This window comes from Nuphar pumila, chromosome 6, assembly GCF_984573655.1.
Source record: "Nuphar pumila chromosome 6, dmNupPumi1.hap1.1, whole genome shotgun sequence".
Taxonomy (NCBI): Eukaryota; Viridiplantae; Streptophyta; class Magnoliopsida; order Nymphaeales; family Nymphaeaceae; genus Nuphar; species Nuphar pumila.
Window position 1 is genome coordinate 114827580 of NC_143254.1, and position 131362 is coordinate 114958941.

The 131362-nt window shown below is 36.4% G+C and overlaps 2 protein-coding genes across 3 annotated transcripts; one reads left to right on the top strand and one right to left on the bottom strand.

The window, feature by feature from the left end:
* The first annotated feature begins 11341 nt into the window (after window positions 1-11341).
* On the top strand, window positions 11342-72875 carry LOC149835797 (Wound-responsive family protein). 2 transcript variants are annotated; one of them, XR_016432368.1, is made up of 11 exons: window positions 11342-11839; window positions 13128-13343; window positions 13483-13532; window positions 13623-13679; window positions 17354-17419; window positions 17553-17624; window positions 17926-18035; window positions 56552-56643; window positions 56780-56851; window positions 58008-58072; window positions 72740-72875. XR_016432368.1 is itself a non-coding variant. In XM_090008754.1 (10 exons), exons 1-9 carry the CDS (start codon window positions 11554-11556, stop codon window positions 56830-56832), a joined length of 1002 nt encoding a protein of 333 aa, XP_089864880.1. In that variant the 5' UTR covers window positions 11342-11553; the 3' UTR covers window positions 56833-56851; window positions 58008-58350. The 2 variants fall into 2 exon arrangements, 1 of the variants encoding a protein (XP_089864880.1); XM_090008754.1 differs by lacking the exon at window positions 72740-72875 and having other exon boundaries at window positions 58008-58350.
* Window positions 72876-94328: 21453 nt separating this feature from the next.
* On the bottom strand, window positions 94329-95979 carry LOC149835798 (ornithine decarboxylase-like). Its single transcript, XM_090010673.1, has one exon. The coding sequence runs from the start codon at window positions 95873-95875 to the stop codon at window positions 94586-94588; it is 1290 nt and encodes a 429-aa protein (XP_089866799.1). The 5' UTR covers window positions 95876-95979; the 3' UTR covers window positions 94329-94585.
* Window positions 95980-131362: the final 35383 nt, after the last annotated feature.

A 131362-nucleotide genomic window follows, 5' to 3' on the forward strand; every position in this document is an offset into this window, starting at 1 on the left:
GTAGTAGATGATCCATTACTGTGGAAGGGCCATGGTCCTATTACTATCAGGAGAGATTACTGGGATGAAATGTGCAATATGTGGGCGGGAGATGCATTTAAAAATCGTTCTGCGAAGGCTTCACAAAATCGATCGAAGATGCTCGAAGCCCATCTACACACAGGTGGATCTAAGACATTTGGGAGCCACCTAAAGAAAATGGTAACTCATCAATATATAATATTAATTTTATAAGTATTGTTGCAAATTTGTGTACTAAATCTTTTGTCATTTAACTTCGCAGGAAGCAGAAAAAGGAGGCAGTGTACCATATAAGGATGTGTTTGTAGAAACACATAAACGGAAGACCACGGGAGTCTTCGTATCAGAGAAGGCGAGAACGACAACGGTATGTATTAATTCTATTAATAATCATTGCAATATATATGCAAGTCATCATAATGTTATCATTAATTATTAATGAATACTTTAAACATTATTTTGTAGGAGGCATATGAGCAACAAATGGTAGAGCGATATGGCGAAGACGCTACTCAGCATCCATCATTTGATCCTACAGCATGGGTGACTGCAGCAGGTGAACCCAAAAAAGGTCGCGTGTTCGGGTTTGGGAGTAATATGAACACTTCACCAGTTATTGGTTCTTTCAGTTACGGCTCACCAACTTCTTGCGCCGACATAAGCTCCAAGCAGCCGACTATTCTTTCCGGTGATGATGTACGCGAGATCATTAATGAATCACTGAATAACTACTTCCAATACACTGTCGCCCCCTTTCTCCGAAATGAGATCAAGGCCGCTGTTCAGGATAGGGGATCTTCGATTCCAGGTCCCTCTCAGGTATAATCACATATATAGTTTTTTTGACTGTCTTAAAGCACATCTGAGCATGGTAGAATCACATATAGAGTTTTTCTAGATGCCTTAGAACACATATGAACATGCTATAATCACATATTCAATTTTTTTACTGCCTTAGCACACATATGAGCATGATAGAATCACATATATATATATATATATATATATATATATATATATATATATATATATATATATATATATATATATATATATTTAACTTTTTGTCTGTCTTAGAGCACATATGAGCATGATAGAATCACATATAAAGTTTTTTTGATTGCATTAGAACACATAAGCATGCTATAATCACATATTCAGTTTTTTTACTGCCTAAGAACACATATGAGCATATTATAATCACATATTCTGTTTTTTGACTGCCTTAGCACACATATGAACATGCTATAATAACATATAGAGTTTTTTTACTGCCTTAGAACACATATGAACATGTTATATATCATTTATGATAGAATCACATATAAAAATTTTGGCTTTGCCTGCCTTAGAGCACATATGAGCATGCTATATTCACATATTCAATTTTTTTACTGCCTTAGCACACATACGAGCATGATCGAATCACATATATAGTTTTTTGCCTGCCTTAAAGCACATCTGAGCATGGTAGAATCACATATAGAGTTTTTTTATATGCCTTAGAACACATATGAACATGCTATAATCACATATTCAATTTGTTGACTGCCTTAGCACACATATGAGCATGATAGAATCACATATAGAGTTTTTTTATTGCCTTAGATCACACATGAGCACATGATAGAATCACATATAGTGTGTAATTTATTTCATTATATTTTGTTTATCAATACTGACTGTTCTTTTCTTGTGTAGGCTGCTAGCGATAATCAGGGTAGTGGAGCTGAAGGGACAGATAAAGACAATGAACAAGAAGACGCACAAAATCTTGGCGATGATTAGAGGACTGTGTTAAAGAAGTTCTATTTTTTTTATTTTTCCTAATTGTAATTGTTGAATTGTAAATAATTAAACTTCTTAGTTTTAAGGTGGAACGATTAATTATTATAGATACTTGTTATATGAATTTTTTTGTGTGGTTTGTTTTTTATTTACAGGAAATATAAATTGTACAGGAAATATAAATTGTACAGTTCTCGGTAATTAATTTTTAAATAAATTTTTTTTGATTTTTTTTCGTTTTTGCGACGGATGATTCCGTCGCTATTCATATTAATCTAGCGACGGAATTAAATCCGTCGCCACGCCGTGGTCGCCGTTTAGTACCGGCGGATTGGCGACGGAATATAGCGCTCGTTATTCCGTCGCAATTAGCGACGGACTTGGCGACGGAATTATTCCGTCGCCAGTTAGCGTCGAAATATTCGCGACGTAAGCATACTGTCGCCGCGTTGTCGCTAATCCGTCGCTAACATGGTTAGCGACGGAATGTGGTCGTCGCTAATCTACTGCTTTGTTGTAGTGCACATACGTACACGTATACACACACGGTATTTCATACTCTTGTTTGCTTGGATATATTAAAAAAATATTTAAGCTAACCATGCACATGCCATTAACATGATTTATTTATTATGTTGAAAGTTTCATCATGTCTAATATGCTAAAAGATTCGATTTTTGAGATAATAAAAGACTAACGGTTCACAATTCATGAAAATAAGTATGGTTTTAAAAATGACACAAGAAATTATGTTAGAGTCAACCTTAATTAGCATAAAAAATAAATAATGCATGTTAAACATGATCCAAAAGTTATTTTTTATCTTTGGAGACTCGGTCTATGTAGATCAAGTGCGTACAAGCGGAAGTTATGATGGTTTAATATCATAATATATAAATATGTAGGAAATATATTTGCCACAATCATTTGTTTGTGCAAACGACTAGCAAATTTTTACTTTTTTTCATTTTTTAATTCTTTTTATTTGATTCTATACATGTGATTTATATCGTCTCCATTTGGGAACAGAATTTAGATAGTTGGATTAAGTGGCTTGTGAGCCAGTTTTTCTGACATTCCAAAAATTAGCAGTCATAAACATATTTTTTCATTGAAAAAACATGATATAAGGGTAGATCATTAATAAATAGACCATGCTGAACACATCTAATTGGAACTCATAAGAGTAGATTGTTTTGACCAAATTTGACCTCATGGTGTACTCAGTATGGTAAAAATATGTTTTTTTGAGGTTCAAAAATTTGATACATTGTAGGCCACTGATGTTTTAGCCTTTGTAAAATTTGGAATATACATAAGGAAAACATTATCCAAAGGTCAGTTTCCACAAAACTTAATATGTAGATTTTATTAGGAGGGTCAGCAAAGAAATTGAAAAATAAAAATAAAAATACTATATTTTTTCACTAACAGGTACTTTACCTATGAGGGTAGTAAACAATTTTCTTATATATATAAATAATTGAAATATCATTAAATGAGAAAATAATTGAAGTTCATTTTTTTTGTATCTACTGTAAAGGATGCGCGATCTGCAAGGGCCGTGGTTGGGAAATACGCACAACATCACAGCGGCTGCACGTAGAATGTCGTCCAAGACAAGTGAAATACATGTCAACATGGCAGTTTATAATTTTATTATTTTTCAGTGGAAAGAATAAAGAGCTATAGATTTTGATACATTGAAGAATTCAAAACGACCACGTCTATCCATCCTAATCTGAGAAGAGAAAGACGTGGGCAGAACTTTTTTGTTTTTTGGGTTAGGGCAGAACAGAACCTACCAGTGATATGTTGACATTACTTTTGTGCGTGAGATCGTGTGTGATTGACTGTATGCTGAAATGAAGCAAAATCTTCCGACATAGTTCCCGACCGCGCACACATTAGTAATTTTATAATCAAAATCTATTTAAAAGCAAATTCTTATTTTACCCTTATCCTCTTTCGTTCTCTCTATGGATGGCAGTGGACCGGGGGACAATGGGCCCCGCCCCGCCCCACCTCACCCCATTGGGACTGGGGGTGAAGAGCATGAAATGAGGATGCAGGAGGCAGGGACGAAGGTTAAAATCTATCTGGCTGCGTAGATGGACTTATGCTTTCCCCCACCCTGCCCTATCCCCATCTCAATCCCTGCCCGCCCTGCCTTGTCCCTAATTCTTCAAGGGATGACTATAGACTAAGGGGAAACGGGGCTCCGCCCTGCCTCACCTCTATTTGAACCAGGGATGGAGGACATGGAACAAGGATGAAGGCAGGGGTGAAGGTTAAAATTCATCCCCGTGCTAGGATGGAGGTTCGGATTTTGAAACGGGGCGGGGGTTGAGACCTTATCCCTCGGTCTACTGCCATCCCTAGTTCTCTTCCCAAAAAGTCAAAACAACATCCACCGACCATGGCTGTCTTGGGAACACGCACACAGGTTTGTTTTGGATACAAGCCCTCTCTCTCGTGTTGGTATCGTTTTAACATTTCATTCTATTGAAAAAATAAGATAAAATAAAGCAATGTTGATAATGTGTCATCCACTTGCATACCACGTTATCAATAAAAATATGATGAGTGTATCATCAACCTAATGCCACATCTTAGTGTGATCCCACCCGTAAAAGTTTTTTGGTTTTCCATTCGTTGCTTTCTACACAAATGCATTGTCCATTAAATGAGTGACGAATAAAATAATATCAAAGTTAGGCTTGAACAGGAATTGATGTAGGAGGGTCACAATTAAGAAATACGTGAGGACTGCGGGGTCCCTTGATTTGATCCTTGTAACCGTCCATTAGAGATGTTTTAGATGCCGTTCATCTCGAGCATCAACCGATATGAAATTTTTTGTGAGGCTCATCTACAAGAATCCTACCATGTTGCTTTGCATGGATAAACGGCATTAAAGGGACGTCTCTGTTGAGATTTCTAGGGCATTGCCCATGATCACACATCATTGTTACTATCATACTCATGCACATGGACACAGCTTTCACTCTCTTGTGCATCATGAATGTTATTATTGTCATTCTCATGTACATCATGAACATCAATATTATCATGCTCATGCACATTATTATCAAGATTATTATCATGCTCATGCGCATCATTGTTACTATCATGCACATAAACATCATTATCAAGATTACTATAATGCTTATTTTACTAAATAAAAAGAAAAGAGTATTCACACTCTTTCTTAAACTCAATCCTATCAAACTCATTTTCTTTTTCAAAAAAAGTGATATTTCTTGAGACATGAAGTTCATCCCTTTTAATATCATATCATTTATATCTTTTTTGGTTTTTGGCATAACCCAAAAACACACAAGGAATAACTTTTAAAGAAGGTTTGTCATTTTTATTGGTAAGAACAAAGCATTTACAAAAAAAAACTCTTAGTCTTTTGTAGTCGAAAGAAACTTTAAACATTTTTTTTATAGCAAAGATCTTTTCAAGAGTAGTTGAAGCATTCTATTAATTAAGTAAACCATCGTAAGGGTGGTTTCGAACCAAAACTCTTTTGCAATGTTTTTTTAAATAAGCAAGGTCCTTGTGGTTTCAACAATGTGTCAATGTTTTTTTTCCAGCTAGACAATTTTGTTGTGGAGTGTTAAGATATGATCTTTGATATATTATTCCGTGGTGATTAAGGTAGTTTTTGAAATCATTTGATAAATTTTTTTCTTGGAATATAAAGGCTTGTAAGTCCTTGTATGATTTTTAGTTCTTAACATATCAAGAATGAAATTTTCATCTTTGGAGGGAGCGGGTTTCTTTAACTTATTTTCTTTCATAGTTAATTTTTTTAGAGTTTTTATTATGAACAGAACACATCATTTATGAAGGAGAACAAACTTAGTTCTCTCAAATTAGGGTATAAGTTCGTTAACAAATTAATAAAAATATTTTGTTTTGATTTATTTTTCATGGAGCTCAATGTCCATGGGACAATGCCATTTAGGTTTCAAAGAGGGTTAAGTTATCCCAAAGATGAGATAAAGCATTATAGTATTCTCTTATGCCCATGTCTCCTTAGGTCATAATTCTCAATTTATTTTGGAGTTTACAAGTATGAGCAATATCCTTTAAAGTATATATATCTTGAAGATATTTTCAAACATCACTATCAAAATCAAACTTTGTTAAACTAAAACACTTCTTTATATTCACACTATTAACGAGTTATCCCATAATTTTAGAATGACTCATCTTTCATTTATTTCATCTCTTCTTATAATCAACAATGACTTTAGTCATGTCATTCCCTTGAAGTGTCACTTATTTTCAATTGTGATTCTTTGTGAGCACTAGCTTTGGCTCATTCTCAGTGTCATTCACCAAACCACATAGACCTTTGCCCAAAATTTGATATTTCACGATTGACACTTACCTCATATAATTGGTATCATTAAGTTTCATAGGAATGGTGACGATGGTCTCTCGATCCTAAAGTCACATGTAAATACAAAATAGAGCCAAAATAAACAAGAGAGCATCAAACCAATTACACCCTGAACATCATTCATCTTTAATCACCCAAAAAATGCACTGATGCATATAATCCAATTAATGATTCATTGAACTCATTCATCATGCTGGATTTATCTTCACCTTTTGATCTAAAACTCTGAGACACCACTCATCTCAAACCCAAAAGAAGCAACACTCAGAATAGACCTACTCTTTCTTTCTCTCTCTCTCAAAATACCCAAGAGCCCACATAATATCCTCCAAGACCCTCACCTCCTTCAAGAGACAATCTTCCTCTCTCTTCATTTAATGCTCAAAATGCGAAGCAGGTTACATCCCCCCCCCCCCCGAAGATGCACTGTTTGCTATAGTGTGTGTTTGGGGGTCTGAATGAGCACCACGTATGTAAGCACGTGCGGCTCGTATCTCCATGTTTGTCAGCATCAATTAGCATTGAAGTTCGGTGCGATTACAAAGACTTAAGTACCCTTTTCGCCATTGGTGTCATAAAACGATGATTCTAGAAAAGGAGCAGTTGTAAAGACTTAAGTACCCTGGATATGGTTATTTAAGACCCAGTCCCTGCATTGCAGGATTATTCGAGAAAGGAATCCCCCCTGAAAAAGGCCATGAACATCAACACTCTCTCTCTTCCTTCTCTTTATGCCTCTGTGCACATCCAGCAGACGATCCTACACTGCTCCATCAAGCATCGACTGACCTGCACACTGATTGTAGCATAGTTCAACGTGATAAGTTGTGGAGCATGATTCAAAGTTTTTGCCCTTACAGAAGGGGGGGTCCGGGCCTCCCCCCGACGTGGGTCCCACTGCGTGTTCAACGGGCGGGGATCCGGGGGGCAGCGCCCCCCAAAAAGAAATTTTTTTTGGGCCTTGTATAAATTCTTTCTTTTCTTTCTCTCTTGTAACTGTCGAAAAAGAACAATAAAGTTTTTCCTCTGGGCGGCCATGGTTTTTTACTCCCTCTCAGATTTGACGGGAGGTTTTTTCACGTAAATCTGTGTGTCATTGTGTTTTGTTTGATCATTCTTGTTTATTGTTTCCTTCAATTATTTCTTGCTCATAGTTTTCGTAATACCCTTTTCTGCCATTGGTGTCATGCAACGATGATTCTAGAAAAGGACAATTTTTTTTGCTACGCGATTTACGAAAATCGTGTTGCAATTTGCCTTTTTTTTCACAACGTGATTTAGCGATTTACGAACATCGCATAGCAATTTACAAGGTTTTTTTTGCTACGTGATTTTTGTAAATCGCTACTTGATTTAGCGATTTGCGGTTTTTTTTTCGCTATGCGATTTTCGTAAATTGCTACTCGATTTAGCGATTTTTCATTTTTTTTCGCTACGCAATTTTTGTAAATCGCTATATCTAGTAGCGATTTACAAAAATTGCATGGTGATTTGCCATTTATTTATTTATTTTCGCTATGCAATTTTCATAAATCGCTACTGTGTAAATCGTAAATCGTGATGTTGAACTCCCCCCTCTTTAGCACGATCTTTGTCGTGATCAGGCTGTAGTCGCGAACCGTCCCGATGGTAGTCTTGAGGTCTGTGACGGGGATGCTGGAGAGGAACGTGTCATTCTCGATGTTGGCAAGGAGGTGGGTCTTGTCGAAGAACACGACGCTGGAGGTCAAGATGAGGACCTCGCGGTGCCAGAACCCAACGAATGCCCGCCATGACTTGAGGGTGCGAACGTTCGTGTTGAGCAACGTTAGGGTGGCCTGGAAGGCATAGCTCTGATCGAAAGTATTGCCGACGTAGGGGTAGACAAATCATACTTTGAAAGACTCTGTTGTATGTGTACTGGAGGAAGATTCCATTGTAAGTGTCCCTCGAAGGCGAGAGAGGGGCCGCCTAAGTCGGTTGCCTGCTGAATAAGGGCAACATTTCGGCTACTGCTAGCAGAAAGAGGACGATGATCGCCATCGAATCACCGACTCTTTGCCTCCCTTAATTTCTTGTCTAGAGAGAGAGGGTTTTACAATGCTTCACGGAGAAGGAAGAAGAAAAAGATGACGACGGAAAGTTCAAACAGAAAAGAAAGAGAGAGCGCTTCAGGTTCATTTCACTGTTTGGACTTCGAAGAGTTAACATCATCCTCAACTTTCTAGATGGAGGACATTTTTGTCCTTTTTTCGAACCGTTGTTTTCCTTTTTTTGAATGGAGGACATTTTTTGTCATTTTCTTGAACCGTCGTTTCATGGCGAGAATAGTAAGAAATGGTACTTAAGTCTTTGCAACAACACCGGACTCCGATGCTAAGTGATGCCTACACACACTGGAATACGAGCCCCACGTGCTCATATACGTGGTGCTCATTCGGACCCCCGAACACGCACCGTAGCAAACAGTGCCTCTTCGGGGGAGAACACACAACATCCTCCCCTCAAAACGAGAGCAACCCACTCACTTTCCTTTTTCATTCCTTAACACCCAATGAATTTTCATATTTTTTTCATTCTAAACTCATCTGGGATTCAAATCAGGTCATTTGTCAAATGAGACTTGGCCTCATCTTAATGTTTAAACTGTTAGGAGCACCCTAACTTAACCCACACAGGTGAGATGGTAGTAAATCATTAAATAATGAACATGTGATTAAAAACTATTTGCATAAAAAATAGATTAGAAAATAACATAAAAATGAGTTAAAAAAAAACAGCTAACATTATAGATGGATTTTAACTATTTTTTCTTTTTCACGAATAAAAACAAGTTAAGGAAATAAGGTCAATAAATGCCCCTTCCCCCACCAAATCTAGAACCCTAAATGAGTATACTAGCTCACAAAAGTCACCCACCGATAGGGCTGCACAACAAGTTGAGTTAGCTCAAGCTGGGCTTGGGCTCGACTCGTTTAAACCCGTCTCAGACTCATTTGAGTAAGTAAATGAGTCGAGATTGATCAGGTATTCATGTTTGATTAGCCCGATTAAGCTCGTCTAATTGTGTCATATGGAGACTAATTAAGGATATGTAATATTTTTGTTGACTTATAATCATTAAATCTTCTTTTAACTAAGTGGTAATGTGTATACCGTGTATGTGTGAGGTCTTGGGTTCAAATCCAACCCTCTATGCAATTAAGCATGCCATGGTATGATCAAGGGGTAATCAATCTTAGGCAAGACGTTGTTCCATGTCTAATTTTACAAAACAAGGTTAAAAAAATAGCATATATATGTGTGTGTAAGAGAGAGAATTTATTGGAAAATCATGTTAGGGTATAGGAATCACAAGATTTTTTCAAGACTCAATATGATCTAAACCTAAGATCTAACAAAATTGAATCCATAATTGAGTAGCTTTAAAAGTATTTTTCTTAAATGCAAATTCTTTTGTTCTAAACGTTTCTCTCAAAACACAAGTTTTGTTTGCCAATTTTTGAAACCCAATGGGGGATTGAGGGCGCCTCCTTTTACATCAAAAAAGAGAGTTTTGCCAACTACGGGAAGGATAAGCCTGCTTTCGGAGCTAGTGTTCATTTGTTTTTATGGTTATACTAAAATAATTAATAAAGGTGTGCGCCGCCAACTTGCTTCTGGAGATTGGGGAGGACAAACAAAATGGTTAATGTATAAGAGTTTATAAAAAAGCTACTGTTTGCTAAGTGGGTTGTAAATACAATAATATATATACAGAGAGAAAGAAAGAGACCACTAAAATATGAGAATTGGAAATATAATGAAATATGAAAAACTAGACTGTGAACCAAGATTTTCACAGGTTTGTTGGTTTCTTTCTTTCTTAAATCCGACCATGAAGATGTGATCTACATGGTTGGCTTTAAAGGGGCCCACTCTTCAACCATCCAGCTATGATGCATAAGCAAGATTTTTTAATGCTCAAAATTTTTGTAAATATTCAATCAATTAATTTTTTTTTTTTGAAAATACATGATCCATCAGTTGGTTCCTAACAAATGGACCATGAATATATATATATATATATATATATATATATATATATAATGTGTGTGTATGTGCCGTGTGTTTGTACAAATTTGTCCAATGAAACTTATGGTTACATCTACGCTGATGCTGCGAACAAGGGATAAGTCAACTTATCGTACTTAAGACGGCGACTAAACTGCAATTTTTCCACAGCTATTGGAAATGGTAAAAAAGACTAGCACATGGGGGCGCTTGGTACACGCCACCAAGTTGGAAACTGGAAAGCCCTTTGCCACGAGAGTGACACAATGGGAGGGAAGTTGTTCCCCAAGAAACAGTGGGACTCACCAACGGGGTGCTCCACTTGTTTGGTAGGAGCAGTTAGTGCACCTCACCTTGTGTCGGGACGTTGCAAGTTCAAAATCCAATGGTATGAGTTGTATAAGTGGTGGGGGTCGGACTAACCCCAGCTTTCTTCGTCCAAAAAAAAAAAAAAAACAGTGCAACTTGATTTGAAACGGGGCTTTGCCATCAAATATGTGGGCACGTCCACCTAAATCTCACAAGGATTTTTGTTTCATCCCCTGGTAACAAAGAGAACAAAATAAAAGGCATCTTTCATAGGAAGTGGGGCGGAACAAACGCCTCCTATGTGCTTCAACCAAATCCATGTATGACCGATGGTATATTGCGGTAAATGCACTAAACAACATCATCACCGTCCATTGTAGTGATCACTGGCCACTAGTGCGGCCATGAAAGCAAGATGAAGGTACTGTGATGGCCGCACTAATGGCCAGTGATCACCACAATGGACGGAATGATTTGGCTGCATCTTCCTCAACCCTCGGGAGCCTCTTGCTTTGCCTTGTGAAAAGTGGCGTCCACAAAGGGATTCGAACTTGAGGTTGGAAGAGACCTCCCTATCCACGAGCCCAAGACCATGCCGAGGACCCCTTGAGGTTATGTTCACACTTTGGCTTGTTTCGGCACGTGGGATAGTTATGAATGGCTGCCTTCTTGACCGTTGATCATAACAATGAACGGTGACGATGAGAAGACACTAATTGGAAGGTGATTTGGCAAATAGCCTGACCTATTTTCCCCTGAAACGTCGGCTCCTGTGAGGCAAGATGGCCAGTGGCGATGAAGCAAATGGTGGGTCCCTGGTGGACGCTGAGGCATCATCTTCTATCCGATATCCATCCCCTCCAACCGTCCTCCTTTTCTCAGTGGACAGACAGGCAGCCCCCAACTAACTCCCCCTCCCTTTGAGAGAGAGAGAGAGAGAGAGAGAGAGAGAGAGAGAGAGAGAGAGAGAGAGAGAGAGAGAGAGAATGTTTGGGATCCAAGTTCATCTCCATCCCGTCTCAGGAATGAGAGTTTCTTCAGAGGAGAACTCAACTTGGTGGGGATCATCGTTACCATCATCTTCTTCATCATCAAAATGCGCGCCCCAATGGGACCCTAGAGTTTGCGGGGGAAGAAGATTCGTCGTCTCGTGCGGGGGCTTATTCGGCTTCTCCAACAACCACAACAGATCGTCGGGAAATCGTCCGCGTGATAGAGACGGCCGCAACGACAACAACGGCGACTACATTGAGGCCTTCCTTCTTGCGCCAGGTTGCCAATTTTTTGCACGTCTTGCTCTTTCTTATGATTCCCCAACATCCACCATCTTCATCATGAGAAATGGGGCTCCTTTCTGTTGGTTGGTACATTTGGATCGATCCCCAGACTAATTGCTCAAATGGGTTTTTCTTTCTCGTACGTTATTTTGTGAAGTGCGGCGTCATACTTTATAATCTGCTCAAAATCTTTACGGGGCTTCTTGGTTTATAGGGTTTTCTTTGGTTGATCAGAGTGATCTGCGTTCTATGCATTCCACTTAGCAGTTCTCAATCATGGTTTTGTTACTAAGGCGATATCATTATTGGTCGTCAAGTTTGGGAGGATGAGATGAAACCTTTAGCCAAAACCCCATTAAAATGGTGGGCTCATGGAGATATCTTCTGTGGTTGAAAACGTGCGCATTCAATAACGACGGACCCTCTTCTAATCAATGACACTTGCTTACCTGCCATCAAAATTTGCTTTCCCTCTGAATTGCTTGCTGCTTATTTTGTATTACCTTAGAGTAGGAAACTAGAAATTGGAGCTTGTGGGGACGTTGTAATGGATGGATGGGTTACGGCATACAAGTGTTACTTGAGTCCTATTTGGAAGGCTGATTTGATGAAGGTGAAGAATAAGGCAGTTCATTTCATGCCTTGATGGGATGCTAAATTTTTTGCCTATGCACACGGGAGCAGTATGTTAAACTCTCTTAGATGATGAATAGGTGAAGGATTTCTGTCTTAGAGGATTCACTATGAAGAAATGGTTTAGACTGCACCCTGTGTTGGAGTCAATGCATCGCTTTAGATAAATCCCTTGTTGCTAATGTTGCGCCTGTTGTTGAATAGATTCCTTTCCAATTCTAGAATGCCTTATTTTAATAATGCAAGGTAGGTGTAGGTCTTCAATCCCTTGGTAGTAGATAAATTCCTTATTTTACATTGTTGGAGTTCAAGACAAAGACACACTAGTCTATCCGTAAGTGATGGTTGGAGATAAGAACCACGAAGGGTGTTCTATGCTTACAATCTTTTTGACAAATAAGTAGGACTCCATTTACATAACAGCTTAGTGTAATTTGGTTTGTAGTGTGCCGGCATACTGTACCACAAAATACTGTCTTGATCACAATAGAATTGTTCTTTGTGTTATTTGGATCTTCCTGTTGCTGTTTTACCATTACTAATTTCTTTTGGTTATACACAAAGAGCCTGTGTGTGTGTGTGTGTGTGTGTGTGTGTGTTAACACTGATGTACAAGTTTTGAAAAGAAATACCCTTTTTGTTCTACCTAGAAACTGTCAGGCACCACAACTTGCGAAAGAATGGTTTCCTAGATGAGGAAAAATGGAATTCTCTTGGCCAGTTTCTTGCTGTTCCTGTTCAAGCTAAGGATTACAAGGCTAATGCTGTTGGTTCCCCTGGGCATAGTTTCTTCCGTCAGTTTCAAAATCCAACAGTTTTTCTGAAGATTTCATGTGATGGTGACTTTTGGCTGCCTATTATTGTTGGTACGAAAATGCATGTAAATTTCAATTATATTTGTACATTTTTTTTAAAAATTGTATTTTCATTTGCCCCTGTGTGTACTATCTATCTTCATCCTTTAGGTTCCTTCTATGAATTACTGAATTTTCACTGGTATTGCAGGGGAATTTGCTATAGAAAGACTGATCAGTGCACTACATGGAGACCAGGAGGTAGAGTCAGCGTTTCTTCTAATTTTCTTTTATTTTAGTTATTTCTTAATTGCATTCCTTCATAATAATTGGAATGTGAACGTGACCCAGGAGTGCCCGGATCAATTTGACTTCATGAAAAATGCTATTGAAACACTTGGATACGAGGTAGATCATGCTTCTTATATTTGTTTTCACGTCAATGGCAAAAGAGAAATTCCCCTTTCTGTTCACCCTATGGTCATTTTTTTCCTTTTGAAGGAATATTTGAAGCTTATTTATTGATTTCTTTTCTGCTGTTTGCATAAATGTGCCACACTGCAAAGTGTTTTCAGTATCTCCAAATATATATCTAGGTTAACATCTCTTCATAAAACTGAAGCTTTATGCTTGCATATTTCATGCTAGTCACTATATTCTCTCATAGTATGGATATAAACCCTTTGTATTTCCCTCCTTTGTATTCGTGGAACTGTTATTTTAGTACTTTTAGGCTTATTAATCTGAAAATAGGGCTATGTGAATTGCAGCAGCATAATTTGAAGTTTGGAAGCTAAAAGTGTTACATTATTTTCAAGGTTTAAAGTTGACAGCTGCTAGAGGATACAATAATATGTAATTGAAATGGCATTGCAAGTTTGCGGCATTCGTAATAACACAGCTCCATTCCAGGCGGTACTTTCCAAGATGGAAACCTGTTGTGAGAGTATGAAGTTTTTCCGCCAAGTCCTCCATTGCTCTATCATGGAGTAGCTGTAGCAAATTTGACTTTTATTGGAGTCATAAATATGGGCAATGTTGATGCACTGAACCTGAATCTTCTTTATACGTATAAGTTGAATATATATGGCCTAGAATGGGTCACCTAGTGATTAGTCAATTGTTCCATTAATGGAAATTTAAGCTACTCCAAAATAGAAGTTTTTTTGAAGACAAACAACCTAAATGGCCCTATTTTGAAGATGTTTATGTTGGAACCTTTTCCTTTTCCTTTGTGAAATTTGTTTGAAAAGCTAAATTCAAAGAGAAACTTGTTTGAATTCTCTTTATGGTTATTAAGTGTTGTTTCAATTCAGTGTTATAAAAAATGCGCCTTGAGGCGCAAAAGGCGCGCCTCGCCTTAAGGCACGACCCTCTGTGCTTCAAGGCGCAATTTTTTTTTTTTTACAACAAGACTTCTGAGACATAATCAAAAATATTTTTGTAGGTTAATCTCATATATTTTCCAGTTATTTCAGTTATGTAATTAGTTTCTTAATATATTACTATATTTTAACTTTTGTTGGTTAATCTTGTATATTTTTCAGTTATTTCAGTCATGTAATTAGTTTCTTAATATATTTAACTTTTGTTGGTTAATCTCATATATTTTTCAGTTATGTAATCAATTTTTTAGTTATTTTTATATGTTAATCTCATATTTTTTAGAATAATCTCATATATTTTAACTTTTGTAGGTTAATCTCATATATTTTTCAGTTATTTCAGTTATGTAATCAGTTTCTTAATATATTTTAACTTTTGTTGGTTAATCTTGTTACGAAAACCGCGAGCAAGAAACAACCGAAGGAAACAATAAACAAGAACGATCAAACCAAACACAACAAGGACACACAGATTTACGTTGAAAAACCTCTCCTCAAATCCTAGAGAGAGAGTAAAAAACCACGGCCGTCGAGAAGAAAAACTTTATTGCTCTTTTTCGACAGTTAGAAGAGAGGAAGAAAAAAAAGAATTTATACAAGGCAAGGGCGACAACCCTAAACTTAAACAAGTCGGGTCTGATCCATAAGAAACCGGGTCTCAAACTTAAGCCCAAGAAAAAATTCTTCTGGAGGGCGCTGCCCCCCTAAGACCCCCGCCCACTGAATGCGCAGCGGGACCTGCGCCGAGGGGGGGAGCCCCCAGACCCCCCCCTTGTAAGGGCAAAAACTTTGAATCAGGCTCCACAACTCATCAAATCTCATATATTTTTCAGTTATTTAATCAGTTTTTAGTTACTTTTATATGTTAATCTCATATATTTTAACTTTTGTAGGTTAATCTCATATATTTTTCAGTTATTTCAGTTATGTAATCAGTTTCTTAGTATATTTTAACTTTTGTTGGTTAATCTCATATATTTTCCAGTTATGTATTCAGTTTTTTAGTTACTTTTATATGTTAATCTCATATTTTTTAGAATAATCTCATATATTTTAACTTTTGTTGGTTAATCTCATATATTTTTCAGTTATGTAAATGGTTTCTTAGTATATTTTTTCTTTTATATGTTAATCTCTTATATTTTCCAGTTATGTAATCATTTTTTAGTTACTTTTATATGTTAATCTCATATTTTTTAGAATAATCTCATATATTTTAATTTTTATAGGTTAATCTCATATATTTTTTAGTTATTTCAGTTATGTAATAAGTTTCTTAGTATAGTTTAACTTTTTTTGGTTAATCTCATATATTTTCCAGTTATATAATCAGTTTTTAGTTACTTTTATATGTTAATCTCATATTTTTTAGTACTTATTTGAGATTTTCTATTTCTTATTGGTTGTTATTTCATCAATAAAGCATTACTTTATTTATTTGTATTTTTAGATATTTTTTATAATTTTTTTAAAGTTTTCATTTTTTTTAGGCTTGCGCTTTGCGCCTCACCTCGGTTTGTGGTGGAGCGCCTCGCTATGCCTCAACGCTTTTCACAACACCATTTCAATTGAAGAAAATTTTAAAATATTTTAATAACAAAAACAAGTTTGAAGGCCTTAATAATTCATTTGCTTTCAATTGTTCTAGAAATGGGTTAAATATATTTTTATTAAAGTGGTTAACCTTGTTTATCACAGGCTTAAGGGGGAAATTTCAGATATGTGTAAAAGAGGAAAGTAAAATGCATACTGGAGTTTGGTATTTTTCTCCATTAAATTTTATGGATGAAGTTTGGCTGCCTCATTTTTTTTTTCACGGTTCTACAGGTACTCCTAAGAGGAACATTGAGAATTGAAAGAAATGAAGAAATGGAAAAATAGGTTACTAATCTGGATTTGTAGCATAAAGATTTTTTTTTCTTTTTTGCCTGCTTTAGTTGTTCCTCTTCTTCCATAACTTTGTGCGAGTAATGAGGCCAAGCTCCTGCACCTGTCTGGTCTGATCCCTTAGTGGATCTTCCTAAGAAATAGGAAATTGCTTAGGTTAGGCATCTGAAATTACGTTCTCTACCATGTAATTGCAGAGCATGTACATAGTAAAATCAATAATTGTGAGCCCACTGTCAGTCTGGAGATATCGACATGAAAAAATGATGATGATTACAACTTTATTGTTGGAGGAAATCTGATGGTTTTGAGTTCATTTCATTGCGTACTTAGCTCAAACTCATCAAATCCTTGCAACATACTTTCTTATGCACAGCAGCACAGGACACCTCTGTTTGCTTTTGAAGATTCAACATGACAAATTATACTCTAGGGTTGCCAAATGTGTCCTTGCTGGATCCTTTGAAACCCAAGAATGAAAACATCATGATCCTACAAGTATCTTTGTGTTTAATATCATGCTATGTTTCTTAATATCTTGACAAGGTCTTGAAAATTTTAGCAACCATCCCTTTGAAAGTACAATGTGCACTCTCTGCCATTTAGATATCAATAAAACTTAGTAATGAAATGAATTTTCTTGACAATATGGACCTTGAATGACATGTAAATTGGATGTCATCGACATTATTAATGGATAAACCAGCAGGGAATCTATCTCTATAGGATTCTTTTGAGAGTCATATGTCAGAGCCTACTCATATGGTCACTTACTATGTTTATTCTTTTACTGTTTTTTCAAAACTGCAGATAAGAATGGTGAGGATTACTGAAAGGGTTGTGAACACCTACCATGCCCACATTTATATTGGCAAGGTGACATTAGCCCTTATTCAGTTTGAATTATAGTTTTATCTTACTGTAAATTTCAATGGCTATAGTTGGTAAAGCTAGCAAGTATACCATTTTCTCTCTTTTCTATATATTTTTAAAGTTGTAGAATATATAGGCTGGGGAGCGAGCTGTACTTGTTCTGGATTCTAGGCCATCAGACGCAATAAATTTGGCAAAGAGATGCAAGGTATTACTGATATTATTATTTTGTTCAAATGTTTTACTTATCAGCCTGAACCTCAAACTGTATTTATTTCTGCTTAACATTCTATTTTGTGTGAGAATAGTTATTCATCATTGTTTTTATCTTGTACTACTAAATTACAATTTTTTTTACTGTCCTGTTGCTTGATGTTTGCATCAATGTGGCAACTGTGATAATCAAACATATGTTGAATACTTGTAACATTTGTCAAAGTGGTTTAATTAGCTGATACAAAATTTAGCAGATTCTTACTAGAACATGTCTTTCTTTTATTTCTTCACAGGCACCAATATACATAAATAAGCAAATTGTATCAGCAGATGCCATCCAAGTTGCTTATGGAAGGTGGAAAGGAAATTATACGAAACCCATTTATGATGTATTCTTGGATAGGTAACGGCCTTATTGTGTGCTAAGCATGAAACAATATTTTTTCTGTTTGCGGACCTTCTAAGCATTACCAGTTCATCTCTTTGATTGTAGAAGTCCTGTGTTTACAGTTGTATGACACTAAAAAACATCTGTGTTGTTTCAGATTCTTTACTTCAGTTTTCCAGTGTTACTTCTGGTTAGATGAATTTTATCGAAAGAGGTTTTGATTGTAATCAAGTAATCAAGATTCAATAGCTCGGATGCATTTTATTTGCTATTATCATTTAAAAATCACTCGAGGAAAAAAAAGATGCCAATTGTAGGGTAACTTTGAAACTTTACTGTATACTTTTTATTCTTTATGATCATGTCACTGGCTTAGATTTTGTATTATGTTTTTCTTACTTTCAATAACCATAAATTAGGTTAATCATATACTAATGAGGAACAAGTGAGTCACCCATCTCATTAGAGATAATCTGATTATTCATGTCAATATCTCTAGCCCTCTTCTCTCTATATCCATTTTTTTCTCATAAATTTACATAGTATCTGTTCTTTCAAGTGCACCATGATGCAAGAAAGTTTCTTTTTATTTCTTCTTCCACATTTGTGTATTTCATTCTCTAAGATTACCTTTTTTGTTTTGTTCTTTTGCCCATCTTTCAAGACCGCCTTCCTCGTTACTATACATTTATTCTTTTACTTTTCTTTGTAGTATCTTCTTCATGCATTCTTTCCTACTGTTATAATACCCATAATACCTTTCCATAATAACTAGTTGATCTATAATGGACTTCACCTTGTTCAAGTATTCCATAATAGACATGCTGCCTTTTCTGAGGAGTTGAAATTCACGCTTGAGAAACAAGACTCTGGCTTAAGATATCTGAGAATAAGTCTGTGTCAATCTGTTCCACAATTCCATCTCTTTGCAATCATTTGGAATAGCAATCAGTACCTCTTGTGATAAGGTGGAAGCTATGTCACATGGGTGCAGATGCGACACGGGTGCGGCGCAATTTCAAAAATTTCGGACACGGGAACTCGGCTATATATTATATATATTAAAAAAATATATATTTTAAATATATATAACAATAAATTAACACAAAGATTGTAAATTTTAAAGCAAAAATAAAAAAAAACAATTCTTAACAACACAAACTTACAAAAATATAACACATAAAAAAGCTTGTGAGTGTGATAAACAATAAAACTTATCATAAATCTGCCTCATCGTCTGAATTAGAGGGAACAACAAGATCGAGGTAGTCCATGTTGAGAGTATGCAAATTATGTTCTCCCTCCAAGTCAAAATCTTCTGGATTTACATCCCAATTCTTGGATGGTCCACAACTGTATCAAAAAATGACTATATTAGTATCTAACTTAAAACTTTGAATACAAATATTTAAATACAAACTTTGAATACAAAGAAAAAAAAGTACCTATACTCTTCTTTGGTGCGGCGATAAATTAATCGTAAATTAGAGTGAACATAAACCAAATCCTCTGCTTTTTTATTAGTGAGTTTGTTTCTTTTAATGTTGTGAATTTGAGTATATGTACTCTAATTTCTTTCACAACAAGATGATGTAGCAGGTTGAGATAACAACTTCATTGCAAAACATTATAGATTTGATGTCTCTGATTCATATGTTGCCCACCAATTAAGGGGATCTTTCTCGTCCCTTGCCACGAGTGCTGCTAAAGAATCAAATCTCCAAGTAGAAAACTTGCCAAACTCACTATTTACAACCTTAAACATGTGAGGATCGTTAAAAAGTCTTCCCAAACATATCATTCTATTTCTTGATATCTTAGGATCTTCATTTGGAAAAACACGACCAACACCTGCTGTCAACCATTTTTTTGCATAATATTTTGGATTGAGAGAGTGTGCCATGCAATGCAAAGGTGTATTGCTTTTATCTCATCTTCTCACTAAAACTGAATGTACATGATTGTAAAATTCTGAATCATCAAGTGCAATATCTTTCTTCTCATGTTTAAAAATGATACTTTGAACTTTTTCAATCATATTATCCTATATTTTATAAATTCTATGAAGCATGAGTACATCTCTGTCAACTTCTCTCAACATTTCCCAAATAGGCTCTGTAAATTCAACAAAATATATAATTTTATCCCACCAAAAATCATCACAGATGCATTTTTTGATAGCTTGAGCCTTGACATCATCTTCAGTACGATAAAAAACCCAATCTTGATCAGCCACCATCATCATCAATGCATTCTTGAGTTGCTTAATTCTTTTCATCATAACAATGAGAGAAGCAAAACGAGTTTCAGCAACTTTCAGTAACTTAAGATCAGAATGCCTATTAAATATAGAAAGGGCATGATGATGGTTTACAACAAAATTTTTAATATTTCGAACATCATGCTCTATTTCCTCAATCCATAAATACATTTCACGTGCATGTGCATCATCTTTTGATGGATTGCATATACTCTTAAGTGCCAAATTTAAACTGTGTGCTGCACAAGGAGTCCAAAAAATATGTGAATATGTATCTTCACTTGCCAAATTCATTTCTGCACGACTGCAAACTAGAGCATTGTCAGTAATGATTTGCACCACACTTTCTTCACCCACTTCTTTTATCACTTCGACAAATAATCTCTTTAAATATTCAACATCTTTATACTCTCCAGATGCATCAACAGTCTTCAAAAAGATTGGCCTATTAAATGAGTAAGCAATGAAGTTTATCAGTGGTCACCTTTGTATATCAGTCCACCCATCAGAAACAATCGACACTCCATGTCGTTTCCATGCAAATTTTTGGGTCTCTAACAAGTCTTCAATTCTATTTTTTTCCTCTGCAAGAATGTCTGTTCTTAGTTTTTTTGAACTAGGAGGCACATAACCACTCAAATTATAATTAGCCAAAGATGTAATCATATCTTTCCTGTATGGACTTCTAGCTACATTAAAAGGAATTGAGCTTGAGTAAAAGAATCGACCAATCTTTTTATCAATTTCTGCTTTTGCTATGTTTTTTATTGACACTTGTATTGTTTTATTGCTTTCCATCTTTCTTTTCTTTAAAAGCTCTTCTTGTACATCACTAGTAATAGGAAAAGACAGATTAATCGAATCACTTCTCATCTCTGCAATTTTCTTTTTTTCAACTTCCTCTTGTTCTTTTTTTAATTGCTTTAAAAAGTATTTGTCAACCCTAGAATATGCCCTAATTCCTTGACCACGAATATGCAAAAGATATGCTTTCACACACGTATAAGAACCCGTGAAAACAGTCTTACATAGATTACAATGAAACTGCACATTCCCACTACCACCACCACTAGCTTTTATCCCTTTTGTCACAAGCCTCCAAAGTGGTTAAGAATCTTCTAATTCAGGGTTAGAACTTGAACCAAATGTATTGACACTACCGCTAGAACTCGCCATTATATCTGAAAAGTGAAAACCGAAAAGAAAATAAGTAAATAAAATAAAGTTAATAAACACTTCAAAATAATAGTAATAAGAGCGCTAGGTTTGTTCCCTCTGTGCAAATCAGGTTCAAACCAAGCCCTCCTCTGCGAGGGGATGATGCAGAGAGGGGGTTCGTTCCCTCTCTATAAACTAGGTTCGAGAGAGTGGGCCTAGCCCTTGTCTGATGCAAAAGGGAGGGTCTGGGCAAGCCCCTGTTGAACCTTATCAGCGGCAGGGGCTTCGCCCTTGCCAAAAAGCCAAAGGCAGCAGGGGAGGGGCCGAGCCCCTCTTCTGCGAGCAGAGGGTGCAGGGAGGGGGGGGGGCTGCCGAAAAATAAGAACGAGGCAGGGGCGGAGCCCCCTGCCTCGTTCTTTTTTCCGGCAAGGGTGCCAGGTAGGGGTAAGGAGTGGGGGAAGGAGGGGGCTCGACTGACAGGCCGAGCCTAGCCTTGCCCGCCAGACAGAAGGGAAACAAGGAGGGCAAGTACCCTCCTTTACCGTAACCAACATAGGTTACCCGCTTTTACTAAAACTTGTAAGGGTGGTTATCATAACCAGCACAGGTTACCTTCTTTTATTCTAACCAGTAAGTACAGTAAGAGAGGTTTACCATAACCTGCGTATTTATTTTATCATGTGTAAATGAATATATTTGATAATTTTGACACACTTGAACATAAATTTAAATTATTTATTCATTTATTATATATATATATATATATATATATATATATATATATTTATGCAAACAAATGGCACATAGAGCGAAAGGAAAAGGGGGAATACATAGAATAATCAACCCCCAGATCGTCGCGTTGGTGCTCAGATATACCTCCTTAAGCCCAGGGGGAGGGGTTAATTATCAAAACAAAGCATTAGCTTAGGTTCAACGATGCTTGAATGTATAAGTGAATGGACGTTGTTGAGTTCGTCCTGCACAACCTTTGTGAATGTGTCATGATCGGTATACGACTGGACCGACTAGGCAAAGACCTGTGTTGTATCCGCATGACTAAGCGAAGCTCGAGGAGCCGTCCTTAGATGTGTGAGATACGGATGTGCTAAGTATAAAGACTTGAGCTAGACATCCCTTTGAGACCCGAAAGAGGTCAAGGCTAAGTCGTGGAGACTTAAGCGGTTATTCAAATCACAACTCTGAAGAGGCTTGCGTTAAGTCATGAAGACTTGAGCGGATGTTCAACTCATAGCCCTGAGGAGGCTCTTGCGATATACGCTAAGTCTTGGAGGCTTGAACGTCGTTATTGCAAACTGGTTATCGTATGTACTTGAGTTGAATGAATGTGTGATTGCTTGCTTACCAGACCATCAGTAGTTCTGACCCCGTTTTATGGGGATTACAGGTGTTGGACCTGCGTTGCGATATGCGGAGCAAGGCGACATCGAGTTCTAGGGTTTCTCTAGACAAAGTTGTACTGCTTCCTTTTATTGAACCTATATTGTTTTTCCAAGCAGTGATGTTGTAATAAACATGTGGGTTTCGATAAAATGGAACACTTTGGTGGTCAATGAGTTGCTTGGCCACATACCTGTAATGTGTTCGAGGTTTTTTAAAACTGACGACTCATTATCGTCTGATTCCGCTGTTAAAAGCTTTCCTAAGTTCTGCTGCAAAGAAAAAAAAAAGAAATTCATGAAAATTTCAACTTAGCTTTGTTTTGAAAATTCGGGGCGTTACAATAAGCCTATTCAATTTAGTCCTCAACATAAAGAGAAAGATCAAGAAAAACCAAAGCACAAGAATTGAAGTACGGATCAAGAGCTCACCCCTTTGGACCAGACACTCGAGAGTGTTCTGGAATACATGCTCGCAAGAGATATGATCTGTTTGCCTAAAGCAGTTGATCCCTCAGCAATCATGGGCATATTCAAAGAAAATTTCTGCAAATTTCATCGGGCAGTAGGGCATGACACTGAGAATTGTTTCGTCCTGAAGAATATCATTCAAGATTGCATCAACAAGAATATCTTTATTGAAGATGCGGAAGACACCAGTCGACCATCCTGAGTAAGTTTTCTAAGAAATCGATAATCTCAAGACTGTGTCACTTTCATCATTTTGTCATTATGAAGGGACAATGCAATCTCAGTTCTTTTATCAATCTGTTATTTCCTTCTTCAACGCATTAATAAAATTATCACCCTGCCGAACAAAAGGGAAACGAGGAGGGACCGAGCTCCTCCTCTGTGAATCAGAGGCACAGGGAAGGGCCAAGCCCCTCTTCTATGAGTAGAAGGTGCAGGGAGGGGGGGCTGCCAAAAAATAAGAACGAGGCAGGGGCGGAGCACCCTGCCTCGTTCTTTTTTTCTTGCAGGGGGCGGAGGCAAGGGGCTCCGCCACCTGCCGAAAAATAAGGAGGAAGGGGGAGCCCCCTGCCGGACGAAGAGGAGAGAGTGGGAAAGGGGGGCATACCTGTTGACGGAGGAAAGGGGAGACGGTGGCTGGCGTCGCCTGCGGCTACCGTCGTCGGAGTCTGGATCGCCGGCGTGAGTGTAGGAGGAAGCTGTAGGGGTTGGGGGGAGGCAAAATCGACTGGGTAAGCCCCTCCCCCTGTTGTAAACCTCTTTTAGGGTTCGGGATGAAGTTTGAATCCGAGTTGGGTTCGGATCCAGACCCGACTCAGATCCAAAAATATTTTGAAATGGACATTTTTGGACTCTGTCAACGTTGACTGAGTCCAAAACAAGGACGGACTCAGACTCGATTCGTTGACCGAGTCTGACTCGTCGTTGACCGAGTCTGGCCCGTGTCCGAAGCCGCACCCGCGTCCTCACCCGTGTCGGGGCATATCGACATGGGTGCGTCGCCTCCCTAGCCGAGTCCGTGTGACTTAGGGTGAAAGTGATATAGACAATTAATGCTTGATCTTCATCCACGAAACATATTTTGAATTTCGAACAATCTTAGAAGATGTAGCCCCTTATGCATCATTTTCTTCCTTTGCAATAAATTCTGGTGGAGCTGAAATTGATCCATCCAGATGACCAAACAAATTTTGACTTCTAATAAAAGGAACGATTTGTCTCTTCCAAGTCAGGAAATTTGTGTTATTCAATTTTTCAGAAACAAGTTCACTAAGGAAGTTTGATGACAATTCAGATTGATTTGAAGAGGAATCCATGATCACTGAAAGAAAATACAAGATCAAAATACTCAAAGAAGAAAAGAGAAAGGATGATTGATCGAACGCTAGCGTTATGTGACTGTTAATATTTAGTCCAAGGAATAAAATTAATTTGGTACAATCGAAAGAAGTTTAGCACTGTAACTGCAGTCTATTTGTTCCTTTTTTTTAGGAACAGAAATCAGATCACGTGATTATGCAGATTATCACGTCAATATGCAAAAATTGAATCACATCAATGTGCAGCGATCGATCAACATCAATGGAATATCACGTTAATAAGCGAAAATAAATCACGTTAATATGCGAAAATAAATCACGTTAATATGCGAAAATAAATCACGTCAATGAATTTTAACACGATAAGGCTAAAAGAGCATGAAACCAGATTTGAGATCTTATGGGTTCATAATTTAACCCACGACAAAACCAAATAGAATAGATGGGAGTGAAAAAGAATAGACCTTAATGCCAAATAACGATCAAGAATCGTATTTCAGATAAAAGCAGATTTAAGAGAGATGAGGATACGATAAAACATATTCAAGAGAATAGTATTTCAAAAGTGAATACGATCTAGACTTCAGTATCAAGAAACAATAAACTGATATCCAATAAAGATTGATTGAAGAAAAATGAGAGGAATCGAGAAAAATATCAGAGAAGATAGATTAAGAAAGGATATTTCTTTACTGGAATTAGAAGATGATCTCTATGGTCATACCTTTTGGAGACAATGTCAAACTCTAGATCCAACCTGCTTTGATACCATGTTAGATTCTGAAATATCACCAGAACTGATTAACAAGACGAAGAAGAAGACGCAAGGTTTAGGGGATCACGTATTTTTTTCACACCATATGTGACCTAATTTCCTTTACTTATACATAAGATACAATGATTTAATGGACATAATAGTCCTACAACATAAAATAATATTACAAGCATCCCCAATAACACAATGTCAATCACGCAACATATATCTTGGGTTTGGATCATATCCAAACTGATCCAACTTGTCTGCACTAGCACTATACTTTAACACTTAGTACCATTAGTATATTTCCTCATTAAGTTCAAAACCCATGTATGATTATAAATAAATTTTGTAATTTCTTGGCAGCATTCAATTGTATGTCGTATCCAATGTCCTCAAGTATGAAGTCTATGCAATAGGCAGTACATGTGGTCTAAAATAATGACTCATAATTTTCTTTCAGTTCTTTACCTGCTATCCTATAATTCATTGCTTTATTAGTAATGAATTGTACAATGTTTTGAGGCTGAACCTCTTTTACAACCTGATAAAAAACCCTCAACGATACATCTGCTGTCTTGGGCATATCATACAAATCAATTGATTTTAAAAATATGGTTTATTTGGGGGCAATAGACAAAGAAATTTATCAAAGTCCTTGACTTTTTGTCTGTCCACCCATCTGATGATGTTACACCTAGTCTCTCTCTATGAATGCTTTATCTCATCACAATAAATCTTCACTTCATTTACATTAGTATTTAAAATCTTTCTTCTTAAAGCATCATATGAAGGCATCTTGTATCCAAACCCAATACTAGTTAATACATTTGCCATGGCCTGAAAATGAAATGAATTTGCCGCATTAAAAGGAATGCAGGCTTCATAAAACCATCTCCCAACTGCGACATTCACTTGCTCAACTAAATGCTAAGGAGTTATGGCAGTACGAATGTCAGGTTATGCCCTAGGGGCAGTCCTAGGAGGGGAAAAACTCATAATAGCGCCTCTAGATCTACCTTCTCTAGAAGAACTCCCTGATACCCATCTTTCTCTTCTTATTTTTATGCTCGTGACACTACTACTAGCACCAACCACACCTTTTTCCTTCACTGCAGAACTTCTTACTTCTGATGTGATCAGAAGTAGGGAGTTCATCTTTGTCCTCCAGGGTTGCGCATACCCCATTTCTGCCTCACTCATATATTTTTATTGTGTTTTCCCTCTCAAACTAGTAAGTAATTGCTAGAATTGCTATTTCACACCATTCGACAAAGTCCTTGATGTGCAGGCTATAACATTTAGATATGTCCCAACTAAATGATGCTTCAACCGAGAGATGCCACCCCAAATAACACTATGACAATAGTTGCACTCGATTTTCAACCAGTTTTCACTCATTATTCGAGTGCTCCATTGTTATGATGGATCATTTGATGCCATCTTCTCCCAAAAACGCCTAGTAAGAAACAAAGAATAGGGTTTTTTTACCTTAACCCACTTCTTCGAGTAAAAAAATGGTGAAAATGCACTCGTGATGAATTTGCAAAAGCCCTCTCCCTTGTGCACGGATCAGCCCCCAAACCGCTCTCACGAGTCTTAGGGGTTGTAGATATCTCTCTAATGGCCTTTACACGAATGAGGGAGTCGGCCCTCAAGAGGTCTTTAAAACCCAAAAATGAAAAAATTATGTTTCAGTCATTTTTTAAGTGTGCCAGACCTATATCGTACGATATGTTCCGTATTGTACGATACGATGCGGGTCTTATCATATGATACATGCAATACAGATACACACTCGTATCACAATACAAGTGTGTATCATATCAATTTTCTTCATAGTTACGATACAAACAACCTTGCTCATATTGTTTCTTAGACTCAATCTTATCAAATCCATTTTCTTTTTTAAGAAAAGTTTCATTTTTGAAACATAAAGTTTGTCATCTAATATCCTTTTTTATTTTTGGCATAACCCAAAAATACACAAGAAATAACTTTTTGCAGAAAATTTATCATTTTTGTTAGTAAGGACAAAACATTTACAACAAAAAATTCTTAACCTTTTGTAATTGGGAGGAGTTTTAAACAACTTTTCTATAGGAGAAATATTTTTAAGAATGGTTGAAGGCATTGTATTAATTAAATAAACGGTCGTAATAGCGGCTTTGGCAAAAAAAAAATGGAATATTTTTCGATATGAGAACGGTCATAGTGGTTTCAATAATATGCCAATGTTTTCTTTTGGCTAAACCATTTTGCTGTGGGGTATTTGGATAAGATCTTTGATGTACAATTCCATAATGAACAAGACAGTTTTTGAAATCGTTTGATAAAAATTCTCCTCCGAGATCGGATCTAAAGATCTTAATGTTTGCTTTAAAATGATTTTTAACATAGTTGTGAATTTTTTAGAAACAACTAAACACAAAAATATATCTATATACGTCTACTATAATCATCCATAATATAGCATAATATGGTACTCCTCCTTTAGACATGACCAACGCCGGTCCCCATACATCGAAATATATTAAACTCAAGTGGTTCTTTAGAGATAAAATGACTAAACCCAAAAGCCAAAGATTTCATTTTTTTGAGGATGCAATCTTTATAATATGATACTCCTCCTTTAGACATGACCGGTGTCGGTCCCTATACATTCAAATGTATGACCTAAAATGGTTATTTAGAGACCGAATAAATAGATCTAAAAGACATTTCATTTTTTCAAGGATGTAATTTTTACAAACAAAATCCTATTCATTATAATTTTCAAGAAATAGAAACAATTGCAATTTTGACATATTGAATGTCCTAATCTCCTATGCCAATTTTCTGTCTTTCCTTTCAACAAAATTACAAAAAAAATGATTTGATAACTCTAAATTGTCCATGAAGTAGAGATCCCCACTTCTATAGCCTTGCCCAATCGACCTCTCGGACTGGAGATCCTACACCAAGCAATCACTAGATGAAAAAGAGATCTTACATCCATGCTCAACAATTTGAGAAACATTCCATTAAGCGTCAATTTTGGGAAGATTTAGATGGAGTAGTACAAGGGATATCTTATGGAGAAAAGTTTTTCATCGGCGGTGACCTTAATGGACATGTAGGCATTAGTATGGATGAATTTGAGAGTACCCATGGAGGCTATGGTATAGGAGAAAGAAACGAAAGTGGAGAAAGGATTTTAGATTTTGGTTTGTCCTATGATATGATCTTAGCAAACACTTGGTTTAGGAAGAGGGAGATAGATTTTTTCCTACTTAGAAAGAGAGATAGGGGTTGTTGCATCGATTGTAAGGTTATACTGAGAGAAAGTGTAGCTACACAACATAGAGTCTTAATTTTAGATCTTAGAATTAGACAATGCCGTAAAAGGGATAGACATATGATAGATCCTAGAATTAAGTGGTGGGCACTGAAAGGAGCTAAACAAGGTATGTTTGTAGAGCAGGTAGTTAAGGAAGCTGATTGGTGTCTTGAGGAGGATTTAGAATCCATGTGGAATAAGATAGCGGGTGGCATGAGAAAGGTGGCTAAGGAGGTATTGGGTGAGTTTAAAGGCGGTGCACCGCTAGGTAAGGATGCATCATGGTAGAACGAGGATGTCAAATTAGCTATTAAGGTTAAAAGAGAGTGTTATAGAAATCTAAGTAAGAGTCGAGATAATGAGAATTTGGAGAAGTATATGATAGCAAAGAAGGAAGCTAAAAAAGTATTTCGAAACGCAAGTGATAAGGTATATAAGGCGATTTATGACAAGTTGGATACCAAAGAGGGCGAAAAGGATATTTATAGGCTTGCAAAGATGAGAGATAAGAAATCGAGGGATCTGGGTATGGTTAGATGTATCAAAGATGAAACACAAAGGGTTTTAGTCAAAGATGAGGAAATTAAGGAGAGATAGAAAAATTATTTTGATAAGCTATTTAATAGAAGTCATGCTCAGGATCTTGGAGACTTCTCCATTCCTTTTCATGAGATGAATCGTGACTTCATGCACAAGATTCAAAAGAAAGAAATTGCAGAGGCTTTGAAGAAAATGAAATCAAAGACAGTTGGCCTAGATGGTATACTTATTGAGGCTTGTAAATGTTTGGGAGAAAAAGGTTTAGAATGGTTGACAAATCTTTTTAACAAGATTTGGCGGACAAATAAGATGCCTAATGAGTGAAGAAAGAGTACTTTGGTGCCTCTATATAAGAATAAGGGTGATATACAAGATTGCACAAACTATCGTGGTATAAAACTCATGAGTCATACTATGAAACTTTGGGAGAGGGTGATTGAGTCTAGGTTGAGGAAGATTGTCATGATATCGGAGAATCAATTTGGTTTTATTCCTAGAAAATCAACTATGAAAGCATATGGGTATTGAGAGATATAGAGAGAGGAACAAAGACTTGCATATGGGTTTTATTGATTTGGAGAAGGCATACGATAAAGTACCTAGGGACGTTCTCTTGTGGACAATGATGAAGAAAGGTGTTTCTCTCAAGTACATTAGTATAATTAAAGATATGTATAAAGGAGTAGTAACCAATGTCCGCACTTGTGGAGGAGTGACAACCAATTTTCCTATAACGGTTGAGTTACATCAAGGATCTGCTTTAAGCCCTTTCCTATTTGCTATAGTGATGGATGAGCTTACGAGATCAATTCAAGAAAATGTATCGTGGTTTATGTTGTTTGCTGATGATATTGTTTTGATTGATGAGTCTAGAGCTGGGGTTAATGCTAAGCTAGAATTATGAAGACAGTCATTGGAAGCAAGAGGTTTTAAGTTGAGTAAGAGTAAGACAGAATATATGGAATGTCGGTTTAGTAAGCAACGAAGTAGTGATGGGAGTGTAGTGAAGCTTGGTGAGCAAGAAATACCGGTGGATGATTGTTTCAAATATTTGGGATCTATCATTCAAAAGTATGGAGAAATTGATGGAGATATAAATCATAGGATAAAGGTTGGGTGGATGAAATTGAAGAGTGCAACTGGAGTGTTGTGCGATCGTAGAATGCCATTGCAGTTGAAGGGAAAGTTTTATAGGTCGACTATTAGGCCCGCTTTACTATATGGTACGGAATGTTGGGCTGCCAAGAGACATCATATTCAAAAAATGAGTGTAGCTGAGATGCGTATGGTTAGATGGATGTGTGGAAATACAATAAAAAGATAAGATTCGGAACGAGGCGATACGTAACAAGGTAGGCGTTGCACCCATTGAAAATAAGATGAGAGAGAATCATTTACGGTGGTTTGGACATATTCGGCAAAGGCCTAATGATGCTCCAGTTAGAAGGATGGAGAAATGAGAAAATATATTAGTTAAAAGAGGTCGGGGTAGGCCTAGGAAGACATTGATGAAGATGATAGGAAAGGATATGAATGCTTTGAACCTCACCGAGGACATGGCATTGGATAGAAATGATTGAAGGAGAAGGATTTATGTGGAAGACCCAGAATGATTTTCTTTTTTGGTTCATATCGCCGACCCCAAAGGCATAGTTGTTGTTGTTGTATTATTTTGCTCTTGGAACTTGCAGAGCATGTTCCAAATGCGTTTTAACTCTGATTTTGATGAAATCAAAACCGTTGTTCTTGGATTTTCGATATGTATCCAACCAAGTGTTCAAAACTCATGAAATTGACCTTTAAAATTACAATTTTGCCCTTGAGTTTGTCGAGTATGTGTTGCGAGCGTGCAAACTCCGATTTCGACGAAATCACTTGCGTTATTTTCATAATTTCGATGCGGTCGCAACCGTGTATTCCAAAATCATAAAATAGGTTCCCAAAAATATTCATTATCTTAGATATTTATATTCAAACAAAATCCTCTGAAAAATTGTCGGGTAATACACTACATATGAGTGAATGACCATGAGACATGTTCTATATTTTGGTTCAAATGATTCATATGACACAAATCTACTAGGTACTTTGGATATTCTCTTTGATTTTCTAATGCTAGAGTGATCTACATCTTGATTTTGAGAATATTTTTCTAAGGCACATGGAAGATGATCCTCAATACGATGAGTATAAATTTTCATATCATTATGGGATTCATTTACATTGTTATGAACACTACTTTCACTCTCATGTGCATCATGAATGTCATTATTGTCATTCCCATGCATATCATGAACAACAATATTATCATGCTTATGCACATTATTATTAAGATTACTATCATGCTCATATACATCATTATCAAGATCACTATCATGCTCATTTATCAAGATTCATTTACGTTGTTATGGACACCGCTTTCACTCTCTTGTGCATCATGAATGTCATTATTGTCATTCCTATGCACATCATGAACATCAATATTATCATGCTCATGCACATTATTATCAAGATTGCTCATGCACATCATTATTACTATCATGCTCATGCACATCATTATCAAGATTACTATAATTGCTCATTTACTAATAAAAAATAAAAGAGTATTCACACTCTTTCTTAGAGTCAACCCTATCAAATCCATTTTCTTTTTCAAGAAAAGTGAAATTTCTTGGGACATAAAGTTTATCCCTTTTAATATCATATCATCTATATCCTTTTTTGTTTTTGGCATAACCCAAAAACACAAAAGGAATAGCTTTTGTAGAAGGTTTGTCATTTTTGTTGGAAAGAACAAAGCATTTACAACAAAAAACTCTTAGTCTTTTACAGTCCGGAGAAACTTTAAATAATTTTTGTATAGGAGAGATATTTTCAAGAGTAGTTGAAGGCATTCTATTAATTAAGTAAACCATCATAAGGGCGGCTTCGGCTTAAAACTTTTTTTGCAATATTTTTTTAAATAAGCAAGATCTTTGTGGTTTCAACAATGTGTCGATGTTTTTTCAGCTAGACCATTTTGTTGTAGAGTGTTGGGACATGATCTTTGATGTATTATCCCATGGCAATCAAGGTAATTTTTGAAATCATTTGATAAATTTCTCTGCCAAAGTCGGACAAGTTTGTGAAACTTTTGAAAACAAGCAAATACTTCAGATTTGAGTCACATCCATATGTCTACTATAATCATCAACAAATATAACATAATATGATATTCTTCCTTTAGGCATTACCAACGTCGGTCCCTATACATCTGAATGTATTAGCTCAAATGATTCCTTACATACAAAATTGCTTGAACCAAAACGTAAGGATTTTATTTTTCTGAGAATACAATCTTTACAAATCAAATCCTTTCCATTACAATTTTCAAGAAATGAAACCAAATGTAATTTAGACATACTAGGATGTCCTAATCTCCTATGCTGATTTTTTATATCTTTTTTTTCAACAAAATTACAAAAAGTTTGATTTGTCAAGTGTAGGTTGTTCGTGAAATAGTGATCCCTTCTTCTATGGCCTCACTCAATCAATCACCTGAATTGGAATCTTGCACCAAGCAACCACTAGATGAAAATGAGATCTTGCATCTATGATCGGTAATTTAAGAAACTGATAAAAGGTTTAAATTTAATTTAGGTACTATTATAACATTTGGGACATAAAAGTTTTGAGAATTTTTAGAAAACTCATTTAAAGTACCAAAACTTTTGATTTTTAAACAAGTTCCATCGGTGGTAGAAACATAAGAATAATTAGGATTATCATAATATTTAGATAATATGTTCTCATTAGGAGTCATATGAAATGAAGCGTTAGAATCAAGAATCCAATAAGTCTTACTGGGATCGGCACATGTGAACACCACGACACCAGAGAGTGAAGAAGATTTATTTTTGAAGAGTGGTTGTGAGGACCCCATCAATTGGGAAAGAGACATTGATCCAATGCTTTTGGAGCCTTTATCAATGCTACTTTTCTCAGATGAGGGACCCACAAATGCCATATTCTTTTCTTCTCTTTGGGCAAAAAGGTTTGATGTGTCTCAACTCATTGCAAAAGTGACAAATTATCTTCTTTTTGGTCTCATAGTCATTGTGAGATCTTCTAAAATGAGGAGGCTTGTAGGTTTTTGTATGATTTCTGGGTCTTGACATTGCTAACACAAAATCTTCATCTTTGGAGGAAGGTTTCTTTAATCCATTTTCCTCTTGTTAGTTCTACAAGTGTCTCTACAATAGAGGGAACACCACCTTTATGGAGAAGGGTGGACTTAGTACCCTCAAATTCGGGTCTAAGATCATTGATAAATTGATAGAAATGCCCCGCCTTTACTTGCTTCTTATGAAACTCTATGTTGATAGGACAATGCCACTTGGGCTCAAGTAGGGCTAATTCATCCCAAAGAAAGGATAGAACATTATAATATTCATGTATGCTCATATATCCTTGGGTCATAATCCTTACATTGTTTTGTAGATTATATACATGTGCAATATCTTTCAAGAAATACATGTCGTGAAGGATTTTCATGCATCACTTCCATAGTCAGATTTTGTCAAGCTTGCACACTTTTTGATATCCACACTATGGATGAGTCATGCCATGATTTTGGAAGGGCCCATGTTTAATTCCTTCCATCTCTTCTTATAGTCGGCAATGACTTTGATCATGTTTTTGCCTTAAAGTGCAACTTTTTTTCGTTGTCGCTTTTGGTGATGACAAGTTTTGGCTCTTTATTAGCGCCTTCAACCAAGCCCCATAGCCCTTTGCTCTAAATGTGGTGCTTCACAATAGAATCCCACATCACATAATTTGTGTCATTGAACTTTATGGGACTGAGGGTGGTTGTGTTAAATTATGTAATTAGTATATATATTGAAATACATGTACATATGTACTATGTATATATGTACATGTATCTCAATATATATATATATATATATATATATATATATATATGAATATATTTTCTTATTTCTTTTTTGTTTCTTTTTACTCGAAAAGGGTATTTTTGTAAATTCCTATTTTACACATATTCCCCTTGGAATATGATTGTAATTCTTCTTTTTTCTTTTTCTTTTTCTTTTTCTTTCTTGATTTTTGCGCCACATAGGGTGGCTCCCCAAAGAGTCATTGGGGAGCCTCCAACGGTCACATATGTGACCGTTGGGGGCTCCCAACGACTCTCTTGGGAGCCCCCTTTTGTGGCTCCTTTATGTGCTTATAAATAGGGGTTTCACCCCTTTGTATTTCTTATGGCTTTGAGTCAAAGCCCAAGGTGCTCAATAAAGTGGTTCCAATATTTTTATGCCTTTGCGCATTTGTGAGTTGTGCTTTTGTGCACAAGTGTTCTAAAGTGTTCTTATCGTGCATGTGTGCCGAGTTTGTTATCAAGAATATTAAGGTCTTGATCTTAGTATCTTGTTAGAGATACTTTTACATGGTATCAGAGCCTCGTTGAAGAAGGGGGATCGTGCATCTCTTCATTTTTTGAAGTGCCTCAAAAAATGTGCCTTCAAACTATTAGAATTTGAAGTGGATATTCTTCTTCGGGCAATATTTTAGAAGCCTCTTTCGGCAAGAAAGACTTGAAAATCTTTTGAGGTACGTGTTATTTTCTATCTTCTACCCTCTCTAATGGGTGAAAAGGACTCTCACTTCTCCCTTCGTTTTAAACTTAGTGGTTTGAACTATCATGTTTGGGCCGGCAATATGGAAGCCCATATCAAAGGAAAGGGCCTTTGGGGGTACGTTCAAGGTTCAATACCGGAACCCGAACCCGAACCCAAACTTACAATCATTGAAAAAGGGGATATTAAGATTCTTGAAGGGGAAGATAGACAAAAAGCCCTAGAAAATTACTCAAAAAAACATGAGTGGGAGATAAAGAACTTCAAGATCTTGTCTTGGATTTTTTCATCCACAGAAACCAAGATTGCACAAACTATCGTGGTATAAAACTCATGAGTCATACTATGAAACTTTGGGAGAGGGTGATTGAGTCTAGGTTGAGGAAGGTTGTCATGATATCGGAGAATCAGTTTGGTTTTATGCCTGGAAGATCAACTATGGAAGCTATACATCTTCTTAGACAACTTATTGAAAGATATAGAGAGAGGAACAAAGATTTGCATATGGTTTTTATTGATTTAGAAAAGGCATACGATAGAGTACCTAGGGACGTTCTCTGGTGGACAATGATGAAGAAAGGTGTTTCTCTCAAGTACATTAGTATAATTAAAGATATGTATGAAGGAGTAGTAACCAATGTCCGCACTTGTGGAGGGGTGACAACCAATTTTCCGATAACGGTTGGGTTACATCAAGGATCTGCTTTAAGCCCTTTCCTATTTGCGATAGTGATGGATGAGCTTACGAGATCAATTCAAGAAAATGTACCGTGGTGTATGTTGTTTGCTGATGATATTGTTTTGATTGATGAGTCTAGAGCTGGGGTTAATGCTAAGTTAGAATTATGGAGACAGATATTGGAAGCTAGAGGTTTTAAGTTGAGTAAGAGTAAGACTGAATATATGGAATGTCGGTTTAGTAAGCAACGAAGTAGTGATGGGAGTGTAGTGAAGCTTGGTGAGCAAGAAATACCGGTGAATGATTATTTCAAATATTTGGGATCCATCATTCAAAAGTATGGAGAAATTGATGGAGATGTAAATCATAGGATAAAGGTTGGGTGGATGAAATGGAAAAGTGCAACTGGAGTGTTGTGCGATCGTAGAATGCCATTGCGGTTGAAGGGTAAGTTTTATAGGACGACTATTAGACCCGCTTTACTATATGGTACGGAATGTTGGGCTGCCAAGAGACATCATATTCAAAAAATGAGTGTAACTGAGATGCGGATGCTTAGATGGATGTGTGGAAATACAATAAAAGATAAGATTCAGAACGAGGAGATACGTAAGAAGGTAGGTGTTGCACCCATTGAAAATAAGATGCGAGAGAATCGTTTACGATGGTTTGGACATATTCGGCGAAGGCCTAATGATGCTCCAGTTAGAAGGTTGGAGAAATGGGAAAAGAGGTCGGGGTAAGCCTAGGAAGACTTGGATGGAGATGATAGGAAAGGATATGAATGCTTTGAACCTCACCGAGGACATGGCATTGGATAGAAATGATTGGAGGAAAAGGATTCATGTGGAAGACGCAAAATGAATTTCTTTTTTGGTTCATATCGCTGACCCCAATTGTTTTGGGATGAAGGCGTAGTTGTTGTTGTTGTTGTTGTAGAAACCAAGATCAACGCCAACATCATTAAGTTTAAGAAGGCCCCCGAAGCTTTGTTGTACCTTGAAAAAATGTTTACTTTAAGGAATTTATCTCACAAATATTACCTCCAAAAGAAGGTTTTGACCCTTCAACAAAATGATTTGTCTATTCGAGAATATTTTGCCGAACTATTGTCTATTTGGGATGAGCTTACTATGCTCGAACCAAAATGGAGCGGAGAAGCAATTGAGTTAAGACACAAACAACTAGAGGAAGATCGATTCTTCAATTTTCTAAATGGACTTAAACCCGAATTTGAACAAATTTGCTCCTCTCTTCTATCCGCCTTCACATTTGCCTCTATTGAAGATGTAATCACCAAGCTAAGTGGTGAGGAAACCTGTATAGGGATTAGTAAGAATAATCCTAGCATCCTTGCTACATCATCTTCTCAAGATGATTGTGAAGGGGTTAATGCTGTGTCAACACCCGAGAATAATATGAAGGCCTACAAACCTCCTTATTTCAAAGATCAAGCTCAAGGAGGAAATGATCGATATGGCAAAAGAGACTATAGCAAATTAACTTGCCATTTTTGTAAAGAATCCGGGCATATCAAACCCATTTGCCCCAAATGGAAGAAAATTCTTGTTGCGGCTATGGCATCCCAACCAGAGGAACGACCATCTTCATTAAATGGGTCTCTTTCCCTTCAACAAATTGTGGATGCTCTACAACCTCTTCTCAAGGGAGGCATTTCCGGAGCCGCTATGTCATCCTTCTCACCTTCTGGTAAGACGTCTTGGTTCTTAGATTCCGGTGCATTTTTTCATATGACTCCAAATGCTTGTTCTCTTTTCGATTTTTCTAAAAATTCTCTTTCATCTTTTGTCTCAATGGTGGATGGAACACCTCTTGAAATTAAAGGAATAGGCAATTTTGAAGAACAAGACTTCTTTATTCCAAAAATTTGTCTTATACCAAAACTAAACTTAAATTTACTTTCGGTCTTTCAACTCTCGGACTATGGTTGCGATATAAAATTCTCTTCTAATAAATGTTGGATACAGGATCGCCAGTCCGGAAAGTTGATTGGGGAAGGCTCTAGGAGAGGAGACCTCTACTATGTTGATTTTCTCCAAATTTTCAAGAACCAGTTTTGTAATGTTGCTCAAAACAAAGATATTCATGTATGGCATAAGAGACTGGGGCATCCCAACATTGTTAAAATCTCTTATTTGCCTTTTATTAAGCATCTTTGTAATGAGAATTTTGTATGTAATGAATGTATTCTTGGAAAAATGAAAAGTCTACCGTTTACTCAAAGATCCATGTTTACAATAAAATCTTTTGAAATTGTTTACTCCGATGTATGGGGTCTGGCTCCTGTGATATCTAAAAGAGGTTTCTCATACTATGTTATTTTTGTGGACGATTACACTAGATTTTGTTGGATATATTTTCTTAAACATAAACATGAAGTTTTTTCAATTTTTAAAACATTTCATATGATGATTTTAAATCAATTCAATGGAAGTTTAAAAATTCTTAGAACCGATTCCGGTGGCAAATATCTTTCAAATGAATTCAAAAGTTATCTTGAAAGTCATGGTATTCTCCATCAAAATCTTACCCCAAAACCCTACAACAAAATGGGTTGGCTGAACGAAAACATAGGCATATCATTGAAACTACTAGAACCTTGCTCATTTATCAGAATATTCCAAAAAGACTCTGGGCTGAGGCAGCCCTTACATCGGTCTATCTCATAAATAGACTCCCATCAAAAAATTTGAACAAGGTTTCCTTATTTGAACGATTGCATGAAAAAGAACCTGATTATAGCATGTTAAGGGTTTTTGGATGTAAATGTTTTGTCCTTACTGATAAAAATGACAAACTCTCCCCCAAGGCCATTCCTTGTGCCTTTCTTGGTTATTCTGAAACTCAAAAGGGTTTTCGGTGTTATGATATTAAAAATGATAAACTATGTCTCTAGTGTAATGAAATGGTGGTCTTCAACAAATGCACAAATAAATCACAAACAAGTGTCTATTGGAGACACTACAAGCATGACCCTTGAAAGGGTATAAAGGGAAGAACACTTGAAAAATAAATAATACTTTATTCATGAACAAAATGCTTAAGAAGCATAGTAATTTACATTGAAGGGGTTCACCCCTATATATACAAAAAATGGGAGAGAGAGGAGAGCTCATTTTGAGCTCTCCAAAAAGAGACGTTGGATTCCAACGTCTCTTAATATAGCTGTTGGACTACAGTCCAACAACATTTATTATTATAGTTGTTGGACTATAGTCCAACAACATTTATTATAGCTGTTGGACTACAGTCCAACAGCTACTTGCACAGTCAAGTTCCAACAGGAACTTGACTGGATCAAAATATCTAGTTTCTATTGAACTAGATGCTAAAAAAGAAAATAAAAAAATAGAAAAAGAAAATAATAAAAGAAAATATAATAATATTAAATAATATATATATATATATATATATATTGCAATTTACATTTTAACACTCCCCTTCAAACTTACGGTACAATGAGCGAAAGTTTGTCTAAGAGGAAGTGAAATCTAGGAGCAGCGAGAGGCTTGGTGAAGAAGTCTGCTAATTGATATTCTGATGTAACATATGGCAGGTCAATGGTTCCATGTAAGTATTCCTCTCTGACATAGTGACAGTCCATCTCAATGTGTTTAGTGCGCTCATGGAATGTCCGGTTGCTTGCAATGTAGATCGCACTTTTGTTATCACAGCACATCTTTGAAGCTTGCGTTGCTTTAGCTCCCATATCTACTAGCAATCGTCTGAGCCAAACAACCTCCATAGTGGTGGTTGTCATGGCTCTGTATTCAGCTTCGGTGGAGGAAAGAGAGACTTTCTGCTGCTTCTTGCACCTCCACGAAATTAAGGTTTCACCTAGGAACACACAAAAACCAGTAGTTGAGTGTCTATTATTGGGATCACCTCCCCAGTCAACATCAGTATATGCAATTAAATTTAATGAAGATGAAGCAGACAAGAAGAGTCCTCGTGAAAGAGAGGATTTTAAGTATCTAATAATACGCAAAATCGCTCCCATGTGCACGGAGGTGGGATCATGCTGAAACTGACTGACTGTATGAACCGCATGAGTTATATCTGGTCTAGTAATGGAAAGATAAGAAAGAGCTCCAACAAGTTGTCTATAAGGAGTAGGATCATCAAGAAGTTCTCCATCATCAATTTTCATTTTAACATTGACAACTTCTGGAGTGTCTACTTTCTTATCATCTGTAATTCCAGACCTGGAAACGATATCAAGAGCAAATTTAGATTGAGATATCAAATACCCCCGAGGAGAATAAGCAACTTCAATGCCTAAAAAATATCTTAATAAACCTAAGTCAGTCATTTCAAAGTGAGTTTTAAGAAGTGATTTGATATTTGCAACTCCCTGTTTGTCGCCTCCGGTGATGATCATATCGTCCACATAGAGAAGAAGAATAATGATGCCTGCATCAGATTTCTTAACAAACAAAGCAGTGTCAGTTAAACAAGGTTGAAAACCAATATCAAGCATAACATGACTAAATCGGTCATACCAGGCTTTTGGAGCCTGTTTAAGACCATAAAGAGCTTTTTCTAGACGAAGAGCTTTACCCTTAGGGATACTAATACCAGGTGGGGCTTCCATGTATACTTCTTCAACGAGATTCCCATTCAGGAAAGCATTTTTGACATCTAATTCAAAGATAGGCCATGTTCTAATGGAGGCCAAGGCTATTAAAGTTCTAACAGTGGTCATACGGGCCACAGGAGCAAATGTTTCTTCATAATCGATGCCATACTCTTGGGCATATCCTTTTGCTACTAAACGGGCCTTATATCTTTCCAAGGTCCCATCACTTTTGGTTTTGACTTTGTATACCCACCTACAACCTATAGGTTTCTTACCCGGAGGAATATCTTGTATCGTCCAAGTATTGGCCTTTTCTAGTGCATCCAATTCTATTTTCATGGCTTCTATTCATTCTATATGATTTTTTGCTTGAGAATAGGATGATGGTTCAACATATGATTGTATTAATGTAATGGCGGCCCTATACGTGGGTGAAAAAGATTCATAAGACAAATTTTTCTGGAGGTTTAGAGATTCTAGACGTTCTTCTAGGTGGGACTTCAGAGTATTTTTGTAATGCACATGGAAGATTTTGCTCTATACGTCTTGAATATTGTAGACTAACATCCCTATGGATTTGCTCTTCATTATCATCATTTTCAACAACAATAGGACTTTGATCATTGTCAAGGTCACATCCAACATCACATTCATTGGATTTTGAAGTTGGATCAATTAAAAACGAGTATTCAGTGACATCCTTGGATTTTTCAAATTCAAAGAAGCTTTCTTTTTCCAAAAAAGATACATTTCTTGACACATATAATTTGTCATTTTGAAAATCGAAACACCTGTAGCCTTTTTGATTATCAGCATATCCTAAAAAGGCACATGGGATTGCACGAGGAGAGAGTTTATCATTTCTGTTGGTGAAAACAAAACATTTGCATCCAAAGACTCTTAATCTAGAATAATCTGGAGTTAAATTAACAAGCTTTTCTATTGGAGTTGTATTCTTTAATGAGGAAGATGGCATCCTATTAATGAGGTAGGTGGCAGTTAGGACCGCTTCAGCCCAAAAATTTTTTGGAACTTGATTTGCAATTAGCAATGTCCTAGTAGTTTCCATAATGTGCCGATGTTTGCGTTCGGCTAGGCCATTCTGTTGTGGAGTGTGTGGACATGATCTTTGATGTGTAATACCATGTAAATTGAGATAATCTTTGAATTCGTTGGACATAAATTCTCCCCCTGAATCAGTGCGAAAAACAGAAATATCATTTTGAAACTTATTTTTAACCATTTTATGAAATATTTGGAAGTTAGCAAAGACATCAGATTTATGTTTAAGAAAATAAATCCAAGTATGTCTCGAAAAGTCATCAACAAAAATGACATAATATGTATAACCACCTTTGAAAATAACTAGTGCGGGGCCCCAAACATCCGAATGTATTAAAAGTGGTCGTGAGGAAACAAAAGTTCTACTAAGAAATGGTAACCTTTTCATTTTGCCAAGAATGCAGTCTTTACAAGAAAAATTTTCAGAATTACAAAATTTTTCCAAACTTGGAAAATATTGAATTTTAGACATATGAGGATGGCCAAGCCTTTTGTGCCATAAATCCAATTCTAATTTCTGAATATTATAACAAAATGCATTCTTGGGTAATTCCAAAAAGTCCATGTAATAAAGTCCTCCTTCTCTATGGCCTTCCCCAATCAGCTTCCCTGACTGGCGATCCTGTACCCAACAACCATGAGAAGAGAAGGAGATATTACATCCATAATCAGATATTTGCGAGACAGATAAGAGATTCAAATTAAGTTTAGGGATATATCTAACTTCTGGGATAAAAAATCTTTTGGATTTTTGAAGATTTTCAAAACATCCTATTCCTTTTACTTCGAGAGATGTGCCATCGGCTGTAAAAACCTTTGACACACTTGAGTCATTTTTAAGACATTCGGATAGACTATTAACATTTGGGGTCATATGAAAAGAAGCACCAGAATCTAAAAGCCAAGGAAAGTTACCTGGACCGGAGAAAGATGCAACTGCCGCTCCAGTTGAGGCTTCAGTTGAGGAGGATACCCCTTTGAGAAGAGGTTGAAGGATTTCCATCAGTTGAGTCATAGACACAGGTGCATCTTGATCTTTTGACTCAGATGCAACTCTTTTTTCTTCTCTTCTTTTTAACTTTGGACATTGAGGCCTATAGTGCCCCGGTTCATGACAATGATGACAAATAACTTTTCTTTTATCAAAGTCGCCGTTTTGCCTTCCAAAATGAGGCGGCTTGTAAGTACGAGTATGATTCCCCGGTCTAGATACAGCTAAAACGGAGTCATCATCAACTTTTGGAGTACTTTTTCTAAGTCTATTTTCCTCCATAGTGAGCTCTTCTATAGTATCAACAATAGAAGGAATTTTTCCACGATATAAAAGGGCCGATTTGGTGGATTCAAACTCCGGCCTTAGACCATTCACAAATTGATAGAAATGTTCCATATCGAGTTGCTTTTGGCGAAGCTCGATGTATTCGGCACAATGCCATTTGGGCTCAAGAAGAGCCAACTCTTCCCAAAGTTCGGACAACTCATTATAATATTCTCGAATAGTTTTATCTTTTTGAGTCATTGTCCGAACTTTATCTTGTAAATTGCATACATGTGCAATATCTTTAAGGGAATACATGTTTTTGAGGTATTCCCAAGCCTTATCGGCATGCTCAAACTTAGCTAGACTAGAGCATTTTTTAATGTCTATGCTATTGATGAGCCATGACATAATTTTTGCATGCCCTATCCTCCATTCTTTCCATTTCTTTTCATAAGTGGCTAACGCCTTACTCTTCTCTTCTTCCGTTAGAGGAACCTCTTTATCACCCTCTTTCTTGGTAAGAGATAGTTTAGGTTCCAAATCGGAACCATCCACTATACCCCATAAACCTTTTCCCCAAATGTGGTGCTTCATAATCGAAGCCCACATTACATAGTTAGTATCATTTAGCTTCATAGGAATGATGGTGATCTTATCATTGTCATCCATCTTTTACAAGGGTAAGAGAGGAATAAATAGGAGGAGGAGAGAGAAAAATAAAAAGAAAAGAAAAAGAGTAGACAAAGGAATAAGAGAGGATACAAAACCAATTTTTTTTGTAGCACAAGTTCGCCTTTCTTCAAACAAATCTTCTTGAGCCAAGAACAAGGTGATGAAACACCTTTTGTAAATGTGGCACGGAAATCGAGGCGGAAGCACTTCAAGATCTAAGGATTTCGTAGCTCTGATACCATGTAATGAAATGGTGGTCTTCAACAAATGCACAAATAACTCACAAACAAGTGTCTATTGGAGACACTACAAGCATGACCCTTGAAAGGGTATAAAGGGAAGAACACTTGAAAAATAAATAATACTTTATTCATGAACAAAATGCTTAAGAAGCATAGTAATTTTCATTGAAGGGGTTCACCCCTATATATACAAAAAATGGGAGAGAGAGGAGAGCTCATTTTGAGCTCTCCAAAAAGAGACGTTGGATTCCAACGTCTCTTAATATAGCTGTTGGACTACAGTCCAACAACATTTATTATTATAGCTGTTGGACTATAGTCCAACAACATTTATTATAGCTGTTGGACTACAGTCCAACAGCTACTTGCACAGTCAAGTTCCAACAGGAACTTGACTGGATCAAAATATCTAGTTTCTATTGAACTAGATGCTAAAAAAGAAAATAAAAAAATAGAAAAAGAAAATAATAAAAGAAAATATAATAATATTAAATAATATATATATATATATATTGCAGTTTACATTTTAACATCTAGAAATGTGAGTTTTTTGGAAAATCTCAGTGGTTTCAAAAAACTTGAATCTAATGACGAGAATGTAGACTATTCTTTTCTATTTGATCTTTTAACTGAAGGTGATGAAACTAGTGATGATGAGTCAAATCAAGTGATAATGAAACCAGTCCTGTGCCCTCTTCATTTCATCATGTCAATGAGGAACCACATAGAGATCCCATAACCTATACTCATAAAGATAGAAATACTTTCAGAAGTGCCCTTGAAAGATATGATGATACTGGTGGGACTACTCCTCAAAGTGAGGAGAACTTTCGTAGGACCGAAAGACATAGAAAAACCCCTTCTAGGTTCATCTCATATGAGTCTTTTTCACCGAAACATAGAGTCTGTCTAAGCGCCATTCATTTTTACATAGAACCTAGAAACTTTGAGGAAGCACAGAAATGTGTTGCATGGATAGCCGCAATGGATAATGAACTCGAAGCTCTAAGAAAAGCCAAGACATTGGAATTTCAAGACCTTCCTAAAGGTAAGAAAGCAATAGGGTGTAGATGGGTATTTAAGGTTAAGACGAAGAGTGATGGGTCCCTTGAGAGATATAAGACTTGTTTGGTTGCAAAAGGATATAGTCAAGAACATGGGATTGATTATGAAGAGACCTTTGCCCGAGTAGCTCGAATGGTCACTGTCCGATGTCTTATAACCGTTGTATCAATCAACAAGTAGAACATCTATCAAATGGATGTTAAAAATGCATTTCTAAACGGAGATCTAAATGAAGAAGTATACATGGATGCTCCTCTTGGTATGAAGTCTCCTAAAGGAAAGGTGTTTCGCCTTCGAAAAACACTTTATGGTTTGAAACAAGCCCTCAAGGCTTGGTATGATAGGTTTAATTCTGTAATGATAGAAAATGGTTTTTTATCTTGTTTTACTGATACTGCTTTGTTTGTTAGAAAATCCAATGCAGGGATTGTTATTTTACTTATATATGTGGATGACATGCTTATAACCGAAAGTGATTTTAAAGGGATTAAAAGCATAAAATCAATTTTAAAGGATAGGTTTGAAATGTCTGACTTGGGATTTCTAACTTATTTTTTGGGTATTGAAGTAGCATACTCTCATAAAGAGTATTTTTTGTCTCAAACTAAGCTTGCATCTGAGATTATTGACAGGTCAGGTATTACAGATGATAAGGCTTGTGAAACTCCTGCTATAGTAGGAGCTAAAATGAAGATTAATGATGGTGTTCTTCTCTCCGATCCTACTCCCTACAAACAGCTTGTAGGATCGTTGATGTACCTAAGTATTACCAGACCAGATATCTCACATGCAGTTTATACGGCAAGTCAGTTTCAGCATGCACAAACTTTTGTTCACATGAGTGTTGTCTTATGGGGTTGTAAGATACCTAAAGGGTACTCTAAATAAGGGAGTTTTTCTGTTATCTTCTTCTGATTTAAAATTAATTGTTTATACTGACTCTGATTGGGGAGGTGACCCAAATAACCATCACTCCACCACTGGTTTTTGTGTGTTCTTAAGTGATTCACTGATCTCGTGGAGATGTAAGAAGCAACAAAAAGTTTCTCTATCTTCCACTGAAGCTGAATATCGTGTCATGTCAACTACTACCATGAAAATTGTATGGATCCATCAACTGCTTGAAGATATGGGGATCACTATTGAAGGGCCCACTAAGTTATGCTGTGATAACAAGAGTGCAATTTATATTGCCAAAAATCATACTTTCCACGAGCGGACTAAGCACATTGAAATGGTCTGCCATTATGTTCGTGAAGCTTATCTAAAAGGAATCATTGATCTACCTTATGTTACTTCAGAATATCAGTTGGCAGATTTCTTCACAAAAGCTTTATGTGCACCACGATTCAACTTTCTCCTTGGCAAACTTTCGGTCATCATGCCCTACGTTTGAGGGGGGTGTTAAATTATGTAATATAGTATATATATATATATTGAAATACATATACATATGTACTATGTATATGAATATATTTACTTATTTCTTTTTTGTTTCTTTTTACCCGAAAAGGGTATTTCTATAAATTCCTATTTTACGCATATTCCCCTTGGAATATGATTGTAATTCTTCTTTTTTCTTTTACTTTTTCTTTTTCGTTCTTTCTTTTCTTTTTTATTTTTCTTTCTTGGTTTTTGCGCCACATAAGGTGGCTCCCCAAAGAGTCGTTGGGGAGCCTCCAACGGTCACATATGTGACCGTTGGGGGCTCCCAACAACTCTCTTGAGAGCCCCCTTTTGTGGCTCCTTTATGTGCTTATAAATAGGGGTTTCACCCCTTTGTATTTCTTATGGCTTTGAGTCAAAGCTCAAGTGCTCAATAAAGTGGTTCCAATATTTTTATGTCATTGCGCATTTGTGAGATTTTGTGAGTTGTGCTTTTGTGCACAAGTGTTCTTATCGTGCATGTGTGCCGAGTTTGTTATCAAGAATATTACAGGTTGACTCATGATGATCATCCATGATGATGATAAAGAAAACAAGATGACAAAGCTCCTTTGAACACCACAAACTCTCAATGTAATGAAGTAGAATAAGTGCCCACACACCTCACAAGAGGCACAACTGCAAGCCACAAATGGGCACAATCACAAGAGCCACTAAAGGGCTAACAAGGGGGCACACAAATAAAAATAAATATTTTAATAATATCGAAAATGCATAAAATGCATTCGGTTACACGGGACAAGAGGTCCTATATATATATATATAGACAAAACAAGAGAGAGTGAGAGACCACTTATAGCCATTACGGAGCTCCCAATGGTTATAATGGTTAATGACCATTTTTCCCTTAACAATAAGAAAAAGGACAAAAAAACCTAAAAATTACATTCTAAAATAAAAAGAATAAAAAGTATATATATTTATATTTATATATATATAACATATATGTGTTCATATCAGTGTTGTGAAAAGCGTTGAGGCGTAGCGAGGCGCTCAACCAAAAATCGAGGCGAGGCGTAAGCCTTGAGGCGTAAAGCGTAAGCCTCAAAATTTTTTTTTGAAAACTTTTAAAAAATTATAAAAAAATATCTAAAAATACAAATAAATAAAGAAATGCGTTATTGATGAAATTGACAACCAATAAGAAATAGAAAATGTCAAATAAGTACTAAAAAATATAAGATTAACATATAAAAGTAACTAAAACCTGATTACATAACTAAAAAATATATGAGATTAGCCTACAAAAGTTAAAATATATGGGATTAACCTATAAAAGTTAAAATATATGAGATTATTCTAAAAAATATGAGATTAACATATAAAAGTAACTAAAAAATTGATTACATAACTGGAAAATATATGAGATTAACTAAAAGAAATTAAAATATATGAGATTATTCTAAAAAATATGAGATTAACGTATAAAACCAAACATCAAACCATGATAGTATATCATACACCTAACATCAAACCATGGCAGTAGAAGTAAATTTAGCCACAAACAACTTAGTTATTGTATTGTGGAATAATTAAAGATTGATAAAATTGATTAAATACTTAGTATCAAGAGCATTTACATTATTATGCCATAAAATAAGTTTGTTTGCATGTGCACACAGTGTTCTGGCCAATGAATGGAAACTCTAAATAAAGTAAAGTAAAAGGGTAAAGAAGACATGAGAGGGATCCCCAACATGAAAAGAGATCTGATATTTTTTTATGACATAAGAAGCGAACCAATACAATTAGCCAGAATCCTATATATTCCCAAACCTATACCATGTGCTTGAAGTTAGACTATTGGATTTGATTCCTGAATTAGTTATACTTGTCAAATTATGTGTTGAAAACTACGTTTCTATAAGCTAAGTAACCAGTGAAACTATGGTTCTCTTTACTGATCCAACTGTGATTTGCATCTTTTTATGAGACAGCGTGCAAAATACAACACTCCCAGTGTGGATGCTATTGAGAAAGCAAGAACAGTTCAACTGTTACAGTTGTATAAACTGCAGTGAAACAACCGTGACACTTTCATTAACGTGACACCCTTTTCTAAGATCTAGTTATTTAACTAATCCTAGGGATGATGTTTCTATATATATACCTATATATCCATTATTTTTGTAGAATAAGATTTAAGTCTGAGCAGCAAATTGGCCTATTGTTGGCCCATCTTTAAATTCTTGTATAATAGTCTACTGCACTTCTAATCTTACTAAAAGTGAATCTAACTTATTGCTTATGACTTGAATAGTAAATTCCAGGACAAACTAATTAAAGTTGAACGATTAAACCTATACAAAGATTCTCACAAAGCACATATGAACAGACACACCACAGGGAGCACTTTGGAGTGGAGATAATAATAGATCGATAAGAGAATCCTGGTATTAATTCTGTGTAAAAAGGTGAATGTGGATATGATGAACATATAAGTGATCACTTTATTGAAGGGGAAAAGTGGGCATGAAAATCAATTATATAATTTCCTTCTTCGATAGGCATGTATCTATGGATTATATATAGAGAGATTCAGATGGCATATGCTAGCTGTTGGAGAGTATAATTTGCTAATGACATAGGATAAAGTTAATTACCCACTTAGTTCTTAATTTCATAAGGGGGTTTACTGTTTTCATACAACTTGCAAAAGATTGGTGTTTGAGTTGGACTCCCACTGCATAAAAGTTAGAAAAAGTTGGAGAGAAAATTCAATAGGACAAAACCAGTGTTATTAAAAGCCTCACCTTGAGGCGCGTACGCCTCACCTTGAGGCGCGCCTCGCTCTGAGGCGTACGCCTCAAGGCGTATGAGGCGTGCGCCTCAGGGCTTTTGCGCCTTATGCCTGCGCCTCAAGGCACAAAGCCCCTCGCCTTGAGGCGAGGCGCGCTTTTTGCGCCTTGAGGCGCGTTTTTAATAACACTGGTTCATATACATATATATTTGTGTATATAAAAAATAAAAAAATAAGTAAAAAAATATCATGTTTAGACAAAAAATACATAAATAATAAAAGAAATAAGTAACAAATGTAAAATAAAGAAGAAAAATATATTTAAAATGTAAAAATAAATAAAACAGTAAAACTAATTGATAATAGCGTGATAATATTGTGATATTCTCATGATAATATCACAATATTATCAAATTGGTGATATTTTCAAAATATCGCTATATTTTACCTATATTATCATTCGCTGAATTTACACCTATAATGTCACGATATTTTGAAAATATCGCCGATATCTGTGACTTCACTTAAATACATATACACATTTTTACACTTTGCTGGCTTTGGATTCATCCATGGTCTGGTTTATAATATATTAAACAATTGACTATTGTGCTTTTATGTATCTTATGGTTCTCTTTAGTGTCTCCATGTGGACAATTGTGAAGTTGTGTATGAAGTTGAACTAATATGTTTAGGTCACTGCATATGCTATGTTAGGTTTTGTGAATGTTTGATTTCAATTCACTTGTCATATTCACCTTTTTTCTTTAAAGCTTTTTGTTCATGGCGGCTGGAGTACTTGGCTTGCGATTGTGCATATTGAATTCTTGAAGATGTCATGCACATACTTTTGCTGAGACAATTTAATATAATCACTTTATCCATTTTAATTCCTCAGGAATATTGTACCTTGCCCAAATCTTTCATTTGAAGGTATTATCTAAGAAAGCCTTCAGTTGATTTCTCTAGTGCATGATAATCATATCATCCACATAGGAGAGTAATACCAATACCACTAGGTCTTTAGTAAATAAATAATGAATCGTCAACTGGCACTTTGTTGAAGCTGCAATTCTTAATTGCATCGTACAAACTCTGATACCATCCTGGAGGCTTGCTTTAACCTATATGTTGACTACTCTAAATTGCACATGTACTTATTTGGATTGGTCTAGCTAAATTCTAGAGGTTGCTCCATAAATACCTCTTAATTTAACTATGTAAACACTAATAATACATTTTTAACATAGAGTTGATATAGAGACCAGTTATGAGAGAAAGCAAATGACTATACCATCATCCTTATATTTAACCTTATAAACACACTTGTATCTAATAACTTTTTGGCTTCTCTACGTCTGTACAATGTCCCAAGTATCATTATTGTCCATGGCTTCAATTTTTTTAGCCATGGCTTCATCCCATCGAGTATCTTTGGCTGCCTTATAATATGTAAGTGGCTCTCTAACCTTCATGAGTTCACTTTAAAATACATGAAATTCAAAAGAGAAGTGTTCATAAGAAAAAAATCTATTAATCAAATATCTGATCCTTCTGGAACACCTTAGTGCATGCACAATCAAGTCATTTGGACTGGTTAGGTGCTACGGTAGGCATATCAGCAAGGGCTGGATTATGGATTGTGCTGTTTTGGCTTGCTTTTGATAAATTATCATTGGCATCTCGGCATTCTGCACCTTTTAATCAACTTCTACCATCATCTGGAATTTCTTGCATCTAATTTCTCGGTGTGCATCAAAGTTCACTTAAGTCTTCCCCTCGATCATTCAGCTGGATGTCATTTCCCAATGTTTCTTGGAAAGAAAACCTGCTCCTCTCTTTTCTCTAATAAGACGGGTCCTGCACTTGTTAATCTCAAAGAAGAATTGGACTTTGATTCATCAAATATAACATGTTTAGAAATGAGAACCCTGCATCTTTTCAGAGAATATTACTTGAAGCCTTTTTGAAAGTCATAGTAACCAACAAATGCACAAATCTCTGATATGAAACATAATTTTCTCCTTTGGGATTTATCAATATGAACATAGCATATGCAGCCAAAACTGCATATTAAATAATTACCTAGGGCTGTTTTGGACAAATTCAGGGGGACATTGTTCAATATCTACAAAGGCTGCCTATTAATCAAGTATGCGGCAATATATAATGCTTCAGCTCATAAAAACTTATTATGCCAATGCCATTATTGAACATGAGAGATGGGCCAATTTCAGTGATATATCTATACTTCTCTGCTACCCATTTGGTTGCAGGGTATTCGGTTAAGAACACGGTTGCTTTATCTCATTGTTATTTAAGGTTTAAATTCATTCGGTGTGTATTCTCCCACTCCATCACATTAGAGAATACCAATATTTTCTTGAATTGATTTTCTACAAAGGTTTTGAACTTTGAAATTTTCAAGCATTTCAGATTTCTGTTTATAAAAAATAAACTAAAGTAAACCAGCAGTATCATCAACAAAATTCATATGAAAAGATGTGTCAGATAAAGAATTAATAGGCGAATGCCCCCATACATTATAATGAACCAATAAGATAATGAAGAAGCTCTTTTATTATTTAATTGAAAAGGAAGTCTAATATGTTGACCCAACACCCTTCACCAATAAAACCGCTGGTTTGACCATGCAATGAAAGGATATATAACCCATCTTACTCAACTTATTGACTGACTCAAAGGAACAGTGGCCTAATCTATGATGCCAAGCATCTTTGTTGATACCTTGACTGACTAACAACAAATCGTGCTTCTTTTGAGGTTGAACATCAATCACATAGAGATGCAACAAAGCATTGCTATTATAGATAGGGGGCCCAATCAATGTGATTGGCTAGCTTGAGATACCTTATGTAAGGGGCAATTATTCCTTCTAGACAAATTGGGGATATCAAGTTGCTTCAGTAAACGGTAAATTAGGTATGTTAAGGGCTGCACTAGGTGATGAAGAGTCCATCTCAGAAAGGAGAACCAAAGGATATCAAAGACATGAAATCAATAGGAATAAAGAGAAAGGCTGCTGAAAAAAATCAGAAGAAGGCTAAGCAAAGAAAATACAGCTGCTGAAAATTGAGATGGCAGTGACATCAATAATCGGCTGGCTGGCGTCTGCAATCACATCAGTTATCTGTGGTGTTTAGAAGAGAAAAGAGGAAGAGAAGAAAAAGAAGAGAGGAAAGAAGGAAAATAAGAAAAAGGAAGAAAAGATACAAAGAAGGGGTGAAAGAAATAAAGGAAGAAGGAAAGAAAGGTAAGTGGAGAGTAAAAAAGGGGCTGCAGGCAAGAAAATACAGTAAAAAAGCTTAAGGAAGAAGAAAAGAGGGAGATATAGATGGACGCAAACATGCTTTGATGCCATGAAAGTCAGTAGTAGCCTTTTCTAATGGAGGTTACAGTTGTCTGGAGACCCAAAGTTGTCAACACTTAGAATTCTTCATTTATATGAAAACCCATAAAAGGAGCAATTACTTGTGAGTCACAAATGTGTACCAAAATTATGATATGCCACTCATAAGTGGCTCAACATAACTAAAATAAAACTAAAAAATATTACCGCCATGATTATGCACCAATAATAGAAGTTCTGAAAATGCCACTGGTAGTACCAAATATTACAAAACTGCCATGCATAATAAGCTACATTTCAACACGTACACCCAATGTTGTTTGTATCGTACGATACGTATTGTATCGATGCAAGAGATCGATACGATACACACCTGTATATCGATAAGGGTGTGTATCGTAGGTGTATTCACATATATTGTACCAGTGTTGTTAAATGCACACGCCTCAAGGCGCAAAGGGTGCGCCTCGTCTTGAGGCGCTAGCGTAAGGTGTATTTGCCCTGAGGCGTACGCCTCATACGCTATGAGGTGTGTGCCTCAAGGTGAGGTGCGCCTCAAGCATGAGGCGTACACCTCATATTTATTGGGTCAAATGGGGGTCAAAGCCCCCATTTGACCCAATTTTAAGGCTAAATAGCCCTCTCGGTCTCCATTGAGACCACCAGTTATACAACTATACCGTTGGGTTTTTGTTAAAATATGTTACACACACACATATATATATATATATATATATATATATATATATATTTCTTTTGTAATACCCAATAGGGGCAAATTAGTCTTTTCACATTGTACATGCATATCCTAAAAGATATGTTCTTTTTCTCTTTTCTTTTTTTCCTTTTTTCTTTTTACTTTTTTTCTCTCTTACTTTATTGGTTGAGAGGGGTCCACAAAGAGTCGTTGGACCCCTCCAACGGTCATAAATATGACCGTTGGAGGGGCTCCAACGACTCTATGGGAGCCCCTCCTTGGGTCCCTTTGTGTGTATAAATAAGGGGCTTGGCCCCATGTATTCTTTAAGTTTCTTGTGAAGCCTCATTTGAGTGGAATATATTTTTCCACCTTATTTTGTGTGTTTTACCACTTTTGTGGTTTATTGCAATCTTGCCCATTAGTGGCTTCTTGTGTATGTGTGTGCGCTCGTGCTTGCTCTTGGAGATATCGCCTCACTTATTTGGCACTTCATTACAGTTTTAACATGCAACACCCCAACACAAGATGACATGAACTAGCTGCTCCTACCAGACAAGCGGAGCCCCCGTTGGTTAGAGATTGATTTTTTTGGCTGCTTTCTAAACATATCCATGATTGCCTTTGATTTTAGTCTGTCTTACTTTAATGCCACATTCTAAAAGTTTACTACACGATACCAAATTGCAATTTTTGTGGGTTCATTTGAAGTTTGAACTTTTTTTATTGACAATCAAAACCTTGTCAAATGATACTGATGGACATCCTGTATTTTTGGATTTAAGTATGGTGTCATAACATTATCTTTTAATTAATCATAAGCTTAATCATATCATAAACATGGCTATTTTATATATCACTTTTTCATTCTTCAATTCAAAAGGCATCACTATATAACAATCAAGTTGCATTTATGTTACTTTTACATGTTGATCTCATATTTTTCGGTATTTATTTGAGATTTTTTATTTCTTGTTGGTTGTTGCTTCATCAATAAAGCATTTTTTTATTTATTTATAATTTTAGATATTTTTTATAGTTTTTTTTTAAGTTTTCAATTTTTTTGAGGCTTACGCTTTACGCCTCAAGGCTTACATCTTGCCTCAATTTTTGGTGGAGCGCCTCGCTTTGCCTCAATATTTTTCACAACATTGTATGATATGGTGCCTACAAACTTAAAAATGGGCAAAATCGTGCTTTTATGTTTTCGGTTTTAAAGAGCTTTTGAGGGCCGATACCCTCATTCACATAGAACATATTGGAGAGCATCCCTCACACCCTAGGAGCTGTGAGACCATTTTTGGGGCTGATCTTTGCGCCAGAGAGAGGGCTTTCATGATTTCGTCAAGTAAGAATGCATTTCCATGTTTTTTCAACCAAAGAAGTGGGTTAAGGTCAGTGTTATGAAAAGCGTTGAGGCGTAGCGAGGCGCTCCACAAAAAATCGAGGCGAGGCGTAAAGCGTAAGCCTCAATTTTTTTTAAAACTTTAAAAAATTTATAAAAAAATATCTAAAAATACAAATAAATAAAGAAATGCTTTATTGATGAAATAACAACCAATAAGAAATAGAAAATCTCAAATAAGTACTAAAAAATATGAGATTAACATATAAAAGTAACTAAAAACTGATTATATAATTGGAAAATATATGAGATTAACCAAAAAAAGTTAAAATATACTAAGAAACTTATTACATAACTGAAATAACTGAAAAATATATGAGATTAACCTATAAAAGTTAAAATATATGAGATTATTCTAAAAAATATAAGATTAACATATAAAAGTAACTAAAAAATGATTACATAACTGAAAAATATAAGAGATTAACCAATAAAAGAAAAAATATACTAAGATACCATTTACATAACTGAAAAATATATGAGATTAACCAACAAAAGTTAAAATATAGGAGATTATTCTAAAAAATATATGAGATTAACCAACAAAAGTTAAAATATATGAGATTATTCTAAAAAATATGAGATTAACATATAAAAGTAACTAAAAAACTGATTACATAACTGGAAAATATATGAGATTAACCAACAAAAGTTAAAATATACTAAGAAACTGATTACATAACTGAAATAACTGAAAAATATATGAGATTAACCTACAAAAGTTAAAATATATGAGATTATTCTAAAAAATATGAGATTAACATATAAAAGTAACTAAAAACTGATTAAATAACTGGAAAATATATGAGATTTGATGAGTTGTGGAGCCTGATTAAGAGTTTTTGCCCTTACAGGAGGGGGGTGGGTCTGGAGGCTCCCCCCGGCGCGGGTCCCGCTGCGCGTTCAGCGGGCGGGGGTCCAGGGGAGCTTAACCAACAAAAGTTAAAATATACTAAGAAACTGATTACATAACTAAAATAACTGAAAAATATATGAGATTAACCTACAAAAGTTAAAATATATGAGATTATTCTAAAAAATATGAGATTAACATATAAAAGTAACTAAAAAACTGATTACATAAGTGGAAAATATATGAGATTAACCAACAAAAGTTAAAATATATTAAGAAACTAATTACATGACTGAAATAACTGAAAAATATATGAGATTAACCAACAAAAGTTAAAATATAGTAATATACTAAGAAACTAATTACATAACTAAAATAACTGGAAAATATATTAGATTAACCTACAAAAATATTTTTGATTATGTCTCAGAAGTCTTGTTATAAAAAAAAATAAAAATTTTTGTGCCTGAGGCTTGCGCCTTGAGGCACTGAGGGCCGTGCCTCAAAGCAAGGCACGCCTTTTGCGCCTCAAGGCATGTTTTTGATAACACTGGTTAAGGTAAAAAAAATGCATTTCTACCATTTTTTCACTCAAAAAAATGGGTTAATGTAAAAAATCTTTATTATGAGTAATATTACAAAGCTACTCTCCAAAAAATTTGTCTCGGGGGGCGTTGCCCCCAACCCCCACTAACTTACTGCCAAGTTGGATCCGTGAAAATTAAAGTTTTATATCAAGGTAGAAATCAAGCTTTACACTCCAACAAAGATGGCATCAGATGATCTGACATGGCAATTAGATACTTAAGTAATGATTGAAAATCGAGTGCAACTATTATCATAATATTTTTGTTTATATAATATGAAAGTATGAGTCTTGTGGCATGTTCTTAATTGCAAGATATTTAATATTTTGCATTGTTCTTGTGAGATAGTTGATGTTTGATGATGTCTTATGCAGCTCATAGACATAAATGCTTCATACGTGATTTTATGGTTGCATTTTGTGCATTTCATCATTGTTTAGTGTGTTATGATTTTTTAGATTTTTTGCTATTTTTCTGATTTATTTTAGATTTTTTTTTAAATTTATGATTTTTTATGATACGATATAATACATATCTTTTTTTGGGTCCAACCGATTTGGGTTACGATACGATACTTAGAACCTTGCATACACCCACACACGTAAATTGTAATAGTCAACTTATTGGTGCCAAGGCTTTCCTTACTGTGCTTCTGCTCATCCCTTTATCCACATGCCAAGGTAAAGTTCAACAAATTAATGAGTCCCATGAAATGCTGGCTTAATTTTATCTTAGGTATTTCCCTCCTTTTTGAGCATGGAATTAGTCACAAAAGCTTTCTTTATGTGGTGGTTTAAGCAAATACAAAATCTAGGTTTGAAACTTTGAATATATTCAAATTCTGCTTCTGTTGTAGCAGATGAGCCATGGCTATCAGTTTATAAGTATTTGTCACTCTTCTTTAGACTTTCACATGTTGGAATAAGTGTTATTGAATGTTGGTTTAAGTTCTGTAGGATTTCAAGTGTTTTTAAGACAGTGATTCATCCTATATGTAGTGCAACAGAAGGCCCTGATCCTGTTTCAGAGGAGCTTGATTTAGTGAGGAAAATGAATATGGCAATCATTGAGGAGCGTTACAAAGATGCAGGTTTGAGGCAGTGACAGATCTGTACTTTTCTTTTCAAAGAGGGCATCTTTTGGAATTCAGTTGGATCAGAGTTTTTATTTTCAAAACCTGCTTTGTGTGTGAGGTGCTCGTTAAATTTCCTTCCCTTGTTTTGCAGCTTTGTGGAGAGATAAGCTCAACAAGCTTCGTCTGTCCAGACATGACCAGTAGCTCATTTTTTACTTGAAAGGTAAACTACTTTTGGTTGTTCTGGGTTTTTGATCCCAAAAGAACGTACATAATTACGCGTCATCTTTTGTCTCAGCCCTCAAGTGTTGTGACAAAGAGAATACTTGCATTTTGATCACCAACTATGGTTGAATTTGCTGTTTTAAAAATAGAGGTTACCTGCACAGGAAACCAAGTATGAGAAATAACTTATTTAGTCGTTTTTATAAAAAGGGTAATTCCTTTTATTTTAATTTTAATTGAGAGTATGAGGTGTTCTTTATGTATTATAGAGTCAATTTACTTTCTTTATCGATTGGTGATTGTCAGTTAGCTATATCATTGATTTTTGTTCTTATATTTTTGTATTTTTAGTTTGTAACTTCAAATCCAGATGCATTTCGTAATATATATATATATATATATATATATATATATATATATATATATATATATATATATATATATATATTGTATTTGTATTCTGTTAGATGAAATCTGGCTAAGTTGCCAGGTCTGATCATACCAGGTCCATTCAGATATAGGCCCAACTACAACCAGGTCCAATTGGGTGGTCAGTTCTGATCAGACTTAGGTTCGTTCAGTCACAGGTCCAACCAGTCCTAGATCCAGTTGACCCCTAGTTAGTTTAACAGGTTCAATCTGTTCATTTAGACCCAGTCTAATCAAACATAGATCCATTCAAACCCAGGTCCAATTAGACTAAGTCTGTTTGGGTTGCCATATCAAATCATACCTAGGTCCATTAAAGCCAGGAATAAGACATGAGTCTAAGCAGAACCTAGTCCAATTTGGTTGCCAGGTTGGTTAGACTTTGCCTAATTAGGCCTAGGTCCATTCAATATCACTGTACCAAGCTAAGATTTAGGAATTCTGAAATTAACTTGATAAAAGTAGTTCATTTCATGTTTCTCTGTTCATCTTCACACATTACAGATACACCCAGACATGTAATTATCAGTATGATTGAAAGCTTGCATCAAAAACCATATTCCACTTATACTTCACATCGTACACTTTTTTACCATTTATATTTGTCATTGGTTACGTTATTGATACTGTCAAAATGAGATCTTCATTCTTATATTTTATGTGATGAATCTGTGAATACTTTTGGAAATAAATATTTTAATATATTACTCCTTTTACTAAAGCAGGTCTTCTTAAATTGGGGACAGTAAATGAGAAAGCTGCATTGAACTACCAAGGCAGTTATGTACAGGTCTGCTAATATCAAGTTATCTAAATGTATGTGTATATTACAGCTAATGTGCACCATTGGCTTTGTTTTAAGCATTTTGGCAAATCAACTTTTTATAAAGAAATATCATTGTCCCTACCATGGGAAGAAATCTGTGCACATCTAATTTACTTATCTTGAATCGGTTGTTCATAAAAAATCCATGTGTGGAAATGTTGTCACTATATCTCTACAACTTTTGAAAAATTGTGCTCGCTTTTGTGGCTAAATATTCAATTCTTAAACGTTATTTTCCAAAATTATGATTCAGGCGATTTTAATAGATAACAATGCATGCACTTGGCATAATGGATTCTGACTTTTTCTTCGCTGAATAATAAGAGAAGGGGATAAAATCCTTTATAGCTAAGGGAGCTTGCCTATATTTAGCTGATTTTCTTGTGCCCTATATTCTCTGTTTAAAGTTTGAATCGTAATTCAAACTCAGTGACTTCTTTTTTTGTGGTTCTGATCCTCATGGGAAATGTCATTGATGGTAAAGTTCTTATTTCCACTGATAGGACTCATTTTCAACCTCTGTTTGTTGACTGTAACTATGTGAAGGACAACTATTTTTTTGCTTTCCATACTTTCTATGTTTTTGGCTGTATAGGAGCTAATAATTGGGACGGAATCACCCTTTGTCTTATTGTACTTTTGAGAGGTTTCTGTTCCATTTGTAATCATGACACATCATGGCGTAATAGTTACTTGGAATTGAGGATAGTGATTGTTTTATTCAAGGGACTATCAAAATAAATATGATGGGCTAAAGAATCCAAGTTTCTGAATTAAACAAATTTTGTGCCTGCATCTTTAAAAAAAATCATGGTCGTGGGTATCATTCTGCATCGATTCATTGCATGTCATTCATATAGACTGGCTATGTTAGATTAGAAAGGTAAAGTATGACCCAATGTGGTGTCCCTCATATAGACTGGTTAGATTAGAAAGGTAAAGTATGACCCACTGTGGTGTCCCTTGCCGCAAGGTCGAAGCTGGGTTTACTCCCCGGTGGGCAGGGGGGACCTTAAGGGTTTTACCAACCGAAGGCCAGCCAAGGTGCGGGTGGTGGTGGTGGGGGGGGGGGTGCTGAACATAGCTTATATCTCTTTGAAGACTTCTACAATTATACCAACAAGGACTCCTAGTAATAGTTAGGGAAACATATTTGTTGGGTTTTCTTCACCTTCCTCTCCTGCTTTAAGTCTCTTGTGAAACATGTGGCTGGTCAATTTGCATTGATGGAACTTTTCATGGCATAAGGTCAAAATCAACTACAATGGTTGGAATTCTTTGTCATTTAACTAGTGTCATCAAGCCTTGTTTATGTATAATGAGATTGGGGAAAAATGGGGATCTCATGAGAAGAAAGACCTGAGATTGAGAATACCATCTGTTTTGGATACATCTTTAAATCCCTATGAAGTTCAGCAGAAAGGAAAATAAAAGCAAAGCTCTACTAAATGTTGGGATGTAACTTCCCACATTTTCCATAATTATCATTTTATGGATAGGCACAATGCCCTACAACTTTTGAAATGTGCTTGATGTCTAAGTTTGTAAATATCCGATTTTAAAATGACCATGTCTAAGTTTGTAAATATTTGATTTTATAAGGATCATTTTAACCTTCACATGAGTGAATTTCTTAAGTTTGCTCGATATATCGGTACACTCCTCGGGTATTGCAAACTTTCATCAAAAGGTAAATTCTCACAATTTTTTTACAGACTTCATAATGTTCACCTGACCAAACTTTCTCTAACTGAAATCTGTTGTAACTTTGCAAATATTTCAATAAATTCATATATACTATGAACTTTTTGCAACTGAAACCTCTCGAAACTTCATAAATGTCTTACTAAATTTGCAAATATATTACGAAGTTCACATAACTAATTTTGCAAACTTTCTGTAACTGAAATTTGTTACAACTTGGTAAATATTTCACTAAATGTGCATATATAGTACAATGTTTGCATAACTAAATTTGCCAACTTTTTGTAATCGATATTTATCGTAACTTTGCAAATATTTTATTAAATTTGCATATATACAGATCTTATGCCTCATTTGCAGACTTTTTGAATATTCTTATATTGGACATGAGATTTGCAAATTTTTGAAGACTTAAATGAGAATCTCATATTTTTGTGAATGTATAAACATTGGCATGAATAAATTATTTTGACACTCTCTTTTCCTGCTTAATGAATAAATAAATGTATAATTCTAAAAATTGCTTTATGTTTTACTTGTTTATGTTATTTTGGCATTATCTCTTTCTAAATATTGATTTACTTTTAGGGATGTCTGTTTATCCTATGCATTGCATTTTATTTCTTGATGCTACTTGATTCTACTCTTGATCATAAATCTAATACATTTTATGGATCTTGTGTAAGATCTACAAATTTTGTAAATTTTTAATCAATATATATAGGATTTTTATATGGCAAATTCAACTTATATTATTTAACAATTTTAGTCAATTACAGTGGCATAGTAATTTCTTGGCTAATCAAAAAACATTTAATTATTAAATTTTAAGCATTTATTCATTAATTATGATTAATTAGTGTTTAATTCCTAATTAACTAGCATTTAAATAGAAATATGACTAATTAGCATAAAATGGATTATTATACATGATTTATAAATTTCATTTAAAATTTAATTTAATGTGTAATTTTTTAAGCATTTAAAAATAAAAATAAAATTTCTAATCCTTTTTGGAGTAGGATCCAAGTTGTGTTGGATTGGACACAACCGCATTTGGATCCAAACTTGGAACCATATATGGCGCCCACTTGAAAAGTTGACTTTTAGGGAGTGGACTAAGTCAACAAAAAATTAATAAAATTAAATAATTAAAAAATTTATAGAAAAGTAGAGCTCCTTTTTGAAATCCCAAGGCGCCTTGCTTCTTCCCAAGATTTGTCCATAAATGAACCACATAAAGCCTACTTTCAAAAAGTGATTTTTCCATTTTGGTGAAAGAGAGAAAGTGTTTCTTTGGAGACTTGTAAAGGTAGGTGGGCTTGACCCATCTCCACTCTCCACCCTCCATCTTGTCCACCCTTGCACTGTCCCCTTAAAAACTTGAGTTTTGGAAGGAGGAGGCCAAGCATCCCCCTCTGCCATTTTTGTTTTTCACTCTCTTTCTTCTCTCTTGCTCTCTTCTTTCCTCCCTCTCCTCTTTGGTGGCCTTTGAAGCTTGGTTGTTGTGGAGGCTTCATCACCCCTATCTTCTCAAGTGTAGGGTTGGGTGCCATTGGAACTCTACCCTACACAAATTAGAAGGGCTTCCCTACATCTTGGTGTTGTGTTTTGTGATGTTCTTCTTTAAGATAGGGTCTAAACACTTTCTTTATAGGGATTTTTTATGGAATAATGCCTATATCGATTATTTATGATTTATATATGGAACACTTTCTTTATAGGGATGTACTTCAAAAATGCTTTTATGTATGATTTATACTTATGTTAATAGTTGAAATGCAACTATATTGTTTAAAAATGCTTTTATATATGATTTATACCTATGCTAATGGTTGAAATGCAACTATGTTGTTCAAAAATGCTTTTATATATGACTTATACCTATGTTAATGGTTGAAATGCAACTATGTTATTTAAAATACTTTTATGTATGATTTATACCTATGTTAATGTCTTAAATGCAACTATGTAGTTAAAAAATGCTTTTATGTATGATTTATACCTATATTAATGGTTGAAATGCAAATATATAGTTCAAAAATACTTTTATGTATGATTTATACCTATGTTAATGGTTAAAATGCAATTGTATTGTTTAAAAATGCTTTTATGTATAATTTATATGTATGTTAATGGTTGAAATGCAACTATGTAGTTTAAAAGTGCTTTTATGTATGATTTATGCCTATGTTAATAGTTGAAATATAACTATGTTGTTCAAAAATACTTTTAAGTATGATTTTTAACTATGTTAATGGTTAAAATACAACTATGTTGTTAAAAAATATTTTTATGTATGATTTATATCTATGTTAATGGTTAAAATGTATATGAGTATGTTATGTAACTATGTATATGATTAACATACACGTATCACGTTTAAAAATGCACATATGTATGTTATGTAACTATGTAGATGATTAAAATGCATATATTATGTTTAAAAATGCGTGTGAATATGTTATGTAACTATGTAGATGGTTAACATGCATATAGTATGTTAAAAAATGCATGAGTATATTATCTAACTATATAGATGGTTAAAATGTATATAGTATGCTAAAAAAATGCTTATGAGTATATTATGTAACTATGTACAACAACAACAACTACTACTACTACACCTTCATCCCAAAAATTATGTAACTATGTAGATGATTAAAAATGCATATAGTATATCATGTAACTATTTAGATGATTAAAATGCATATAGTATGTTTAAAAATACATATGAGTATGTTATGTAACTATATAGTTGATTAAAATGCATATATTATGTTTAAAAATGCATAAGTATATTATGTAACTATGTAGATGGTTAAAAATGTATATAATATGTTTAAAAATATATGTAAGTATGTTATGTAACTATGTATATGGTTAAAATGCATATAGTATTTTAAAAAATACATAAGTATGTTATATACCTATGTAGATGGTTAAAATGCATATAGTATGCTTAGAAATATATATATGATGTTTGGAATACATTTATGTTTAAAATCTGAAATTTATTTAGGCATATTACTTATATTTCACTAAAAATGTATCTACACTTGTGATTATGTGAAATTTGAAAATAGCATGTGTATGCATGCATGTGTTTAACTCAATTGAACCATGTATGCATGTGAGTTTCATATATTTGAATGCATGGGATTTTACATGTATGAATGTCATTGAATTTGCATGCATGTATACATGTAATATCGTGCATAATTGAATGCATTGAGGTGTAGGTCATGCATATGTGTTTGGCTATGAGATTTTATGCAAGAGTACGTGGCATAAAAAATGTGATTGTTGTGTTTCACTATTATTGAATGTATGCTTGAGCATGACATGACCACAAACCTTGTGAACATTGCTTCATATTAATATTGAAATGTCATATGACATTAAGGTTATATGCATACATCAAGAGTATTTATGATGCTTTGACATGTATCTATTGTGTGTATATCATGAATATTACATTTCTTGTATTGTATTGTAATCCATCTAGCATGCATGTACTGTTGTAACTCGTGTGCGAGTTTAGGCCCATGAAAACCCTTGAGTGCGAAAAGCCTACACTTAACTTGGGATATGCCTTCATAGGTGAAGTGCTCATATAGGTTAAAGGCGCCAGAGTAAACTGAATTGGGTTGGATAAATATGCATCTATCCTAATACACTTGTTACCCTAAAGGGATATTTGGGCTAAGGAGCCTTGACTCGTCTAATGGTTTAAGGCACATGATTTTGTTTTAATTAATTAGGAACTAAATAACTTATTCAAATTTTTCTGGTCCACCTTAGAGAAGGTAGATGGTACAAGCATTAAGTGATATGTTACGTGTTATAGGAGCAATGACGTCTCAGTGGGTATCAAGTCACTCATAGGTTTAGTAGATTGGGGTTATCAATGTGTCCTAGGTGATATGTTCTAACTATTGCAATTAGTCTTGGATTGCAATTTTTTTCTGAACGTTGCTTTTGTAGGAACTACTCTCGGTCACAGACCACCCATTCTGGATATCTGGTCAGTTAGATACTTCGGGCAATAAAAAAAAAATATTGCATAATAAACACCTGTTGTCGTCTCAATTGTTTCTAATGATGGACCCTCGAATACCTAGGACCAGTAATTAAGAGAAAACAATGACTTATTGACACAATTTTTTGAGATTGTTATTGAATGTTGAGATACATGCTTGAATATCTTGTTTGAATGTATATGTTGGATATCTTGAATAGATTTATGATTAAGATATTTTTTGAAATGTGTTTTGCATAAATGTGATATGCCTGCATATGTTGTCTCTTGCATGATTATAATGTACATGAATATGAGATGCATAATGTGATATGCATGATTGTAATATACTTAATTGTAATATACTTTATTTAAATGTATGATTTTATCTTGTTCAATCCTTATGTGGTTGGTGTATTCACTTACTAGACTTTCATTAGTTTGACCCATTTTATAGGATATGTTCAGGTGAGCGGTGCAATACCGTGATACAGTGGTAAGATCGACATACCAAGTTCGATCAACCCATCGATCTTAAGAATTTTAGGTCTCAGTTAGACCGCGACATTTTGATTCATATATTTGAACATGTTATTGTTAAATGTTGATACCTTATGATTAAGTTTGGAATAATGGTTACTTTTGTTTCAATGCATGTGGAGTCAGATTACCAATAGAATCATTTAGTATGCGAACCTGGATTCAAGTCCAAATGAGAACTCAATCTTGTTCATTTTAGTTTGTTAGTTTTTGTAACTCGCCCAGAGTTGTCTAATTCAAACCAAAATGATTTTCGTTGTGTATCGATCCTCTCATTCGAGTTAGATTATATATATAAAAAAATAATTGGTTGAAAATTTACACTTATTTTTGGGTTAGAAATTCTGGGGCGTTACAACTTTGGTATTAGAGAATGGTTGATAGAAAATTGTTCTTAGTCTGCCCAACATCAACATCACACTGTAAGTAATTATATCCTTAGGTATCTTTGCTTAATATCATGTCTTTATGCTTATACTAAATTAAGGGCTTAGATAAAATTCTTTTTGAGTAGATATCTTGGATCATTAAATGTAATGAGCTCATTCAAGCAATGCATGACCTACCGAGGGTCGTGCGACAACAAGCTGAGGCTATACTGGCCATGGAGAGTAAGCTCGAGCAGTTCATACAGGAAACTCCCAACCAAGAAGTGTTTGGGGAAATACATGCATGTCGGAGATGTCACGAGATCCACAAGAGACAGATATGTCTGTGGGAGCTGCGTGAGTGTCTTTTCTTCGGTAGAAAAGGCACTCTATCTATGAATGCCAAGTGAAAGAGGCTCATGACTTAAGGCAACTGAATGTCAAAGATCTCAATGATGGGATATCATGCGCCAACCATGTTCCTGAGTCATTGACAATAACAAATCCAAATCCATTGGAGGTGATTGGGACAACAACACTAGATTTGTCGATCTATACACTGACATCTCCTGTTTATAGTCTAGCTTCGTATGACTCTCCTCCAGATTCGCTGATATACAAACTATCAATACCTAGATACCCTCATTCTTCGATCCTGAGACATATAAAAAATGTGAGGGCATACCGCAGACAGTTCACAAACCACCATTAGATGAGATTAGGCGCATCAATTTTTGTCAGGAGTAGTGTTGACAGACTCCTAGTTTTTGGCTTGTTTGTTTTGCTTAGTTACTGGCATCGCTGGATTTTAAACTCATACTGCTACAGAAGCATATTATAAGTGATATGACTAATCTATGTTTTAGATTTTTGTGCTCTCTCTTGTTCTTATGTCTTATGGTACAATGACAATTATATGTTACCATGTGACTTTAAAACTTAGACTCATGACTCTTATACGAATTTGTATGATTGTATAAATGACTTGCAAGGCATATGCAACAACATCATGGATACCCTCAACAACCTGGTAGGTGTTGTGGGTCAACAAATTGAGGCCATGAGGGCGATGGGCGATAACCTTCAGGAGGTAGCCCAGGACCGAGTGTATGCCACCACATGCGAGCTGCTCACCTGTGGTGATCTAGTGCAAGATATCATGTTAGTTGCTTATCAAGAGACTCTTGTTTTATTTGATTGTGGTGTAACTCATTCATTCATATATGAAAATTTTGCTAGACAATTAGATGTGCATATTGAGTCTCTGAATTATGCCTTAGATGCACATACCCTAACTGAAAATTATTTTTTATGCATGACTTGCATTCTGAACATAGAAGTATTGTTAGAAGGGCAGAATCTGCTCGTCAATACAATTCTACCCAATATGATGGATTATGATGTTATATTGGGCATTGATTGGTTATTTGAGCATCATACTCAAGTTCTATGTCAGTAAGGAAAGGTTGTATTATCTTGACTCAAAATTCCAAATGTTGAGTTTAGACTTTCTAAACCCATTTTGAAGGACCAGGTGATCTCTACGTTGAAAGCACAAAATTTCTTTTTGAAGGAGTGAACTGCTTTCTTAGTTAGTGTCATTTTGGTGGAACCACAGACCATGCCATTTGAAGAGCTAGATATAGTTCAAGAATTTCTAGACATGTTTTCGGAGGAGTTGCCTGAACTTTCTCCACATCGAGATGTGGAGTTTTGCATTGAGTTGTTGCTTGAAATTGCATTGATTTTCAAGGCACTATATCATATGACACCAGCAGAGCTTGATGAGCTGAAGAAGCAGTTGCAAGAGTTGATAGAACGAGGGTTTGTTCAATTGAGTGCATCACCATGGGGTGCAATAGTGTTATTTGTGAAGAAGAAAGATGGTTTGATAAGATTGTGCATTGACTATAGAATGCTTAATCAGGCTACTACCAAGAATAAATATTCATTATCGCGTATTGAGAATCTGTTTGATCAATTGGAGAATGTCAAAGTATTTTCAAAGATCGACCTTAGATCTAGGTACCATCAACTCAGAATAAGGATGAAGATATTATGAAGACTTCTTTTCGAATGAGGTATGAGCATTATGAGTTCGTAGTGATGCCTTTTGGACTCACCAATGTGCTTGCGACCTTCATGGACCTTATGAACCGATTTTTTTTATCGTACTTGGACATGTTCATGATTGTATTCATTGATGATATCTTGGTGTATTTTGAGAGCTTGAAGCAACATTAAGAACACTTGTAGCTTGTCTTGGGAGTTCTTAGAGAGCAACAGTTGTTTGCTAAGTTCTCTAAGTGCGAATATTAGCTTGAAGAAGTCATGTTCTTGTGTCATGTGATATCGAAGAATGGAGTATTCATGGACCCTGTTAAGATGAATATTTCACTTTTTGTTTAACTCTCTAAGTTAAATTGATAAACGTCTTAATTTTTAGTTTTAATTTGGTTTCTAATAGGTGGAAGTCATGATGGATTGGAAACAACCAAAGAACGTTAGCAATATCATGAGTTTTCTTAGATTGGCAGGTTATTATCGATGATCCATCCATGATTTTTTTAAGATCGCCTTGCCAATGAAAAAGCTCTTATGTAAGAGGGTCAAGTTCAAGTGGACTGACAAGTGTAAGGATAGTTTTCAAAATATAAAGACAAAGCTCATGACTGCACCTGTTTTACCTTTGCCTTCTCGTAAAGGTGATTTCGTGGTGTATAGAGATGCCTTTGGTATATGATTGGATTGTGTGTTGATATAGAACGATAAAGTTATAGCCTATGCATTTCGTCAGCTGAAGATTCATGAGTGAAATTATCCTACCTACGATTTAGAGCTAGCAATGGTAGTGTTTGCGCTAAAGCTTTAGCAACACTACTTATATGGAGAACAATTATAAGTTTTGACGGACCATAAGAGCCTCAAGTACTTATTCTCGCAGAAAGAGTTGAACATGAAGAAACAATGTTGGTTAGAGTTTATCAAGGACTACGAATTTACCTTATTCATTCATCTAGGAAAGGCAAATGTCATAGCAAATGCTCTTAGCCACCAAATTTGGTGGCATTTTGGCCAGTCTTGTGGGGAAAGATTGGATGCTTGTTGAAGACTTTGTTGATTGGAAACCCTTTATGATCAATCATGGAGCTATTCAGTTATCCAGTTTGACCTTTCAACCTTAAATCCTTACGAAGATTATCGTAGAGCAGAGAAAGGATCCCTAGTATGGGAAGCTAAAGAAGTGTACATAACAAGAGAATATGTCTTTTTATCTTAGCAAGGATGCAAGCATTCAGATGAGAGAACGATTTTGGGTGCCTAGTAACCCTGAGTTGAAGAAGGAAATTCTATATGAAGCCCATAAAACCAAGTATACCATCCACCCTTGAGGTACAAAGATATTCAAAGACCTACAATGGAGGTATTAGTGGAATAGCATGAAGAGAGAAGTGACAATGTATGTCTCAAAGTGCTTGACTTGCCAACAAATCAAGATTGAACACCAAAGACCCGACAGAACCATGCAACCAATTAAAATTCTGTAATGAAAATGAGAAGACATTATCATGAACTTTGTAGTAGGTATACCAAGGACGCATAAGCAGCATGATGCAATTTAGGTTATAGTTGATAGACTCTCCAAGTCTACTCACTTTTTACCTATTCAGATCAGTCAAACTCTTGAACTCGCTTTTGTGGTTGAAGATATGGTCACCGACGTCGGAAACTCACTTTTGCGGTTGAAGATATGATCTTTGTGAGAGTGTCTTCTACCAAGAGTGTGTTCAAGTTTGGTAAGAAGGATAAGCTGAGTTCTAGATTCGTTAGACCGTTTGAGATTCTTGAGTGAATTAGTTAAACCTCATATCGTGCAGCACTGCTGCCATAATATGTTCAGATTTATAACGCCTTTCACATGTCCATGTTGCGAAAGTATGTTCATAATCCTTCACACGTCATTGAGTATGAAGACATGAAAGTACAAGAGGACTTGACTATGCCAGAGAGGTCGATAGCGATTATAGACTGATATGATCAAGTTTTGCGACCGAAGATGATTTCTCTATTTAAAGTACATTAGAAAAACCATGGCATCAAAGAGTACACATGAAAACCAAAGGCCAACATGAAAGAGAAGTACCCCTGTTCATTTGATTAGTCTTTGTTATGAAATTTTATAGTTGAAAATCTTTTAAGAGGGAAGGATGTAAGATCCACAAATTTTATAAAATTTTAATTAATATACAGAAGATTTTTATATGAAAAAATCAACTTATATTATCTAACAATTTTAGTCAATTACAATGGCGTAGTAATTGCTTGGATAATTAGAATTAATTAGCATTTAATTGTTAAATTTTAAGCATTTATTCATTAATTATGACTAATTCCTAATTAACTAGCATTTAAATGAAACTATGCCTAATTAGCATTAAATGGATTATTATACATGATTTATAAACTTAATTTAAAATTTAATATAATGTGTAATTTTTTAAGCATTTAAAAATAAAAATAAAATTTCTAATCCTTTTTAAAGTAAGATCCAAGCTGGGTTGGATTTGACCCAATCTGATTTGGATCCAAACTTGGACCCATATGTGGGGCCCACTTGAAAAGTCAACTTTTGCAGAGTGGACTAAGTAAAAGAAATGATAATATTTAAAAAAATATAAAAAAGTAGAGCTCCTTTGTGAAATCCCAAGGAGCCTTGCTTCTTCTCAAGATTTGTCCATAAATGGACCATACAAAACCTACTTTCAAATAGTGATTTTTTCATTTTGGTGAAAGAGAAAAAGTCTCTCTTTGGGACTTAGAAAGATAAGTGGGCTTGACCCATCTCCACCCTCCATCCTCCCTCAACCACGCTCCACCCTTGGACTCTCCCCTTGAAAACTCGAGTTTTGGGAGGAGGGGGTCAAGCATCCCCTGCCCCCATTTTCGTTTTTCACTCTCTCTTCTCCCCCCCCCCCCCCCCCCTCCTCTTTGGTGGCTTTTGAAGCTTGGTTGTTGTGGAGGCTTCATCACCCCTATCTTCTCAAGTGTAGGATTGGGTGCCATAGGAACTCCACCCTACACAAATTGGAAGGGCTTCCTTATATCTTGGTGTTGTGTTTTGTGATGTTCTTCTTTAAGGTAGGGTCTAAACACAGTCTTCATAAGGATTTTTTATGGTAGAATGCCTACATGGATGATTTATATCTATGTTAATGGTTGAAATGCAAGCATGTAGTTCAAAAATATTTTGATGTTTGATTTATACCTATGTTAATGGATGAAATATAAGTATGTAGTTTAAAAATGCTTTTATGTATGATTTATACTTATGTTAATGGTTCAAATATAACTATATTGCTCAAAAATAATTTTATGTATGATTTATACCTATGTTAATGGTTGAAATGCAACTATGTTGTTCAATAATGCTTTTATGTACGATTTATACCTATGTTAATGGTTGAAATACAACTATGTTTTTAAAAAATGCTTTATGTATGATTTATACCTATGCTAATAGTTAAAATGAAACTATGTAGTTAAAAAATGTTTTTATGTATGATTTATATTTATATTAATGGTTGAAATGCAAATATGTAGTTCACAAATCCTTTTATGTATGATTTATACCTATGTTAATGGTTGAAATGCAATTGTATTATTCAGAAATGCTTTTATGTATGATTTATACTTATGTTAATGGTTGAAATGCAATTACGTAGTTCAAAAATACTTTTATGTATGCTTTATACCTCTGTTAATGGTTAAAATTCAACTATATTGTTCAAAAATGCTTTTAAGTATGATTTATATATATGTTAATGGTTGAAATGCAATTATGTTAAAAAATATTTTTATGTATGATTTATACCTATATTAATGGTTAAAATGCATATAATATATTAAAAAATACATATGAGTATGTTATATAACTATGTAAATGGTTAAAATGCATGTACCATGTTTAAAAATGCACACATGTATGTTATGTAGCTATGTAGATGCATATAATATGTTTAAAAATACATGTGAGTATGTTATGCAATTATGTAGATATTTAAAATGCATATAGTATGTTTAAAATATATATGAGTATGTTATATAACTATATAAATGGTTAAAATGCATATAGTTTATTTAAAAATGCATGAGTATGTTACGTAATTATGTAGATGGTTAAAAATGCATATAGTATGTTAAAAAATGTATATAGTTTATTTTAAAATGCATGAATATATTATGTAACTATGTAGATGGTTAGAAATGCATATAGTATGTTTAAAAATACATATGAGTATGTTATGTAACTATTTACATGATTAAAATGCATATATGTTTAAAAATGCACATGAGTATATTATGTAACTATGTGGATGGTTAAAATGCATGTAGTATGTTTAAAAATGCCATGAGTATGTTATATAACTATTTAGATGGTTAAAATGCATATAGTATGCTTAGAAATAAATATATGTTGTTTCAAAAGTATATATATACGATGTTTAAAATATATCTATGTTTCAAATTTGAAATTCATTTAAGTATATTACCTATGTTTCAATCTCAAATTTATTTAGACTTGTAATTATGTTAAATCTGAAAATGACATGCGTATGTATGCATGCGTTCAACCTAGTTGAACCATATATGCATGTGAGTTTCAGATATTTGAATGTATGAGATTTTACATGTATGAATGTCATTGAATTTGCATGCATGTTTGCATGTGATATTGTGCATAATTGAATGCATTGAAATATGGGTCATACATATTCATTTGGCTATTAGATTTTATGCAATAGTATGTGGCATAAAAAATGTAGTTGTATTCCACTATTATTGAATGCATACTTGAGTATGACATGACCATAAACCTTGTGAACATTGCTTCATGTTAATATTGAAGTCACACGACATTAAGGTTATATGCATACACCAAGAGTATTTATGATGCTTTGACATGTATATACTGTTTGTCTGGCATGAATATTACATTTCTTGTATTGTATTGTAAGCCATCTGGCATGCATGTACTGTTGTAGCTCGTGTGCGAGTTTGAGTCTATGAAAACCCTTGAGTGCGAAAGAATGCATCATTTTGTTGTTAATACATGCCTACACTTAACTTGAGATTCGCCTTCATAGGCGAAGTGCTCATATGGACTAAAGGCACCCGAGAAAACTAAATTGGTTTGGGTAAATATGCAGGTCTCCTAATACTCTTGTCACCCTAAAGAGGTATTTGGTTTTAAGGAGCCCTGACTCGTCTAATGGTTTAAGGCATACACGATTATGTTTTAATTAATTAAGAACCAAATAAGCCATTAAGACTTTTGTGGTCTACCTTAGAGAAGGTAGATGGTACAAGCCTTGAGTGACGTGTTATGTGTTATGGGAGCAATGGTGTCTTAGTGGGTCTTCAGTCAATCATAGGTTTAGTAGACTGGAGCTATCAATGTATCCTAGGTGATAGGTCCCAACTACTGTAGCTAGTCCTAGATTGCAATCTTTTTCTGAACATCGCCTTTGCGGCTCGCTCTTGGTATCTGGTGAGTTAGACACTTTGGACAATAAAAGATTTTATTGCATAATAAACAATCATTGGTGTCTCAACTGTTTTCAATGATGGACCCCTGAGTACACAGGATCGGCAATTAAGAGAAAACAATGACTTATTGGCATAACTTTTGAGATTATTATTGAATAATAAGATACATATTTGATTATCTTATTTAAATGCATATGTTGGATATCTTGAATAGATTTATGATTAAGATATCTCATGAAATGTTTCTTGCATAAATGTGACATGCCTGAATATGTTATGTCTCTTGCATGATTATGATATATATGAATATGAGATGCTTGAATATGATATGCATGACTGTAATCTACTTGATTTAAATGTATGATTTTATTTTGTTTAATTCCTATATGGTTGATATATTTACCTACTAGACTTTCATGAGTCTGACATGTTTTATGGGATAATGTTCAGGTGAGCAATGACGAGAGGTGCAATGGTGTGATACAGCAATGAGGTCGAGATACCAAGTTCTATCAACTCATCGATCTTAGGAACTTTGGATCTCAGTTAGACTAAGATATTTTGACTCTTATATTTGAACATGTTATTGTTCAATGTTGATACCATATGATTAAATTTGGAATGTTAGTTACTTTTGTTTCAATATATGTGGAGCCAGATTTTCAATAAAATCATTTAGTGTGTGGACTTGGATCCAAGTCCAAATGGGAACTGGATTCAGTCCAATTTAGTTTGTTAGTTTCTATAACTTGCTTACATTTGTCTAGTTCAAACAAAAATAATTTCTATTGTGTATCGATCCCCTCATTTGAGTTTGATTATGTTTCAAAAAAAAAATTTGTTAAAAATTTACACTTATTTTCAAGTTCAAAATTCTAGGGTGGTATATCTTGATTTGGGTTTCATGATAAAAAGTTTTCCCTCTTCTCATATGCCTCTTAATTTGTTCTAAAGACAATAAGTGCCAATTATGAATGTGTTTATTTTATTTTTGTAGGACATTTGGCGATTGAAGAGACTGTCATGGATGCAACAATACTTACACGAACACCTACTCATGGAACTGAGCAAAGAGAGCAACAAATACCTTATTCACTTACTGATTTATCCTACTATAAAGTATGATTGAGGCTTGATACGTTGATAGAGGAGGAACTTGCTCTATGTCAAAAAATATAGGTGACCAACACGTATAACAAATGCAACATGAGTAAGAGGAGACCCAAAATGTTGGGCTCAAATAAGCAACCAACACCTTTAGTGACCAAAAGTATTGCAAAATTAAAGGAGAGAAGCCTGTGGCTAAAACCGTCTCCCATCCTGGAAGCATCGAAAAAGGGAGATTCATGTGTGAAGCCAGTTGTAAAGAAGTTGAAGCCATTGATTGAGTCAAAAATTGTTGCTAACCTTAATCCTCAGATAGAGGAAGCAGGAGACGTAGCCACTTGCAGTGGCAGTGGTGAGATGCAGAGGGATGAGGTAGAGAAGATTTTGGAGAAGATAGGAGGGAGACATATTGAGGCGGTGAATGATTTTGATGGTCCTCAACCGAAGGAGAAGAAGAGTGAGGGTCCCTCTATAGAGGAGGTACTTCAACAAAAGGACAAGGTCCTGATTATGGAGAGTGCACAAGAGGATGCTTAGTAGTATGTAGAGGTGGAAGATGAGCCCTTGGAGGAGCAAGTGTGTGCTAGGTGACAATGACAAAGAAGGTTTGGTTCTTGTGGATAGGTATTTTCTTCAGATGTTATGTTTGTAAGATATTTGTGATCAGTTTCAATGTTATATTCAATCATTCATTAAATTGTCATATATATATATATATGTGTGTGTGTGTGTGTGTGTGTGTGTGTGTGTATTGATTCTATATTACACAATCATTCATTAAATTGTCATATCTAGATTGGTTTGTATTTTAATTATATTGTGAATTTTAAATTAATTACAGGATTCACAGGCTTAAGAGTCAGAGGATCCAGCACCCCTTATGCATCAGTTCTATTGGTTCTAAGTACATTTCTGATTCTTAATACTATCGGAAGAAGCGAAGGATTGGTTGAATCAAATGTATTTTTTAAAATTCTTGGAGGTCACACCATGACATCACCCCTCCAAAATTATTTTTGTCAAAATCAGGTTTTTGAGTTCGATTTAACCTATTGTTAAAAGAAAGAGTTTTTATAAAATGAAAATCGATCTAATTAAGGAGGGCTGATTCAGATTTTCCCTTCAAGAAATTGATTCCAACCCCTAATGGTCAAATTACTGAAATTTAAAAATGAAAGAAAACAAGGCCACACATGATATGGACTTTGTTAGAAATAAAAATTATAATTTCTTGAAATACATGAAATGTTTATTTGTTTCTTGCAAAATTTTTGTTATAAATTGTAGTTAATGTTTATATGCATATATTATGGTTCTTAGCATGCTTTTCATTATTTTTGTCATGGAAAAATATGTGTTGTTATATCTTATTGCAAAAATACCAAAACTATTTCTGAAGAAATAGGGTACAGAGAGACAGATTAATTTTTCAACCTAACAACTATGGAAACAGGATTGGCCCGTGGTAGATAGTTTATAGATTAATGTGATGTTGATTTTGAGGTTTTATTTAATATGATCAAGTGAAAAAAAATCGGAAACATGAATTCGGGTGGCCTGTTTTGGCCTACCTGAATGCATATTTTCTATTACTATGTATTTCTAGCTTGACACCCGATCAATAAATCATTTGTATCTCCCTTATTCGGATGAGTTTTTATGAATGGTTTATTGTGTTGAAATGTAACAAAATTTTATAGCTTCTGTGAAATTTTGAGCTCTGTCATCAGACTAAAAACAGAGCTGTGATAGTCGGAATAGAAAAGCATAGGCATGCACTAAATCAGTCATATCTCTCTCATCCAGAGAATTTTTTACAAACAGTTCGTGGCATCGAAAAGCTGACGAAAATTATTTGTATATGTAAACATTTCAGCTCTGTCCAATGAAGATAAATTTTTCTGTGACCTAATTAACAGTCAAACAAAATTGAGTTTTATAAGTTTTAGACTGGTTCAAGACTCAATTGACATGTACTTGTGAATATTACATGTTTTCATGTGTGCTTTTGCGAATGAACACCATAAAGTTTATGGACTGTTTAAAATCAGTTTTCTATAGGAAATCAAGTGCCAATTATGAGGCATGCATTGAATAATGTGTTGATGCACTAGCTCGCCTTTGTAGCCTTTCACTAATAAATGAGATAAATAGAGTTCGCTTTAAATCAAATGCAATTGTTAATGATTCATGCATGTTGTCTTAATATGAATGTCATGCACATGATGATATGACTGATTGGATGCATTTAGATGTAAAGAAAGTCAATGCTTTATATTGCATATGTGTTTAAGTTTAAAATGAAATAAAACATGAGCAATGATACTGAAAACGTATGTTTCAAAATATGCATCCATGGGTCCTAAAAAGGCTGAATCCTTCAAGTAGGTTAACGTGTGAGTGTTGCATGGAAAATTAATTAATTTAAAAAGCTTAAACATATGACACTAAAGATTGATACTTACAAGGAGAAGGTAAGTAGTACTAGTTTGGCTTTGTGAGTATCGTAATTGAGCACGGAAGGTTGTCATCCCCAATCACAAAGATAGGGGAACCCTCCACATTAGACTGTGGCGTGGAGGCACAAAATCTCATGAGTAAAGTCTGATGCATCAGGATGGTAGTGTGGTGTAAACACCCCAAATTTTCCAAGTTCATCCCTGGACACCCCCTTCTCAGATGTTGAACCCCTGTAACACAGTATAGGACTCTAACCCCTAGGTCCATTCTAGTTTAGGTGCCATTTCACCCTCATTTTGTCAATAAAATAACCATTTTACCCCTAAGTCACCTTAGACCCTTGTTAGTTAGGCTCAACCCAGCTCATCTTAAGTTCAGAAGAGTTAGAATGTCAATCATTTCTAGCTCCCCTAAGCTCACGATGAGTAGTGTCATTTCATTTCAGTTAAATTTGGTTCATTTCATGAGAAATGGGCTCATTTCTAGCTCGAATTTAAGCCAATTGTCCCAGAGTCAGTTAATTTCAGTCGACCCTATTCCCCTGTATCTAACTTGAGCTTACCAAGAGTTCAAGTGGTCCAGTTTTAGTTCAAGACTATTTTCTACATTCTTGAAATCTATTTCAACTAGAATTGAGCTAACCTCGGTTAGCCCAGTTAGGATTTAGCTCCGGATTAGTTCACTTTAGTATAGTGGAGTGTCATTTTAGCTCAAACTCAGTGCATTCCCATCACTCACTTCACTCTACAATAAAATTCTCATCATTTCACTGAGAATTGTGTCTGTTTTTTATCACCTGGTCTAGGAATCTAGTTGAGTCAGTGTCTTTTTAGTTCATCTGAGTTTAGAAACCCTAAAACCCAGTTCAATACAGTTTAAACTAGTTCAGCCTAGTGCCATTATTCACCCTACAGGGTAAAATCATTTCTTGGTCATTTCTATTCAGAAAGGCATTTCTATCAATTTTTAAGCCAAGGGTGATTTTCAGTTTGGACTCGGATCAATTCTTTTATTTGATACTCTATCTATATCCAAGATCCAATTCACATTTCAATTCAGTCATTGGATCCATCATCGAAGCTGATATCCATTCTCTATTCCGAACCTGGACCTTCTATTCAATTCATCCAAGGTCCAATTTGTTTTTTGAACTTGGATTATCTCATCAGATATCCCGGATTCAATTATTTGTCATTCAGGATCCATTCTTCAATTCCAGGATCCATTTCCATCACATTATCTTGATCCAGATCTATTTTCTAATTCTATCTTTGATCCAAGATCCAACTTATTATTTTCATTATCTAGCATCCATTTTAAGTGTTTTATCTTTGATCTAGGATCTCTCATCATTTTCAAACATGGATCAGACTCATGGTCTGAGATGCAGATCCACTTGTCATCTTAAAACTTCGGATCCAGATCTGAACACAAACCTTCTTCTAATTTCAAACCTGGGTTCAAAATCGATCTTTATATTTTAAATCTAAAACCCAGTGCTTTACATTTGACATTTTGAAATGCCCTTTTCAGAAAACATCCTTTTTAATATGTCAGATTTGGATCCAGATCGAATTTCTGATTTGGATTTTTATCAAACTCAAATTTCAAAATGGATCTTAGATCCAATCCAAATCCAAAAGACCCACCTAGGTGGCATCACATTTTGATATCTCTCTTTATTTTATTTTCTAATTCTTGTTATTTTAGAAGTTTAGTTGGTTTAAAACTTTGTTTTTCACCTTTTATCTTTTATTTTTATTCCTTTATTTTTAACTTTGTTTTTAAACCTTTTAATTGTTTTTAAAATCAAATGTGGGGCCCACCTAGGTGGCACCACATTTAAAGTTTTTTATTAGAGTTTCAATTAGGTTAAAGTCAATTAAGAAAAGTCAAAAAGTAAAAAATAAACCCAATTAGGATTCTTTGAGAAAATTGCCCCTCTACTCTCAAAAATTTTTGAAACTTGTTAATTAAATCTAGAAGCCCTATCTCCAGCCCAAAAATTATTATAAATAAGGCTTCAAGGGGGGACGTTCAGCCAGATCAATGCTCTCTACCTTATCTCCTTCTCCAACCCAAGGTAAAATCCTTCTCCCTCTCTTGTTTATTTTTATTTTTTTTCTTCTTTCTTTTTTTTCCATGGTGTTGCCCCTTTTTCTTCTTCTTCTTTAATCTATTTTTTGTGTGGTAGCATCAATGGCTAATCCAGCCATAGGTAAACCCTCAACCTTTTGCCCTTCTCATACTTTTCCTTTATTGATTTTATCTTAGCCAACAAGAAGACAGAGGTTCGATCTTTCATAGATCGAATCCCTCTTTAATCGGCTACATCAAAGTAAATCTCATGTAGTTTTTATTTTCTGTATTTTTATTTATTTTATAAGTATATTAGATTTATATTTATATTGTTTCATCCATGAAAAATAAAAAATATTGCATATGTGTTTTCTCTTTTCATTTTATGCATGTTAGATCAAATTCTTGAATCTTGTTAGACAGTCCTGCATGAATCTTGATTTTGGCCATGCATTAACAACGTTATTTTATGTGTATTTTTTTGTCGTTTTGATCTGAATTTTTTATGAGGGTTATATCCACATGTTTGAATAAATCTGGAAAAAATTCACGATTTTTGGGCATCTGATATCCTATTTATAATTTTAACAACCAAAACCTGTTTTCTGCACCGTCAAAACGCTGTGCAGAATCAGGAGCAACTCGTCGAAGTCATATCTCTCTAACCAGAGATTGTATTTCAGATCCGTAAAAATTAACTTATTCGTCTGCGTATCTAGTTTATTTTATTTGATTTTTTTAATTTTTTATGATCGTTTACTATTTTATTTTATCTCAAAATCAGAACTTGTTCTTCTTAAATCATCAAACATTGTTCACATCCAAGAGCATCGTGTCAGAGTGATATCTCCCTAACCGGAGATGATCTCTCTGATCCGTAAAAAGTGACCGATCCGTCTGCATGTCTAATTTTGTCTGTGTGATTTTGGTGATTTTTTATTGTGGTTTTATTTTAACCCAAAACTAGAATCTGACTTTCTTGAATCGCCAATTGTTGCTCAGATCCAGGACCATCTTGCCAGAGTGATATCTCTCCAACCGGAGATGATCTCTCCGATCTCTAAAATTGATCTCTTCGTCTGCATGTCTAATTTTTTTGTATAATTTTAGTGATTTTTTGTAGGTCGTTTGATATTTTATTTTAACCAAGAACCAGAATCTTTTTTTCTTGAATCGTCCAACGTTAGCCAAAATCACGTGGATCTTGCCAAAATCATATCTCCCTAACCAGAGATTAATTTTTTGATCCATAAAAAAGAGTCTCTCTATCGTTATGTCTAGTTTATTTCTGAAAAAAATCATTAATTTTTATCTCTGTTTGATAATTTATTCTGACCTGAAACCGTGATAGACACAAAATAGTCTATTATAAAGCTTATTTTCACTTTTTGATTTAATATTTATTTCTAGAATATGCAATAAAATTTATTTTTTGATTGCATGCTATTTTTAGGGATGTTAACAGTGTCCATGTCAATTTTCATGATTTTTAGATGTCATTTGATATTTCATCTTACTGTTTTGCAAAAACCGATTCCTGCAGGATCCATGTTCTGCAGAAATACGGGCAGGAATCAATATTTTTCTATTATTTCATCTTTTTCATAAAAAGTTTTATATTTTTACATTCTGATTATTTTCTTGATCATATCAGGGTGCTCTTCACCCGATTTGGCATCGATTAAAATTCGTTTGGTCTTCGGATTAGGCATATTTCAAAACCATTTTCCAAAAAACTCTTATTTTTAACACTGTTTTGCATATAACTTCAACTTTCAGGGGTATTTTAGTTATTTTCCATCAATTCTGAATTTCTAATTTTACAATCAGTTTAGTTTTATAGTTTATTAAATCATGCAGCATCCTTTATTTTATTTATAATTTTTATTTTATGAATGCATGGGAAAAATGCTTATTTCAAGATAAATATCCCTCAATTTCTAGATATTATTGGATAAATCCTGAAAAAGCCTATATTTTTCTACTAACATGCTTGTTGATTTTGTAGAAAAGCTCAAGATTGTATTTTCTTTATTTTTTTATTTTTTTATTCAACTATTCAATATAAATTATAATCAAATACAAAAAATAGTGGACATTTCTCTTTTTTGCATACATAGATTGCATAAGCATATAGTTTATTTCATAATATTAATTGATATGGTTTGTCATGCATATGCACTTTTCCAATTCTACAATGGTGAAATATGAATGATACGTGCACCTTCTTCTAAGAAGTTGATAAACTTAGTGGAATTCGTATTTGTGGTCATAGTCAGAAAACGAATAAAATTCAGATTTATTAATTTCTTTTAAGTTACAAAACATCCTACACTCTTTCAAGTATTTTCCAAAACAATCCTTTTAGAAATCAAATGAAGTATATTCAAAATATATCTGTGGCTATAGTCATGGATATGTGGCGAATTTATTTCATCTGAATTCTATAAGGCACAAAAACTCTTTTCTATCAAAAGAATTTTCTAAAATAAGGAGATTTATCAATGATTTTTCTCAAAGTTTTTCAAAAGGAATTTTCAAAAATTGCATCCATGCATCATTTAGACTTAGGTTGCATCCTGTATGAGCCCATAGGGTTACAAGCTTAATCAGTTGTTCCCTTTCGAAATTCAATTTCAAAATATCTTCATTTTCAAAGTAATTCCAGACATGTATCATGTTTTCAATAAATTCCTTTTCAAAATCATATCACATGTGTGTTTATTTCCTTTCTGCATTCTAGGTTTCAAAATAATTTCTTAGACATTTAAACAAAGCAAGGCATACAGTTCAATCCTTGGTTTGATTACTCTTGGTAAAGGCGTCAGGAACTATTGAATCTCGTACTGGTAGGCGAGTCCCCTGTCTCAATTTTTCCCATATTTTTCAAAACGGAGGCGAGTTTTCAAAATCTTTTTCAAATGGTCAGTTGACTTGCAAAAGTAAAATTTTGCATGATGACATGTGGAAGCTTCTCTCACTCTTGGCGTTTCTCACCCGACACTGGTGAACTAGGCCAAAGCTACCCTTGTTTGAAAATATCGCCTATGCCATGGCTCTGACTCAGGACTACTACCTGTGTTTGTACCCACAAAGATAAGAATTGTAATATTAATTGATTGTGTATTTAGATAGGCATAGAATGTATCATGTAAGAAAAAAAACTTAATTAAAGATAATAAATGACTCGTGCATACAATCAACTTTTGCAATGGTAAGTGTATACATTTTTAATTGTTTATGCATCTTTAATTGTTCATATTTAATTAGATTGATTGAAAGTAATTTTGTGAATGGATACTTGAATGACAAGTTAGATATTCATACATGTAATTTTGGTGTATTTAATCTTGTTTAAATGTGTGAAAATAGAATTAGTTCTTGTCTGCATGTTTTAATTTATGTGTTTTGAATAGCTCTACCATACTGAGACTTAATTGTCTGGCCCTATTGATTCTAATTATTTTTAGGTAACAAATGAATTCACAAGCGATGGTAGGAGGTTGCGACGGGGGACCAAGCCAAGCCTTTTCCACTCCTTCGACTGTTTTGGATTGCCAACATTTATAAATGCTCAAGACTCTGATTTAAATTTTAAAATAAGTTATTATTAAATTGCAAATGTAATGGACTTTTATTTGATTTATAAATAATTAATTTTCTGAATTAAATGTGTATGGATATGAATATGATCGGGAAGTAACATGCCAAGTTTTTGTCCCGTTTGAATTTTTCGTTGCAATTTTATAAAGGTATTTCAAAAAGAAAAAAATCATGATTTTCGGGATACAAAATTTGGGGTGTTACAGATGGAGTCCCATGTAATACAAGTCGACGTCATCATCGTCATCATGCTAATTTTTCAGTTCGAAGGAGAATAGCATGGAGTAAAAATATATCCTTTAGATAATAGAATCCCTCATCTCTTTTGCGAAAACACCTCTTTCAGTTGTGAAAATGAACTCTACAAGTGAACTGGCCATCTGCTTCATATGGTGGTCACATCGAGATGATCTACTCGCTCCACCCATATACGTAGGTTCACCTCTTGGTTGAACAAGAGGGAAACCACAAGAAAAGAAAAAAATAAGAAGAGGAAAAAGAAGAAGCAAGTGGGAGAAGAAGGGGAGAATAGAGAGAGCACAAGACACTACAAAAAGAGCAAATAGCTAGGGGGGCGGGGCGTGAGCCCCTCCTCCCTTTTTATAGCCTAAGTGGATTTAGTCAAGGGCTGGGTTAATCTCAGCCCTTGATCAAATCTCAAACCCTCTTTCCTTTTTTTTCATTTCTTATTTCCTTTCCTCTTTTTTATATTATATTTTCCTTTTTTATATATATCGAATAGACTCTATATATAACATATAGCAATATGGGCTGGTCAACACCCCTATACGGGGTTTCAACCTTTCCATATTGTTTAATGTCAAACTTGTTTGCTTGGCAAGCAAATTTGACTTTGTCTATGTTTCTTTTCTTTTTTTTCTCCAAACTTTCCATATTTCTTGTTATTTCTTCCCTTCTTCTTAATGTCCAGCCCAATCTTAGAAATATCTAGGATGAGATCACACACACACACACACACTTCCTTGGGAGGCTTTCCCACTTGTTTTGCCAAGTTTGACTTGTCTTCTTAAAATATGTTTTTTAGTAACTATTTTAAAAGCCCATGTATTTAAAGCTTTAAATTTTATTTTATTTTCTTTTGTTTAAATTAACAAGGAGGTGCCACATAGGATGGGCCACACCTATGGACCTATACCATTTAATACAATTTAGTTAAACTAAATTTTTTATTTTATTTTAATTATTTTCTTAATTAATTAAATTAGGCATTTTGGATTTCAATTCTTTTGAAACTAGAATTTAAATTTAAGTGAAATGACTCTAAATGAAATTCAAATTATTTTCAAATGTATGTAAATGCTTGTAAAACAAAAATTTGGCTATAATTATTATTTATTTTTCTTTTCTAACAAATTTTGAATTCTTCATAAATGAATTTCGAAAAGAGAATTTCCACTAGGGTCGATAGTACCCTTGGGAGTTTTGAATGTATTATATATATATATATATATATATATATATATATATATATATATATATATATATATATATTGTTTGTAAATTGGATTTTAAACTCACGAAACTAAATTCAAATTTATTGAAATTATATTATATACATATTAAATTATCTTAATTTCGTCTGCAGTTTTTGTTTTGCATTTTTTTGTTTTGCAGGGAAGCGTTTGTAGGTGAAGAAAGACCATTCAAAAGGCCCTTTGAGTCCTTCAAAAGGGCCCTTAAAGTCCCTCAGATAAAATATTAGTAGCTTTTATAAGTCTGCTAATTCATTTGAAGCAGTGCATATCAAGGGACTAGACCACAAGCAACAAAAGACCCTTTGTTTATTCTTTTTCTTTTCTTTTAGTTTTAGGGTCATTTACTTTTAAGTGGGTTTGTGATAAGGTTTGTTTATTATTTTTGAACCCTTTGCAAAGAGTAACTCATTTTAATTAGTTAATTGTTTTTATTTTAAGGCAATAAAGACTGTATTTCTGTGGAATAAAAAGTTGTTCATTTCGTTCCCTAAGTTCGACCAGGATCTGACCCCAGTGTGAACCGTTTTTTATTATTTGGTGTCTGGCTTTCACAAAACGTTTTATCAAAAATATATATTTAAAATCTATTTCAAAAAATTTACACTAAATTTTTGGCACCATTGCCGGAGAACGGCGATCGAAAAGTGAGTATTCACTTTATTGTGTCTTGGTTGTTCACGTTCTATTTAGGACTGTTAGTTTTCTTTCTGCAAAGTATTTAGGATTGTTAGTTTATTTTTCTTGCTTATTAATTAGGATTGTTAGCTTGCTTTTGTAATTAGGATTTGTAGAATCACGTTGCTTGCTATCCCTAAAGCCAAGTTTATTTTTCTTGCCTAACCCACCTAGTAGACTACCCTTTCATAGGTGATTGTGCATGATTGGTACCTTGCACATAGTTTGATTCCTACAAAATAATTGCTTGGGTGCAAGTGTGTGGTTGTTTATTTCCTGCTTTCAATTCTTTATTATATCTTTGCTTACTTTTGTGGTGTGGTTTGATCATGATTACTCGCTAGGTAGGTAGAAAACCAATTCATAGGATGGTTGCTATACCGGTCTCTACCCAAGGTATATGCAAAGGCGACACTCGCTTGACCCCAAGCTTGTTTTACCTGTAGAGAACCCTGAGTCCATCATTAGGAGAGCCCGCATAGTTGGCTTCATGGCTAAGGACCAACAGATTACCCGTTCCCTGAGGGAGTATTCCATTCCTAATGAATATACTCTCACCTCCTGCATCGCAAGACCTGATGTATGAGCGGACCAATTTGAAATTAAGACTAATGTTATACAAATGTTACTTTCCTTCTACAACCTTAGCAATGAGGACCCCTATCGCCATCTCGATGAGTTTCTTGAGATCTACTCTACGGTGCAGACCAATAATTTTGAATATGATGTGTTGAGGTTGACATTGTTTTCATTCTCCTTCAATGACAAAGCCAAGCATTGGCTAAAGTCTTTAGATATGGTTCGGATTGCCAACTGGGACCAGATGCAGAAAGAATTTCTGAAGAAGTATTTTTTAAATAATAAAATGAATCAATTTCGTAAGGCCATAACCAGTTTCTCACAAATTGAGGGAGAACAATTTCACAAGACTTGAGAGAGAATAAGAGATATTCTCTGAAAGTGTCTTCACCACCAGGTGCCCTGATGGCAACTAGTGTAGTACTTTTACGATGGCCTGACTGAGAAAGACAGGTAAATGGTTGATTCTTCGTGTGGGGGCATGTTCATGCTCAAGAGAGAGGACAAGGCATGGGCCCTATTCAAAATATTGAGTGAAAATGTCATGCACCATGCCTTGTCCTCGAGATTTGATAGGACCATATTTGCTCCCAGTGGTCCTAAAAATAGAAGAATTTTTTAAGTTGGGTCCAACCAAGAATTGCAAATCAAAGTGGACCAGTTGACTAGAAAAGCGGATCAACTGCTAGCCAACCTAACTTTAATAAATCAAGTGAGTAAAGTGTGTGAGCTATGTGCTAGCCCTACACACTATGTTTCTGATTGTTCGACAACACCACTCTATCCTAAATTCGTTCAGGAGCAAGTGAATGTTATCCAAGGTTTTGTCAGACTGGTGCATGATCCATATGCACCAACCTATAATTTGGGATGACGAAATTACCCCAACTTTGCATGGAGAAATCCACACGATCCATCCACCATTCCTTCCCAAACATAGGTCAGACCGGGTAACTTTCAATAAAGTTACCCAAGACCCACATTTCCACAGACCCCATCCCAGCTTAGCTTGCCTCCTCCTCAAGAACCCACATCGAGTCAATCCTTTCAGGAGAAGCTCCCTGAGGCCTTTTCTAATATAAAGGCCAACCTTAACTCCCACACGCAGTCAATAGCAAAGTTGGAGACTCAGATGGAATAGTTGGCTAAGGCCATGAGCAGGCACAATGAAGGAAGCCTTCCTAGTCAGCCTGTCATCAACCCAATGGGCAAGTAACTCATGCATTCTGGTCTGCACATGATTGACTCACACTACGAGCAGGTTCATGCTATTACTACCCTCAGGAGTGTGAAGGAATTCCATAGAACTAGTGAGACTGCATAAAAAAGAAAGAGACAAATTGTTGAGCAGTCAGTCCCTATTGAGACATCCCAGGAAAGTGGGAGGGTTCCTCCATTTGAGCCTTCTAGATCAAATATACCATAGGCCTCCTTTCCTGAGGCTTTAGAGAGACCAAAATTTTTTGACAAGTAAAGAGCAAAAATTCAAGAAATGCTTGAGATATTCAAGCATGTTCACATAAACCTCTCTCTGCTCGATGTCATCCAACATGTACCTACATTTGCAAAGTTGCTTAAAGAACTTTGTACGTAAAAGAGAAAATTAAGATCGTTTCCCAAGAAGATCTTCCTGGCTGAGAAGGTGAGTTCGGTGTTTCGGCACCAAGCTTCACCTAAACTAAAGGATCTAGGGGCACCGATCATCTCTTATGTCATCAAAAACATGACCATCGAGCGTGCTTTGCTCGATCTTGGGGCCAGTGTAAACATATTGCCAAGTTCTTTTTATGACTTTTTGGGGATTAGAAATCTAAAACCCACCTCGACCATCCTGCAGTTCGCCGACAGGTCTACCAAGCTTCCCTAGAGAATCTTGAAAAATGTGTTAGTCAAGGTCAAGGACTTTTATTTCCTTGTTGATTTTCTCATTATGGATATATAAGGCACTAATGTTGCTCACCAGACCCCCATTATTCTCGGCAGACTATTCTTGGCCACTGCTAATGCTTGTATTAACTATCGTACTATAGAGATGGATGTTTCTTTTGGCAATAAGCAATTGCAGATAAACATATTTGATTTTGCCATGAGAGTGGCAAAAAATGATTAATGTTGTCATGTGGATGACACTCATCCTCAATGGAAGAAATCTGATCCATCACAGCTGGATAGTTGCATGGATGATATTTTGGTTCATGGCTCATTATCAGAGAAGTATCCCCACAAGTGTCAAGAAGATTTTCAAATATCTGTGGGGGCTAATGTCATTCTTAGTGGAGAAAAGAGCTTTTTCAGGGTCCAGAGAGGTAGACTTTTAGGACACATATTGGACAAAGCAAAAGATGAGACCATATACCTCAGACCTCCCGATTGAGCATGACCTTGAGTCCATTGATCTTATGGACTATGAAGGGTAACTAGAGATCTGTCTGACTAAAGACAAAAAAACTTAACACTTTTTGAGAGGCAGCCCATACTGTTGTAATTTTAGTAATCGAGTAGTTTTTGCTTCTTTTTGTTTTATGAGCATGTATGATAGATCATGTATATATTTTATTTTTTTAGATATGATTTATGAGTTACAGGTGACAGAACAACTTTCAGTGTACATCAGGTAACATCTATCATTTCTCTTGTGTGTCTTTTGTTTCTTAGTACACATTCATTCAGTTGTATCTAAGCATAGGGGAGTGCCACTGAGGACAATATCATTCAAGCATGGAGAGGGTGTAGTTTGTACACCCAAATATTTTCTTTCTGTTCATGTATTTGCACTGATGAAAACTCATAAAAATTAGGCTTTTAAGGAATAAGTTTTAATCTTATATGAATGCTTTACATAATCTAACATTTTTTAGAGAATTTTTAAGCCCCAAAATTTTTTTCTGACACTAATCTAGAAAAATGTAGTCACTTATGTGGATTTCAAAGAAATGATGGTAGATGCATGTTAGAGTTTATTTTGAATCACAAGTATGAATATGCACAACGTTATTTTTGAAGAACTAAGCAAATGAACAACAAAAATAGGAGCTCAAAAGAGAAAAATGAGCATATGTTTAGTCATTTGATGTCTTTGTGTTCTCCACTAGCTGGGCTCAAACACAAGTTAAAGTGTTTGATTTTCATGTCGAAAAGGACAATGAAGGAAATCACTTCTTGAACTAAGTCAATATGTGTAGCTTATTTGATTTGAGCAAGTAGAGCCTGAGGGGTGTTTACACCTGGTGCCTTAAAGTAATATGCTTTGGGAGCCACCAGTTTGAAAGCTTGTTACATGAACTTTATAGAAAGCTTAAGAGATGTTGACATTACACACGACAAAAAGCAAGCTATACGTAAAACCATAAAAAATGAAGGTCTAGTGACTCGAGCAATTAAGTCCATGGGATACTTTATATCTGGTGCCCTAAGGTCATCTGGCCTAAGAGTCATTAACCCAAAGCTCGTTACATGAGTCACGAAAACTGAAAATTTGATACAGTGCTCAACTAAAAGAAGAAAAAAAAATATGAAAAAAGTGAAAAATTAAAAAAGAAAAAAGAAAGAAAGTCAAGTGCATAAAGATAAAGTTTACTGCTTAGAAATAATCATGAAAATCTAGGCAGAAAACATATAAGTGAAGAGAAATAAGCAATGACGTGTATATTTGATTTTCTAAAAATAAAGCATCAATTATTATGATTTTTCTTAGAAAGGTAAAAGAAAACGTTTTACTCTATGGTGGCATGCAAAGACTCTAATTATGTTTTGAAAAAGTAATAGTATGAAATATTTATGAAAACAAACGCCTTAACTACCTAATGCTTGTTGAAGTTGAATCCTTTATATACATGACAGAGTTGTTTGTGGGTAGCATCACTGCAAACCCTCACGAGACCTTACTCGTCCACTGGGGTAACCCAGGGGTTTAAAGGGCTTGTTGCATACGCTAAATGCAATTGTGATTCCTACGAAAGTGAGTAAGGTTTTTGCTTTGCTTAGTCTGCTATTGTTTTTTGCTATTTAGGGTCAGTTTGCTTGAGGACTAGCAAACGATAAGCATGGGAAAGTTTGATCATGCATAATTTCTGTATTTTAGATACATATTTTTATGCATGATCTATCAAAAAAATGAATTAGAAACTCATTCTTGTCAACATTTTTTGAGAAACTTCTTTAAAATTGAAAATGAAAAAAATGTCAATTTCAACCTTCCCTGCGTGTTTTACAGTATTTTAATTAGTTTAAGAGTTTTTTATTCATATTTTAATTAGTTTAGGATTGAGTATTTCTGAAAATCAATTTTTAGCAAGGTAGTTTTTAGAATTTTTAAAAATTAAATAGGAGTTTTTAGAAATTTTTGTTTTAACCTAGATTTTTTAGTATAAATAGTATTTTTCAAGACAGATGGGGCATCCTCCCTTGGAAAAAATGCAGGCTCCTTTCTCTCCCTCTCCTCTTCATCTTTCCCCATTAAGTCTATTTGAACACTGATTCTCCCTCACTTCTTCCCTTCTTCAACCTTGATTTCATCGTTCTTCTGATCTATGCTATCGTCGGCGTTTCTTACCCTATTATCAGAGCAGGCATTCAACCACAAGAACGACCACTTCTCTTTCTCAACCCCTCCATCAGAAGCGGCTGCGACGTTTGCTTCTTCTCCCTTGTCTCTTTAGTTAGTTTAGATTTTGCACGTAGTTTAGTTTATTTTAATCCTTACGAGTTCATTTAATATAGTCTAATGTTATATCTTTATTTTCTACATATTAGATTAGGAATATGGGCATCGTAGAGTAGCGCTTTGTATTAGTTTGTTTTAGTTTTAGTAATATGCTATTATTTTTGTTAGTTTAGAAAACACAATTCATACTTTTATCGTCAGGCCAATAAACAGACCTGCGTGATCACTCATTCATGCAGGTCAGTTTAGTGTGCGAAACAGAAAAAAATCTACGTGAAGTTTTGAAATCACGTTCTTCATGTTATATATCTTCGAGCGGGTTTAAGAACTGCAAATTTTTCATTATGAAATGTTGTGTCTTTGCAATGCTCCAACAATCGATTTGGTGCAGCATTCTGATTAGATTACACGCAAATACGTGAACTGATCACGCAAATTACACTGTCTGCATGCGTTCAGTTCACACACTTGCTATGCAAAGGCAAGTTGATTAATATGATCTGTAAATCACATTTTATCATTCAGCACAATATTTCATTTGTTTAAATTATGTTAGACGTGAATCTGATCACACATGAAGCACTGTTTTAATTCTGCATCTTTTCAGATTAACGTCAATCATGCAATTCAGCATGATTGATGCTAAGTTGTTCACATGCCTATATACTTCCATTGTTTGCTGCATTGTTTAATCAGTTTAGTTTAATTCTTGTTAATGTTAAGTGGTTAGGTTGTTTGATTGTTAAGTTTTAGATTATTTTATTTGTCTCTCCATTAGTTCATAGCTTAGTTCCACGTGTTTTCATTCATCAATTAGTTAATTCAATAGTTCAGCATTAGTTTATAAGAATTGTCTAAATTAGCTTTAGATTAGTTAGTTAGATCCGATTTCCTTGTTTTATATTTTTAATTAGTTAGTTTGATTTAACATTTTTTTTCTTAAAATTTAGTTAGTTAAGATTGTTTTAAGATGTTTTGTAATTAGTTAGAATCTTGAAGTTGTTACAATTTAGTTAGTAGTTAGATCAAATTAGTTAGTTAGTTAGTTAGATTTAGTTGCTTTTGATTCTTGTTTCTTGTTATAACTAACCTTCGTTTAAGAAATTGTTTCCTACAGTTTTTGTTTTGTGTTTTGCATGGAAGCGTTTGCAGGTAAAGAAAGACCCTTTGAGCCCTTCAAAAGAGCCTTTAAGGTCCCTCAGAAGAGCCCTCAAGATAAAATATTAGTAGCTTTTATAAGTATGCTAATTAATCTGAAGCAGTGCATATCAAGGCACTAGACCACAAGCAACAGAAGACCTTTTGTTTATTTTTTTTCTTTTAGTTTTAGGACAATTTAATTTTAAGTGAGTTTGTAACGAAGCCTGTTTATTATTTTTGAACCCTCTGCAAAGGGTAACTCATTTCAATTAGTTAATTATTTTTATTTTAAGGCGATAAAGACTGCATTTCTATGGAATACAAAGTTGTTCATTTTGTTCCCTGAGTTCGACTCGGATCTCACCTTAGTGTGAGCCAATTTTTATTATTTGATGTTTAGCTCACAAAAAAAATTATCAAAAATATATATTTAAAATCTATTTCAAAAAATTTACACCATAAAGTAATAGAGTGATTTAAAGAGCCACTCCTTTGGATTCTCGCCTTTAAAAGTTGGTAGTTCAACTTTGATTTTCTACACTTTTTGAGCGTAATTCCTATTGGCTATCCAATTCGGAACTTCCTGTCCCCATTCTTCCTCATGCTCCATTATATCATGAGCCTTAGGTGATATACTTTGCTCGTGAGCTTGTCCCATAAAATTGTTAACATTTTGTGTGAGTTGCATCATAAGTGTTTTCAACCTCTCCATGTGAGAATTTGCTTGGCTCGCTTTTTTATTCATCTTTCGCATAAAATTTGCATGAGTCTCTATGAAGAAAGAACGAGTGAGACCCTCACCCCTTGGTGAGATGTAGACTCCTCATCGGATCTATTGCCTTCGCTAGCTTTTATACCACTTTGTGGGACCTTATTTTTCGAATCCATTTTTTAAGGCGTGGGACCTTGCAGATGGTTCTCAAAGGCTTGGCGCATGGTTAGATGCTCAAGATGAAGGCCAAATCGCCTAAGCTCTTCTAGTACACGTGAGCTTGTGCGAGTCGCCACTTGTGTGTGCTAGTGTGCAAACCACTACTAGACTCGGAATTACACTATTATAAGGCTGAGAGGGTGTTTAGTCTAGCTTATGCTAGGATTTACAAGCTCAATCTCAATATCAAATAAGCAAGAAATCAAAATGAAGCTACTCGGCTGCTGTTTGCAAGAAATATGTTCACAGCTGTGACCTGTGACAGACACACAGTTTTGAAGCTTGTGTTGCAACAGATGCAGACAATAATGCACTCTGCGGTAGCAAGGAGTGCAAGCTAAGGTGTTGCTATGCTGCTGTGGAGGTTGCACAGGCGGTTGACTACACCTGTGGGTCACGCGATAGGTGCAGGCTCACACAATGCTGTTGCAGAAGCTCTGTGTAGGGACTGCAGCAAGGGTGCGTGCGCAGGAATGCACTATAATCCACTGCGGCGAATGCTGTGATGCTATATGCTGTGGTGTATGTGGCACTGTAGTGCGCAACGACAGCTGCGGCACTGTGGTGTGTTGTGGTAGACGCAGCGTTGCGTTGCGCAGCACGGACTGCTGCACTGCAGTAAACAGTGTGGGATGCGGTGCTGCGGTGCACGACATTGAGTAAGCACGATCGATGCATGTTGACGAAAGGCGTGTGCGATAAGTGCTTTTGCCTTGTGATGTTGCAGGAGCGGCAAGACTATTGCTGTGTCGAACACAACATCTGTGGCTGGAACGATCCTTGTGAATTGCTTTTCAGATCAGATTGGACACCGGTCTGGTTCAAATGTACATGCAGAGGAGGTTCTTGCTGTAGGAAGTCTGCTTGATCCTGAGACCTGTAGTGAACTGGACCTACGCATGAATTGTTTTTGCAGATGAGCACAACAAACTTGACGTCTTCACAGCTTCGTTGAGGCTTTGTCAAACCGCATGGATCTGCATGTTGAAGTAATGCTGAGAATTGCGAACTTAGCCGCTATGACTCCTCTTCGCCAGTTGTGCGATGAGCTAGCCTAGGCGATTGCTCGACATGCTCTATCCAATTCAATCAGCCTTAAGCTGAGTGAAATGACACTGAGATTTGGTAATTGCCCTATATCTCACAAGGAGATCCCAATGTCGTGAGGCACAAGAGATAACTTCTCTCAACAATTCAATTTAATATTCAAAGTTTCAAAGGTGTACAAGAGTTCATGCTCACACCTATTTATAGGCTACAAGAAGCGAAAACCTGCCAAAATGAATACCGCTGATGGCTGTTAGAAAGCCACCCAGTTTTCCAACCAACTTACCACCCAAGCGGAAGTGGTCCCTCTCCAAGACGCGCCCATGCATTGAACCTGGATTGCTGAGGTGTATCGGCAGTTACACTGCCCTGCTGCCCTCCCATGTCACTGCCCGCTGATTGTGCTAACTGACCCGCACTGCTGCGCTAGCTAACCCATATGACTGACCTGTATGACTGTGTATGACTTACCTGCATGGCTGCGCCCGACTGCTGCGTTCCAATGTGCATGGTCACCATGGTTTGCATCGGAATGCACACTCGGCTCCTTTGACACTCATCGCGTGCATTGCATGGCATTGGCTTGCGATGAGTGCGTACGATGTGTGGTGCCTAGGCGTAGGGAAACATTATGTGTGGGAAATACATGTGCGTGAGTCTGACTAGGCCGCGAGGCCTAGTGCGGCACGGAGATTTCTTAGCTTGCAAAAGCGAAAACAAAAGGCCTTGGAATTCAGCCCATGATAGTTATCATGGCCTTCCCAAGAGCGAAGGCTAAGGCTGGCTTTAAGTGGTCTCTTAATCAAGATCATCCCTTCTTACCAACCCCTTAGAATTGTTGGAACGCACAAAACTAATTGTTCTTTTTTTCTTAGGGGGTCCTACAAATGAGTAGGCTAGGGTAAGTCAACTACATATGGCGGACCTCCGAAGGGCATCAGCAACAAAATTCAGCACGGCATTTTGGTGCCGCGGGGCCCACCTACCGAACAAATTGGGCAGCGAATCTGTGCCTGTGCACCATAACTTGTGCACATGCTTCGTTCCCCCTCCTTTTGCAAAAAGTATATACTTGACAGCGCGGGAGCAATGAGCATAGTCGGTCAAGGTTTGTGGCTTAATTACCAGACTTCTAGTGTCGCATGTGAGTCTGCACGCGTGCGCGCTCACACACACACATACACTTATGCTGGCATCTATATGGAATAAAACCTGTTACAAGCCAATAACAACAGAAAGGATGTTGGATCCTAGCTGTCCAGCTGATGCATTTTGACGGCTAAGATCAGTCTGCATCCAAGTGAAAATGTGAATCAATTGTAGCCATTGATTGAAAGGCTAGGATTGAATGTAGGACGTAACCCATCCTATGTCAAATGATGGGATCTGTACTCCAATAACAATGCTCAGGCGTCCAACCCTTCACTCTGTGTGTGCACACGGACTTGGGTCACGTAAAGTAGAGTACAAAAAAACAAGGTACATTTGTGACTAGATTGTCGAAGTTAACCTATGAAATTGTGATGATAATTGAAACTAGCCAAAACGGACCTCCTAAAATAAGGTTTAGAGCAAAGAAAAAAAGCAATTACTTTTCAGTTTAAAAAAGTAACTATTTTACATGTGAAAATTTATCCAAAAGACGGATCCCACATTTTTAATCCCTTAGGACGCGTTTGATATGCAGATGAAAAAGCTTTTTTGAAAGGCAAGCCGGGGTTAGGCTGCTCCATGTGGCAGAGGGATTCGATCCAGGGCCTTCAGCTTGACACAGGACCTCGCTTACCACATGAGATACTACTTCAGTGGTTCGGATGGAAAAGTTGTTTTTTTTTGTTGGCAAAAATTTGACTGAAAAAAATGTGGAGAGGTCTGATGTTTTCCTACTTATGGAGGATGTTTAAACCTCGAAAGGTGGAAGCGAGAGGGCGTGTTAAGGAAAAAAAGTCGGACGACCTTTCTTTTACCGGCCATCAAACACGCACTTAAAATCAAGGATTTCTTAACACATTGTTTGTTTTATGGACTTACCAAAATAGGATTAAGTAGAGGCATGGTTCAGTGGGAATGGAAACGGATCCCATCATTGATGAAATAGGATGGGTTTCATCATACATTTAAAATGTATGATGAAACTCAATCCTAACCATCCAGCGGAGCCATTTGGATGGTTAGGATTGAATGCACGATGGAACCCATCATATTGATGTCCGAGTCAATTCAAAGATTGTCACAGAGAGAGAGAGAGAGAGGTCCAAATTAAGCAGGAAAAGTCAATATGACAATTAATGAATGAAGTGAAATGTTTATATAAATAAATAAATAGTCCACATGGAGAGGTCACATCCAACAACTATCGAGTGATACGGACACAATTTTTTTTGGCGTTTTTCTATTATGTGGCCTAATTGGGTTTGAGAGGCTCCATTTAACGTAACACAAACAACCAAACACCAAAACCTCTAATATGTATGTAGGTAGGAGTTTAGGTAAGGAAAGAGAAGCACGGAACTTGGTCAAGAAGGAAGAGAGTAGGCGACGTGAGTGGCGATAGCCGATGTGTCAAAGCCGTTGAAGCTGGACCCGGCGGCCGCGGTGTAGGCACCCATGTTAGGAAAGATCAGCCAATCGTTGACGTAGAGCTCCGGCATCCGAACGCCGTTGAGGACGGTGTCGAGCGCGTCGCACGTGGGGCCAAACACCGTCGAAGGGTAATGCCTCATTCCGGTGCACGTCGGGTTGGTTCGGTTGGACCAGCAGGCCAGCGGCTGCGCCGTGACCGTGGCATGGTCGTACAGCAGGCAGTTCATGGACCCATAAATCCCATCATTGATCCAGTACTCCCTCAGCTCGCCCCGCACCCGCTTCCCTATGATGTTGGTCGCGAGAGTGAACGCCGTCTCGGCAAAGAACCGACCTGGTTCGGCCATGAACAATATACTCGATTCGTTCGGGAAGTGCTGCTTCAGCGCTTCGCGGATCGTGCAGGAGGCGTCAGCAAACTGTGAGCCGAATGTGAAGCCGCCGCCGATGTTGAGCACCTGCATCCTCGGCAAGCCGAGCCGTGCTGCCATGTCGAAAACCGACCTGGCAAACTCGATCGCGCCAGTGTATGCGCGAGACTGTGTGGCTCCGCTGCCAACATGAAATGAGACACCGACGACGGGAAGGCGGGCAGCCTGGGCGGCCTGGAGGAGTGGCACGACTTCCTCTGGGAGGGCACCATACTTCGGGCCGAGGGGGCAGCGCGCCGCGCCGTCGTCGGGAGCCTTGACGCGCAGCAGCAGGGAGCAATTGGGGTGCAACTTCCTCAGCTTCTCCACCTCTTCTTTGGAGTCATATGTGGTCAGTTTCACGCCGACGCTGACAGCATACCGGATGTGCGACTCGGACTTGCAGGGGTTGGCATAGACAATCCGGTCAGCCGATACACCGAGAGCAAGCACAGCTTCGATCTCGGCTCGGCTCGCACAGTCGAAGTTAGCACCGAGGGCTGCAAGTGCGCTCAGCAAGGCGGGCTCCGGGTTGCACTTGACCGCATAGTACGGCTGAACCATGGGGAGGCACTCATGCCACTTCTCCCACAGGCTCATGACCACTCCCATGTCAAGCACATAGAACGGGTCCTTGAGCTCCTGCTTCTTGGCTATGGACTGGATCAGCTCGAGCATGGGTTCAAGGCTGGCGTGGCTCCTGCCGAGGCTGGTCACCCTCCTGCCCTTCATCCCTGGTGAGCTTAGGATGGCCTGCAAGCTCTTGCTGCTCACCTCATTGACCCTCATCGGTTGCTCAATCATGGTGGCCATGGAAAGCCAAAGAGCAAGCACAAAGAAGGGTTAGGGGGAGATGGCTATATGCTCTGCTTGCAAAGACGAATGCGTTCAAATGAGCTTGGAGATCCCAACACAACCAACCCCTCAATTTATACTGCGAAAAGCAAGAGTCTATAATTGAGACCACTTTTCACTAGAAGAATCAGCACAAAATTTGTGTGAACAAAAGCCCCACTACATATAAGCCAAGGTCAAACACATCATTTTTGGGGTTTCACTTGCTAGGAAATTAAAACTTGGTGATATGCATTTTGTTTTCTTCTTATTTCATATATATATATATATATATATATATATATATATATATATATATATATATATAGAGAGAGAGAGAGAGAGAGAGAGAGAGAGAGAGAGAGAGTCCCATTCAGCAACTTCCGTGATTCTTCTGCCTCACGACTACAACAAGCCATCGCCCGAAATTTGGCGGTTTATTTTGACTTGCCTATTATGAAAATACTTTAATGAAAGGGGTTGGTGAGAAGCTAGCCCATATATTCTTTCCTTCAAAATAGGTTTAAGTTCAATATCTTATTCTTGTTTACGTGTTAGTTGGAAGATGGAAAGTGTTCCTACACAGTATATACTTTCTATTATTTACCGAAGGTTGGATGTGGACAAAACAAAAGTGCAATAATTCACATTCTTTCTCTTTATTCTATACAGATATATTCACCCCCAGGTCGTCTCTCACTGTCCTACCCATCCTATCCACCAATTCAGTTCCTATGACCCGCTATGTTATCCCTATCATCGTATACTCCCTCTAGGATCTTATTGTTGCCAAGTTGTTTCGATCAAATCTGACCCTGTAGATAGATTCAATAAAGATAATTTGATAGAAATTAATCGGGCCTTTAATTGAGGGTTTTTGACACAAAAAAATGAAATTTTAAATAAAATTTTACATTTTTGGAGCCATTGATTTTTGAATTGCTAGAAAATCCTGCACACCAGTTAGATTCTGTCAATTCAAATCCTAATATTTACTAAATGAACCATGTAGATCACATGTATGTTGTCAGATTTGATTAGGTAGAACTTGCAACAATAAGATCCCAAGATGGGTTATGACTATGGGGATTACATAGGAGATGAGTGAAACTTGATTAACCACCAACCAACCAACCTTTTCTAACGTTATTAAACAGCTTTGGACCACGGTTTCACCCTTCAGTAATACATACGATGACCATCAAGTCTTGGTTAGGAAAGAATTCAACTTTTCGAAGCTTTACGCCCCCACCAAGGAAAGGTGAAAGATGGTGACTAACATGCATGGGAAAGGTGATCTGGGATCAAATTCTTGTCAACCAGACAGGTGGAACGCATGTTGAAGATATTAGTTTGTTCAATCTTTTCTCCTAGGCTTTGGTCAAGCTGCCCAAAGATGACCTTGAGAAGATCATACTTTGTTGTACCAGGGATGCACACGGTTCGGATCCTGAATAACTAAATACATGGAAATTCGGGTCAGAATCAGATCCTGTGAAGGCAAAAATTGCAAAAGCTCAATACTGGCCGATCCGACTCATTTGCATCCCTACCTGTACCAAATAGGCCATCATGCTGAACTTGACATATGTTGATATTCATCTTGTGTCAATCGTAGGTAGGCCTGGTAAACGAGCAGAACAAACCAAACAACTGCTGTTTGGGCTCAGCTCGTTAAAAGCAAGCCACTGCTCTGTTTGGCTTGGCTGGCTTGAGCCGAGCTCGATCTTGCACAAGACCGAGTCATGAGCTGGCTCGTTAAATGAAAAAACCATTATTTTATAGGGTCCATATTGGAAATGGAAACTCTGACCTCTTGGTTGCCTACGTATACAACCAAACCAATTGAGCTTCCATATGTTTTTCTAACATCTATCTCACATACTCATCTAAATGGGCCTAAATGAGCCAAGCCGAAAAACACCCATTGTTCATGTTCAGCTTGTTGGACTATATGAGCAGCTCATGGCTTGTCTCACCAAGCCAACGTGACGATCATGTATGAGCTTCAGGTGAGCCGAGCCGCGAGTTGTTTCGGTTTGTTTACCAGCCCTAATCGCAGGTGTCTAACCAATGTCTAGGATTAGCACACATTCTCACTGTTCAGATGCATCGGTTGAATGGCTTGATCCATATAGAATTGTATGGCACCATGTGTTAGTAGGATTTTCAAAACAAGTTGCCAGGCTTACTGCCCACCCCCCACCTACTCTTGTGGTGTCCTTTGTGTTGCTGTGCTTTCTCATTCTGGGTGTTGTTGGGACCTGCGCAAGAGAAAGGGCGATGGCATACCTGGAGCGGCCATGTCGATTTGCATATGATCGTTAAGCAACCCCAATCAGTGACTCTGAGATATTTGTCTCCCCAACCGATCGCTACCCTCAATGAGTGCAGGCCCTTCAGCGATGGGATCCAATCCCAACAATGGAAATCACGTATGATTTTCCTTTAGTTTTCTGCATAGGGTCTCTCATCAACAGCCCCTTTTATAACATTAATCTTTATTAGGTAACAATTACATAATTGTTCCCTTCTAAAATTGTGGGGCTTATCCGATAGAGATACCTTTATGGGAGTCCTTGATGTGGGTAACATCAACATTACGTGGGTGACTCCAACATTCTCTCACTTGTCCCAGCGATAAACCCTCGACCGAATACATTATGAGAATTGTTTGATGAATAGATTAGTGTTTAAAATCTATTCTACAGATCCTTAGTTAAATCTCTAATCCTTATGAGATTAACAATAAACAACCATAATGAGAATCATAAAACACCGTATGTGATCACTTTATTCATACGCATATGTCAAAAAAGAGTTTAACAAGTTCATCCTCAATACATGTTCAGAATACAATCCCAGAGCTAGCCCTTTAGTAAGAGGATCAACAATCATCTCTTTAGTACCAATATTAACAATATGTACTAGATGATTCTCTGTCCTTTCTTTAACAACAAAGTACTTTAATTTTATATGCTTACATGATGTAGTACTTTTATTGTTATTCAAAAAGGACACCGCAACTTCATTATCACAATAAACCTTCAGTGATTTCTCAATGGAATCAACTACCTTTAACTGTGACATGAAGTTCTTCAACCATATGGCCTACGAAGTAGTCTCGTACAATGCTATAAACTCTGCCTCCATGGTGTGAGCAACAATGGTCGTCTGCTTTTTACTCCTCCAAGAGATCGCGCCCCCAGCAAGTAAGAAGACGTACCCAGTAGTAGTCTTTCTACTATCAAGGCATCCTTCTAAGTCCGCATCTGAGTAGCCAATGACCTCGAGGTGATCAACCTTATGATACGTCAACATATAGTCTTTTGTCTCTTGCAAATACTGCAAGACTTTCTTAGCAGCCTTCCAATGGGATATGCTTGGGTTAGACTAAAATCTATCAAGCATCTTTACTGGAAAAGAAATATCTAGACGTGAACAAGTCTGCACGTATTGCAAGCTGCCAACAACTGATGCATATGGATAAACACTCATATGTGCTTTGCCAACAACTGCCAAAGCTGTAACGCCCCAACTTTTTATAGTAAAAATTTTGGAGTAAAAAAATTTTTTTTTTTGAAATATAGCGGAAGTGCGAAAAACACAAGTTGAGCGCATTACAGGGTAAAACAGAGAAATACTAAACATACCATTCATTAATTGAAACATTAATGTCATTAATTACATCCCATAACAGAAATGTAAATCTATTAATCAGAGTTCAAACATAAAATACTGAATAAATGAGATCTTTTGGCTTTATCCAAAATGACACCCCGATGCTCCAATTAGTTGCTACATGAAAAACATTTAAAGCAGAAGGGTCAGACTCCTCTGTCTGCGTAAGAAGAATTATATTTATATATGGTGCTCAGTGACCTGTGTACAAATATGTGCAAAGACTGCAGATATAACTAGCATGGAAGTTTATAGCATTCTAAGAAGATGATTATGCTTTCTAATTCATGATACAGTGCAAAAGATGACTGAACTAGATGTATATTTAACCACATTAGTACCAGCTGTAGATTCCACAAGTTTTACTAAAGTCAACTCAACAGAATGTAATTCTTCAGAGATAAGTTTCTAGTCAACTTAAATTATTTAATGTTTATCTTACTCTTACCCTGTGGGTACACACAGGCATAGACCTCGTAGCGGACCGAGACCATACGGGGGTCTATTATTTAATAACCCGTATGACTAGCTGTACGGATATCCAAAGAGGACGGTCCGTGACCGAGAGAGAACTCCCCAGTGGCTAGAACAAAAATTAGGATGCACCATGTACTTCTGCAGAAGACTTGGATCTACCACCTAGGACATACTGGTAGTCCTGGTCCCCTAACTTCGTGGACTGGGGACCGGGTGAGACGCCTAGCTCTCACAAGAACAAGAATGTCCACGAAGCTTGTACCACCTACCCTCTCCAAGGTAGACCATGGGTCCAGTAACATACACCATCTTTCAGGTGTACCCAGAGCCCTGGAAAACCAGTAACATATACCATTTTCAGGTATACCCAGAATCCAACATATTTAATTTATATGTGTATAAATTTTCATTTTTGTTTGTTTGGATCCAGTAACATACATCTTCTTTCAGATGTACCCAGACCCCTAGGAAACCAGTAACATATACCATCTTTCAGGTATACCCAGAATCCAACATTTAATTTATATGTGTATAAATTTTTATTCTTGTTTGTTTGGATCCAATAACATACATCTTCTTTCAGATGTACCCAGACCCCTAGGAAACCAGTAACATATATCATCTTTCAGGTATACCTAGAATCTCATATTTAGGTTATGTGTGCATAAATTTTAATTTTATTTATTCTTATGTGCAAGTCATTGCACCACAAGGGATTTTTAAAACCCCAACTCATACTCAGGTTGATCTTAGTATATGCACATTACCCATCGAATGCCTCAAAGGCACCAACCACAATTTCTCATAATTCTGGTTCAACTTTGTGTCGAGTACTTAAACATTCGGCATTTTCAGTTTTGTTTATGAGCTCAAGTGTATGTTTCGTACCCCCACTGGTTATGCCGCAACATGGCAATATCCAACTTTATCATGAGTTTCATGTATTGGACAAAATCTTAAAGTCCATATGTGAATCACATATTTAGTTTACCCTCGAAACTATTTTTTTCATAGATATTTCAGTTGCATTTCACCTAAAAAGTCTTTAGAAAACTTTTCTAAAAGAACCCTTCATGAAAATCATTTTAGAAAACTCTTTACTCAATTTTTCATGTTTATTAGTCGACCAATAGGCTCACCGGTCGACCAACCTTTTTGGCTTCAAATCTTCTAAGCAAAACGTTATTTTTTTATAAAATTAGTCGACCGAAGAATTTATCAGTCGACCGGACAGAATGTCTGTTTTCTGGAAAAGTTTAGCAGCAGACGACTGAAGGGTTTATCAATCGACTGATCATAAAATTAGTCGACCGAAAGTTTTATCAGTCGACCGGACAGAATGTCCGTTTTCTGGAAAAAAATTTAGCAGCAGTCGACTGAAGGGTTTATCAGTCGACTGATCATAAAATTAGTTGACCGAAAGTTTTATCAGTCGACCGGACAGAATGTCCGTTTTCTGGAAAATTTTAGCATTAGTCGACTGAAGGTTTTATCAGTCGACTGATCAGAATGTCTGTTTTCTGGAAAAATTTTAGCATCAATCGACTGAAGGTTTTATCAGTCGACTGATCAGAATGTCTATTCTCTGGAACAATTTTAGCATCAGTCGACTGAAGGTTTTATCAGTCGACTGATCAGAATGCCTGTTTTCTGGAAAAATTTTAGCATCAGTCGACTGAAGGTTTTATCAGTCGACTGAACAGAATGTCTGTTTTCTGGAAATTTTTGCAGCAGTCGACTGAAGGTTTTTATCAGTCGACTGAACATATTATCAGTCGACTAACTATTGTCTCAGTCGACTAATTTTGTCGTTTTTCTGTAACTTTTTAAAAGAGCGTATCTTTTTATTTTTCAAACATTTTGATCATTCTAAATGGACTGTTTTGCCACCCCCTTTCATCCTCAATGTATGGAATCTTTCAACTATAAATATGAGTGCATTCCACACTCAAAAACATCGAATCTAATCGAATTACCCAATAGGAATAATATATCTTTATTTTACCATGATGTGAAATAGCAATCACGTATACATAACTTCAGACTTGATTAAAATCATTCGATCTACAAAGTAGGAAAGGTGTATTGAACAAGAAAATACAACCAAACAATAATTTCATGAATAATAATCCAAGATACTTAAGGTTTCACGCCATTTGCCTACTTTATTTTTGTTTCGATCTTGAATCTGTCATGGCTAACACCCACACCAAAAATATATGCATTTTCCTACATAGATTCGAACTGTAGGTTTTGATATGAGTACTACATATTATCAGGCACACATATAGGAACAAAATGCCCTTACAAAGAACACCACAGTGCCCCAACGTTGGCCAAGGGTGAGAACCATTGGCTGAACCACTATATATTGACCTATTGGCGAGTAGGTGTTTCAACTCATGCCACCTGGGTCTCAAGGCCCTAAACATACCTACATATAGGTGGTGCTTGTCACGTAACCTCTATGTTATTGCAACATAGATGTGCAACAAGGCATCAAGCACTTACATACAAATAACAATGCTCCTTACCTCTTTGGAGTCTCATGACGGCAAGGCTGCAATCCCTTCTCTTCGTTAGAGCGGCACCCCACGTCGATAATGGATGTTCACGCGTTCAGCAAGGGAGGTCCACACAGTCCACCAATGGAGGTCGACCACCACCGTGAGAGAGAGAGAGAGAGTGAGAGAGAGACGTCTAATGTAACTCCTTACCAAAAATCTCTCATTTAACTCTTCTATTTAGGGGGAAGTTACCAAATTTTCAAGGCATTAAAACTTCACCCAAATCTTACGTTTTTGGTGGGTGATGTCTATTTCCAACAATGCCCCCTCCTGTCTTTGGCATGATTTCGTCTAACTTCCCTCACTATTTGCTTTATGGGTACCCCTCTTCCATGTCACCTGGGATTCTCCTCAATCCTTGGTAGAGCTAGATGGAAAAGCCAAAAATTTAGGCTTAACATAATCCCACGTTTTTACCCTTTTCACCAAGGTAGAAAACATCACTTTCTTGTGAAAAAATATAATTTGTGCACAGGGGGTTTTGAATTGAGGTTGCAACTCTACAACCCTGTGCGTCCTACCATAACTCCACTTCACCACTTATTGTTTACTTTTGCGAAAATATTCTTTTTATGTCATATTGGGACGTTTTTCCTTGTTGATGGATTTCTTCCATTTTCAAGTGGATTTTTCACCCGTTGGTTTTAAACTTGCACTCGCTTACTTTAATCGTGTTTCGGATCTCACGCTATCATCCTGAAACCATCGGGTTTCCTTACTTGGACTCGTGAACCGGGTCGGATCATCGGATCTCGCCAAGATCCGGATCCAAAACCACTTGTGAGAGTTTGTTATCGGTTTTGTTCTAGAAACCACAAGTCATAAAAATTGCACTGCCTAACTTAAAATCTTACTATTTCACATAACGGATCCCTTTTTATTCATTTAGAATTTCATAAATTTCACGGGTTTTACAGGTGATGTACCAAGAGAACAATTCTCCATCCCATATCATTTTAATATCTTATTTATGTAAGATCTTTGGGAGAGACGTAGAAAACCTTTTGCTGTCTCGGTAGATCTTTATGCCAAGTACATAAGCAGCCTCACTCATATCTTTCATGTCAAAATGTGATGTAAGAAACTATTTTGTCTCTACAAGTAATTTTATATCGTTGATTGCAAGTAGTATATCATCTACATATAACATCAATATGATAAACTTACTCCCACTTTCCTTAAAGTATATACATTGATTAATGATATTTTTTGTAAACTCGAAAGTCACGATGACATGAGAAAATTTAATATACCACTATCGTAAGGCCTGTTTAAGTCCATATATTGATTTGTCAAGCTTGCAAACCAAACGATCATCTTCAAAGAAACCAAGAGGTTGATCCGTGTATATCTCTTCATTAGGATCCCCATTGAGAAACGTTGTTTTCACATCCATCTGATGTATCTCTAAGTCATAATGAGCTACAAGGGCCAAAATTATTCTCGTTGAATCCTTTAACAACCAATCCTGACTTATGTCTATCTATGTCACCTTTAGAGTCTCTTTTGGTCTTAAAGACCCATCTATACCCTATGAGTTTTACTCATTTAGGTAGCTCGACAAGATCTCACACTTGATTCTCAGCCATAGAGTCTAACTATTCTTTTATGACTTTTATCCAGTGCGAAGATTGTTTACTTTCAACAACTTTTATAAAAGTCAACAGGTCATTATATATATATATATATATATATATATATATATATATATATATATATATATATATATATATATAATCATTAGGCTCATGAAGGTATAACATATAATCAGGATGTATGAAAGATTTCCTAATTCTTGTAGATCTCCAAACAGGTCGATCTACAGGTTCAGATTGAACTTGTTCATCATGTTCGTGCTCTTCTGTATTATCCACAATGAGTTCATTTTGGATTTGTGCATCAACAACTGGGTGATCAACTACATCAACATCAGGGATGACAATATGGTATCTCTCGGTGTTTTCCTCAATAGGTAGTGAGATTGGATCATGTATTTCCTCAAAACTAAGATTTTGAAGTGCACTTAATTCGATTAAACCATCTTCAAAGAATTTTGTCTTATCCGTTTCAATAATCTGTGGTGAATGAGATGGGCAATAAAACTTGTATCCTTTTGATTTCTCTGAATAACCAAAGAAATATCCACTAGTTGTTCTTTGATCAAAGGCTTTAATGTGGGGGTTATATAACTTAGCTTCTGTAGGATATCCTCATATGTGCATATAAGACAGTGATGGTTTTCTACCTGTCCACAACTCATAGAGAGTTTTAGGTACGGATTTTGTAGAAACCTTATTCAAAATATGCAGAGCAATCCTTAAGGCTTCACCCTACAACTTGATGGAAAGTGTTGAATAATTCAATGTGGACCTGATCATTTCTTTAAGCGTACGATTTCTTCTCTCAGCTACATTATTTTGGTAGGCACTACCTGACATGATATACTGAGGCATTCCTCTTTGAGAAATTGCGCTATTGGTCATTTCCTTTGCCCCATCTCAGTGAATCTACTATAATATTCATCACCTCTATCATACCTAACTATTTTAATAACTTTATTGGTTTATTTCTCTACTTCTTTCTTAAATTCTTTAAACATTTAAAAAATATCAGACTTTTATAAATCACGTAGAGATACATGTATCGAGAATACTCATCAATAAAGGTGACAAAATATTTTTTGCTTGTGTAACTGGGAGTAAAAGGTCTGCATACATCCTTATGGACTATCTTCAATATCTCACTACTACGTTTGGCACCGTCTTTATATGTGTTTGTTTGCTTAGCCTTTATGCAATCAACACACGGGTCATTGTCGGTAAAATCTAGAGAGTTTAAGATCCTTTCATTTATGAGTCTCTTTATTCTCTTTTTAGATATATGACTCAACCTTTGATGCTAAAGTATGTAGGATTTATCATTAATCATGCTACATTTATTGCCAACCAACACGTATTCAGAAGTAAAAAACTCCTGAGTTTGGATCTTCACGTTTAATTTGTACAAACCATCATAAACAAAAACATAATCAAATTCAATTGAATTCCTATATATGAATAACTTGGAGTTTTCAAATTTAAAACAATATCCAAATTATCCAACCTTGAAATTAAAATTAAATTTCTACTATATGATGGAATATAAAACACATAATGAAGATCCAAATCTACGCTGGTATCTAAAGTGATCTTGCAGGTCCCAACACCCTTCACATGCGAACGCATCTTGTTCCCCGAATAGATGTTTTTCTCATGCATTGTTGGTTCCATTCTCTTCAAGAATGGTTGCAAACAATTGGCAATATAAACAATAGCATCAAAATCAATCCACTAGCTATTTTCAAGAATATGTAATAAATTATATTCATGAGAAATAAATGATAAATTATCTTTCTTTTCTAACTATTTCTTGTACTTTATGTAATCCGCCTTTCTGCGTCCCTTATTCCTGCAAAAGAAGTACTTTATGAGAGCAAAATCGAGTTGTTTGCTCTGAGATGACTTTTCTTCTACTGACTTCTTCCTAGCATTTTTCTTGAATGCATTTTTCTTTGGTCCTACATTGGATCAATGACAAGTCATATGTGCACTTTGCATCTTCTCTCCTTTCAATCTCTCTTCTTTCTCAACACACTTGGACATAAGTTCATTGAATATTCATTCATCATTATGTATGTTATAAGAGATCTTAAAAAGTGCATACTTTAAAGGTAAGGATGACAGAATCAAATGCAATAGGAATGAGTTAAAAATGGTCAGCTTCATGCCATTCAGCTAAGATGCTATGTTCCTCATTTTCAAAATGTGCTCGTGAATATTATCCCCTCCAAAATATTTCATAGTTATGAGTTTTGATATTAGGGTATTGGCCCTGGCCTTATTTGAACTGACAAATTGTGCTTCAATAGCATTCAGAAATTCTTTCATTGTCCTGCATTGCGGGATAACACTTCGAATATTCTTAGCTACCTTAGATTGCAAAAGCAATAGGTTAAGTCTATTCGAGCGCTCCCACTTCTCAAAAATACTTTTTTGTTCAGCAGTGCTTTGATCTATCAGGGCAGCAGGCCCATCCATTCTTAAGGCCAAATCCAAATCCATATACCCTAATGTAAAAAAGATAAATTTTTTTTAATAACTAAAATTAGATCCATCAAAAAAGGAATAGTATTTGAGCCATCTAAAATCACATAACCAAAATATGCATGGCAAAAGACATGAATCAAAAGAAGCATATACGAGACAAACTTGATGAAAAAAGCAATAAATGAAAGGCCCTTGATATGCTTATTTTTTGGTGAGTGCAGAGGGTCATTGAAGTCTTACATTGGTAAGAACTCTAACATGCGTAACCACTACACCTACTGACCACAGTTGGTAAAACTAAGGCTCATGTGAAGCTAGACCATTAATACATGGTACCTTTGGATACACATGCAAGATGTATCTCAACACACTTGCCTTATTCTACCATACTTGAATTGCAAACATGATAAAACTTCCTTCAGGTTGCTTCATCGTTTCATGAATTTAAGTATAATATTAATATTTGATAAAACTATATGATACAACACCATTGACAACACACATGCATCCAGTTACTTTGGTAACATGAATTCACTAAGTTATCTAATTATCCTTAATTTCAATATCAGACATAGATAATGCATGCATATTCACAAATAAAATGTGTGATAAATGACAAAAATAAGCTCAAATGGGTAAAACCCAGAATCCTCAAGCAGAAACCGGTCTGAAAACAGCTTAAACCGGTCTGGAAATATCCTGAACGGGTCTGAAAACATCCTAAACTGGTCTGAAAACACCCTGAATCGGTCTGAAACAGCCCTAAACTGGTCATCCAAGGGTCTGAATCGGTGCCAAGTATGAACAAAAGCTCATAAAACCCTATAAATGTATGCCAAAATCCCTGTATCTTCTTACATTTATAAAAATAGTGTCTTAGCATCTCGAAACCGGTGAAAAACTGGAGTGAACCATTTAAAAATGGCTCTGAATCTGTCTCAAAAAAGGTCGTATCAGTTCCTGGTCTGATTTAGGCCAAACAGTGCCTTGACCCTGCATGGATCTAATCTGGTTCTCACCCGATATATATTGGATCCAGGTCTGACCCGGTATATATTGGATCTGGGTCTGACCTAGTCCAAAGTGGATCTGAGTCTGACCCGGTACAAACCAGATCCGGGTCTGACCTGGTACACTCATAACTTGGGTCAGACCCAGTCTTTTCGGATCAGACCCATACCCGAAATCATTATGGGTATGGATCTGATCCAAGGAAAACGACAGACCCGATCCACCCAAAATGAGTTTGGATTGGGCCTGTCACCGGGTCAAAAATACCGGACTTGATCCGGGTCCCCTGATAAAAATAAAAACCCAAGGGTTTCTGTTTGTAGAGCCTGAGAAACCGAAAAGGTTTCTCCCCCTTTTTCGCCCCACGGCGACCCACGTCGTCATATGGTGACCAACGTCGGCTCGTGCTCAACCCGCAACGGTCACCTATCCTTGGTGATACACCTCTGGTGAGGTCTGTCGCCCCGACACAACCCCTTGTTTGAAAGGAACATAGTAGAAGGATGGTGCCCTAGATGTCGCACATCGCCGGATGGCCCCTCACACCAGTGAAACGATCGTCGAAGGCCACCTGTTCCCAGCGATGCAACCACGACATCCACAAGATCCGACAATCAGGGCAACCCCCACTGCCCAACGACAGTGGAAAAAAAAGCAAGAAAAGGGGGGTTTCTGGTTCCTGGCGTAACAAGGAAGGGGACTAGCCATACATCATCGAAAATCCGGCGGTTCGACAACCCCCCACCCCGACGATGATCTGTGACTGTCCCGACACTGGCAAAAGCCTTTGCAGCCCGACGGCCACAGGTAACCCTTAAGTCGATTGAGTTTTTTTTTTTGGTGTTTCGAGAAACAGTCGACACAACGCCTGACTTTTCCGAAAATGGCAGGGGATTGCCCGTTTGAATCCTGAATACGGCGTTTGCGCCTCCCTTCTTTAAGAAACTGACCCGATTGAGGTTGAGAAGAGGGGTGTCACCCTTCGGATGGCAGTTCTGTCGAAAAAACACAATCGAGAAAAAAATATATAGGCATAAATGCACAGGTGCAACATAAGCATGGGCCCATAACCCAATGTTGGGGCCTGCACAAGAGAAAGGGTGATGGCATACCTGGAGCAGCCATGTCGGTTTACATATGATCGTTAAGCAAACCCCAATTAGCAACTCTGAGGTATTCGTCTTCCCAGCCGATTCCTGCCCTCAATGAGTGCAAGCCCTTCAGCGACGGTGAGTAGGATCCAATCCCAACAATGAAAATCAGAGATGATTTTCTTTTAGTTTTCTGCACAGGTCTCTCATCAACACCTCTTTTATAGCATTAATCTTTATTAAGTAACAGTTACATAATTATTTTCCTTCCAAAATAGTAGGGCTTATCTGATAAGGACACTTTTATGGGAGTCCTTAATTTGAGTAACACCCCCATTACGTTGGTGACTCAATTGCTAAAGTCCGTCAAACCCTATTTGTTCAGCAGGACAACGGGTCTTTAAGTTTTTTTTATGATTTGTCTCTTTAGAATCAAAGATGAGTACGGATGCCATCATTTTGACATAGGATGGGTTCCATCCTACGTTCAATCTTTGCCATCCAATCAATGGCAGGGCTTGGTCCACATTTTCACCTAGATGTGGACTGATCCTGGGCATACATATGCTTCAGTTGGATGTCTAGGATCGACCTATGTCAAACGATGAGATCCTTTTTGGGGACAAGTTCTCTTGGCGGTTTGCGAAAAGTTTTGGCAAAGCAGAACACGAACCCAGTAATCGGAGTGATCACCTTTCTTTCAAGTTGATCAGCGCCTTTAGAAGAGGTCATGTGTTCCCTTCTAATGACATTGCTATTACTGGTTTACATGAAATGCAACAGACTGAAAGGAAAAGAAATAATGACGAATAGGGAAAGGCGACCTCAATTACGAATCATTTATCTGGTTATTGAGTTGTACTGACTGGAAGTTAAATAAGAACCGTCTAAAGAGTTTTGAAATCTCCACTTCAACAATTGCAGGGACAGTAAATCGACAAGAAATATATTTCTAACGGGGGCTCCGCTTGTTTGGTAGGAGCTGTTAGTGCACATCACCATGTGTTGGGATGTTGCAAGTTCAAAACCCAATTGTATGTTGTGTAACTGGTGGGGGTCTAGATCCAAAACCGATATTGATATATAACTCAATGTTGGTCCCTGGTTTGGATCCACCTGGCTCCAATGCAGACCTGACCCGCTGACGGGCCTATGCCTATATGTTTCATACATAGGATGTTATTGACTGCGATGATGACCTATTAAAAACAAGTTGTTAAAGTTAGTTCCCATATTTGTTTATTAGCATTCATCCATAAAAACTGTTTAACTATACGACTTCTTATTGCACAATCTTATTAAAAACATGCATGCCCTCAAAACTCAGATGCCAACTGTCAAGAAATGGAGCAGTCACACCTGACCAACCCATTACATAAACGCATTATATTCACATTTTTGAACGCCATCTTTTGAGTAGTTGGATGTCTAAATCTTTGACCATTGAACGGTCCTTGTTCAAAATATATGACATGGTAGGCAGACTCAGTTTATGAAGTAGAAAAGAAAATAATCCATTTTGTTAATTTGAAGACTGCCTGGTTGTTGGGGCATCCTCGCACATCAACCAACTTGTGCACGTGTGGGCAGACGACCTTTACCATAAATACGAAGTTTGTGTAGGACTAGTACAAGCAAAAGCTTGGAAGAGATAAAACTAGGAGTATGAAAGAAAAAAGATCCTATCTTAAAGCCTTAGGATTCCATGTTGATCTTGGCTGTTCAACTGCGAGGATTACTCCACATTCGGGGTGAGAATGTGCATTGATTTTAAATATGGGTGTCAACAGGTCGGGTTTACCTGGACCCGACCCGAACCAAACCGTATAAGGTCCGGTATGGTGATAAATAAGAAAACTTGATTTAAGACCTGGCTCTAGTTCCGAAGGTCCGATTAATACATGGACCTGGGTATAGTTTGTAAAATTTTATACCAGACCCAAGTTTCGATTAAGACCTGCAAATTTTCAATGTAAAAATAATAGAAAATATTGTTTTACTGGGTATGACCCAGGTCTGGTTCATGCAGTTCTTATCGGGTCTGGGTATGGTTTTTCTTATAGTGGGTCCGATTAAACTCAGGTTCAGATTTGATGCCGTACCCAAAAATCAGGGCCAAGTCTGGTTTCACCCGGATCCGAACCAAACCTCACCAGTTGACACCCCTAATCTTAACCATTTCAGATGGCTAGGATTGACATGTGATGGGTCCACTCATTTGTAATATGATGGGGTGATCTCTGTTCAGCATGGAATCTTTCTAGCTTGCCGACAAAGGCTCTCTGCACACCTGGTTAGTTGACTTGGCTCAAGGCATTAGAACTGAAGGATATCTACTCGGGCTGTGCATCCCTTACCTTGAAGCTGAATCAATAGGTTTTCTATACGGGGAAAGCAGATCAGGTCATGCTGAAAATGAGCGTTTTTGCTCATGCGGACATCGTAGCCGTCTGTTTGCATTTTGGATGAATGCCACGTGGTTTTGTTGACTTTTGAGCTTTTTAAAATGCAAATCGGATGGCCACGAGCAAAAAAGCTCATGTTTAGCATGACCTGATCTGCTTCCTAATTACCAGGGACGGCTGAGGGGTTTTAACGTGGTGAGCCACATGCCCCCACCACATGAACTGGGGTTTTTTCCTCAATAAAATATCGAAAATTTACTACATAGTGAAGGCCAAGAAACCTTAAGACTTTTACTGGTTTCCCTTCAGCAACAGATTCACCAACTCTTTACGATTCTGCCTAAGGCTTGACTTTGAGTTTCAATATGACATCATCAAAGTTTTTGCACTCTTGGCTTCTTTTCTATGCTGCCTATATCTAGGCTACACTACAAGAAATTTGTGGATTATCGATGACCTCAATCCATCGCTAATCCGTCGCTAAACAGTTTAGCTACGGATTAGCATCGGCTTAGCGACATATAGCTTCTATCGCAAAATTATAGTCGCCAATTAGCAACGAAAACTATATGTCGCAAATTTCATCTCTAATTTGCGACGAATTAGCAAATGTCATGATTTGTCGCAAGGTCGTCATTAATATACCGAGATTTTGGTTTTACGACGGATTAAAATCTATCGCTAATTTCGTCGCTATTGTAGCGATGGACTTAGCGACGGATTAAAATCTGTTGCAAAAACATTAGCCGATTCACATTTGTGACGGATTAATATTCGTCCCTAATTCGTCGCTAAATTGGACGTCGATAGTAAATAGCGACGAAAAATATCTGTTGCAAAAAAAATATATTTAAAACATAAATATCGAGAAAAAATTCTCGTGATACAATTTATATTTCCTATATAATTTATATTTTCTGTGTATAAAAAACAAAGTACACATAAAAAATGCATATAAAAAGCAACTAAAACAATTTATTGATCCACTATAATTTTCGCCAAGTTCTAATTATTTACAAGTGAACATTTATATTTTTGAAATAACAAGAAGGTACAATAAATTCAACACATGAATCTAATCATCGTCAAGATTTTGTGCATCACCTTCTTCATTGTCTCGATCTGCCCTTCAGCTCCTCTACGCTGATTATCTCCAGCAACTTACAAGAGAAAAGAAAGGTTAGTATTGATAAACAAAATATAATGAAATAAATTATATGCAATGCACCTAAGTTAAGGCAATCAAAGTAACATGAAATATAACGCTATGCAATATATCACATAAAACTTTCATACCTAAGAGGCACCTGCAGATGAAGTTCCCCTGTCCCAAAAAAAATTGCACAACTCATTACGGACAATGTCAGAAATTGCTTCATGTAAATAGTCACGCATTGTGTCCTTAACAAGCTGACGTACACTATCCCAAGAATTAGGTGGGTCAGTCGGATGCTTGGAGCTGATGTTGACGGGAGAACTCTTTGAGTCGTGACTAGAAGAAGCAACGATTGGTGAGGTGTTCATATTACTCTCAAACCCGAACACATGACTCTTTTTTCGTTCACTTGTTGCAGTCACCCATGCTGCAGGATCAAAAGGTGAATGCTGAGTGGAGTCATCGTCATATTGCTCTACCATATGTTGCTCATATGACTCCTACAAAGTAATGATTATAGTATGAATTAATAATTAAGAATTATAATGTTTATGATAACCTGCATATTACAATGATTATTAATACAATAAATACATATCGTTGTCGTTCTCGACTTCTCTGATACGAACTCTCACGTGGTCTTACATTTATGTGTTTCAACAAACACATTCTTGTATGGCACAATGGCTTTTTTTTTTGCTTCCTGCGAAGTTAAATGATAAAAGAATTATTTAACAGGTTTGCAACAATACTTATAAAATTGACAATATATAGATTGATGAGTTTCCATTTTCTTCAGGTGGCTCCCAAAAGTCCTAGATTCACCTGTGTGTAGATGGGCATCGAACATTTTCGCTCAGTTTTGTGCAACCTTCGCTGAGCGGTTTCGAAATTCATGCCCCGCTCACTTGTCGTACATTGCATCCCAAACATCTGACCAGATAGTAGGAGGTTCATGACCCTTTCACTGCAGTGGATCATTTATCCAGTCAGATGTTTTTCTTGTTGCAGTCTTCATATTGTGCAACATGTCTGCAAATTGATTGGCAGCCACCTTCTGCCATACTTTCCTCGCATCTTGCTCCTTCATCGTAGTCGCGAATCGATTCGAGGCCTACAAATATTTTTAGAAAGTTAGTATACATGATTATAAAAAAAAATTAAATATGAAACACATTAACTATAAGAAACAATTGTATACCATGAATGAGTAGCACAATCTGTCCAACACTTTCTTCAGGTACTCTTTTCGTTGAGCGACCGGTCCTGGTAGATGTTGAACTAGTGAATTCATAATCTCTTGTATTACTTCTTGTGGCTTGATCATCGCGCTATACATGAATTGGTACACATCAACTATCAATATACAATATTTATAAGATAAGTATAGGATAAGTGAAAATGAAATACTTACAGTCGATTATCGATATACACTATTTGAATGAGTCTTTTTGTGTCAGACTGAGAAGATCATTCATCCAATGTTGTCTCATGACTTCTATAAACAGTTGGTGTAGGTGGGTCATGTGCAGGCGAAACATCATCTGTAGAAAAATGAGTTAGAAATTCACAGAACGCACATTTAAACTAATGAAGTATACAATTAGTTAAATGATATACCTATCAAAGCAGCCTGTGAAGATGAAGGTTGAGACTGACTACCACTGGGTGATCGACCACTCTAACTTTCACGAACCATATTCTAACAAATAAAAAATGTCATGCAATACATTCAAACATTACAATACCTTCAAATCATTGCAATACATTTCAATACATTCAAATAATTCAAATCATTCACATCAAATATTGCAATACATTCAAATCATTCAAACCTGTTACAATACATTCAAATCATAACTCTATACGTATCAAAGATACATTCTAACAAATAAAAAATGTCATGCAATACATTCAAACATTGCAATACCTTCAAATCATTGCAATACACTCAAATAATTCAAATCATTCACATCAAATAGAGGTTCGTATTACAAGATTTATTTCACTAGCTCGAGAATTCTTCATCATCACTTGTTTGATTTTCATATTCTTCATTTTCCTCCTCCTCTTGTTCATCTTTTTCATCTTCTATTCTTCTTCTTCTTCTTCTTTGTCTGCCTATCTACTTGGTATATCATTTGGATCGTATTCTTCCATGAATATTCCATCAATCAATGGAGATATGACATGCATATCATACGCGACATCGTGACCATAAGAGAAGTCATACATATTATCTGATTGATAGTAATCACTCTCTTTAGTTAACTTGTCCTCCTGTAACTGATCATACTCGGGGTATAGTTTGCACTTCACCTTGCAAACTGCCCACCATTTATTTCTATCTGACTTCTTTGTACTCGGATATGAAGTATAATAAACTTGTTGAGCTTGCTAAGCTAATATGAATAGTTCATATGTTTCAAACCTTGATTTATGATTCACCTTCAAAATGCCTGAGGCTTTATCGACTCTTGTTGCAGTGGGATCAAACCAATAAAACTTGAATAAAGTTACCCTATTATTTATGCCTAAGTAAGTCAACTCTATTATTTCTTATATAACACCGTAGTTATCATATGCATTTTCACCGTAGCTGCTACCCTTAACACACATGCCACTATTCATCATTGATTTGTTTACACCGTAGTCTTTTATATGGAATCGATAACCATTTACAATGTACTCGTTGTAACATTGCACAACGTTAGTCGAACCATTTTGTAAATCACATATTACTCGATATTTAACGTCACCACGGTGGACCTACAAACATAAACAATGATTGTGATCACGACCAATTAAGTAACTTATTGTTGTTTACACAGAGACAATTTATGTCATCGTCCTTACCAACTCTTTCAACCATGCCACAAACTTAGTTTCACATTCTTTTTGTACTTCTGCATCAGTGAGATGTGAAAGTTCTCTTTGCAACTCAAGATCAAATCATCTGCACTTATCAAATACTTATATTACTGAACCATGTATACACGTATAGAACATAAAAGAATATAGATTTGTGTTGCGTCTACATATATTTACTCAATGTATGGGTCGATCGCTGAGCAATTAAAAAGGATATAGATTTGTGTTGCGTCTTGCTCTAGATCTTTCTAGAGTCTTGACCGGTAACTGCCAAAGGCATGCCCAAGTGGTAAAAATATCGACAGTTTGTCAGCTGCAGTAAATTGTTCTTCATCATTGTTACGATGTGAACATGTGTAACATGTTGGAATGTGAGGTTCAAAGTACATAGATGAAAATTTTGAAATCTCTTTTAAAGTGTACGCCTCACAAAAAGATCCATCTACTCTTGCTTTATTCTGAACCTTTTTTTTTTAGGTCAAGCATACATCTTTCAAAAATATACATCTTGGATTACAATAAATTTTTCAAAAGCAATGAATAGACAAATATAAGAAAATATATATCTTTCAAATGGGTACATCTACCGATATTGCACAGGACCACCAAACCTTAGTTCATATGGCAAATGTATGATCAAATGTTTTATAACATCAAAAAATGTTGGCAAAAATATCTTCTCTGACTGACAAATAGTAGTGACGACAGAATCTTCGAGATTTTTTACCTCAGATACTACGATTTTCGATGAGAACAATGTTTTAAAAAATCTACTCAACTCAGATAATACCCTTTATATAGGTTTGTCTAACATATCATGAAATGCTAGAGGTATCAATCGTTGCATAAAGATATGTCAATCATGGCACTTCAACCCATATAATTGTCTCTCGTCTATCTTCACAGCTCAAGCAATGTTAAAGACGTATTCATATGAAAATATCATATGTCTCAACCATTGACATACCTGCTTTATTTGATTTGGTCCAAGCACGTACCTTGCTTTTGGTTTCAGTACTTTGCCATTGTACTCTTTGAGTTCCGATTCTGGTCTTTTACATATTACTTTTAAATCTATATGGGCCTTCGGATTATCTTTTGTTTTCCCTTTAACATTCATTATTGTATTGAACACATTATCAAACACATTTTTCTCCATATGCATCACACCCAAATTATGTCATATCAATAAGGTCGGCCAATATGGTATTTCCCAAAATATAGATTTCTTTGTCTAATTGTAATCCTTCCCAAATCCAAGGAAGGGCGTCGGGCTACGGACATCTGTCAGTCCATATGGAAAGTATTGCAATCTTCTTAAAATTTCCATGCCAGACAATCTTGTGGCTGGACCTTTCATTTTTGTTGTACCTGCTCGAAACATATTTCTTTATCGTCAGAATGGATGGTCGCTGGGTAGAAATCGACGGTGACACTCAAACTAGCACGGCTTCCTTCCATGAGTCAATCTAAATGATTTTGTATCCTCTATGCAGTATGGATATGCAAACCTCCCATGTGTGCTCCAACCAGATAACATACCATATGCAGAAAAGTCACTGACAACAGACTTCATATTAAAATTTTGTTTTTTGTGGGCATCGTACGTGAGAACACCGTCATCCCATAGTACTTTCAGTTCATCAATCAATGGCCTTAAATATACATCAAGATTTTGGCTCAGAGAGGTCGGACCAGGGATCAATAAAGACAAGAAAAGATTTTGACGCTTCATACACAAGCTTGGAGGAAGGTTGTATAGAGTTACAAATACTGGCCAACATGAGTATGGAGTTGATCTACCCCCAAATGAATTAAATTCATTTATACATAAACTGAGCCTAACATTTCTCACTTTCATTGCGAAGTTCTGATGAGTATGATCAAAGTGCTTCCAAGTTTCCGCGTTAATAGGATAAGTGATCTTGTCTTCATCAGGTCCAACTTTATTTGCATGTCATCTCATGTGTTTAGCTGTCCTCAAAGACATATACAATTGTTCCAATCAAGGGGTGAGAGGAAAGTAGCGGAGCGACTTGTATGACACTTCTTTTGATTTTGTGCTATCATTGCCTCTTGTCTTTGGCTTGAACCGAAGATGCCCACATGATGGGCATGATCTGCTATTTTTCTGATCTTTGAAATACATGCAGTGATTTGGACAAGAATCAATCTTTTAATACCCCATACCTAGAGTGTTGACCATAACCTTCGCACGATAGAAATTTTGTGGCAATTTCTCATCATTGGGTAACATACTCTTCACAATAGAGTACAAACGATCAAAACATGATTGACTCAAATTAAATTTGGACTTCAAATTCAGTAGTTGAAGAACTGCAGACAAGATAGTGTGACTCTCGCAACCATTTCAAAGTGGCTCATCAGCATCTCCAAGTAAATCATAAAATCTGCTAGTTACATCGTTTGGTGCTTCTTCCTCTACCCTAGTTGTTACATCACTATGACCCATAGCAGAACCCAATTTTGGTCCTGCGGTATCAAATATCAAATCCATATAAAGATTATTGTGCATCACATTCACCCGTGCGTCAAAATTGTTCCTAAATTCTTTACCATGAAACGTTCAATTCTGATAATTACTCACAAAACCCTTTCTGTATAGGTGATGTCTAACGCCATCAGGTTCTACAAATCGATTATTCTTACAAATCTTGCAGAGATACCTAATCTGACCTGTGGGATCCACTGTACTGACACTTGTCATTGCAAATTCAATAAAACTTTCAACACTATCCATATATTCAAGTGATACCTCATTGTCAACTATCCTACGGTATATCCATTCACGATTTGCAGTCATTTTGTCGTATGTTGTTACGAATATTATCCTAACCAGTTAAAAGAGAATCATCAGAATGCTATAATGAAGAAAATATCAAATTTATCATGCATTCATGATAGATGTAATGATTTGATATCACACACACACACACACACACATATATATAATGTCATACAATCACAAGTACTATGATGCATGCATTGATAACTTAATATTTTCATGTGCAAACTATTCATAAGACGATACATTTATTTGAGGCATGTTTTCATGATACAATTTCACATGGAAGTCATAAATAAATTGAAAATAATTTCATGTAAGCATGGATACAATCACATCAAACATTGCAATACATTCATATCAAAACAATGTCAAACATGTATTTACAGCAAACACACTCCAATATTCCGCTAACTACTACCATGACTAGCATGGAATCTGAACTCCAAAAATAAGAATACTTTTATTCTCATACATTAAAATCATGCTCAACATGATCTCCAAACTCCATCAAAGTAGTCCTAGATGTCCACAACTAAGTGAGTGTGTGAACAGAAAAGTGTTGCATCCAATAAATTAAATAACATGTGATGCGCTTGCATCACTTACTCACCATGGGTATTTACCCGATTTACAGCTTTCAAAGTCCTCGTGCAGTTTTTCTCTACCTTGTGAGGTTGCGACACGCTCGAGTGTCTACGAGTGTAAATGATACGGGGCTCAGGCTGCGGAGTCAAAAGGCGGATGCTGCATAAAACTGCAAAAGTGTGAAGACTTAGAAAGTTGTAGTCATACTAAAGAACAGAAAGTGACACGGGTATGATCCCTGTCCGCCATTCTACTGCCGGCCTCCCAGCAACCACAAAGAGAGAGGGGACCACCGGCCTGGATTTGCTAAAAGGCAGGGTGTCGAGCAACCCCCCCCCCCCCCCACACACACACACACACACACACCACTCTGGTCTTTTTCCCTTGTTGACCTGGTGCGACAGCTGAAGCCGCAACCCACCCCTTTTGCCTCCTGTTTTTTTCAGCCAAGAAGAAGTGTTGTCTGACTCTTCCCCTCTTTCCTTCACTTTGTGTGAACATAGTGGTCAGACGCCATTGTCCCTTCTCACATGAGCACATCACCTCTCATCTCCATCATTTTTCTTCCTCCCTGGTTTATGGCAGATCCACTTGTCATGGGTCGTGTTTGTCCCCTTAGTCACCCTACTGAGCTAAGCTCGGTTTGAACCGAACCTAGCCTGGTTCGCTTAGCTGAAGGGCTCAGTCCCTTTTGAGATGGGGTCCTCCGGCAACCACAGAGAGAGAGGGGGTGGGCCCTCCGGCAACCACAGAGAGAGAGAGAGGGGGCGGGAGATGCGGCAGGGGTCGACGGAAGGAAAAAGAAAAGAAGAAGAAGAAGAAGAAGAAGATAGAGGGGTGGGCGGTCACCTGCGGTTGTCGGATGGGAGGTCGATGGGCGGCGGGAGGTTGACGGGCGATGGCGGCGGGCGGGTGGATGACGGGAGCTCGACGGGCGGCTGGCAGGCGACAGCAGAAAAAGAAAGGGAAAAGGGACTCGTATTAGAGATTTACGAGAAATTTAGCGATGGCCAAATTTCGTTGCATACTCTGTCGTAACTTTGCGACGGATTAGCGACACAAAATTTTTGCTGTTGAGCCGTTTCGCATTTGCGACGGAGTTTGAGACAGAATTTGACCATCGCTAATCCGTCGCTAACTCGCGACGGCATGTTTTCGTGGCTAATTTCACAAATAATTTGAATGTTAGCGACGGATATTTTTCTCTCGCTAATCCGTCGCAAATGAGCGACGAAAAAAAACCATCTCTAATTGGAATTTTTCTTGTAATGCTACCTATAAAGGAGCAATAAAGGGCAATGGTGTAAAAAAAAACCTTTTCTTCATAAGTTTTTTAAAATTGACACAAAAGTTTTGCTTGGTGTGGATGTCTTTTTCGATTTGTTTAAAAAGTTCTGTAATATATATATATATATATATATATATATATATATATATATATATATATATATATATAGAGAGAGAGAGAGAGAGAGAGAGAGAGGAAATAGTGGTGTTACCTACAAATTAGTAATTATTAAAGAGAGAAATTAACAAATTAGAAATTATTGTCCTCTTAAACTTAGGTGGGGGTGGAGAGAGAGAGTGTGTGTGTGTGTGTGTGTGTGTGTGTGAGTGACGACGTATCACTAAACCATATTCACATAGACCACACATCAACTTATTTAATATTGATGTTAATATGGATCAAGCTTAAATGTATCCCATTTGATCCATTTTCATCCCTAGCTATGTTTTAAATCACACCCTAACAACTGACGATGTAAACTCAAACCCAATGAACATGGGTGGATCCATGATGGAAGTGATTGACCTAAACTCAACCTGATTCATATTAAATTGGGTTAGAGTTTGATAACCCAATTTAAAATTGGGTAAAGGAGACTAATTCAAACTTGATTGAATGTTCTAGGACCAAACTAACATTCCACCTGGTTTAGATGTTCTAAAACCTTCTTAGATCCATATGAAGATATATCAAAGATCATATATGAAAGCTAAAAAATATTAAAACAGATTTTAGTTTATAAAATTAGAGTGAAGTGAGATGCAAAATATGGGTGAAACTGGATTAAGTTCATTATGGTCTCCAATGAGAATATATAATATTTTTCTTGGATGCAAAAAAAAAAAAAAGAATAGGATAAAAACACAAATGGGCTGGATTTTAGTGAAAGGAAAACTATGAAAGTATGCTTGTAAGTATCAAAGAGATGCAGTTTGTAAAATGAATCGAAATTAAAATATTCAAAGTTTTTATTTTTTTATTAAAATTGATTCTTACTCTTGTAGTGCATGTGATTTGTCTCTAAGGACATGCCATTAACATAATCTTTGGCAGCTAGGGGTGTAACCTGACATTCCAATTTGAATTTAGTATACACAAGTCTTCTGATTGGGTCCAAAATATAGACCTGTAATGAAAAAGGCTCAGGTCCTAGTATTGTAAATGAAGGCCTGTATCAGTTTTGACCCAACCCGGGTTTTTTTTCAATCTAAATAGTTCCACATAATGTAAAACTGTATCTACTCGAACCTGTCCCAATTATGTATCCAAACCAATTTTATTCTTAAATAGACCCAAAATCCGAACCTGTTTCATACCTGAACCCACCTGAACCCAAACCAGTTTTATATGTGAACTGTCCTGAACCGAACCTGTTGAAACCCAACCCATTATTAAATCCTGAACCCGTTTTTAAAAGTTATGAATTTTTTAATTTGTATTGGAGAAAGAAACCTTTGTCGATTGAGATCCCCCAAACTTATCATCTCATTTGTTTTCCCAAAAATGATTTGCAATCTATATCATATCTAGACTAGCTGAAACACGAATTCTCTAAGACCCGAACTGATCATGCCTAAACCTGAGAACCTGTGCGGGTCTACATTTTTTAGCCATACTCGGACCCAAACCAAAATGTTTCGAGATTGGGTTTAATTCTTAGACCTAACTAAAGTAAATGGGTCTATAAAATACCCAATCCAATTATACCCAACTTGATATATGCCCGAACCTATTAACCTATATGGGCCTGCAATTTCTTGCCGTACCCAAACTCGAACTGGAACCTGAATTATATAGGGTTGGGTTTGGGTCTAGCTTTTAAACCTGATTTGGAACTGGGTTTGTTAAGACTTGAACCTCACCAAGTTACACCCCTTTTTGGCATGCAGTTTTTTTGGGGGTAATTATCCAAGCCCCTCCAAAGTAAGGCTGCACAATGAGCCGAGATAGCTCAGGCTCAACTTGGTCTCAACCAGTTTAAGCTTGGCTCAAACTCGTCCAAAAAAATAAATGAGATGAGCTTGAGTAAGGGCTCAGGCTCGGTACACATAAACCTAGCTTGAATAGGCAACCCAGCTCAAATAAGCTAAATAAGCCTGATTAAGCTTGTGCTTAATTAGATCACATAGTTATATAAAGATATTAGATTCCGTATGTACATATTTTGTTCATTGCATGTACACAAAAAGAGGTCTTAGTGCGATGACTAAGTTGGCCACTTCGTGCCTCTCCCACCCCACCAAAAAAAATCGTCCAAAAAAGTTGTTGGCCACTTGTAGAAGTGGTGTTCGTTCAAATTCTTCACCATTCTTTAATTGATCATAAAAGCTTTTTACATAGATTTCAAAAACCTTTTAAAATATAAAGGTGTTAAGCTCGAGCCCCACTTGAGCCATTCATGGACAAAGGCAGTTCAAGCTCGGCTTGAGCTCGTGCCAAGCCTGAACAGCTATTTTTTTAACGAGCCGAGTCGAGCCAGCTAAAGGTCGCAAAAAATGGGACCTTAGTGGCGACCAAAAAACTGTCACTAAAAGTATCAGTTTTCATTAGGGTCTTTAGTGACAGGTTTTTACCATTGCTAAAGGTCCCATTTTTGCTAGGACCTTCAGTGCAGTATATAAAAAACCGCTAGTGGCAAAAATGCACAAATAGTGAATTTTTGCCACTTTTCATATTTTTTTATGGCCATCCATCACACCCTATGATGGACGGCCAGTGCAAGTGCGCAGTAGCTACAACTCACTCTATATATATTACAGAGAGATAGAGAGAAATGAAAACCTAACAGATAGAAAACATACCAACCTTGTGTTTTTTTGAAATTATGATCTTACAGATGTGTTCAGCATGATTGATTTACTAGAAATTGACACTTGATCATGCATTTTGGATGAAAAAAATGGTATTTGAAGCCTCAAAAATGTATGAAAATTGTAGACCATTGATTTTTGAACCTTATGAAAACTTATCTATGCATTGGAATCAAATTATCCAAGTATCAATTTCTAGTAAATCAATCATGTTGAACACATCTGTAAGGTTAGAATTGCTAAAAATCACCAAAAATTGATGGCGCCAAGCAATCGGGTACTATATGTGTGTGTGATCAAGAAGCTTTATAATTAAGTTGAGAGTTTTTAAAAGAATCATTGAGCACAAAATAGTTATCCAAACAATGGAAACCTAGAGATTGAGAGTTTTCATTCTTGATATTTCTTTGGAATGGCTGCAAAGTATCCGAATGCAATGTTTTGAGACTTTCACTAAACATATCCTTTCTCAGGATTTTTAAGGGAATCTTAATTAAGTCAATCACTTCCTTATTTTTTATTAAATAAAGATTAACTTTGGAAATTATGTCAGAGTCATAGAAACTTCATCAAGTCAAATATTTTTCAAATAGGCTCGTAAAAAAATCAACTTAAAATTTCATCACTATGTGACAATAATGGATCTCTTAAAAAAGTATTTTTCTTTAATATTAAAAAATTATTGTCTTGAATTTTCACGTCTTTATGGATCAACCACCAAGAATGAAAGATCCAAACAGACCAAATAGAAAATCAAAATGAACGCCATATGGGCTTAAGTAATCACCAGGCACATGGTTAGTTAGATGTATTATATTTCTGCTGAGTTTGGTATTTTACTCCATTATGGACTCCTCTTTGTTCATGTGTAATATAACAACCAGGACCAGCGTTGCATGTGATGCATTTGTTCTTTACGCCTTTTTTTTCATCTCTGTTGCTCTTAATTGGATATTAAGAATGCATTCCTACATTGGGTGAGTGGTAAACTTGTCTTTATGGATCAAACACTAGTTCAAAGAACTAGATATACCAAATTCTAAACCAAAAATGAACCTTATATGAGCTCAAATAATTATCAAGAACATGGTTTGATAGATTTAATGCATATTTGATGATTTGAGAATTTACTGCAGCATTGCAGGCTCCACTTTTTCCGTGTGGAATAGCAACCAGGGAACCAGCGTTGCATGTGATCCATTTGTGCTTTACGCCTTTTTTTAACACCAATTAGGCTGGGTATCCTATCACACGCCCGTCTACAACAGACTATTGCATATATGTAATTGACAATTGTATCTCTGTGGGGGGCGGGAACAAGCAACCTATTGTTGCTTGGTCTAATTTGGAAGTAAGATTGCCTCAACCACAGTTGAGCTGACATGGATGTCTTTCCTTCTTTGAGACATTGGGCTTTTTCTCTCACAGTTTCCCACATTGTTTTGTGACAATCTTTCTGCTCTCAGTACGATGATAAACTCGGTTTTTCACAATCGGTTCAAACATATTGAGCTGAAGCAAATCCAGTGTTATTCCCAACTAAGTGGAGTCTCTCTCTCTCTCTCTCTCTCTCTCTCTCTCTCTCATAAAAAGGCAAACCACTCTATTAAGTGTTCGGGCAGATCGAACACAGGCCCACACCTTTATTGAGCTTGATTCACTTTGTACCCTCCCACAACATGTCATCCACTTTATTCTTTGGAGTTTGGACACAACTTGCAGATATTTTTTAAAAAGGCCACTCGGTATTGAGAGCAGTACCAACGTACACAATTATCACATGAAATGCCAGAAAACTAGCTGATCGAAAGGAGAGGGTGGTGTATGTTCTCCCGGATGATTCATTGAATCCCACGGTTGTGTTCGGGGGTCTGAATGAGCACCACGTATACAAGCACATGGGGCTTGTATTTCCGTGTATGTTGACATCACTTAGCATTGGAGTATGGTGTGGTTGCAAAGACTTAAGTAGTGTTTCTTATATTTTTCTCATAAAACGATGGTTTGAGAAAATGATAAAAATGTCCTTCATCCAAAAAAGAAAAAACAAACGGTTCAAAAAAAGGATAAACATGTCCTCCATCCAGAAAGTCGAGGATGATGTTGACTCTTCAAAGTCTACACAGCGAAACGAACCTAAGACATCAAAAATGTTTGTTTGAACTTTTCATCGCCATCTTCTTCTTCTTCCTTTTCCGTAAAACATTATAAAACTCTCTCTCTCTAGAAAAGAAATCAAGGGAGGCAAAGAGTTTCTCCTGTAGAAGGCCATGAACATCAACCCTCTCACTCTCTCTTCCTTCTCTCTCTACTTCTGTACACATCCAGCAGACGATCCTACATTGCTTCATCAAACACTGACTAACATGTACATTGACTGTAGCATCGTTCAACTTGATGAGTTGTAAAACCTGATTCATAGTTTTTGCCTTTACAGGAGGGGGTTTGAGGGCTCCTCCCAACATGGGTAGTATCATTCAACTTGATGAGTTGTTGAGCCTGATTTAGAGTTTTTGCCCTTACAGGAGGGGGGACCGGGGGCTCCCCCCCCCCGGCGCGGATACCTGTGACATAGCTAGATAGTGGTATGTTAATACAACTTGTTGCCACCATAGATTTTCTTTTAGTGTTCCTTCTTCAACTGTTTAAGTGTGACATTATCAATATGAGAACAAAATCTAATACCTTGTTTTTTAATCTTCAATAGATGGGCTTTTAAACTTGTGTATGATCCATTAAACTCCACATCACAAAAATTATACTTAAATAGCACATTTCTCCCTCATCCAGGTCATTTTCCCAACTTTCTTACACAGGTTCACATTGGCTGATTACACTAGAAGCACAAGTTGAGCTTGTTGTCCTACTAGCACTTGCAACTTCCTTTCCTTTATCAGCCATCCTATCACACAATAAATCAATTCAAACCAAAATTACCACATAAGAATAAAAACTGAATAATGTATAAACTGAAAATATAAACAGAATATATCTAAATTATAAACTGAACACAAACTTAAAATATATACTGAATACAAACTGAATATAAATTTAATATAATCTAAATTATAAAATGAAAATTATAAACTGGATACTATAAACTGAAAATATAAATTAAATATATATCAAAATATATACTGAATACAATATAAAACTCCAAACTGCAAAAATAACACATAAGAATAAAAACTGAATAATATATAAACAGAATATATCTAAATTATAAACTGAAAATATATACTGAATACAAACTGAATATAATCTAAATTATAAACTGAAGTATATAAACTGAAAATATAAATTGAATATATATCAAAATATATATTGAATAGAAACTGAATACAATCTAAAACCCCAAACTCTCATGAAAAACCCTAAAACAGAAAGAAAAAAAAGATGTTGCTTAAGAGTGAGCTCCTTCAAGTAACCTCGCAGTCGCCGATAAAGCGACATGGAGAAGGGATATATATATATATATAGAGAGAGAGAGAGAGAGCGAGAGAGAGAGAGAGAGAACTACAAATCGTTGTAGGAAAGCCCGACAATACTACAAATCGCTGTTGGGAGGCCGCATAACACTATAAATTGTTGTTGGGCTCGTTAGAGACCTGAAAACACTACAAATCGTTGTACGAATGCCCGACAATACTATAAATCGTTGTTGAAAGACCGGACAACACTATAAATCACTGTGGAGCTCGTTGGAGACCCGACAACACTAAAAATCGTTGTAGGGGAGTCATTGAAAAAATCGTGGGAAAGAAACAGAAAAAAAAAAATAGAAAAATCGTGGGAAGGGGTATTACGAAAAACTCAAGCAAGAAACAACCGAAGAAAACATGAGCCCCATGATTAAACAAAATGTTTTATTACTCTTTTTCGATAGTTAAAAGAGGGAAAGAAAATAAAAAAAATTATACAAGGCCCAAAAAAAATTGGTCCGGGGGGCGGCCCCCCCTGGACCCGCTGACCGCGCAGCGGGACCCACGCCGAGGGGGAGCTTCCGGACACCCTTCTGTAAGGGCAAAAACTCTAAATCAGACTCCACAACTCATCAAGTTGAATGATGCTACCCACGCTGGGAGGAGCCCCCAAACCCCCTTCTGTAAGGGCAAAAACTATGAATCAGGCTCCACAACTCATCAAGTTGAACGATGTTATAGTCAGTGTGCAGGTCAGTCGGTGTTTGATGAAGCAATGTAGGATCGTCTGCTGGATGTGCACAGAAGTAGAAAGAAAAGAGAGAGTGAGAGGGTTGATGTTCATGGCCTTCTCCAGGGGGAACTCTTTGCCTCCCTTGATTTCTTCTCTAGAGAGAGATAGGGTTTTACAGTGTTTTACGGAGAAGAAAGAAGAAGAAGATGATGATGAAAAGTTCAAACAGGCATTTTTGATGGCTCAGGTTCTTTTCGTCGGATGACTATCGGATCTCCGGCCCATCGGATCGTCAGCTCACCATCGTTTCGCCGGATCACCATTGGATCGTCGACTAAGGTTCGTTTCGTTATGTAGACTTTGAAGAATCAACATCATCCTTGACTTTCTGGATAAAGGACATGTTTGTTCTTTTTTTTGAACCGTTTGTTTTTTCTTTTTTGAATGAAAGGCATTTTTGTCATTTTCTCAAACTGTTGTTTTATGAGAAGAATAGCAATAAAGGGTACTTAAGTCTTTGCAACCACACCAGACTCCAATGCTAAGTGATGTCAACATACACGAGAATATGAGCCCCATGTGCTTGTATATGTGGTGCTCATTCAGACCCCCGAACACAGACGTGGGATTCAGTGAATCATCGGGGGAGAACATACACCACCCTCTCGGGTTTGAGTGCATGTTCTTTAGTTCGGGCAGCAATTTTGTGGGTAATAACAATTAACACTTTTACTTTAGTCAATTCGGGTGGGAAGAAGAGTTAAGAGAATGACAGATCAAGAAGATTAGACTACCCCTGCGCATGTAGTTGTAGCAAGATCTAAGTGTGTGTATTAGCAAGACAATAAAACAGTAGGACACAACCTTTTATTCCCTTTACATAATTCGACAATAACATCGGACATTTGACTTGAATCCAAACTATTTGCATCATACCTAGCTAGATCAATCATGCATATTACTTTCGCCATTAGGAATGGTCAATTGAGTATTTGCAAGTGCTATACAATAGGTAAGTTTTTTACTTGGCAGATTGTTGAACTGAAAACTTTATCGAGCCATCCATATTCGTGGACCACCAAGAACGTTCTCTTGTTGCTACAACCAGACCTTCCCTAGATCAACACAACTCATATCTGCCAAATTTGTCTCTATCTTATGCACAATCTCGAATTCCTCCCTGCCTTGTATCCTTATCCAATTTCATTAAACTTGAAGGCAGGTTCATTTTTAGCAAGGAAATAAGACGTATATGTTAGCAACAGTCGACCGATAAGAATCAAATCAGCCAAACATCGTTTTGCTTCAGGCTGGTTAGAGCCAACCTCAAAAAATCAACCGATTGAGTTCATTTTCTTTTTTGGAAGAAAGTTAAAGCTGAATAATGAGATATCACTTGATGAGTAAACAAAAGCAAAGTAGTCGTCATAAGAAGCAAAATATGAAGTTGCCTAATATCATATCCTTGATTGTCGTGGGGTGGGTCCCGACCTGAGTTTTTCCTCGCTTTGGCGAGGGTTTCTCGTCATCAAAAATATCCTGGCCTTGATTGGCCCAACCAGCTGAGATCTGAATGTGCCCATTTTAACTTCAGTCCTTTCAGCTCCCACCTGAGTCCAGCCTGAAGTGCCTCAGGGGGCAAGCTACTTCCCCTGAACACTTTATTGTTCCTTTCTAACCATGATCTCCAAGCTAGAAGAACCGAATATCTCTAAGCAAACAATCATTTTTTTACGCATTTTAGCTACATCCTCGGTCAAAGGTGGGGGGTGGTGTATGTTCGCCTTTGATGATTCACTAAATCCCACGTCTGTGTTTGGGGGTCTGAATGAGCACCATGTATACAAGCACATGAGGCTCGTATTCCCGTGTATGTTGACATCACTTAGCATTGGAGTCTGGTGTGGTTGCAAAGACTCAAGTACCCTTTCTTGCTATTCTTCTCATAAAGCGATGGTTTGAGAAAATAACAAAAATGGCCTTCATTCAAAAAAGAAAAAGCAAACAGTTTAAAAAAAGGACAAACATGTCCTCTATCCAGAAAGTCAAGGATGATGTTGACTCTTCAAAGTCTACACAATGAAATGAACCTTAATCGTTTTGCCAATGGTGATCCGGTGAAACGATGGAGAGTCGACGATCCGATGGTGAGCCGACGATCCAATGGTCATCCGACGAAACAAACCTGAGCTATCAAAAATGTATGTTTGAACTTTTCATCGTCATCTTCTTCTTCTTCCTTCTCCGTAAAACACTGTAAAACCCTCTCTCTCTCTAGAGAAGAAATCAAGGGAGGCAAAGAGTTCCCCCTGGAGAAGGCCATGAACATCAACCCTCTCACTCTCTCTCCCTTCTCTCTCTACTTCTGTGCACATCCAACAAACGATCCTACATTGCTCCATCAAACACCGACTGACATGCACACAGAATGTAGCATCGTTCAACTTGATGAGTTGTGGAGTCTGATTCATAGTTTTGGCCCTTACAGGAGGGGGTTTGGGGGCTCCTCCCAGCATGGGTAACATCATTCAACTTGATTTATTGTGGAGCCTGATTTAGAGTTTTTGACCTTACAGGAGGGGGGTCCAGGGGGGGCGCCCCTGGCGGGGGCTCGGGGCGCAGCGCCCTCCGGACCAAATTTTTTTGGGGCCTTCCAACAGCGATTTGTAGTATTATCGGGCTTTCCTACAGCGATTTATAGTATTTTCGGGTCTCCAACGAGCTCCACAACGATTTATAGTGTTATCCGGCTTTTCAACAGCGATTTGTAGTGTCTTCCGCAAATCGTTATAGCGATTTATAGTGTTATTAAGTAAGCAAATCGCTGTAAATCGCTACCAGCTTTTCAACAGTGATTTGTAGTGTCTTTCGCAAATCGCTAAAGCAATTTGTAGTGTCTTTCGCAAATTGCTATAGCAATTTGTAGTGTTATTCAGTAAGCAAATCGTTGTAAATCGCTACCCGAATTAGGACCAACTTGTCAGATCATATCTTCCTAACCGGAAGTCATATTTCAAATCCGTAAAAAGTGGTGTCTTCGTTATTGAGTCTAGTTTATTCCTGTAAATTTTCAGCGATTTTTATTGTCATTTCATTCCCCGTTTTAACTAAAAACCAGACCCTTATTTTTTTGTGTTATTTGAGTTGCACAACACCATTCTCGCTTGACATCTACATCTTGATTCTGGCATGCTCTTTGTTGGATTTTTCATTGATTTCTTTCAACCTTGCTTGGAACAAACATATGGCTTTCTCACCACGATACCCTCTGCATTTTTTGACCATGACACCCGGGACCCGTGCCGGGGGGGAGCCCCCGGACCCCTCTTCTGTAAGGGTAAAAACTCTGAATCATGCTCCACAACGAATCAAGTTGAACGATGCTACACACGCTGGGAGGAGCCCCCAAACCCCCCTCCTGTAAGGGCAAAAACTCTGAATCAGGATCCACAATGAATCAAGTTGAACAATGCTATTCACGCTGGGAGGAGCCCCCAAACTCTCCTCCTATAAGGGCAAAAACTCTAAATCAAGCTCCATAACTCATCAAGTTGAATGATGCTACCCACGTTGGGAGGAGCCCTGAGACCCCCCTTCTGTAAGGGTAAAAACTTTGAATCAGACTCCACAACTCTTCAAGTTGAATGATGCTACCCACGCTGGGAGGAGCCCCCAGACCCCTCTTTTGTAAGGGTAAAAACTCTGAATCAGGATCTACAACTCATTTAGTTGAATGATGCTACACACGCTGGGAGGAGTCCCCAAATCCTCCTCCTGTAAGGGTAAAAACTCTAAATCATGCTCCACAACAGTCAATGTGGAGGTCAGTCGGTTCTTGATAGAGCAATGTAGGATCTTCTGTTGTATGTGCACAGAAGCAGAAAGAGAAGAGAGAGAGAGAGTGAGAGGGTTGATGTTCATGGCCTTCTTTAGGGGAGATTTATTTCTCGGATAATCCTGCAGTGCAAAGACTGGGTCTTAAATAATTATCTTTGGAGCACTTATGTCTTTACAACCACTCCTTTTCAAGAATCGTCATTTTTTTTTGCCCCAATGGAGGGGAGGGTACTTAAGTCTTTGCAATCGCATCAAACTCCAACGCTAATTAATGCTGACAAACATGGGGATACGAGACACACATGCTTACATATGTGGTGCTCTTTGGGACCCCCGAACATGAGATGTAGCTAACTCCCCTATTCGGGAGGGGGGGGACATATAACCTGCTTCGGTCAAAGGCAGATCCCTGAGGCACGATGCACTCCCCTAAAAGGGTCCAAGGTCCAACCAAAGAGCGTAAAACGCCTCTTTGATGAAGGCAGATTTGCCAAAGTGGAGACAGAGAACCACCCGTTTGAACTATATACTTCCAATGTAGTGCATCTTGGCCATTTGAGAGAGATATGTTCGAATAATGTTGCATCATTGACATCCATTCATGTATGACCACCTCATTAGGTTCACGCCTTAAGACG

Excerpts from the sequence above, each read along its gene's own strand:
- LOC149835797 (XM_090008754.1), top strand. The coding sequence starts at position 11,554 with ATGTTTGGGATCCAAGTTCATCTCCATCCCGTCTCAGGAATGAGAGTT. Across the intron at positions 13,533-13,622 it reads CACTACATGGAGACCAGGAG|GAGTGCCCGGATCAATTTGA; the intron begins GTAGAGTCAGCG and ends AACGTGACCCAG. Across the intron at positions 18,036-56,551 it reads TATGATGTATTCTTGGATAG|TGCAACAGAAGGCCCTGATC; the intron begins GTAACGGCCTTA and ends TCCTATATGTAG.
- LOC149835798 (XM_090010673.1), bottom strand. The coding sequence starts at position 95,875 with ATGGCCACCATGATTGAGCAACCGATGAGGGTCAATGAGGTGAGCAGC.